At 35.5% G+C, this 144,179-nt stretch overlaps 3 protein-coding genes and 1 long non-coding RNA gene across 5 annotated transcripts; all 4 read left to right on the top strand.

Annotated features, from left to right (window-relative positions):
• The first annotated feature begins 67,299 nt into the window (after nucleotides 1-67,299).
• Nucleotides 67,300-68,127, top strand: LOC108468594 (receptor-like protein 9b). The gene has a single exon (XM_017769475.2). The coding sequence runs from the start codon at nucleotides 67,300-67,302 to the stop codon at nucleotides 68,125-68,127; it is 828 nt and encodes a 275-aa protein (XP_017624964.2).
• Nucleotides 67,425-68,858, top strand: LOC108468595 (receptor-like protein 1). Its single transcript, XM_017769476.2, has one exon. It carries the CDS (start codon nucleotides 68,128-68,130, stop codon nucleotides 68,779-68,781), a length of 654 nt encoding a protein of 217 aa, XP_017624965.1. The 5' UTR covers nucleotides 67,425-68,127; the 3' UTR covers nucleotides 68,782-68,858.
• Nucleotides 68,859-80,908: 12,050 nt separating this feature from the next.
• Nucleotides 80,909-83,737, top strand: LOC108468597 (uncharacterized). The gene is made up of 5 exons (XM_053032119.1): nucleotides 80,909-81,841; nucleotides 81,943-82,611; nucleotides 82,716-82,931; nucleotides 82,984-83,084; nucleotides 83,608-83,737. The coding sequence occupies exons 1-5, from the start codon at nucleotides 80,909-80,911 to the stop codon at nucleotides 83,735-83,737; spliced, it is 2,049 nt and encodes a 682-aa protein (XP_052888079.1).
• A 1,325-nt stretch (nucleotides 83,738-85,062) lies between these two features.
• On the top strand, nucleotides 85,063-122,407 carry LOC128296549 (uncharacterized). 2 transcript variants are annotated; one of them, XR_008287174.1, is made up of 3 exons: nucleotides 85,063-85,230; nucleotides 86,149-86,190; nucleotides 122,166-122,407. It is a non-coding gene; the product is annotated as an uncharacterized LOC128296549 (long non-coding RNA). The 2 variants fall into 2 exon arrangements; XR_008287175.1 differs by lacking the exons at nucleotides 85,063-85,230; nucleotides 86,149-86,190 and adding an exon at nucleotides 116,418-116,538.
• Nucleotides 122,408-144,179: the final 21,772 nt, after the last annotated feature.

Raw genomic sequence — 144,179 nt, 5'->3', positions numbered from 1 at the left:
CATTCAAAGTCCAAGTCACTCAAGCCCATTGGGCCTAAGCCCATTCAGTAATGAGTGGTCTTGGGCGAGCCCTTTTGATTACAATAAACGGGTCTTAGCCCCTTATTCAGATAATAATATGGCCCATAGGCCCATTTCAAAATACATGCAACATCAATAACATATGCAAGCCCATTTGGGTAATAGTGGTCTTGGGCCAAAGCCCTTTTGATTACAATAAACGGGTCTTAGCCCTTATTCAGATAATGATATGGCCCATAGGCCCATTTCAAAATACATGCAACATCAATAACATATGCAAGCCCATTTGGGTATGAGTGGTCTTGGGCCAAAGCCCTTTTCAGATTACAATAAACCGGGCCTTAGCCCTTATTCAGATAACAATATGGCCCATAGGCCCATTTTAAAATACATGCAACATCAATAACATATGCAAGCCCATTTGGGAGACTACTCAACCCACCAACCACTACACTCCACCCGCACCACCATACACTCCATGTGGGATAGCTCAACCCACCCAAATTTAACACTCCACAGTTGCAGCATTGCTTTGCTCGATTAACGATAAATTGAGGCAAAGCCTCCAAGATCGTGGACAAGCCACTTTCAATACTTCCTCCGTCAATATCCGGTCCATGCATCGATAATAACAACATGGCATGCGAGAAATAACAACAATCAAACATGCATTTAAGTCAATTTAACCCTAGGGGTATTTCGGTAATTTATCTACTAGGGTTTTTCATGCATATTCCTACTTTTCACGTACTAACAGAATCACGTACCGAGGGTTCTTACCGAATTGGGCCGTTGACCCATCATTTCAATTTTGGCCCATTAAGCCCAAAATATCGAGGCATAGAAATCATGCACTTTGCAGTCCAAACATTGCAACTTACCAAAAACATTAATCGATTTACCTCACGAGCATTCGCACACTCGCAAATCTACAAAATACCAGTTTTCGGCATTTCGGCATTTCGGTTTTTGCCGATCTAGACTAAGAAAGAGGGTGTTAGTTACACACTGCTTGCGACGATATCTTGTGAGATCCACACACGAACCGCCTACAATTGGATTACTAACACGTTAATCTAACTATTCAAATACAAACTACGATTAACCCCTTACAATATTCGCCAACCACACCTACAGATCATAGTAAGCTTATAAGAAATCAATAAGCAACTCATTAACAAATTTTTGTCAATGTTTACCACATAATCATAATTTCACTGCAAGCTGTCTTCCTGAGTAACAGTCACTAAATTATTTATAACTGGAGCTACGAAACTCCAAATCAAGTTCCGTTAATTTTCCTTGAAAATAGACTCATATATCTTCTATCCATAAAATTTTCAGAATTTTTGGTTTAGCCAATCAATACCAGAATTTTCTCAAAGTTTCCCATGTTTCACTGTTTGACTAATCTGACCACCCTTCATTACGAATCAAATTTCTCATTGTACAGAGTTCGAAATATGTTCTTGTTTATTTCATTAGAAACTAGACTCAATAAGCTTTAATTACATAATTTATTCAGCTTCTAATTCTTCTCCCACAATTTATGGTGATTTTCCAAAGTCACGTTACTGCTGCTGTTCCAAGCAGATTTATTACCAAATCACTCTTTCACACATACCTTGCATGCATGTTATTTGAACATGTATATCACCAATCAATCATCACATATCTATGATTTTACTTAAGTATAATCTCCATTTCATCATTTTAAAGCACAACATGTTAGCTGATTTTTCCTTTAACATCTAAGGCACATGCATGCTCATTTGTTTGGCTCAACTTCACTTATCTTCCATTTTTCATCAAAAGAACATGAAACAACAACCATTTCCTTCATTTTAATTCATGACTAAATGCTCACAACACAACTAAAAATCAAAATATACTTCAAGAGTTAAGGTAGAATCAAGAAGAACTCATGAACCTCAAAATAGAAGCAAGGTACCAAGAACTTACCTTCAATTTTCCTCCTCCTAATGACCGAATACTCAAGAGCTTTCTCCTCTCCTTTCTCTTCTCTAACTTTCAGCTATGATGAATAAAGATGGACAAAACTTTGTTCTTTTCACCCCTTTTTCTTTTAATAAAACTTCATATTTCATCCATTTAATTCTTTAATACAAAAGACATGAAATTCTTATCATGAAACATTTACCTAACCCATTATCATGAAACATTTACCTAACCCATTATCATGGAACATTTACCTAACCTATTATCATGGAACATTTACCTAACCTATTATCATGAAACATTTACCTAACCTATTATCAATTTGTATCAATTTGTACCATAAATTATGGATATCAAGTGTACATTTTGTCTACAACAACATGATGGCTAGCCACTTCATGTAAAATGGGAGGTTTGTCATGCAAATCCTCCTATTTTGCACTCCTATTTATTTGCCCACTTCAATTTAGCCTATAGCATTTTCAAACATTTTCACATAGGTCCTATTTCATAATTTTACCCTCTTTTTCTTATGGAACAAAAATTAACTAAAATTGTCGGGTTCTATCTTAAGCTTAGGCTTTCTAGAGGCCTACTAACATAATTAAACCTATGCCAACATTCACAGGATTCCCGAAAATTGGGGCGTTACACACACAAACGTTATCCAACAAATAAGTAATCAATGTCATTCAAATAAATAACACATAGAATCACAACAACCCACAACCATACATGTCTCAATGTCGCCGCGGACACTCCCTAATTCGATGCTCCATGAACCCACATCTAAGACACGCTCCCAACTTCTTCCAACAGGCGCCCGAATTACGCTTCTTACAGTGCCCACAAACCGATACGCTAGCCTCATTACCAAAACCATCCGCACAACTTTTACTAACACCCAACTACGTTCTTATATGCTTCACTGACTGAGGCTCGAAGCACAAAGGACTACGATCCCTTTTCTTCCCACAATCTACACACTTACCTTGAACTAACTCTCTACTCATCTCTAAACTAGCCTTGAAGACTTTCTCTAACACCTCTCTCACCACTCGAGTCAACGCCTCGGTACCAACCTTTGGGTTATTGCTACCCGAAGCTAGCGATACCGCATTGACTTATAACTCCTGAACAAACTCACGTCCTAAAGAAGCCAACGACTCTTCGAGAGTATCACCAGATTGACCCTCACGATCATGCTTACCATCAAAATCCATATCTGTCTTGTGACTAACTTAGAGTATCTACATTTCCAGAAAATAAACACAAAATAAATAAGAAAATCTACATTTCTAATCTTACAGTTTCGAATTTTCACCCTGGACCAGTATCAGAGTCTCAGATATTTTATCTCCTCAAAATCAGTGAAATATATATCATTTCAAAATATTGTGGTACGATTCATCAAAACTTTTTTTAAAACGAACACACGTGCACACGGATACGTAAAAATGTAGGCCGAATTTTTACAAACCTGACTCTGATACCACTAAATATAACACCCCAAAACTCAAAGTTATTTAAAAATAGAAAATTCTAGGAAAAAATCTTGAAAAATATGTTGTTGAATAAGTAATATGTATGGGAAATATAGAAATTTACCATTCAATAAAATCTAATAATAAATAAAAATAGAAAAAAAACTGAAAACAAGTTAAATCATTACATGCTTTTAATTTTTATTTTATTTTTATAAAGAAAAAATATGTCAAGAATCGAAGTGGTAAAAATCTATAACTAATAATTTTACTTAATATTTTTATTTTCCTATTTTTTAAAGAATGTGTATTGAATACTTCTATACAAATGCTACGTAGAGAAACTTGAAATCGTTTAAAAATAAATTTCTCTCATTTTATCTATTTTTGAAAGTTTTATCTACTTTTATTTAATTTTAAGTTTTAGAATTTTCTAACTTTTTAAAAGATATTTTAATTTTTTATTATTTTATATATAATCAGGTTAAATTAATAGAAAATATAAAAATAGATTAAATTTATTATTATGACAAAAAAATCATAATTGGATAGCGAAAAGACAATTTCAAAATGTTAATAATTAAATTATAATTTTTAGTTAAATAATTGTGGTTAGCTTAATGACTAAATGCTACGGTTTAAAGCTCCCACCACCTGACTTGACATAGAAGTCAAGAGATACCTCTAAAAAAAGTAATCCAATATTTAATGTTTATGGTTAATATAATTGTATGAACACCAAATTGAAGATCTCACCGCGTGACTTGACGATCCCACCGCGTGACTTGACACAGAAGTCAAGAGATATTTCTAAAAAGAAGTAAGGGAATATTTAATGTTTGGATGTTTGAATTTTCCACCGAAAACCAAGTCATTGTGGAATTGAAATTTTGGTGCTAAGACCCATTGGCCTTTTCACAACCACTACAATTATCTCTCCCACTATGCTCGGGTTTAATTTTTTTCTTAATTAAACTCTATTATTATATTAAAATAGAAATTAAATTTGTGATCATCTTTTATAATACAATATAAAGTCTATGATTATATGGAGAAAAAATATTTTTATTTAAAAAATGTATAAAATTTATATATCTCTTAAATAATTTATAATTTTATACATTAAAATTAATTTTTATCTCTTTTATAATTATATAAAATTATATTAATATATATAAATAATTTATAAAGAAAAATTATTAAAGGTGGATTTACTTAATATATTTACTATTCCTTTAAAAGAAACAATTTACTTGTTGAATTATTACATTTATTCTGTGGGATTTAATTTTAAATTTTATTTGTGAATTTTTCACAAAATTATTAGATGTTTTGAACAACTTAGAGGAACTGGACATGAGCCGAAATGAGATGAATGAATTTATGATCATAAAGAATAAAGATATATATATATATATATATATATTAACTAGTTTAGAAAAATAATTTAAAAATAGAAATCCCTACTGAAGGACAATATTTTTTATAATTGGAGGGAGTTCTCTCTTAAAAGAATGTACCCTCAACAATGTTGATTGAGAAATAATTTGAAAAAACTTGCAAGAAGGGTATAGCAAGAAACTTGTAGGAAGGGCATAGGAAGAGGGTTGGAGGGTTGACGCCAAAAGTGAAGAAATTAGACATGAGCCCGAATAGGGCGAAGGAATTTGTGACCATAAAAAATAAAGGTATATACCAACTAAATAATATAAAACTTCTACTGAAATACAATATTTTTAATGATATATTAATTACTAGATGAACGATATTTCAAAAATTTCTTTTAAAAGAATCGACCGTGAATAAAACAATAATTTAAAGAAACTTATAGGAAGAGGGCTGGAAGGTTGACGCCAAAAGTGAAGAAACTTGTAGGAAGGATACTCCATAATGGTCTGCTTTTCTCCTTGGGATGATTCAATTTTTCAGATTGAAAACGAAGCCACAAGGCAATTATTGCTACGAATGCCATTCAATTTTCCACAACAAATTTATCCCATGTATACAAATATATATATATATATATATATAAATTACTTTTTAATTCAATTATTATTATTTATTTGTGTCATGCTTTGTTTTATGTTTCACTTAATGTTATAAATGAATTTGATTTGTTATATATAAATTTTAATACCTGGGTAATATTTTATGTAAATATTAATACGTTTATATATTCTTTTATATAATGTATTTTTATTTTATTTTATTTCTTATATTTATGTCATGTAATTATATTCCTAATATAATATAAATAAAAAGACAAACCCGCAAATTGACTCACAGCATGGACGGCACAATAGGAACGAAGTAAAAATAATTTTCATTTTTTCACACAACAACATTCAAATTTGGTAATTAAATATATCACAACCAAACATTTAACACTAAATTAAATCAATTTATTTTTTAGAAACATACAGATAAACTTAAATTAAAGTGTGAGTATTCACTCTCAATTCACAAACTCAATTCTTCTAGCCCATTTTGGGGGTGACAAATCGAACAATTCTAATAACTGGTTAAATATGGCTTAAAACATGGTTTTTCATATAAAAATCAATTAAGTTTTTTTTCTTTTTTTGTTTTTAAACAACACAACTTATAATAGACTGAACTCTAAATTTAATCGACTTAATAATCGGATGTTTTTGACAACTATCCTAAGTTTTTTTTAAATCTATCAAATTGACACATACAAAACTAAATGGGTTTTACTAAATGGGTTTTACTAGATGGTGAGAGGCCACTTAATTTGACCAATTTAGAAGAGCTTTGTAGATGCTTGAGCATACATTAAACTCCCAACAACTGATGCATAGGGAATCTTTTGCATTTCCTGAATTTCAAGGTTACTTTTAGGGCATTGAGTAAGACTAAATTTGTCTCATTTAGCAACAGGGTTGTCACCTGGTCTACAACTCTGCATGCCAAACCTTTTGAGTACTTTATCGATATAGTTCTTTTGTGATAATCCAAGAATACCTTGAGATCGATCTCGATGTATCTGAATTCCTAAAAAAAAAAGAGGCGTCCCCAAGATCTTTCATCTCAAAATGCTTGGATAAAAATCTCTTGGTTTCATGCAATAAGCCTATATCATTAGTGGCAAGCAAAATGTCATCAACATATAGAACTAGAAATATGTACTTATTCCCATTGAATTTGTGATACACACAATCATCAACAATATTCATCTCAAAGCCGAACAAAACAATTATTTGATGAAACTTAAAGTACCATTGACGGGAAGCTTGTTTGAGTCCATAGATGGATTTTGTCAATTTGCAAACCATATTCTTTGAGTCTTCCGACTCAAAATTTTCTGGTTGCACCATATAAATTGTTTCTTCAATATCGTTATTAAGAAATGCAGTTTTAACATCCATTTGATGTAACTCAAGATCAAAATGAGCAACAAGCTCCATGATTATCCTGAAGGAGTCTTTCGATGAAACTGGAGAGAAAGTCTCTGTAAAATCAATACCTTCTTTTTGAGTATATTCTTTAGCTACAAGACGCGCTTTATACCTCTCCACATTACCATTTCCATCCCTCTTGGTTTTAAATATCCATTTACAACCAATTTGTTTTGCACCTTCAGGTAAAGGGGCAAGTTCCCAAACTTTATTGTCTTGCATAGATTTATACTTATCTTTCATAGCATCAATCCACTTTTGAGAATTAAAACTTTTCCTGGCTTGATGAAAGTTGATTGGATCATCTTCCATCATTCCATTATCATCATCATGTTCTTGGAGAAATATAATATAATCATCTGGAATAGCATTTCTCCTTTCTCTTGTGGACGTCCTTAATGGCACTTCTTCTTGAGGTTGTTGAGTTTGTTCTTCTGGAACAATTACCTCATTTTGAATTGGGAGTTGTTCAACATTGTCTTGTAGAGGTTCTGGATTCACTTCTTGATCAATGATAGGTATAAGAACCTGAACATCATCAAAAGTGATAGTAGGAATTGAGTTAGAATCCAATTCCTCCTCAAAAGCAATGTCTCTAACCTTATTTCTCCCCCCAAACTCAACATCCTCAAAAAATGTTGCAGTTCCCGTTGATGTGCGTGATAAGTCTTAAATTTGTAATTGATCGTACTTGAAAACTAACTATTATCACGATGAAGGCAAGCGCACCTATCAAACAGTAGTATAGTTTATAACAAGACCGGAATGTCGAACCCACAGGAACTAAAAGTACTAGTATTAACTTTTTTTTTTATTATCTAGCCTAAAAATAAAGGGGATTTGTTTTATCTAAACTAATTAACTAAACTAAGAATGCACAGGAAGTAAATTGGGGAAATACTTTTGGGAAAACTAATTGATTTAGACAATACCCAAGGAAAAATTCACCTAGACTTCACTTGTTATTTGACTCTGAATTAGACGATTTATTCACTTGACTTGATCCATAGAAATCTATAATTTTTATTATTATCCCTCTCGAGCTTAACAACGTCTAACCCTAGGTTGATTAATTGAAATATCTTTCTAATAAAAACCCCTAGTGTTGCATTAACTCAATCTATAGATTCTCTTATTACGTTTGACCCTAATTCAGCAGATTTATGTCGTTCTATGTCTAGGATTGCATGCTACTTCGCTTAATTATGCTAGATCTACTCTTAGACAGGGACTTTTGCTCATCTAAATAAGCACATCAATACTTGAATCAATATCTTGAAATATTAAAGCAAGGATTAAGAACACATAATTAAGAACAAATCAAGTATTTATCGTATAATTCAGAAAATAATAATAAGATCCATCTTAGGTTTCATTCCCCTTAGGTATTTTGGGAATTTAGTTCAAATTTGTAAAAGAAAACATCTCAGAAGAATGATAATAACATAACATAAAGAAACCCAAAAATCTCGAAGGAAATCGAAGGGAGATCTTCAGTCTTAAAAGAGGATCCAGTTTCTGAGATGGATCAATCGGCTTTCTTCAAGTAATTCCTTGCCTCCTACTCTGTGTGTGTCTTTTAATCCTCATCTAAGGTGTTTATAAAGATTTTAGAATGCCTCAGTACCCTTCAAAGTGCCCTTTTCTGAATAGAACTAGTCTTGGGCCCGACAGGGACATGGCTGTGTGCCACACCCGTGTGGGGCGGCTTAAGTCGTGTGCAGGTCTGTTAAAAAGGCACGGACATGTGGGCTGCCTGTGTGAAGAAGTCCAGGCCGTGTTAGAGTATGTAAATTAGACATATCCATGTAGTCTACTCGTGTGAGGAAGTCCAGGCCGTGTTGATTTCTCACGTCGACCCATTTTCGCCCTTTTTGGCCCGTTTCTCGCTGTTTTTACTCTCCTATGCTCGCCTGGGTATAAAACATGAAATTAAAGGATTAGGAGCATCAAATTCCACAAATCTAATGATAATTCATCCAAAAGCGTGCTAAGCATGGGATAAAAATATGTATAAATTATGACTTATCAAATACCCCCACACTTAAGTGTTTGCTTGTCCTCAAGCAAAATCCTCAACTCACAATTAAGAATTCATTTTTCTCAACTTATAATTCCTATCAATAATATCTCAAAATAATCATTAAGTAATCATACACTGAGAATTCAACTAGAAGAGCATCAAAGTTTCAAACATTCCAAGTTGAGAATTTTATCATGAAAACATAGGTGTCTCCCCTCATCTAAGTAATTACCTTTTATTCAAAATATCACAGAGTTTAACATCCTCACTAATGATTCACTCAAATCACTCAAAGTGTTTAAGGACAACAAATTTAGCACTTAACAGTCAATATGAAAAGTTATTACCATAGACTTGCGTGAAAATCAAATCTCCACCACTATATATTGAGATGATACATTAATCAAAAGGTCTTTAGAGGGTTGTAATGTGGCTTTGGTTAGCGAGTGTGGTCACAAGCTGAAACGGAAAGCTAGAATCGAGATTGAATTGAAAAATTACCTAACTAGAAAAATACTATAAGTGACAAATCGCATTCCTACTTAGATGATCCTAGAATTGAGCTCTTCTTCATGGATAATCTTGTTTTAATCCAAGCCTTACATAATGTCGTAATATGCTAGACGAAAAATCTCAATTGCAACAACTCCGTTTTTTTTTAGAACAAATCAGGTAACATAGAACCTTGCTAACTATCAGAAATAAAACATAGCTAAGAAATTTATTCAAATCAAATCTCGACAAAAATAGGGATCAAATTAATTGAGGAGATTTCAACAATAATGGGTTATGGGTTAATATTGAGGGTAAATCAGTGAATGGCTTGTTAGGCTCAAGGGGTTTCACTAGGGGTTAATTATGACAGTAGACTTTTATGGAGTGAGTGGGTTAAACCTAAGTGCCTTTATCATCTCGACATATCAAATCAATGGTATGGTCTTGACATGCATAATCGAAACAAGTTCTAGAATAACAAATCAATATTGACGCACTCATAGCAACAATAAAATTAAGCATGAAAGAAATAATATATGCTCTAAAGACTCAAGATCTCACAAAAATTATGACTTTTTGATGCTAACTCTGTGAATTTCAACTTCAAGATAACACTAAACTTGGGGAAATAACCTAAAAAAATTTTAATTCTCAAAAATCAACTTATCATGCTTGATTCTCTAATTACTTAAAGTTTAAACAATCAATGCATAAATACCTATGTTTTAATTCAAGACATATCAATAAAAACCATAAATTAATCAAAATTCATTATAAAAGTGATATGAGGGAGTTACGTGAGAATAAGACAAAATTCAGGGATTTTTCTGATAATGATATAAATAATCCCCCCACACTTAAGATGTACATTGTCCTCAATGTACAAAGATAGATTTACTGAAAAATATAGATGTAAAATCATAAGATAGGGAGAGAAGTGAAACTTCCTGAATGTGAAATGGAATCCTTGAATTGGAGTTATGGAAAGTAATCGACTACGGCAAGGGTGAGATTGGAGGAGGATACTTCGGTGGAGGTAAAGGTTGGTAGTCCACAAGTACTGCGCCAAAAGAATATTATAATTGGTAGTAGCTATGGTCGTGGTCGAGCAGGGCATGGCAGTCGTGGAGTACCTTTCCCAGTGGAGTTGCAATTTCCTAAATAATAGTGAGCTTTGGAGCTCTTCATAACTGCGATTGAATCAATAACTCTTTAGGAACTATAAAGTAGCATGATTACTCATAAAGAGGTGGCCAAAAACATAAATTACTTAATAAAAATTATAAAACCTAAAAATAAAGTAAAAATAGTATCAAAGAGAAATAAGATAAAAAGTAATTTAAAAAGATAAATAAAGATAAAAATAAAAAAAAGATAATAAATAAAAGTCTTCAAAAATCCTCATTGCTAGATGGTTCGTAAGGTGGGGGTGGCAATGAGATGTGAATGTGCTGACAAATCTGATGTAGGTTTGCATCAATGTGATCAAAGTGCTGAAAACATTGCTGCTTAAATCGAGTGAGACGCTTAGAGATGTCAGAGAGTGAAGCAGCTGCACGAACTGGATGAAGAATAGGCAGTGGCGAAAACGGCAGCGATGGGGCGTGGTTTGAGTGGATAAAGAGAGAAGATAAAAGAATATGTAGGGAAGAGAAGGAAAGAGTGAAGTTTTTTTATGTGTATGGAGGAGAAAGGGTGTTTGCTGGAGCTTAGAGGGCGACGGCGGTGGAGGGAGTAGCGGCTAGGGTTAGGGTATTAAGGAAGGGGATGATGAATAATGGGGGTTTATATAGATATTGGGGCACAGGCTGTGACAGCCCTATAATGACCCTAGTCGGAAAGCGGTTTCGGGACCGCTAAGCTGAGTTACCAAATTATTTGAATGTGATATTTATGGTTTAAAATATTTGAATATGAATGTGCAAAAATTTTTAAGCTTCGATTTAGTTAATTACAGGTGAATGTAGTACATAGGACTTGTGTGACACTTTTGAAATATGATAGGCTAATCTACAAGGATCAAATAGTGCATGTAATCAAAAGGGAGGACTTGCATGTCAAATTTTCCCCCCCTAATTACTAGTGGCCGGCCATGACAAATGGTAATGGGCAAAACATGTCATAGACATGTTGTGTTGGTGCATCATGGGAGGAAACAATAAAATAAAGTTAGTAATAAAGAAATGGGAAGAAAAAAAAAAGGGTCTCATCCATGCCCCCCTATTGCCGTGAGTTGAAGGAAAGAAAAACAAAAAAAGAGTGTTCATCCTTTGGTTCATCCTTGGCGAATAGAGGAAAGAAAGGAAGGGAGGAGCTTGAGAAAATCGGCTATGGTGATTTGCTAGACTAAGGTATGTTTGATGTTGTCCATGAGATGCATGCATGTTTTAGTTGTTAGCTTGAGTTCTACCTAGCCCATGGTCTAAATCTTGCTATGTGATGAAGATGATACTCGGCCATGGGTGTTGTTTTCTTGGTTGGTGTTTGATGTTATGGTGGTTCACTAGATTAAGGGATGTGTTATGTTGCTTGAGGTGTTAGATAAATTTAAACTCATCACCAAGCTCTTTAAGCAACCCAAGTTAAAAGTTTTGATATTGAGGTATCTTGAGCATTCGACCATGGTAGGAATAGAAGAGAAATAAGGTTGTTGTTAGATGAAGTAGAGTCTAACAAATGAGCTCGTATGTGCATTAGTTGCTAGATGGAGAAGAATCGGCTAGCAAGTTGTGTGCTAAGGCCGAATATAATTTTGTATATTATGGGTAATGCATGTGTTGAATTAATGGAAAGGGAGAGGATGTTTTAATGGTGTATATATGTGTATTAGCCAAGTTTTGAACTTGAAACAAATGGTGTTTAGTTAATACAAGTGACCATACTTGTAGAATGTATTAAGTGTTGCAATCGGCCTTAGCATAGATGTGTATGTTCGGCCACATGAATGAGTCCATGAGTTGATGTGTATGTTCGCCATAGGTAGCCTATTGATGGCTTTAGCTTGACTTAGAAAATTCGCTAAGGGAAATATTAGCTAGTATGTTGAATTCGATTAGTGATTTCGTACATATGTGACTCTAATGTCTAATGTATATATGGGCTAAGTACCTTGAGCTTCTCTTTTGATGTTCGAATGAATTGTATTAAATTGCTTGATGTGATTAAAATACATTATGATCATTGTGTATTTGAGCTAAAAGGTGGCCATATGACCTATCAAACTCCTTGTCATATTCGGCCATGAGCTAGCAAAATGAGACTTTAATAAGTTAAATTTGTTTGAATTAGCTCAAGAGCTTAGGGGACCACAGTTGGATAAGGGAAAGGAAAAAGTGATCGAATAGCCGTTGAAGCCGTTCGACAACATTCGAGGTAAGTTTTCGAGTAATGGAACTTAGATTATGATTTGATTCGATCATGCTCTTTGTGTGTGGCTATTGAGCCGAAATTGCAAGTGTGATAAGTATCTTGTGTTTGAGTTTTGCTAATGAAGATGAAATACGAATGTGTCATGATTTATTGATAATTGTGCTTGGTTATTCGAATGATGTCCGGGCTAAGTCCCGAAGGCTTTGTGCTAAGTTACTAAATCCGGACTAAGATCCGAAGGCATTTGTGCGAGTTACTAAATTCGGACTAAGATCCGAAGGCATTTGTGCGAGTTACTAAATCCGGGTTAAGTCCCGAAGGCATTTGTGCGAGCTACTATAACCGGGCTATGTCCCGAAGGCATTTGAACGAGTAGCTATATCCGGTTAAACTCCGAAGGTACGTGATTCGGGAATGAATGAACTTGCTGTAAAAATTTCAGTTAATACGCTTGTGAAATCCCAACAATGAGGTATGTTTTGTATGTGCTTTGAATTAGTTGAGCCCTTACAAATAAGTATTCGCCAGTTGATAAATGAGCTACCGGCCTTTAGCTAAGTTGATCTTTGTGTATGAATATAAGGGTTGGTAATGTGAAGTAAGTATGATATTGAGAATTTGTGCATATGAAATTATCTGTTTAGCTACATGAATGCTATACTTTGGTTGTGTCTAAATTCATGACTCAAACTTACTAAGCATTAAATGCTTACTCCGTTTCTTTGATTCTCTGTTTTATAGATTTTGGTTCTTCACTATCGACTCGGATTTTGAAGTCGAAGTCGCCCACACTATCAAAGCTCCTTCTTGGTATACTATTTTGGTTGAACTTTGAAATGGCATGTATAGGACTACCCTTTTGTTGTAGGTCATGTACCTTTCGGTTTTGTGTAAATTTGGATAGCCATGCGAAAATGGCTTAAGTATACTTTGGGCATGGTATTATAATCATTGTATGTTGTTATTAAGAGGTATGGAAATGTTTGGAAACGATTAGCCATTGGGATAGTTAATCATGATCATATTTTGTGCTATTTATGTTTAAGGGCTAGTTGAATCATGGAAACTATGAAATAGGTAAAGCCTACCTTAAAGACAGATGCTAACAGCTGCAGTGACGTGGATGTGAAAAATCACTAAAAATAGTAGGAATGGAATTAAATTGTGAATAAATTATGTAAACGAACCTTGACGAGTCTATTTTCATAGGAGAGTAACGAAATGTTCATATGAACAGTATGTTAAGAGATATTTAAGTTTTCGTGAGACAGGGCCAAAACGGTTTCTGGAGTCCCTGTTCCGACTTTGGAAATTCATTATAAATTGACCAGAGATAATTAGAAGTCATTCCATATATTTACAGATTCATTTTCGAGTCTAGTTTCCGTAGAAACAAACAGCATCAGTATTGAAGCCCTGTACAGGGAGATATCCAAATCGTAATGCAGGAAGGTCAGTGTAGCCCCACCCTGTAACAGGGGAGACTTTAACTAATAAACTGTACTAATTGGACTGACCAAAAATTCTAGAAAAAAATTTGTAGATGCATATATGAGTCTAGTTTCAGGAAAAAATCAAAAAACTGATTTTCGAGTTGTGGAACTCAAGATATGATTTTTAAGGTGACAGTGACACAGTTAGCCGGCTGTCTGAAAATTTTTAAAATGAACTGTGCAAGTAAGTGGATTAAGCCCGTTAACCCCTCGTATCCGACTCGCGACGGTCTCGTGCACGGGTGTTACAGATTTATTGGTATCGAGCTACGGTTTAGTCGATTCTAGGACTACCGTAATGCGTTTGGATCTAGCTATACATGCCATTTTATGTGATTATTTGATAGTGTGGTGATTTCGACATTTGCAAATGTGTTTATTTATAGTAATGGATCTCGATCCCGACCGAAGCGGTGGTGATGATCTTGAGAGTGTAGCGCTGCTCCTCAAGACAAGGGACAGCGCCCGCGGACTCTCAACCTAATGCTAGTAATCCAAATGATGAAGCTAGAAAAGCTTTCTATAGCGTGATGAATGATTGGTTCAACCAATACATTCGAACTAATACAAATTGCTCCACAACCTCCATTCCCGACAAATACCACCCCGCACCTACAATGCCTCCGTGAATCGACCAAATAAGGTCAAATAAGCCCCGATTGATAGAATCCGAAAACACGGGCTCTTGAATTTAAGGCTACGGATAGCGATGATGCCGAGCAAGTGAATTTTGGTTGGACAACACTATTCGGTACTCGATGAGCTATCTTGCACACCGATGAGTGCCTAAAGTGTACTATCTCCTTGCTACGTGATTCCGCCTACTATTGGTAGAATACGTTGACTTCATTGTGCCTAGAGAGCAAGTAACTTGGGAGTTCTTCCAAACCGAGTTTGAAAGAAGTATATCGATCGAGAGATTCATTGACCAAAAGCGGAAGGAATTTCTTGAACTCAAATAAGGTTCCATGTCGGTTCACTGACTATGAACGAAAATTTGTGAGGCTTAGCCAGACATGCGAGAATGCATCTCCTCAAAAGCCGTAATGTAAACGTTTGAGGATGGACTAAATGATGATATAAAGTCGTATGTTGGCATCTTGGAAATCCGAGAATTTGTGGTACTTGTTGAGCGAGCTTGCAAGGCCGAGGAGCTCGATATGGAGAAAAGAAAAGCCGAGGTGGGAGCAAGGAGTTTCATAAGAGGTCTTGGGGAAGCCCTTCCCACGATCATCGAAGAAATTTAGAGATGGCTTGAGCCGGTCTAGGGACACTTCGGGCTTTTCTAGACGAGATCGCGATCGACCCCTGTGAGCACACGAGTCACTTGATCGCCGATGTTGGAAATGACTGTCGAGACAGAGCGGAATGCCGAGATTGTGGTAAATGGCATTCGGGAGTTGTAGGTTCCATGACCGCTCTGTTACAAGTCTTGGTCACCACCACTTTATCAAAGATTGCCCGAGATTGTCCGAGCAGAATGTAAATCAGAGTGGGAAACCGGGTGCTACCACTGCTCGGGGTAGACCATCTAGGAATACGGGCAATGTTAGCGGCGATCAGAGAGGATCTAGAGATGCTACCACCAGATCTGAGGCTCGTGCTCCTGCTAGGGCTTATGCCATACGCGCACGCGAGGATGCTTCCTCGCCAGATGTTATTACCGGTACTTTTACTCTCTTTGATACTAATGTGATTGCTTTGATTGACCCTGGTTCTACTCATTCTTATATATGCGAAACCTTAGCATCCAGTAAGACTTTACCTATTAAGTCTACTGAGTTCGTAATTTGGGTGTCAAATCCTTTGGGTCGTTACGTGCTTGTTGACAAAGTGTGTAAGAAATGCCCCCTAGTAATTCGAGGTTCCTGTTTTCCGGCGGACTTGATGCTTTTTCCGTTCGATGAATTTGATGTTATTCTTGGTTTGGATTGGTTGACCGTGCATGATGCGGTTGTGAATTGCAAAAGCAAGACTATTGATTTGAGGTGCGCAAATAACGAGATAATCCGAGTTGAGTCTACGGACTTAAAGGGGTTGCCAGCTGTAATATCAGCAATGTTAGTCGAGAAATATGTAAGAAAGGGGTGCGAAGCATACCTTGCGTATGTACTTGATGACAAGGAATTGGAAAAGAAACCCGAATCTATGCCGTGGTTTGTGAATACCCGGATGTTTTTCCCGAAGAATTACTGGGTTTACCACCTATTCGGGAAGTAGAGTTTGGTATTGAGCTTGTACCTGGGACTACGCCAATTTCGATAGCTCCGTATCGTATGGCACCAACCGAGTTAAAAGAGTTGAAAGCTTAGTTGCAAGAGTTGACGGATAGAGGTTTCGCTCGACCAAGTTTCTCACCTTGGGGTGCACCAGTATTGTTTGTGAAAAAGAAGGACGGAACCATGAGGATGTGCATTGACTATCGTCAACTGAATAAAGTGACGATAAAGAATAAATATCTGTTACCGCGTATTGATGATTTGTTTGATCAACTAAAGGGAGCCTCGGTGTTTTCAAAGATAGATTTGAGATCGGTATTACCGATTCTTTCGAGATTCGGATATACCCAAAACGCTTTCGAGCGAGATCGGCCACTACGAGTTCTTAGTGATGCCGTTTGGGCTCACTAATGCCCTGCGGTATTTATAGATTTGATGAATCGGATCTTGAGACGATGATTTGGACCGGTTCGTAGTTGTGTTCATTGACGACATCTTGGTCTATTCAAGAGATGAGACCGAACATCTTGAGCACCGAGATTAGTGTTGCAAATTTTACGGATATGCGGTTATATGCTAAGTTCAATAAGTGTGAGTTACGGTTAGAGAGGTTAGCTTCTTGGGTCATGTGGTATCCGCGATCGGGTATTCGAGTTGACCCGAGCAAAATTTCAGCCATACTTAGCTGGAAGCCTCCGAGAAATATTATCGAGGTTCGAGCTTTTGAGGACTTCCGGTTACTACCGACGGTTTGTAAAGGTTTCTCGATGATAGCCACACCCATGACGAAGCTACTTCAAAAGATGTTAAGTTCGAATGGACGGAAAAATGTCAAAAAGTTTTGATCAACTGAAAACTTATTTGTGGAAGCTCAATTTTAGTGCGGCCGAATCGGGCAAAGAGTTTGTCATCTATAGTGGCGCCTCCTACTTGGGTTAGGTTGCGTATTGATGCAAGAAGGTCGAGTTGTGGCCTATGCGTCGAGACAATTAAAGCCACATGAGAAAAATTATCCGACCCATGATTTGAATTAGTCGCCATCGTATTCGCCTTGAAAATATGGCGACATTACTTATTTGGTGAGAAGTGCCATGTATTTTCGGATCAAAAAGTCTCAAATATTTGATGACTCAAAGAGACTTGAATCGCAACAAAGGCGTTGGCTTGAGTTGTTGAAAGATTATGAGCTGGTCATTGATTACCACCGGAAAGGCTAATGTGGTTGCGGACGCCTTAAGCCGAAATCACTTTGCTTTACTTCGAGCAATGAATGTACACTTGTCTCGTTTCTACCCGACAATGTGTTAGTAGCGAATTAAAGGCCAAACAATTATTGATTCATCAAATTCGTGAAGCTCGTAAAGTCGACGATGAGTTGGTTGCAAGACGGGTTGAATGTGTTCGAATGTGGAATCGGAGTTTCAAATTGATGATGACGATTGTTTGAGATACAAAAATCGGTTGTGTGTTCCAAGAAATTCGAACTCATTTCGATGATTACGAACGAAGCTCATTGTAGCTGAATGTCAATTCACCGGGAGTACAAAATGTACCACGACCTAAGGCGTCGATTTTGGTGGCATGGTATGAAGCGAGACATTTTCGATTTTGTTTGAAGTGTTTAATATGTCGCAAGTGAAGGCGGAACATCAAGTGCCTACGGGTTTGCTCCAACCAATCATGATACTGAATGGAAATGGGATTGAGTAACGATGGATTTTGTATCCGGGCCAAAGGTTTGGTAAGTAAGAAAGATGCGATTTGGGTCGTTGTTGATAGATTGACTAAGTCGGCTCGCTTTATCCCCGTCGCACGGATTTTCAATGGATAAATTAGTGAATTGTATGTTTCTCGGTTGTGAGATTACACGGGTACCTATTTCTATCGTGTCGGATAGAGATCCGAGATTCACCTCACGATTTTGGAAGAAATTGCAAGAAGCTTTGGGTACCAAGTGCATTTTAGCACCGCTTTCATCCACAAACAGATGGTCAATCCGGCGGATAATTCGGATACTTGAGGATATGTTGAGATGTTGCATCCTCGAGTTTAGTGGTCCATGGGAACGGTATTTACCTTTGATTGAATTCGCACAACAATAGTTTTCAGTCAAGTATTAAGATGGCACCTTACGAGGCTTTATGCGATCGAAAATGTAAATGCGCCATTGTTTTGGACCGAGCTCGGTGAAAGTAAAATTTTCGAGTGGAATTGATTAAAATCTTGAGCAAAAAGTAAGAATAATTTGTGAAAGTCTGAGGCGATCGATCGTCGAAAGTCGTGCAGCGGATTTAAAACGAAGAGATATTGAGTATCGTGGGAGGCAAAGTGTTTCTTAAGGTGTCGCCTTGGAAAAAGATACTCAGATTTGGCCGTAAGGGCAAATTGAATCCGAGATTCATTGGGCTGTATGAGATCTCCGAACGAGTTGGCCCAGTTGCATATAGGTTGCTTTTACCCCCTGAACTCGAAAGGATCCACAAGGTTTTTCATGTTTCGATGCTTCGACGTTACATGATCCGATCCTTCACACGTAATAAACCCTCCGAGGTCGAAATTCAAGCCGATATGAGTTATGAAGAAGAACCGATTCGTATCCTAGCTCGTGAAGTGAAAGAGTTCTGAAACAAAAAGGTTCCTTTAGTAAAAGTGTTATGGCTCAAACACGGATAGAAGAAGCTACTTGGGAACCCGAGAACTCTATGAAAGAGCGATACCCAAACCTATTTACGGTAAGATTTTCGGGACGAAAATTTCTTAAGTGGGGAGAGTTGTGACAGCCTATAGTGACCCTAGTCGGAAGCGGTTTCGGGACCGCTAAGCCGAGTCACCAAATTATTTGAATGTGATATTTATGGTCTAAAATATGTGAATATGAATGTGCAAAATTTTTAAGCTTCGATTTAGTTAATTACAGTGAATGTAGTACATAGGACTTGTGTGACACTTTTGAAATATGATAGGCTAATCTACAAGGATCAAATAGTGCATGTAATCAAAAGGAGGACTTTCATGTCAAATTTTCCCCCTAATTACTAGTGGCCGGCCATGACAAAGGGTGATGGGCAAAACATGTCATAGACATGTTGTGTTGGTGCATCATGGGAGGAAACAATAAAATAAAGTTAGTAATAAAGAAATGGGAAGAAAAAAAAAGGTCTCATCCATGCCCCCTATTGCCGTGAGTTGAAGGAAAGAAAAACAAAAAAAAGAGTGTTCATCCTTTGGTTCATCCTTGGCGAATAGAGGAAAGAAAGGAAGGGGAGGAGCTTGAGAAAATCGGCTATGGTGATTTGCTAGACTAAGGTATGTTTGATGTTGTCCATGAGATGCATGCATGTTTTAGTTGTTAGCTTGAGTTCTACCTAGCCCATGGTCTAAATCTTGCTATGTGATGAAGATGATACTCGGCCATGGGTGTTGTTTTCTTGGTTGGTGTTTGATGTTATGGTGGCTCACTAGATTAAGGGATGTGTTATGTTGCTTGAGGTGTTAGATAAATTTGAACTCATCACCAAGCTCTTTAAGCAACCCAAGTTAAAAGTTTTGATATTGAGGTATCTTGAGCATTCGGCCATGGTAGGAATAGAAGAGAAGTAAGGTTGTTGTTAGATGAAGTAGAGTCTAACAAATGAGCTCGTATGTGCATTAGTTGCTAGATGGAGAAGAATCGGCTAGCAAGTTGTGTGCTAAGGCCGAATATAATTTTGTATATTATGGGTAATGCATGTGTTGAATTAATGGAAAGGGAGAGGATGTTTTAATGGTGTATATATGTGTATTAGCCAAGTTTTGAACTTGAAACAAATGGTGTTTAGTCAATACAAGTGACCATACTTGTAGAATGTATTAAGTGTTGCAATCGGCCTTAGCATAGATGTGTATGTTCGGCCACATGAATGAGTCCATGAGTTGATGTGTATGTTCGCCATAGGTAGCCTATTGATGGCTTTAGCTTGACTTAGAAAATTCGCTAAGGGAAATATTAGCTAGTATGTTGAATTCGATTCGTGATTTCGTGCATATGTGACTCTAATGTCTAATGTATATATGGGCTAAGTACCTTGAGCTTCTCTTTTGATGTTCGAATGAATTGTATTAAATTGCTTGATGTGATTAAAAATACGTATGATCATTGTGTATTTGAGCTAAAAGGTGGCCATATGACCTATCAAACTCCTTGTCATATTCGGCCATGAGCTAGCAAAATGAGACTTTAATAAGTTAAATTTGTTTGAATTAGCTCAAGAGCTTAGGGGACCACAGTTGGATAAGGGAAAGGAAAAAGTGATCGAATAGCCGTTGAAGCCGTTCGACAACATCCGAGCTAAGTCTTCGAGTAATGGAACTTAGATTATGATTTGATTAGATCATGCTTTTTGTGTGTGGCTATTGAGCCGAAATTGCAAGTGTGATAAGTATCTTGTGTTTGAGTTTTGCTAATGAAGATGAAATACGAATGTGTCATGATTTATTGATAATTGTGCTTGGTTATTCGAATGATGTCCGGGCTAAGTCCCGAAGGCTTTGTGCTAAGTTACTAAATCCGGACTAAGATCCGAAGGCATTTGTGCGAGTTACTAAATCTGGACTAAGATCCGAAGGCATTTGTACAAGTTACTAAATCCGGGTTAAGTCCCGAAGGCATTTGTGCGAGCTACTATAACCGGGCTATGTCCCGAAGGCATTTGAATGAGTAGCTATATCCGGTTAAACTCTGAAGGTACGTGATTCGGGAATGAATGAACTTGCTGTAAAAATTTCAGTTAATACGCTTGTGAAATCCCAACAATGAGGTATGTTTTGTATGTGCTTTGAATTAGTTGAGCCCTTACAAATAAGTATTCGCTCAGTTGATAAATGAGCTACCGGCCTTTGGCTAAGTTGATCTTTGTGTATGAATATAAGGTTGGTAATGTGAAGTAAGTATGATATTGAGAATTTGTGCATATGAAATTATCTGTTTAGCTACATGAATGCTATACTTTGGTTGTGTCTAAATTCATGACTCAAACTTACTAAGCATTAAATGCTTACTCCGTTTCTTTGATTCTCTGTTTTATAGATTTTGGTTCTTCAGCTATCGGACTCGGGATTTTGAAGTCGAAGTCGCCCACACTATCAAAGCTCCTTCTTGGTATACTATTTTGGTTGAACTTTGAAATGGCATGTATAGGACTACCCTTTTGTTGTGGGTCATGTACCTTTCGGTTTTGTGTAAATTTGGATAGCCATGCGAAAATGGCTTAAGTATACTTTGGGCATGGTATTATAATCATTGTATGTTGTTCATTAAGAGGTATGGAAATGTTTGGAAACGATTAGCCATTGGGATGGTTAATCATGATCATATTTTGTGCTATTTATGTTTAAGGGCTAGTTGAATCATGGAAACTATGAAATAGGTAAAGCCTACCTTAAAGACAGATGCTAACAGCTGCAGTGACGTGGATGTGAAAAATCACTAAAAATAGTAGAAATGGAGTTAAATATTGAATAAATTATGTAAACGAACCTTGACGAGTCTATTTTCATAGGAGAGTAACGAAATGATCATATGAAAAGTATGTTAAGAGATATTTAAGTTTTCGTGAGATAGGGACAGAATTGTTTCTGGAGTCCCTGTTCCGACTTTGGAAATTCATTATAAATTGACCAGAGATAATTAGAAGTCATGCCATATATGTACAGATTCCTTTTCGAGTCTAGTTTCTGTAGAAACAAACTTCATCAGTATTGAGCTCTGTACAGGGAGATATCGAAATCGTAATGCAGGAAGGTCAGTGTAGTCGCACCCTGTAACAGGGGAGACTTTAACTAATAAACTGTACTAATTGGCCCAACCAAAAATTCTAGAAAACAATTTGTAGATGCATATATGAGTCTAGTTTTAGGGAAAAATCACGAAACTAATTTTCGAGTTGTGGAACTGAAGATATGATTTTTAAGGTGACAGTGACACAGTTAGCCAGCTTGTCTAGAAATTTTTAAAATGAACTGTGCAAGTAAGTGGATTAAGCCCGTTAACCCCTCGTGTCCGACTCCGGCGACGGTCTTGGGTACAGGGTGTTACACAGGCCGTGCCCTTATTTCAAAACGTGTGTTTCATGATTTTTCGGGTTTGGGTGTGTCTGGTATTCGGCCCACGTCCGTGTTTCTTGGGCGTGTTGGTACAGACGGCCGTGTCGCACAGCCATGTCTTGCTTCGTTCGCTTCTTCCAATCCCGTGTTATTTAGACAGTTTCAACCACGGGTGGTGAGCACGGGTGTGTCACACGTCCGTGTTAATTTGTCAGTGTCTACCACGGCTTATAAACACGGACGTGTCGCACGCCCGTGTAGATTTGGCAGAATTGCCCACGGCCATGTCGCACGGTCGTGATAATGTATCGAATCTCGTGTTTTGAGAAAAATTTGCTCTGTCTTCGCACGGCCGTATCGCACGGCAGTGTCGCCTCCCGTGGTATAAACACGGCCTAAGGCACGCCCGTGTGCTTGGCTGTGTGGGGTTAGGAAAGCTGTGTTCAAGGACTCAGTTTGTAATTCAGATGTTTCAGATGTTAAAACTAAAAAGTTAGAGAAATCAACACTGTTAGTGCATGGCTTGCCTCCCGAGAAGCGCTTATTTATAGTCTAAGCTTGACTTTCCTTTCATTCGCATGATTAAGGTGGATCACAGAGTCGAAACTCCTTTTTCTCACTATCCATTCTATTATTCACATAAAGTTTAAGTCGAGTAATATTTACCTTAAAAGTGTCGTATTGAGAATGATTTACCTTGACTGTACCGTATGGGAAGACATTTAATACCGTGAAAGAGTCACTCTGTTTGTGTTAAGCTCTGAAGTATCAGTTCGGGGGTCCTTTTCATTTATCAATACCTTATCCCCAACTTTAATTTGCTTTGTTTCATCCCTACGCTCATCGTGGTGGCGTTTTAATATCTCGTATGCTTTTGATTTCTCCTTGGCATGTGTTCGCCATTCATTTAGTTCATCGATCTGAAGCCTTCGTTCTTCGTGAGTCACTCTGTTTTTATGACATGGATTAGAATGAGGCTCCATCACATTCTTTCTAGGCGATTAAGGCTAAGGCTAAGGCTAAGGCTATAAATGGCGAATCTTATCTCCCTAAAGTTACAGTGGAGAAAATTGAAGTTATAGATCTTATCTCTCTGATGTTGCAGTAGAGTAGATCGAAGATAACGAATCTTATTTCCTTAAAGTTGCAGTGGAATAAATCAAGCTACAAGTCATAAATCCTATACCTCTGAAGTTACCGTAGGTCAGATCAAATCTACCATGGCGAATCTTATCTCCCTGAAATTACAATGGAACAGGTTGAAGTTACAAGTCTTATCTCCCTGAAGTTGTAGTGGAGCAGACTGAAGATAGCAAATCTTATCTCTTTGAAGTTGCAGTGAAGCAGATTAAAGCCATAAATCTTATCTCCCTAAAGTTACAATGGAGTAGATTGAAGCTATTATGGCAAATCTTATCTCACTGAGGTTGCAGTGGAGTAGATTGAAATCACGAACCTTATCTTCCTTAAGTTGTAGTGGAGCAGGTTAAAAATAACAAATCTTATCTCCCTGAAGTTGCAGTGGAATAGATTGAAGTTACAAATTCCATACCCTTGAAATTGCAGTAGGATAAATTGAAGTTATTATGGCGAATCTTATCTCCCTGAGGTTGCAGCAGAGCAGATTGAAGTCACGAACCTTATCTCCCTGAAGTTGAAGTGGAGCAGGTTAAAAATAACAAATCTTATCTCCTTGAAGTTGCAGTGGAGTAGATTGAAGTTACAAATCCCATACCCTTGAAGTTACAATGAGATGGATTAAAGTTATTATGGCGAATCTTATCTCCCTAAAGTTGTAGTGGAATAGATTAAAGCCATTAACCTTATCTCCCTAAAGTTGCAATGGGGTAGGTTGAAGATAACGAATCTTATTTCCCTGAAGTTGCAGTAGAGTAGATTGAAGATAGAAAATCTCATCTCTCTAAAGTTGTAGTAGAGCAGATTAAAGCTATAAATCTCATCTCACTGAAGTTGCAGTGGGACAAAATTGAAGCCACTAATCTTATCTCCCTGAAGTTGTAGTAGGTTAGAATGAAGCTACTTGAAAAAGAGGAGCACCAAAGAGGTTGAGATTTAGCGAGACCAAACAAAATTGGTCATTCTTAAAAGTCTTTGCTCCATTCTCGTTACACGATAATGAACAAAGAGGGGCAGCTGTGAAAGTTCAATTTCGTCCGGGCCCAGACAATAAAACCAAAAAAAAAATAAAAATAAAAAGTCCCAAAGTCTAATTACATTTTAGGCCCAAATGACCCAAAATTAAAAAACCCTAAGCCCAAATGACCCATAAGCTAAACTAAATTTCAGTAAAATAAAAAAACCCTAGCCTCCAGCGCCGCTGCCCTCCACATGAACGCGCGTCGCCTGAGGTGCCTCATCCCGAGGCCTGACATCTTTTCTGCTACCTTTTCACCAAAACGACTAAGGGTCTGCCCTTCCATCTCAGTTGACCAAGCGCCAAACCTGTAAAAAGATGAAAGAATAGAAACCATACGCAGAAACAGTAGCAAAAAGACAGAAGCAGCACAGTAGAAACAGTCCAAACAGTGAAAATACATAGAAAAAACTAGAAATCTAATGTGTTATTCGGCTATAAAAGCCACTACAACCGATGTAATGAAAAAGAAGGAAGGGTTTTTTTTTAACAATCAATAAAAAAGGAAGAGAGTTCAAAAAAAATAGCAAAAAGTAGAGAAGAAAACATACAAAGGTTCTGTTTTTATTTTTTTCTTTTTTCTTTTACGAATCTTTTTTTCTTTTATATGTATATATATTTAATAAAAAGATAAAAGAAAAGGAAGGGGTTTACATTTTTTTTATCACCGGAAAAAGGAAAATTTTGAGATTTTTCGACTGCAGTATACGGCGGTGCCGTCGCCGGCGATCGACAGCCGATGACCAGAGCTTGGCCAGAGAGGAGAGGTATTTGAGAGAGAGGAGAGAGAATTTTTCAGATTTTTTTTAAAACAAGGGTTAAATGATTTTTTTGTCAAAAAACTAACTTATAGGTATTTGAGAGAGAGGAGAGGTATTTGAGAGAGAGGAGAGAGAATTTTTCAGATTTTTTTTAAAACAAGGGTTAAATGATTTTTTTGTCAAAAAACTAACTTATATAGGCTCCCAAAACGACGCCGTTTTGGGACTGGCCTCAAACGCCCAAAACGACGTTGTTTTGAGCTACTCGATCCGACCGACCAGACCCACTCGTAAGCGGAAGGGCTAATTGCACTTTCAGCCCTTCTGGTTTTTAATTAGGTTGCAATTCAGTTTTTTTTTTATTTCTTTAAATTTACCTTATGATTTTATTTTTTTGTTCATTTTAATCCTAAAGAATGGTGTCGTTCTAGTGACTCGGGAATATTTCCATTTCAGTTCGTGCACCTTTGCGCGTGTTTTATTTTAATCCCTCGATCAGCCCTATCCTTTTTATTTTAAAAAAATCCGCCCCAAAATATTGCCCAAATTGCAATTTAATCTTGGGCAACTCAATTTCAACTCTCTCACATTTTTATTATTTTATTTATTTACTTTTATTTATTATTAATTTATTATTATTTCTTCATCCTTTAACACTTAAAATAGATTTTAAATAGATTGTTCATATTTTTAATTGTGTATTTTATTATTGTTTCTGTTTGTAATTTTAATTTTTGTGTTGTTGTTTTAATATTTCTTTTAATTGTTATATCTTCATCTTATATTTACTTTTTCTTATTATTATGCATTTCTTATTTTCGTTTTATTTTATTTTATGTTACTTTATTTATTTTGTTGTTACAATTTGATTATCAATATTGTCATCGTTATTATTATAGTATTCTATTTTTATTCTTATTTATCATTTTAATACTTTACGTGTATTATTATTTTACATTATTTCATTACCTTTTTAATTCATATCACAATTTTTATCCAATACATAAAAAGTATTTTTAAAATAAGCAATATTTCGTATTTTGGAGATTCAAAAAATCGTTTCCCAACTTACGGGATTTCGATTTTCTCAATAAATCTAAATAACCGAACATTTTTTTAAACATGAGATTTTCATTAAAATATTCTCGGGAATTAAGAAAAATTGTGTTCTAACTTACGGAATATGCTTTCTTTCTAAAATTGAGATAATCAAACATCTTCTAAAATAAATAATTTTCGATGTTTATTCTCGTTTCGGAGATTTAAGATATTGTGTCCTAACTTACGGGTGTAGCGACGTAAAAAAATTTTGGTTTCGCTTGGTCGCTAATTGAGGCGATTATTTGAAAATTTAAAAATTGACTTTCGATTTTATTAAAAAGGGAGTCGCCACCGATCTTTTTTTTTTAGGTGTGACCGGACACCTAATAAATCATCCTTTTTTAGAAAGGAAAACTTATTCTTGCACAAAAATGAAGGCCGAATTTAGGTCTACGTCAAAGTCCAGAGAAAAATTGGGGTTCGGGAGTCAGTTACGCGCGAGGAAGGTATTAGCACCCTCGCGACGCCCAAAATTGGTATCTCATAAACATGTGTTGCCTTGATTTTCAAAAATACGAGTTCAATATAATATTTAATCGTGATCCGATTGAAAAATGAGAATTTTTAGTTTTCGATTTTTTTAGAAAGGGTGTCCGTTTTTTAACACAAGCCGATTAATTTCACCCAACATAGCGATGAAATCGATAGCTTAATATTAAATCGGTACATTGCCTTATTTTTGAAATTAATTAAAACATGAGAAAAATATTCCTAAAGTGAGAAATTAAAATAGATAAAGGACGAAAAAAATGATATCATTAATGAAAAATATTAGCATGGAATACTAGAATATTAGAATAACAATAATAATGATATTTACAAAATAAAACAAATCATGTACTAATAATAAAATAGGAAAAATGATATATTTGGTAATAATAATATAAAATAATAATATGTACATAAAAATACATATATATATGCATATAATAAAAGTATGTAATAATAATAATAATATCTACAATAAAAGAAAATATTAGGAAACGTACATAAAAAATATATACATAAAAATTTACAACAATAATATAAAATAATGATATGTACAAAATATATATATATATACATATGTACATAAAATATACACTAATATAATAATAGTTATAATAATACTAGCAATAGTAATAATTTGTAATAATAATATATACACAATATGGTATTAAAATATATATATATGTATATATAATAGTATTTAAGAATATATACATAAGAAATATATAACTAATGACATTAAAAAATATATACATAATATATATAAAATACCTAAAAAAGAAGGGGAAAGAAGAGAGAAGGGAGGGGGAAAGGAAATTGGCCAAGGGGGCGGTCACGGTCGATCGTCGATCATGCCATCGTCGTCACCATGACGCCACAGCCCAATGGCGGAAAAGGTAAAATTTTTAACAATATATGTATATATAAAGAAAAAAAACAACACAAAAAAAGAAAAAAAGATTCGAAAGAAGAGGAAAAAAGAAAAAGATGCAACCTTTTTATTGACGTTTCTTTTATGTTCAAAATTTGAAGGGATTTTTGTGTTTTTTTTTTCAATCTTTGTAAAATCCCCCCTCTTTTTTTCTTACATGATTTTTGAATGGCTTTTTATAGCCATCTTTTACATGATTTTCTATTATTTCTTTTTCTATTTTGTAGGTGGTGGTGGTAGACAATGGATATAAAAAATGGGAGGAAAAATGGGGCAAGTGGGAAAGTGGTTAGGTGGCTAGGATTTTTTAGTTTCTTTTTTTTGGGGTTAGGTTTTTCTTTTTTCTTCTTTTTTTTTTTTGGGTTAGGTTTTTCTTTTTTTTTCTTTTTTTTTTGGGGGGTTAGGTTTTTTTTTGGGGGGCTTAATGGGCTTTTGAATTGGGTTTAATATTTGGGTTTTGTAATGGGTTTGGGTAGATGTAAATGGGTCATGGGTTAAGGGTTTTAGTGGGTTTAGAGGTTTGGTTGGGTTTTGATAAAATCGGGCCCGGGCAATTTGGGCTTCTACAATGCCCTCTTTGCTCATTGTCGTACAACAGAATAGAGCAAAGACTTTCAAGAAGACCAAATTTGCTCGGTCTTGCTAGGTCTTGACTTGCTTTAGAACTCTTATTGTTTAGTTAGTCCCTTTTCAGTCCACCGCATCTTGTAGCTTTGGTTCACTCCACTGCATCTTATGATATACGCCTTGTAGCTTCAATCTATTCCAATGTAACTTCAAGGATATGTAATTTATGGCTTCGATCTACTTCACTGTAACTTCAAAAGGGTGAGATCTACAACTTCAATCTTCTCTTCTATCGCTTCAGTGAGATAAGGTTTGTGGTCTTTTCTTCTGCGACTTCAGAAAGGCAAGATCTGATGCCCTCGATCAACTCTACTGCAACTTTAAGGAGACAGAATCTGACGTCTTCAATCAGCTTCAATCTTTATTCTCTACTCGGCATGTGATCCTCTCGCAATATGAGTTGATTTTTGAAACTTATCTTGAAAAGCAGATTTTGAAAATACCTCGACATGTGACTCGAGGTTCAACTCACCTCTCGCAGAAATTAAAAGCTCAACTCACCTTTCGCAATATAAATTGAAAAAAATACCACAAGCAGTGTGATCTGAAGCTCAACTCACCTCTCACAATATGAGTTGATTTTTTTTTTTGAAAGACAGAAATTGAAAATACCTCAGCATGTGAACTGAGGCTCAACTCACCTCTCGCAATATAAGTTGATTTTTTTGAAAACAGAAATTGAAAATACCTCAACATGACTTGAGGCTCAACTCATTTCTCGCAATATGAGTTGAATTTTGAAAACAGAAATTGAAATTACCTCAGCGTGTCTTGAGGCTCAACTCATTTCTCGCAATATGAGTTGATTTTTTTTTTTGACAACAGAAATTGAAATTACCTCAGCGTGTCCTGAGGCTCAACTCACCTCTCGCAATATAAGTTGATTTTTTGAAAACCAAAATTGAAAATACCTCAACGTGTCTTGAGGCTCAACTCATTTCTCGCAATATGAGTTGAATTTTGAAAATAGAAATTGAAATTACCTCAGCGTGTCCCGAGGCTCAACTCACCTCTCGCAATATGAGTTGATTTTTTTGAAAGACAAAAATTGAAAATATCTCAGCACGTGAGCCGAGGCTCAACTCACCTCTCGCAATATGAGTTGGATTTTTTTGAAAGATAGAAATTGAAAATAGCTCAGCACGTGAGCCAAGGCTCAACTCACCTCTCGCAATATAAGTTGATTTTTGAAAGCAGAAATTGAAAATACCTCAACGTGTCTTGAGGCTCAACTCATTTCTCATAATATGAGTTGAATTTTGAAAACAGAAATTGAAATTACCTCAGCGTGTCCCGAGGCTCAACTCACCTCTCGCAATATGAGTTGATTTTTTTAAAGGCAGAAATTGAAAAACAGAAATTGAAAATACCTCGGCGTGTGACTCGAGGCTCAACTCACGCTTTCATACTGAGTTGATTTTTTACAACAGAATTGAAATTACCTCAACGTGTCACGAGGCTCAACTCACCTCTTGCAATATGAGTTGATTTTGTTTTTTTGAAAGGCAGAAATTGAAAAACGGAAATTGAAAATACCTCGGCGTGTGACCTGAGGCTCAACTCGCCTCTCGCAATACGAGTTGATTTTTTTTTTACAACAGAAATTAAAAATACCTCAACGTGTCACGAGGCTCAACTCACCTCTCGCAATATGAGTTGATTTTTGAAACATACGAAAAATTGACAATACCTCAGCGTGTCCCGAGGCTCAACTCACCTCTCGCAATACGAGTTGATTTTTTTGACAACAGAAATTGAAAATACCTCAGCGTGTCCTGAGGCTCAACTCACCTCTCGCAATATGAGTTGATTTTGAAAAAGTAGAAATTAAAAGGTTCAACCCACCTCTCGCAATATGAGTTGATTCTTGAACAACGTAAATTGAAAACAGAAATTAAAAATACCTCAGCGTGACCTGAGGCTCAACTCACCTCTCGCAATATGAGCTGATTTTGAAAAAGTAGAAATTAAAAGGTTCAACCCACCTCTCGCAATATGAGTTGATTCTTGAACAACGTAAATTGAAAACAGAAATTGAAAATACCTCAACAGTGACTGAGGCTCAACTCACCTCTCGCAATATGAGCTGATTTTGAAAAAGTAGAAATTAAAAGGTTCAACCCACCTCTCGCAATATGAGCTGATTTTGAAAAAGTAGAAATTAAAAGGTTCAACCCACCTCTCGCAATATGAGTTAAAATTAAAACACAAAAATTGAAAATACCTCAGCGTGCCCCGAGGCTCAACTCACCTCTAGCAATATGAGTTGATTTTGAAAAACAAAAATTAAAAGGCTTAAATCACCTGTCGCAATATGAGTCAATTTAAAACATAAACTAAAAATACCTCAGCGTGCCCCGAGGCTCAACTCATCTCTCGCAATATGAGTTGATTTCCCTTGAAAAGCATGAATTAAAAACATCAAAATACCAAAACCTGTCCTTTGGTAGAACTCGGGTGTCTTTTCCTTTGATTCAAGTCGACTCTCATTCAAGATTTCTTGCTCTGTTGGAGTACTGTATATGCCATGTATGATGTTATCATGATATGCACATGTTTTTCTTAAATGCTTTTATGCCTACATGATTATGCAAAGGCTCCTTAAGCATGTTTGTCTTATGTCCATTTAGCCACGATTGTTGAGGATCTGTGTTCATTGCTTTGATTCTCGACTTTCTCTTCGTGCCTTATACATGCCTTCAAGCTTCACGAGTAATCGACGTTTCTCGATATCACTCTTCCGCCTCGATTGAACTTTGTTCTTACTTTGAGACTCTTGTGCTTATCAAATTTTCATCCGTAATGCTTAACATTTCTTTTGTTTAGAGTATGTCATTTCACCATTTATCATGTAAATAAACACATAATGAGATGCATGAAAAAGGTCGATAGGGACAAAATGATATTTCATATTCATCTATTTCAAATGTGGCAAACAAAGCAAGTTAACCAATGAGAGTAAAAATGTCAAAAGAAAGAAAGGATCGTATTCAACGGATACAAATGCTCTAGATATTCAACACATGAACTCTTCCTCGTTCCTCAATCAAAAATCTTTTCGAGCGGCTTCTTGCGTAGAAGATTTCGAGCTTTAAATGCTTCAAATCTCGTAGCCTCACCGCTTGACCTATCGTTCGACCGCCAGTTTGTTTCATTAGGACGCCTCTCGGTTTTCATCCTAATCTTTTGTACTAATCAAAACGCCCTTTTCAGGTTTTCGCCTTGATCCCTTTTTTTTTTTTAAGATGCCCTTTTCGGGTTTTTATCTTAAGCATAATATTTCTTCACAGCATCTGAGTTCACTGGATTCGACAACTCTTTCCCATCCATCTCGGTAAGGATCAAAGCTCCTCTTGAGAATGCCTTCTTTACGACATATGGTCCTTCCCAATTTAGTGCCCATTTTCCTCGCAGGTCATTTTGTATTGGAAGGATTTTCCTCAGCACGAGTTCTCCTTCATGGAATTCTCTTGGCCGTACCTTCTTGTCATGGGTCAGATCATTCTTTTTCGGTACATTTGTCCATGACAAATTACCCTGAGACACTTTTCTTCAATGAGGTTCAGCTGATCATATCGAGCTTGTACCCATTCTCGCTTCTTCTAACTTTGATTCCATTAAGACTCGCAGAGAGGGATCTTAACCTCAATAGGTAGCATGACTTCCATTCCATAAACCGAGAGAAAGAAGTTGCTCAGAGATGTTCGCACAGATGTGCGATATGCATACAAAGCAAATAGTAGTTTCTCGTGCCAATCTTTATATGTCTCAGTCATTTTCCCAATGATCTTCTTAATATTTTTGTTGGCTGCTTCCACAGCCCCGTTCATCTTTGGGCGATAGGGCGAGGAGTTATGATGCTTTATTTGGAATTGCTCGCACACTTCGTCCATCATCTTATTGTTCAGATTCATGGTATTATCTGAAATGATTCTTTCAGGCAAACTATATCGGCAAATGATTTCCTTCTTCAAAAACCTGCAAACTGCAGTCTTGGTCACATTGGCAAACGAAGCGGCTTCTATCCATTTTGTGAAGTAATCAATGACCACAAAAATGAATCGATGTCCATTAGAAGCTTTCGGGAAAATAGGCCCTATGACATCCATGCCCCACATAGAAAAAGGCCACGGAGAAGTCATGACGTGAAGGGGCGAAGGGGCTACATGAATTTTATCACCGTAGATTTGACATTTGTGGCATTTTCTGGCAAAACTAATGTAGTCGCTTTCCATCGTCAACCAGTAGTAACCGAGTCTCATAATCTTTCCGCCATCTCGAAACCATTGGCATGTGTCCCATGATTCCTTCATGGACATTTTCAAGTATCTTTCGCTTCAACATCATCCACGATCTCAAAAGTATTTGATCCTTTCCTCTTTATACAGATATCCCCATCAAGAACAAATCCACGCCATTCTTCCGATTGTTCTTTTGTCGTTCTCATTCGCTTGTTCGGATAGCTTTGATTCTTGATATATTCTAAGATATCATGGAACCATGGCCGTCCATCCGCCTCTTTCTCAATGCTACAACAAAGGTGCGGGGACCTCGTATATGCTCATTTTGAGGGCATTATTTCGCTTCTTTACTTGCTTTGAACATTGAAGCCAAAGTGGCGTGGCACCACCAATTGGTTTTCTTCTCATGGAAGTAATGAAAAGTTATTTCTTTGAATTCTTTGATCAATTCACTACTAAATCACAGTACTTAATCAATTTTGGGTCCCTCACTTCCCACTCTCCACGGATTTGGTAAACCACTAGGGCTGAGTCCCCGTACACCTCTAAGATTTCGATGTTTCGTTCAATGGCTGTACGAAGTCCCATGATACAGGCCTCATATTCTGCTATGTTATTGGTACAGAAGAAATTCAGTCTTGCAATGAACGGATAATGATTCCCTTTGGGTGATACCAGGATTGCTCCAATTCTATGCCCTAAAGCATTTGATGCACCATCAAAGCACATCTTCCATGACTTCTCTTTTGATGACTCGGATTCCATTTCTGTGATGCACATTAAGTCTTCGTCTGGGAAATCAAATTTCAAGGGCTCATATCCCTCCGTCGTTCGAGTAGCTAAGAAATCAGCTATTGCGCTCCCTTTTATTGACTTCTGACTTACATAGGCAATGTCATATTCTGATAGGAGGATCTGCCATCGTGCCATTCTTCCTGAGAGTGCTGGTGATTCCATCATGTATTTTATTGGGTCTAGCTTTGAAATTAGGGATGTCGATGATACAACATATATTGTCCGAGTCTCTCGAGCTACCCAAACCGAGGCGTAATAAAGATTTTTCAATGGATTTAATACTTTACCTCATATTCAAGTGAACTTTTTACTTGAGGTAGTAGATCGCCTTTTCTTTCTTTCCGACTCGTCGTGTTGCCCGACGCAACCCATTGAATTATCAAACACGCTTAAATACAATATCAATGGTCTTCCCGAGTTGGTGGTACTAGCAATCGAGGACTAGACAAATATTGCTTTATTTTATCAAAGGCCAACCGGCATTCCTCATTCCATTCTCCGGGTTATGTTTTCAAGAAGCCGAAGATTGGGTCGCATTGGTTGGTAAGTCGAGCGATAAATCAAAGCGATGTAATTTAATCTCCCTAAAATCCTCTAACTTCCTTTTGCGTGCAGAGATGGCAACTCTTGAATGGCTTTTATTTTAACTGGATCAACCTCGATACCTCTTTCACTGACAATGAAGCCTAGCAACTTCCCCGAGGTAGCCCCAAACGTATATTTGGCTGGATTAAGCTTCAGCTGAAACTTTCTTAGCCTTTCGAACAACTTCTTGAGGTTCACTACATGCTCTTCTTCTCCTCGAGATTTAGCAATCATATCATCGACGTAGACCTCTATTTCTTTATGCATCATGTCATGGAATAATGTCACCACAGCCCTCTGATATGTTGCCCCAGCATTCTTTAACCCGAATGGCATCACCTTGTAGCAGAACGTTCCCCACATTGTTATGAAGGTAGTTTTCTCCATATCCTCAGGGGCCATCTTGATCTGATTATACCCCGAGAATCCATCCATGAAAGAAAACAATGAATGTTTTGCTGTATTGTCCACCAACGTATCAATATGTGGCAAGGGAAAATTATCTTTTGGGCTTGCTTGGTTCAGGTCTCGGTAATCCACGCACATTCGTACTTTGCCATCTTTCTTTGGTACTGGGACTATGTTAGCCACCCATTCTGGATATTTGGAGGCTTGTAGGAAGCCAACATCAAATTGCTTCTTGACTTCCTCTTTTATTTTCAACAAAGATTTGGGTCTCATCCGTCTTAATTTTTCTTGGATAGGCTTGCATTCGCTTTAATGGGAGCTTATGGACCACTAAATCTTCATCTAGCCCTGGCATGTCCTGGTATGACCTTGCGAAAACGTCTTTGTACTCACGGAGTAAAGTGATCAAACTATGCCTGGTACTCTTTGAAATAGAAGTCCCAATCTTCACTTCTTGTTTCCTCTCTTCAGTGCCCAAATTTATTGTTTCCACAGATTCTTCATGAGGCAAAGTCTGTTTATCCTCTTGTTCCACCATTCTTAACAATTCAGGAGACGAGACATAATCTTCAGCATTTTTTTCAGCTTCAAATTCTCTTAAGCAAACAGCCTTCTCAAAATCAATTTGTCGTAACGGGCTTATTCATGTCGTCAATATCAGAGCACCTGAAAGTTGAATGGAAAAGGAAGCTATAGAGGGGCATCCAAGTATTGGAACCAACAAAAAAATGTCATGTCATGGCAATGAGGCAAATGTGAGTATAGGCTATGAAATGAGAAAATGATTATGAAATTAGCGATAATGCGAAAAAAATCGTGACAAAATGCATCTTCATTGATATTCATTTGAATGATAAAGAGCGAATGAACGCTCTTACAAAAGAATTCTATTATATCTAAGGACACAATAGAAGGTTAATGTTTGGTATTACTCTGAAGACTTATAAACTACAAGAAGCTTCTCGGCAGTCCAATTGTTCAACATGAAACTAGAGGGACAAGGGCGTATCCTCGAGACGTCTTTACTCACATCAGCCCCTTTGTCAATAACATTTATACTGACATTTTGAAGACCCTTTTCAATTAACCATAGCGTGTTTCGTGGACCATCTTGTCCCGGGTACATCATTCCCGCAAATGTAAATGTTTTTGACAAAGGAGGGTACTCTATTGGTTCCCATTCTGGTTCTCGGCCCAAAGTTCTTACAATCCTTCTTTCCTGATCTTTTTTCCACTGTCTTCTTCTTTGACGCATGTCAGGCTGGAACCCCAAACCGTATCGGGCCTGTGGTGCATCGGCTTTAAAGCCTCGACTATTCCTTGCAGATATCTCCCTAAACCTCTTCTAGCTCGAGCTCCCCTTCCTACGGTCAATTTGACACCCATTCTAGTATTTCTCAACAGTTTTGGCACCGGAATTCTGTTTCCCTCAACAACAAAAGTGGCATTGACGAATTCAAAGGATCGGAAGGAACGTTCCAATGCGTCTTTGTTCACTTCTAAGTACGGTACATCGACAGAGACAGATACGACAATGTCTTCTTCTCCCTCGATAGTGACCAAACAACTATCCATGATAAATTTCACCTTTTGATGGAGGGATGATGGACCGCTCAAGAGAATGGATTCGTGGTCTTCCCAAAAGGCGCTTATAAGAGGGTGTAATGTCCATGACTTGGAACTCGACATCATAAATGTAAGGGCCCACTTCCAAAGGGATTTCGATCTTTCCCATGACTTCGCCTCGTCTCCGTCGAATGCCCTTACCGTGGAATGACAGGCCTTAAGTAGGACAAATCCATCAAGATTCGAAAGCGTGGCCAATGGCATAACATTTAACGTGACCCATTATCGATGAGCACGTTCGGTATTATGTAGCCCTTGCAATGAGTCATGATATGCGCCGCTTTCATCGAGCCTCTACCATTTGGCGGTATCTCATCATCACTAAAAGAGATGAAATTGTCCGCATTCAGATTGTTTACCCACCTATCAAGCTTCTCAACGGGTATGTTGTTAGCTACGTAAGCTTGATTTAACACTTTCAGCAAAGCGTTCCGATGTGGCTCTGAAGTTAAGAGTAGAGATAAACCGAGATTCTTCTTTGGTCGCTTGCTTAATTGTTCCACCACACTATACTCACTGTGCTTGATAAATTTCAAGAATTCCTGAGCTTCTTCCTCGTTCACAGGCTTTTTAGTTTCTTGCACGGGTGGAATTTCTTGCTCGACTTCGACTTCGTGCATCACTACTTTCCCTTTTTGCTTCGAGTCACTACTTTTCTTTACTGGTTCAATTTCTTTAGAATAGCACCGTCCACTTCGGGTAAAATGACCTACCTCTCCCACATCTTCAGTTATGGCTTTGGAATTTTCAACTTCCGGTGTGAAAATATTAACATCGTATCTCCACGGTACTATTTTATTGTTCTTATAAGGGAAAGGAGATGGTACTTCGATTATCATTTTGGGCTTCACCGGCTCTTTCTTCGCGTCATAATAAATTATTAACGGTCGGTCAGCGCTATATGGGAAACCTGATGATTGATTGTCAGAAGCACATATTTCTCCTCTATCGGCCTCCTCGCTTTTATAAAAGATCCCAATCTCCTTGTTATCCATCATACTTTGCAGTAATCCTCTGAACTCATCGCAGGACTAAATGTCGTGCCCTTCAACGCCATGGAACTCACAAAAACTGTGACCTTTTGCATCTTTTCCTTCGAATACTTCGTCAAGACGATAGAGCAACTCTTTTTCAACTAGTACCTCCCAGATTTTCTGCAGAGGTGTTCTTATTTCAGAAACCCATCTTCTACTTTGCCGTTCATTTTCCTCTCCTATTGATCTCACATTCCCTTCAGTGTGGTTTGGGAATGGATTCCCGGTTGTACCGCCAGTACCATCAAATCGCAAAATGCCCGCATCAATGAGTTCTTGAACTCTCCTCTTGAAAGCAAGACAGTTCTCAGTAGAATGCCCCTGGTTCCCGGTATGGTATGCACAACTAGCGTTTGGATCGTACCATTTCGGGTATGGAGGTTTAAGGGGTGTCATGTAATGGGGGGATATTAACTATTTCTCCAAAAGTTTTGGGTACAATTCCCCATACGACACAGGGATGGGAGTAAACTGCGGTCTCTCGGGATTAGGCCTTGCTGGTCTTAGTTCATTTCTGGGTTGGCTTTGAACGGGTATAGTGTTTTGTGGGAATGAGGTGATAGGTCTTTGGCTGTTCGTGGCATAAACGGGATAGGAATGAGGTGGTGCTTGGTAATAAGGGGTTTGAGGAGGATAATAGAGATTTGGAGGTGGATAATTTCTAGGTCGGGGTTGATTTGGATATGGATTAGGGGCATAACGGTTTCCCATTCCCACCTATGGGCTTCTGGTTCTTTCTTCTTCATAGGCGCTGCCTTTTTTGAACCTTCTGAACCTTCCATTTTACCGCTCTTGACGGCATTCTCTATGAGTTCACCGGATATTACAATATCCGCGAAATCCTTCGTGGCACTTCCCACTAATTTGTCATAAAACAGTGCCTTTAAAGTATTGATAAAGAGAACGGTTATCTCCGTTTTTGTTAGTGGGGGTTCCACTTGGGCCGAGATGTCTCTCCATCTCTGCGCATACTGTCTGAAGGTTTCTGATGGCTTTTTCTCCATCATTTGCAAGGTCATCCGGTCTGGCACCATATCCGACACATGCTTGTACTGCTCACAAAATGCTGACGCCAAGTTCTTCCAGGATCGAATCTTTTCTCTACTGAGTTGGTTGTACCACCGAAGAGCTGACCCTGTTAGACTATCTTGAAAGCAATGTATAAGTAGCTTATCCTCGTTCACATAACCGGTCATTTTTCGACAGAAAATGATGAGATGTGCTTTTGGGCACCTTGTCCCATCATACTTTTCAAAATCAGGCGCCTTGAATTTCGGAGGCAAGATTAGATCAGGTACCACACTGAGTTCTTTGGCACCTAGTGCGGAGAAGACTTCAGTGCCTTCTATTGCTTTGAATCTTTCCTCTAGACTTCTATATTTTGCATCATGATTATCCAATTTCAACTTGGCTACCTCTGCTGGGTCATCCAGATCTGGAACTAGTGAATCAGCAAGGCTTGCCCCTAGGTTCGACACGAATATTCCTTGCCCCAGATTAGTGGGTGGAGCAGGTGGCATAGGTCGTTGTTCCAAGACTGTGGGTTCCCCTTGAGTATACCCTCTTTGTGTTATATATGCGAGTGGTGGAGTGAATCCGGGGGGATAGAGCGGGTCTTGATTGTGATTAACTCTTGATCGAGATTCCTCAATGTCAGGGCTCTGCATGGGTCCCTTTCCTTTAACTAAAGCTGACATCATCTCTATCATCTTGGCCATTTGATCCTTCTGTTCGAGCGATTCTTCTCGTGATCTCACCATTAAGTCTCTCGTCTCTTGCTGTGACCTAGCCAACTGCTCTTGTAATTTATTTTGAATTCTCTCCATCCTTTCAATCCTTTCATTGAATTCGGCCTCCATTACTCTAGTTTGTCGGCGCGTTTTATACGGATGACGTGGTTCCAGTCTTGTGGTATTACAACTGCAAATTATATATTTTATCTTCAGCGACCGAATATGGGATATGCAATGTATGAATGAATGCATGAATGTCAAATAAATGTCAGTCATGAATGAATATGCAAAAATTTGGTGTTAATTTCAAGATAGCCCCTATTTAGGCATTTCCTTAATCAAAGGAGTATTACACAACGTTTTGGTCACTCGTATAATTGACTCCTCCATTAGAAACCCATTTTTGGCAACCAATCTCTAATCAACACCTTCCTAACAAGATGCCTTTGATGCATGATGAAAAATAAAAATACAGACAAAAGACCTTGGTTAGCGCAACACATATAAACAGAGAAAAACTGTGGAAAATCTAACAAATTAAGCTACTTGGTCCAGTGGACTCGATTCCCTTGCTTAGAAAGCACAAATGTAAAAGAAATAGAAGGTAAGATGTGCTTTTCTCGTGTACTTATTTTGGTGACTACTAAACAAGCGGAGGTTCGGCATGGCTCTAGTTGGGTGGCTCGTATGGTTCACTATATGCGGTTTTGGTTCTAGACAGGTACTCGAATTGCTCGTACTATCATCTGCTAAGATTAGCACGAAGTCTCGGTCATAACCCATCACAGGCTCACGAGTTCAATTCGAGGGATTACATTTACTTATGCCTATGCGGAGGGACAAGTTAACTCACGAAAGCATAAGTCATATATAACCCGAAAGTATTCACTAGCTCGTGCGGAGGGACGAGTTAACTCACGAAGGCATAGCGTTTACTTTCACTTAAGCAGACGAGCACAGGTAGAGAGCTTATGTTATGCAAAATGCAAGTGCACGGTGTGTGGGAGAAACTTGCAATACTTCCATTTATTTTAAAACTACAAAACTAAAACGAAAGATAAAATAAATTAGGAGATACGTATGTATGATTTTTTCGAAAACAAAACTTAAGGATCATGATTAAATATTAATTTGAACACGGAAATTTGAAAATTTTGACAACACGCGTTTAATTCAACTCGACTCTCAAAAATGGAGGTCCCTAGTGGAGTCGCCAGCTGTAGCAACGTAAAAAAATTTTTGGTTTCGCTTGGTCGCTAATTGAGGCGATTATTTTAAAATTTAAAAATTGACTTTCGATTTTATTAAAAAGGGAGTCGCCACCGATCTTTTTTTTTTTAGGTGTGACCGGACACCTAATAAATCATCCTTTTTTAGAAAAGAAAACTTATTCTTGCACAAAAATAAAGGCCAATTTAGGTCTACGTCAAAGTCCGAGAGAAAAATTGGGGTTCGAGTCGATTCTGCGAGGAAGGTATTAGCACCCTCATGACGCCCAAAATTGGTATCTCATAAACATGTGTTGCCTTGATTTTCAAAAATACGAGTTCAATATAATATTTAATCGTGATCCGATTGAAAATGAAAATTTTAGTTTTCGATTTTTTAGAAAAGGTGTCCGCTTTTTAACACAAGCCATTTAATTTCACCCAACATAGCGATAAAATCGATAGCTTAATATTAAATCGGTACATTGCCTTATTTTTGAAATTAATTAAAACATGAGAAAAATATTCCTAAAGTGAGAAATTAAAATAGATAAAGGACGCAAAAAATGATATCATTAATGAAAAATATTAGCATGGAATACTAGAATATTAGAATAACAATAATAATGATATTTACAAAATAAAAACAAATCATGTACTAATAATAAAATAGGAAAAATGATATATTTGGTAATAATAATATAAAATAATAATATGTACATAAAAATACATATATATATGCATATAATAAAAGTATGTAATAATAATAATAATATCTACAATAAAAGAAAATATTAGGAAACGTATATAAAAATATATACATAAAAAATTTACAACAATAATATAAAATAATGATATGTACAAAAAAAATATATATATATATATATACATATGTACATAAAATATACACTAATATAATAATAGTTATAATAATACTAGCAATAGTAATAATTTGTAATAATAATATATACACAATATGGTATTAAAAATATATATATATATATATATATATATATGTATATATAATAGTATTTAAGAATATATACATAAGAAATATATAACTAATGGTATTAAAAAATATATACATAATATATATAAAATACCTAAAAAGAAGGGGAAAGAAGAGAGAAGGAGGGGGAAGGAATCCGCCAAGGGGGGCGGTCAATGGTCGATCGTCGGTCAAGCCCGTCATCGTCGACCATCATCACCCCACCATGTGGCGTAAAAAGGTAAAATTTTTTAACAATATATGTATATATAAAGAAAGAAAAAACAACACAAAAAAAAGAAAAAAGATTCGAAAGAAGAGGAAAAAAGAAAAAGATGCAACCTTTTTATTGATGTTTCTTTTGTGTTCAAAATTTGAAGGGATTTTTGTGTTTTTTTTTTTCAATCTTTGTAAAATCCCCCCTCTTTTTTTCTTACATGATTTTTGAATGGCTTTTTATAGCCATCTTTTACATGATTTTCTATTATTTTTTTTTCTATTTTGTAGGTGGTGGTGGTAGACAATGGATATAAAAAATGGGAGGAAAAATGGGGCAAGTGGGAAAGTGGTTAGGTGGCTAGGGTTTTTTAGTTTTTTTTTTGGGGGGTTAGGTTTTTCTTTTTTCTTCTTTTTTTTTTGGGGTTAGGTTTTTTTTGGGGGGGCTTAATGGGCTTTTGAATTGGGTTTAATATTTGGGTTTTGTAATGGGTTTGGGTAGATGTAAATGGGTCATGGGTTAAGGGTTTTAGTAGGTTTAGAGGTTTGGTTGGGTTTTGATGAAATCGGGCCCGGGCAATTTGGGCTTCTACAACGGGACATAATTTTTTTCCTCGATTAACATAGAATACACCCTTTTCTCAAAAAAGAAATTCAATTAAGCAATATTTAGCAAATGATCACATTTTAAAATTTTTTCATATTTTTAATTTTTGACACCAAGACTTTAACTAATCAACTAGGTACCAATTTTGAGCGTTACGAGGGTACTAATCCTTCTTCGTGCTTAACCGTCTCCCGAACCCATCTTTTTGAATTCTGTAGACCGAAAGCGTTATTTTAATAAATCAAACCGTTTATTGAGAACAACCACTTTTCGAGGTGACCTGATATCACCTCATCAAAAAGGATTGATGGCGACTCCCATTTTTCATTTTCGTTTTCAAAATAAAAAGTCGACTTTTTAAAAAAAAATAGTTTCAACAATCTTAATACTTCAAATAAATTAATCTACACAAAAAAGGTTACTTTGGCGACATTTTGTTTCAACTAATTTATTTAAAATATTAGATATCCTTAATTAAAAACTAAAATCTGAATTTATTTGTTTTAAAATATTTAACTTAATTTCATCTTTCAATCAAATTAAAAGATAATGATATATATTTATATAAATTTCCAAAACAACATGCATTTATTATATCTGTATTGTCAAAACCATTCTTTTGAAAACGGGGATCTACTTTGTTTGAAAGTGAAAATTAAAACGGGAGTCGCCACCAATCTTTTATCAGGTGTGATCGGATCACCTTTGTTTTAATAAAACATTTTAGTTTACTAAAACAGGGCCTTTGGTCTACGAAACTTGAGAGGATGAGTTCGGGAGTCGGTTACGTACGAGGAAGGATTAGCACCCTCGACACGCCCAAAAAATTGGTACCGAATTGATTAGTTATTGTCTTAATGTCTGAAAATTAAAAATTGGGAAGGGACTTGAAATACGATCTTTTCTATTAATACTGATTTTAAAATTCTTGAATTAGCTTAAATCGATTTGTTTAAAGATTTCCTTATCTCGAAATGTCGGAGTATCACATCCCGTAAGTTAGGACACAATACCATGAATTCCCGAGCACAAGGTCGTCTTTTAATTTAAATTGGAAATCCGTGTATTTCAAAACTCAAAAGGATATTTAGCTATTTAAAACCAACGAGAAAACCGAAACCCCGTAAGTTAGGGCACAATTCTTCGATGTTCCAAAATGCGAAACATTGCCTTATTTATTGAAATTAATTAAAACATGAGAAAAAATATTCCTAAAGTGAGAAATTAAAAATAGATAAACGACGCAAAAAATGATATCATTAATGAAAAATATTAACATGGAATACTAGAATATTAGAATAACAATAACAATGATATTTACAAAAAAAGAAAATAAAAACAAATCATGTACTAATAATAAAATAGGAAAAATGATATATTTGGTAATAATCATATAAAATAATAATATGTACATAGAAATACATATATATATATATATATGTGCATATAATAAAAGTATGTAATAATAATAGTAATAATATCTACAATAAAAGAAAATATTAGGAAACGTACATAAAAAATATATACATAAAAAAATTTACAACAATAATATAAAATAATGATATGTACAAAATATATATATATATATGTACATAAAATATACACTAATGTAATATAATTATAATAATACTAGCAATAGTAATAATTAGTAATAATAATATATACACAATATGGTATTTAAAATATATATATGTATATATAATAATATTTAAGAATATATACATAAGATGATACAAAATACATACATGGAATAGTATAAGAAATATATAACTAATTGCATTAAAAAATATATACATAATATATATAAAATACATATAATACATATAATGTATTAGAAATGATAAAAATTATTAACACACTACATAAGTAAATAAAATATAATAATAATACTAAAATAATTAATTTAAATAGTAAAATAACTAAAAGGATTAAATTGAACTAAAACAAAATATTTGGGGCAAAATTAAAATAAAAATAAAAGGAAAGGACTATATTGAACACGCTCGGAAACAGTGGGGGGCCAAAACAGAAAATATTCCTTCCCATCAAAACTCAGCACATCAGCGGGGACTAAATTGAAAATCGCGACAAATTTCGGGGCCAAATTAAAAAAAACGAATAATAACTTAATTGCAAAGCAATAAAGAGCGGAAGGGCTAAAAGCGAATTAGCCCTTCCTTTAAAAAAAAACATGCGGATCCTAGGGGGGTCAGGTCGGGTCGAACCGGTCCAAGTCAAAACAACGTTGTTTTGGGGTTTAATGGCCAACCCTTAAATGACGTCGTTTTGGGGCTATAAAAAGCCCTTTTTCTTAAAAAAAAATTCATTCTTGCACTTGAAAAGGAAAAAAAAAGAGAGAGAGGGAGAGGGGTGAGGTGATTTCTGGCCACAAGATCGGTCACCATCCGTTCACCGGACCATGTCGTTGAGATTGGCCACCGTGGGATGTGGCGTAAAAGGTAAAAAAATTGTTTTTTTTAATAATATATATGTATATGTATATAAAAAGAAAGAAAGAAAAAAAACAAAAAGAAAGAAAATAGATTCGAAAGAAAAGAAAAAAGAAAAAAAAGATGCAAACCTTTTTATTGATTTTCTTTTGTATTCAAAATTTGGAGAGATTTTTGTGTTTGTCTTTTTTTTTTTCAATATTCTAAAAAACCCCCCTTACATGATTTTTGAATGGCTTTTTATAGCCATCTTTTACATGATTTTCTATTATTTCTTTTTCTATTTCTTTTGTAGGTAATGGTGGCAGACAATGGATATCAAAAATGGGAGGAAAATAGGGCAAGTGGGAAGGTGGCTAGGTGGCTAGGGTTTCTTCCTTTCTCTTTTTGGTGGAAAATGTTTAGTACTAGTGAGCTAGGTTTAGGGTTTGTGAATTGGGTATGTAATAGACCATTAGATTTGAGCTGTTTAACTATTGGGTTATTTGTAAATGGACTGGGCCAAAATTGGCCTATAACATGTATATAATCAAAATATATATATGAATTAAGTTATGCCTATTTACTGTTAATTTTTTTAATCCATCAAAAAAAGGAAAACCTTAAAAATATTTTAATATAAGATTTCAAAGATCAATATAATATTTTTCTATTTTAAGGGTCTTGACCCTATCAACTTCTCCATAATGTTATTTTTATAATATAATCGTTATTCGGTTACAATGTTAATAAGTAAATATATATTTATTTATTGTAAAACGACATACCAACACATTTAATAAAAATTGACAATATTAATAAATAGATTTAAATTTTAAAATATAAAACTAAAAAAATTAAATTTTTAAAATAAATATATAAAATTAAATTTTAAATTTATGAAAAATATAAAATTTAGCCTAGGAAACTCAAAGACGTGATTATAATTTCTCAAAATTTCATGAAGCCATCATAAAAAGCAAGGGTTTCATTGACTCGTGAGTCACATTAGCCGACACCAAGACCCAATAATCAAACTTAGACATCATTACTATTTTATGTTTCACGTTATAATCCAATCCAATTTATTATATATATATATATATATATAAATATAAATATATATAAATTTTAATAGATATTAATACGTTTACACATTCTATTATATCTTTTCATGGGTCAGTTATCTGTTTAAGCTTAAAAGGTCCCCTAAAATTTGAGAGTATTTGACAAAAATATTAGACCCGTTTAAAATATAGGCTGGGCTTAAGCTTGAACATTCGAGGCTCAAGCTCGATTGGACCCGACCGACCTATTTTTAAGTTTATAATACTTTATAGTATGTAATTTAGAACACATTAAAAATAAACATATACTAAATATATAATACTACTTCAATGTAAATATTAAAATAATATTAAGATGATTATATAAAAGTTATAATAAATGAAAAATATATAAAACTATTAAATATTAAAATAAATGGTATATTCAATATATAATGAATTAATTAAACATATAGTTTTCTATCATTTTTAATGTATCTACTTAAATTGAAAACTAAAAGGATGTATGATAATAAATAAGAAAAATAATAAATTGTTAAAGAATTTCAACTCTTAAATAAAGACAGATGAAGCCTTTTATATTAGAATTAACTTTTTTAGTTTTTATATAATTGGAATTTACTAATATGAAGTAAATAAATACATTTTAATATTGTAACATTCATTTAGTTTATATCAACAAAATGTTCAACCTTGGAAACATTAGTTATGATTACTTTTTTTTTGATATATTTACTCAAATGATTAAAATATTAATTTATGTAAATACAAAATGATTCATTTGCATTTGGCAACATTTAATTAAACAATAAAATGTTTTTTTGTTCTCATAGAAGTATTTTTCATTGAATAATTTAATTACAAAAAAAACATTGTTTCAAAACATGTATATGAGATCATATCTAATTACCTACAATATGAAATGAGAAAATTTATAAATTTATTTACTTCAATTGAATAAATTCAAAAAATCAGACTAAAATTTCTTATATAAAACATTTACTTTATAATTTTTTAATAGATTTCATATAATTATTTATAATTATAGTAATAATAATTCTGTGGTTACCATAATTAGTGAGAAAAAATCAATGCAGTGGCGCCCAACTTTTGGAGTAAGACAGGATTTCAAGTTGTGTATAAAGTCCAAGGCTTTGGTTGATTCAAATGCACGAAGGTATCAAGTGTGTGATTTGTTGATTTAGAGAATATGGAGGCTAAATCGTTTTGGGTACTACTCACTACACTTGTGTTCATCATACGAGGGTGGCGACAGACTGTGGGGTGCTTGGAGCAGGAGAGAATTGCTCTCTTCCAACTTAAAGCTTTCTTCAATCACCCTGCCGAATTGAAGGACTGGGTAAATGTGAAGGGTTCGAATTGTTGTCAGTGGAAAAGAGTTGAGTGCAACATCACTAGTAAACGAGTAATAGATCTCTTTCTTGATTCCACACATCAAAGTAATTCAAATGGGTATCTCAATGTCTCTTTATTTCTTCCATTTGAAGAATTGAAGAGTCTTTATTTGAGAAACAATAAAATTACAGATTTTGTGGATAATAAAGGTTTGTTGCTTTTCATCTATATGATAACCGATTAATCCTTGAAATTTAATTTAATATTTTTATATTTATTTCGTTTATTTTATTATTGTAAATTAAGACATTAATCATGACCAATAACTTTCTCTTATATGTAGTATCTTTATCATCTGCTCTCAACAACTTGGAATTCCTTGACTTAACCAACAATTACTTCAATGATAGTATCTTATTAAGTAAGCTTCTTTTAAAATAAATTAAAATGTAGTGATTACTAAATTCTCTATGTAGAAGCCCAAATTGCCCAGGCCCGATTTCATCAAAACCCAACCAAACCTCTAAACCCACTAAAACCCTTAACTCATGACCTATTTACATCTACCCAAACCCATTACAAAACCTAAACATTAAACCCAATTCAAAAGCCCATTAAGCCCCCCCAAAAAAAACCTAACCCAAAAAAAAAAAAAAAAAAGAAAAACCTAACCCAAAAAAAAAAAGAAGAAAAAAGAAAAACCTAACCAAAATAAAAAAATAAAAAAACCTAGCCACCTAACCACTTTCCCACTTGCCCCATTTTTCCTCCCATTGTCTACCACCACCACCTACAAAATAAAAAAAAAAAAATAGAAAATCATGTAAAAGATGGCTATAAAAAGCCATTCAAAAATCATGTAAGGAGGATTTTTACAAAAAATTGAAAAAGGAGACAAACACAAAAATCCCTTCAAATTTTGAACACAAAAGAAACATCAATAAAAAGGTTGCATCTTTTTCTTTTTTCCTCTTCTTTCGAATCTTTTTTTTTTTTTTTTTGTGTTGTTTTTTTCTTTCTTTATATATACATATATTGTTAAAAAAAATTTACCTTTTCCGGCCACCGTGGGCGGTGGCCGGCGGTGGCCGACGACGGGCGGCGACCGACGATCGACCGGTGACCGGCCCCCCTTGGCCGGATTTCCTTTCCCCCCTCCCTTCTCTCTTCTTTCGCCCTTCTTTTTTTTAGGTATTTTATATATATTATGTATATATTTTTTAATGCCATTAGTTATATATTTCTTATGTATATATTCTTAAATACTATTATATACATATATATATATATTTTAAATACCATATTGTGTATATATTATTATTACAAATTATTACTATTGCTAGTATTATTATAACTATTATTATATTAGTGTATATTTTATGTACATATGTATATATATATATATATATATATATATTTGCACATATCATTATTTTATATTATTGTTGTAAATTTTTATGTATATATTTTTATGTACGTTTCCTAATATTTTCTTTTATTGAAGATATTATTATTATTATTACATACTTTTATTATATGCATATATATATATATATATATATATATATATATATATGTATTTTTATGTACATATTATTATTTTATATTATTATTACCAAATATATCATTTTTCCTATTTTATTATTAGTACATGATTTGTTTTTATTTTGTAAATATCATTATTATTGTTATTCTAATATTCTAGTATTCCATGTTAATATTTTTCATTAATGATATCATTTTTTTAAGTCCATTATCTATTTTAATTTCTCACTTTAGGAATATTTTTCTCATGTTTTAATTAATTTCAAAAATAAGGCAATGTACCGATTTAATATTAAGCCATCGATTTCATCGCTATGTTGGGTGAAATTAAATTAAACGTGTTAAAAAACGGACACCCTTTCTAAAAAAAATCGAAAACTAAAATTCTCATTTTCAATCGGATCACGATTAAATATTATATTGAACTCGTATTTTTGAAAATCAAGTCAACACATGTTTATGGGATACCAATTTTGGGCGTCGCGAGGTGCTAATACCTTCCTCACGCCAGAATCGACTCCGAACCCCAATTTTTCTCTGGACTTTCATGTAGACCTAAATTTGGCTTTCTTTTTGTTTTAAAATAATTTTATTAGGTGTCCGATCACACCTATAATAAAGGATCGGTGGCGACTCCCTTTGTTAATAAAATCGAAAGTTGGTTTTCAAATATTTAATAAATCGCCACAATTAGCGACCAAGCGAAACTAAATTTTTTTTACGTTGCTACAATGGCGACTCCATCGGGGACCCTTTTGAGAGTCGAGTCGAATTAAACTCGCGTTGTCAAAATTTTCAAAGTTCCTTGTTCAAATTAACATTTAGTCGTGATCCTCAAATTTTTTGTTTTCAAATAATCATGCATTTGCATCGTGTTGTATATATTCTAACTTGTTTTATCCTATTGTTTTTCAACTTTAAATTTTTGTGATTTTAGTTTTGGTTTAGTTTTTTAAATAAAACGTAAAGGTTTGTAAGTTTCTCCCCACACACCGTGCACATGCATTTTGTTGCATAACATGAGCTCTATACCCGACTCGTCCCTGTTAAGTGAAAGTAAACGCTACGCCTTCGTGAGTTAACTCGTTCCTCATACAAAGCTAGTGAATACTTTCGGTTACATATGACTTATGCTTTCGTGAGTTAACTTGTCCCTCCGCATAGGCATAAGTAAATGTAATCCTCAATTGATCTCGTAAGCCTATGATGGGCCATGACCGAGGCTCAGACTAATCTTAGTAGATGACAGTGCAGCACGATTCGAGTACCTATCTAGAACCAAAACCGCATATAGTGAACCATACGATCCATCCAACTAGAGCCATGTTGAACCTCCGTCTGCTTAGTAGTCACTAAAATAAGTGCATGGGAGGAACGCTCTTACCTTTTGCACTTTCGCTTTCTATGCAAGGGAATCAAGTCCATTGGACCAAGTAGCATAATTTGTTAGATTTTCCACAATTTTTCTCTGATCATATGTGTTGTGCTAACCAAGGTTGTTTGTCTGTATTTCTATTTTTCATCATGCATCATAGACATCTTGTTAGGAAGGTGTTGATTAGAGATTGGTTGCCAAAAGAGGTTTCGATGGAGGAGTCAATTACACGTGGATGAAACATTGTGTAATAGACTCATTTGATTAAGAAAATGCCTAAATAGGGGCTATCTTGAAATTAACACCAATTTCTTGCATTTCTTTCATGACTAACAGTCATTTGACATTCATGCATTCATTTATGCATTCATTCATTCATTGCATATTCCATACTGTTATTTGAGGTTAAAACATACAATTCGCTAGTTGTGCATACCATACGGGAAACTAGGGACATTCCACGGAAAACTGCCTAGCCTTTAAGAGAAGAGTTCAAGGACTCATTGATGCAGGTATCCTGTGATTCGATAGTGCCAGTAATGCAACTGGAAACCCATTCCCTAACCATACCGAAAGGGATGTGAGCATAGTGGGGAAAGTGGACGAATGGAAAGTTAGAAGATGTGTTTTGGAAATAAGGATGCCTCTGCAGAAAATCTGGGAGGTACTGGTTAAGAAAGGATTACTTTGTCACCCCGATAGAATTCTCGGAGAAGAAGGTCAAAGTTTTTGCAATTTCCATGGAATTGTGAGACACGACATTCAGTCGTGTGAGGAATTTAAAAGGTTGCTTCAAGACCGGATGGATAATAAGGAGATTAAGGTTCTTAACAAAAGGGAAGAGACTAATGAAAGAGAAGTATGCGCCTCTGATAGCCAGTCATCAGGTCCCCCTTATAGCGCTGATCGACCTGTTAGTAATTTATTACGATGCGACGAAAGAGCTGGTGAAACCAAAAATGATAATCAAAGTACCGTCTCCTTTCCCTTACAAGGACAATAAAGCGATACCATGGAAATATGACGTTAATATTGTCACACCAAGATGAAAAGCCCAAAGCCATGATGGAAACGTCGGGAAATAGGTCATTTCACTCTTAGTGGAAGATGTTATTCAAGGAGATAAAGAAAAAAAGTGACTTGAAACGAAGGAAAAGCATCGATGCACGGATGATGATGAGCATGAAACTACGCTGGACAAGAAGCTAAAAATCCGTGGACGAGGAGGAAGCACAGAATTCTTAAAATTTATCAAGCATAGTGGTAGAATAATTGAGTAAGCGGCCGGTCGAATCTCAGATTATCTCTGCTTGTTGAATTCGAACCACACCAAACGCTCTGCTGAAAGTGTTAAATCAAGCTTATGTGGCAAACAATGTATCCGCTGAAAACCGACTAGATGGATGAACAACTTGAATGCGGATAATTTCATTTCTTTTAGTGATGATGAAATATCGCCCAATGGTAGAGGCTCGATGAAAACGCCGCATATCACGACTTCACCGCAAGGGCTACATAATACCGAACGTGCTCATCGATAATGGGTCAGCGTTAAATGTTATGCCATTGGCCACGCTTTTCGTAATACCGATGGATTTGTCCTACTTAAGGCCTCGCCATTCCACGGTAAGGGCATTCGACGGGACGAGGCACGAAGTCATGGGAAAGATCAAATCCCTTTGAAAGTGGGCCCTTACATTTATGATGTCGAGTTCCAAGTCATGGACATTACACCTCTTATAACCGCCTTTTGGGAAGACCACGGATCCATTCTGCTGAGCGCGTCCCATCATCCCTCCATCAAAAGGTGAAATTTATCATGGACGGTTGTTTGGTCACCGTCGAGGAGAAGAAGACACTGTCAGATCTGTCTCTGCCGATGCACCGTACTTGGAAGTGAACAAAGACGCATTGGAATGTTCCTTCCGATCCTTGAATTTGTCAATGCCACTTTTGTCGTTGAGGGAAACAGCAATTCGGTACCAAACCTGCCGAGAAATACTAGAATGGGTGTCAAATTGACAAGAGGGAAGGGAGCTCGGCGAGAAGAGGTTTAGGAGATATCGCAAGGAATAGTCGTGGCTTTAAAGCCAAGACACCACAGGGCCCGATACGGTTTGGGGTTCCAAATGACATCGTCAAAGAAGAAGACAAAGTGAAAAAAATCGGGAAAGAAGGATTGCAAGAACTTTGGGCGAGAACCGAATGGGAACCAATAGAGTACCCTCCTTTGTCAAAAACATTTACATCTGCATGGAATGATGTACCTCGGACAAGATGGTCCACGAAACACGCTATGGTTAATTGAAAAGGGTCTTCAAAATGTCAGTATAAATGTTATTGACAAAGGGGCTGATGTGAGTAAAGACGTCTCGAGGATACTCCCTTATCCCCTGGGTTTCAAGTTGAACAATTGGACTGCCGAGGATCTTCTTGTAGTTTATAAGTCTTCAGAGTAATGCTCAAACGTTAACATTCTGTTATGTCCTTAGATATAATAGAATTCTTTTATAAGAGCCTACATTCGCTCTTTATCATTCAAATGAATACCAATGAAGATGCATTTCGTCATAATCTTTCACATTATCACTAATTTCATAATCATTTTCTTATGTCATAGCCAATCCTTACATTTGCCTCATCCCATGCCATAACATTTCATTTTTTGGTTTCAATACTTGGATGCCCCTCTATAGTTCCCTTTTCCATTCAACTTTCAGGTGCTCAGATGTCAACAAAGATGAACAAACCCGTTCTGAGTCCCGAAATTGATTTTGAGAAGGCTGTTTGTTTAGGAGAATTCGAAGCCGAAGAAAACGTTGAAGACTATGTCTCGTCTCCTGATTTGCTAAGAATGGTGGAACAAGAGGATGAACAGATTTTGCCTCATCAAGAATCTGTTGAAACAATAAATCTGGGAACTGAAGAAAGGAGGCAAGAAGTGAAGATTGAGACTTCTATTTCAGGGGGCACTAGGCATAATTTGATTGCTTTGCTCCGCGAATACAAAGATGTATTCGCATGGTCATATCAGGACATGTCAGGATTGGATGAAGATGTAGCGGTCCATAAGCTCCCATTAAAGCCAGAATGCAAGCCTATTCAACAAAAGCTAAAGACGGATGAGGCCTGAGATGTTGTTGAAGATAAAAGAAGAAGTCAAGAAGCAATTTCATGCTGGCTTCCTACAAGCCTCCAAATATCAAGAATGGGTGGCTAACATAGTCCCGGTACCAAAGAAAGACGGCAAAGTACGAATGTGCGTGGATTATCGTGACCTGAATCGAGCAAGTCCTAAAGATAATTTTCCCTTACCACACATTGATACGTTGGTGGATAACACGGCAAAACATTCATTGTTTTCCTTCATGGATGGATTCTCGGGGTACAATCAGATCAAAATGGCCCCGAAAGATATGGAGAAAACTACCTTCATAACGATGTGGGGAACATTCTGCTACAAGGTGATGCCTTTTGGGTTAAAGAATGCAGGGGCAACATATCAGAGGGCTATGGTGACGTTATTCCATGATATGATGCATAAAGAAATAGAGGTCTATGTCGACGATATGATTGCTAAATCCCGAGGGGAAGAAGAGCATGTAGTGAACCTGAAGAAGTTGTTCGACAGACTGAGAAAGTTCCAGCTAAAGCTCAATCCGGCCAAATGTACTTTTGGAGCTACCTCAGGAAAATTTCTTGGTTTCATTGTCAGCGAGAGAGGTATTGAAGTTGATCCAGATAAAATAAAAGTCATTCAAGAGTTACCACCTCCGCGCACGCAAAAGGAAGTCAGAGGATTTTTAGGGAGATTAAACTACATCGCCCGATTTATTGCTCAACTTACCAACCAATGCGACTCAATCTTTCGACTCTTTCGAAAACATAATCCCGGAGAATGGAACGAGGAGTGCCAAGTGGCTTTTAACAAGATAAAACAGTATTTGTCTAGTCCTCCAGTACTAGTACCGCCAACTCCGGGAAGACCATTAATTTTGTATCTGACAGTGTTCGAAAATTCAATGGGTTGCGTACTGGGGCAACATGACGAGTCAGGAAAGAAAGAAAAGGCAATCTACTACCTCAGTAAAAAGTTCACTGAATATGAGGCAAAGTATTCATCCATTGAAAAATATTGTTGTGCTCTAGTTTGGGTAGCTCGTTGGCTCAGGTAATACATGTTGTATCATACGACATGGTTAATTTCAAAGCTAGATCCAATAAAGTACATGATGGAATCACCTGCACTCTCAGGAAGAATGGCACGGTGGCAGATCTTACTATCAGAGTACGGCATCGTCTATGTGAGTCAAAAGTCAATAAAAGGAAGCGCAATAGCTGACTTTTTGGCGACCCGAACAATGGATGAATATGAGCCATTGAGATTTGAATTCCCGGACGAAGATTTGATGTGCATTATAGAAAAAGAATGCGAGTCACCAAAAGAGAAGTCATGGAAGATAAGCTTTGATGGTGCATCAAACGCATTGGGGCACGGGTTGGAGCAGTCTTAGTATCACCAGAAGGGAACCATTACCCACTCACTACCAGGTTGAACTTCTTCTGTACTAATAACATAGCGGAATATGAGGCATGTATCATGAGACTCCGTGCAGCTATTGAACGAAACATCGAAGCTTTAGAGGTATACGGAGACTCAGCCTTGCTGATTTACCAAATCCGTGGAGATTGAGAAGTGAGAGACTCGAAACTGGTTAAATACAGAGATCTAGTGGCAGTGTTGATTAAAGAATTCGAAGAAATAACTTTTAATTACCTCCCACGAGAAGAAAACCAATTGGCTGATGCCTTGGCCACTTTGGCGTCAATGTTCAAAGCAAACTGGGAAACTGAAATAATACCTCTTCAAATGAGCATATACGAAGTCCCTGCCCATTGTTTCAGCATTAAAAAGGATCTAGACGGAGGCCATGGTTCCATGATATCTTAGAATATATCAAGAATCAAAAGTATCCTGAACAAGCAAACGAGAACGACAAAAGAACAATCAGAAGAATGGCAGCGGGATTTGTTCTTGATAGGGACATCCTGTACAAAAGAGGAAAAGATCAGTTGCTCTTGAGATGCGTAGATGCTGTTGAGGCTAGAAAAATACTTGAAGACGTCCATGAGAGAATTTGCGGGACGCATGCCAATGGTTTCACTATGGCCAGAAAGACTATGAGACTCGGTTACTACTGGTTGACGATGGAAAGCGACTGCATTAGTTTTGCGGAAAATGCCACAAATGTCAAATCTACGGCGATAAAATTCATGTAGCCCTTCGCCCTTCACATCATGACTTCTCCGTGGCCTTTTTCTATGTGGGGCATGGATGTCATAGGGCCTATTTTCCCGAAAGCTTCTAATGGACATCGATTCATTTTTGTGGTCATTGATTACTTCACAAAATGGATAGAAGCCACTTCGTTTGCCAATGTGACCAAGACTGCAGTTTGCAGGTTTTTGAAGAAGGAAATCATTTGTCGATATGGTTTGCCTGAAAGAATCATTTCAGATAATGCCATGAATCTGAATAATAAGATGATGAAGGAAGTATGCGAGCAATTCCAAATAAAGCATCATAACTCATCGCCTTATCGCCCAAAGATGAACGGGGCTGTTGAAGCAGCCAATAAAAATATTAAGAGGATCATTGGGAAAATGACTGAGACGTTTAAAGATTGGCACGAGAAGCTTCCATTTGCTTTGTTTGCATATTGCACATCTGTACGAACATCTACGGGAGCAACTCCTTTCTCTCTGGTTTATAGAATGGAAGCTGTGCTACCTATCGAAGTTGAGATCCCTTCTCTACGAGTCTTAATGGAATCAAAGTTAGAAGAAGCAGAATGGGTACAAGCTCGATATGATCAGCTAAACCTCATTGAATAAAAGCGTCTCAGGGCAATTTGTCACGGGCAGATGTACCAAAAAAGAATGATCGCAGCCCATGACAAGAAGGTACGACAAAGAGAATTCCATGAAGGAGAACTAGTGCTGAGAAAAATTCTCTCAATACAAAAAGATCTGCGAGGGAAATGGGCACCAAACTGGGAAGGACTGTACGTCGTAAAGAAGGCATTCTCAGGAGGAGCTTTGATCCTTACCGAGATGGATAGGAAAGAGTTGTCGAATCCAGTGAACTCAGATGCTGTGAAAAAATACTATGCTTAAGATGAAAACCCGAAAAGGGTATCTTAAAAAAAAAAAAAAAGATCAAGGCGAAAACCCGAAAAGGGCGTCTTGATTAGTACAAAAAGATCAGGATGAAAACCCGAGAGGGCATCCTAATGAAACAAACCTGGCGGTCGAACGATAGGTCAAGCAGTGAGGCTACAGTATTTGAAGCATTTCTGAAAGCTCGAAATCTTCTACGCAAGAAGCCGCGCTCGAAAAGATTTTTGATTGAGGAACGAGGAAGAGTTTATGTGTTGAATATCTAGAGCATTTGTATCCGTTGAATACGATCCTTTCTTTCTTTTTGACATTTTTTACTCTCATTGGTTAACTTGCTTTGTTTGCCACATTTGAAATAGATGAATATGAAATATCATTTTTGTCCCTATCTGACCTTTTTCATGCATCTCATTATGTGTTTATTTACATGATAAATGGTGAAATGACATACTCTAAACAAAAGAAATGTTAAGCATTACCTGGATGAAAATTTGATAAGCACAAGAGTCTCAAAGTAAGAACAAAGTTCAATCGGGGGCAGAAGAGTGATATCTGAGAAACGTCGATTACTCGTGAAGCTTGAAGACAAGTATAAGGCCTGAAGAGAAAGTCGAGAATCAAAGCAATGAACACAGATCCTCAACAATCGTGGCTAAATGGACATATGACAAACATGCTTAAGGAGCACTGCATAATCATGTAGGCATAAAAGCATTTAAGACAAACATGTGCATATCATGATAACATCATACATGGCATATACAGGTACTCCAACAGAGCAAGAAATCTTGAATGAGAGTCGAACTGAATCAAAGGAAAAGACACCCGAATTCTACCAAAGGACAGGTTTTGGTATTTTGATGTTTTTAATTCATGCTTTTCAAGGAAAATCAACTCATATTATGAGAGATGAGTTGAGCCTCAAGACAGTTGAGGTATTTTTAATTTTGTTTTCAAAATTAACTCATATTGAGAGAAGTGAGTTGAGCCTCGGGGCACGCTGAGGTATTTTTAGTTTATGTTTTAAATTGACTCATATTAAGAGAGGTGAGTTAAGCCTTTTAATTTTGTTTTTCAAAATCAACTCATATTGCTAGAGGTGAGTTGAGCCTCGGGCACGCCGAGGTATTTTCAATTTTGTGTTTTAATTTCAACTCATATTATGAGAGGTGAGTTGAGCCTCGTGTCACTGTTGAGGTATTTTCAATTCTGCTTTCAATTTACGTTATTCAAGAATCAACTCATATTATGCGAGAGGTGGGTTGAACCTTTAATTTCTACTTTTTCAAAATCAGCTCATATTGCGAGAGGTGAGTTGAGCCTCGGTTCACATGCCGAGGTATTTTCAATTTCGTCTTTCAAAAAAAATTCAACTCATATTAGAAATGAGTTGAGCCTCAAGACACGTTGAGGTAATTTCAATTTCTTTTCAAAATTCAACTCATATTGCGAGAAATGAGTTGAGCCTCAAGACACATTGAGGTAATTTCAATTTCTGTTCAAAATGAGTTGAGCCTCGGTCCACATGCTGAGGTATTTTCAATTTCTGTCTTTCAAAAAAAAAAATTCAACTCATATTGCGAGAAATGAGTTGAGCCTCAAGACACGTTGAGGTAATTTCAATTTCTATTTTCAAAATTCAACTCATATTGCGAGAAATGAGTTGAGCCTCAAGACACGTTGAGTTAATTTCAATTTCTGTTCAAAATGAGTTGAGCCTCAAGACACGCTGAGGTAATTTCAATTTCTGTTTTCAAAATTCAACTCATATTGCGAGAAATGAGTTGGGCCTCAAGACATGCTGAGATATTTTCAATTTTTGTTTTTCAAAGAAATCAACTCATATTGCGAGAGGTGAGTTGAGCCTCGAGACACGTTGAGGTATTTTCAATTTCTGTTTTTCAAAAAAATCAACTCATATTGCGAGAGGTGAGTTGAGCCTCAGGACACGCTGAGGTAATTTCAATTTCTGTTGTCAAAAAAATCAACTCGTATTGTGAGAGGTGAGTTAAGCCTCAGGTCACACGCCGAGGCATTTTCAATTTCCGTTTTTCAATTTCTGCCTTTCAAAAAAAAAAATCAACTCATATTGCGAGAGGTGAGTTGAGCCTTGGCTCATGCTGTTGAGCTATTTTCAATTCGTCTTTCAAAAAATCAACTCATATTGCGAGAGGTGAGTTGAGCTTCAGATCACACATTGAGGTATTTTTTCAATTTATGTTTTTCAAAAAAATCAACTCACATTGCGAGATGTGAGTTGAGCCTCGGGTCACATGTCGAGGTATTTTCAAAATCTGTTTTTCAGATTCTGTTTTCAAAAATCAACTCATATTGCGAGAAGTGAGTTGAGCCTTGGCTCACGTGCTGAGCTATTTTCAATTTTTTTCAAAAAATTCAACTCATATTGCGAGAGGTGAGTTGAGCTTTTTAATTTCTGCGAGAGTTGAGTTGAGTCTTTTAATTTCTGTTTTTCAAAAATCAACTCATATTGCGAGAGGTGAGTTGAACCTTCAGTCACATATCGAGGTATTTTCAAAATCTGCTTTTCAAGTTAAGTTTCAAAAAATCAACTCATATTGCGAGAGGTGAGTTGAGCCTTGGCTCACGTGCTGAGCTATTTTCAATTTCTGTTTTTAATGTCTGTTTTTAGAGAGTCAATTCATATTGAAAATGAGTTGAGCTCAGGATCACATGTCGAGTAGAGAATAAAGATTGAAGCTGATTGAAGACGTCAGATTCTGTCTCTTTAAAGTTGCAGTGGAGTTGATCGAGGGTATCAGATCTTGCCTTTCTGGAGTCGCAGAAGAAAAGACCACAAACCTTATCTCACTGAAGCGATAGAAGAGTAGATTGAAGTTGTAGATCTCACCTTTCCGAAGTTACAGTAAGTAGATCGAAGCCATACATTTCATATCCTTGAAGTTACATCGAATAAATTGAAGCTACAAGGCGATATCACAAGATGCGTGGAGTGAACCAAAGCTACAAGATGCGGTGGATGAAAAGGACTAACTAAACAAGAAGAGTTCTAAAGCAAGTCAAGACCTAGCAAGACCGGCAAATTTGGTCTTCCTTGAAAGTCTTTGCTCTATTCTGTTGCACGACAATGAGCAAAGAGGGCATTGTAGAAGCCCAAATTGCCCAGCCCGATTTCATCAAAACCCAACCAAACCTCTAAACCCACTAAAACCCTTAACTCATGACCCATTTACATCTACCCAAACCCATTACAAAACCTAAACATTAAACCCAATTCAAAAGCCCATTAAGCCCCCCCAAAAAAAACCTAACCCAAAAAAAAAAAAAGAAAAGAAAAACAAAACCCAAAAAAAAAAAAAGAAAAAAGAAAAACCTAACCAAAATAAAAAAATAAAAAAACCTAGCCACCTAACCACTTTCCCACTTGCCCCATTTTTCCTCCCATTTTCTACCACCACCACCTACAAAATAGAAAAAAAAAATAATAGAAAATCATGTAAAAGATGGCTATAAAAAGCCATTCAAAAATCATGTAAGGAGGATTTTTACAAAAAATTGAAAAAGGAGACAAACACAAAAATCCCTTCAAATTTTGAACACAAAAGAAACATCAATAAAAAGGTTGCATCTTTTTCTTTTTTCCTCTTCTTTCGAATTTTTTTTCTTTTTTTTTGTGTTGTTTTTTTCTTTCTTTATATATACATATATTGTTAAAAAAAATTTACCTTTTCCGGCCACCGTAGGCGGTGGCCGGCGGTGGCCGACGACGGGCGGCGACCGACGATCAACCGGTGACCGGCCCCCCTTGGCCGGATTTCCTTTCCCCCCTCCCTTCTCTCTTCTTTCCCCCTTCTTTTTTTTAGGTATTTTATATATATTATGTATATATTTTTTAATGCCATTAGTTATATATTTCTTATGTATATATTCTTAAATACTATTATATACATATATATATATATATATTTTAAATACCATATTGTGTATATATTATTATTACAAATTATTACTATTGCTAGTATTATTATAACTATTATTATATTAGTGTATATTTTATGTACATATGTATATATATATATATATATATATATATTTACACATATCATTATTTTATATTATTGTTGTAAATTTTTATGTATATATTTTTATGTACGCTTTCCTAATATTTTCTTTTATTGAAGATATTATTATTATTATTACATACTTTTATTATATGCATATATATATATATATATATGTATTTTTATGTACATATTATTATTTTATATTATTATTACCAAATATATCATTTTTCCTATTTTATTATTAGTACATGATTTGTTTTTATTTTGTAAATATCATTATTATTGTTATTCTAATATTCTAGTATTCCATGTTAATATTTTTCATTAATGATATCATTTTTTTATGTCCATTATCTATTTTTAATTTCTCACTTTAGGAATATTTTTCTCATGTTTTAATTAATTTCAAAAATAAGGCAATGTACCGATTTAATATTAAGCCATCGATTTCATCGCTATGTTGGGTGAAATTAAATGGCTTGTGTTAAAAAACGGACACCCTTTCTAAAAAAAATCGAAAACTAAAATTCTCATTTTCAATCGGATCACGATTAAATATTATATTGAACTCGTATTTTTGAAAATCAAGTCAACACATGTTTATGAGATACCAATTTTGGGCGTCATGAGGTGCTAATACCTTCCTCACGCCAGAATCGACTCCGAACCCCAATTTTTCTCTGGACTTTCATGTAGACCTAAATTTGGCTTTCTTTTGTTTTAAAATAATTTTATTAGGTGTCCGATCACACCTATAATAAAGGATCGTGGCGACTCCTTTGTTAATAAAATCGAAAGTTGGTTTTCAAATATTTAATAAATCGCCACAATTAGCGACCAAGCGAAACTAAATTTTTTTTACGTTGCTACAGCTGGCGACTCCACTGGGGACCCTTTTTGAGAGTCGAGTCGAATTAAACTCGCGTTGTCAAAATTTTCAAAGTTCCTTGTTCAAATTAACATTTAGTCGTGATCCTCATATTTTTTGTTTTCAAATAATCATGCATTTGCATCGTGTTGTATATATTCTAACTTGTTTTATCCGGCTGTTTTTCAACTTTAAATTTTTGTGATTTTAGTTTTGGTTTAGTTTTTTTAAATAAAACGTAAAGGTTTGTAAGTTTCTCCCCACACACCGTGCACATGCATTTTTGTTGCATAACATGAGCTCTATACCGGACTCAGTCCTGTTAAGTGAAAGTAAACGCTACGCCTTCGTGAGTTAACTCGTTCCTCCATACAGGCTAGTGAATACTTTCGGTTACATATGACTTATGCTTTCGTGAGTTAACTTGTCCCTCCGCATAGGCATAAGTAAATGTAATCCCTCGAATTGATCTCGTAAGCCTATGATGGGCCATGACCGAGGCTCTGTACTAATCTTAGTAGATGACAGTGCAGACGATTCGAGTACCTATCTAGAACCAAAACCGCATATAGTGAACCATACGATCCATCCAACTAGAGCCATGCTGAACCTCCGTCCGTTTAGTAGTCACTAAAATAAGTGCATGGGAGGAACGCCTCTTACCTTTTGCACTTTCGCTTTCTATGCAAGGGAATCAAGTCCATTGGACCAAGTAGCATAATTTGTTAGATTTTCCACAATTTTTCTCTGATCATATGTGTTGTGCTAACCAAGGTTGTTTGTCTGTATTTCTATTTTTCATCATGCATCATAGACATCTTGTTAGGAAGGTGTTGATTAGAGATTGGTTGCCAAAAAGAGGTTTCTGATGGAGGAGTCAATTACACGAGTGACTGAAACATTGTGTAATAGACTCATTTGATTAAGAAAATGCCTAAATAGGGGCTATCTTGAAATTAACACCAATTTCTTGCATTTCTTTCATGACTAACAGTCATTTGACATTCATGCATTCATTTATGCATTCATTCATTCATTGCATATTCCATACTGTCATTGAGGTTAAAACATACAATTCGCTAGTTGTGCATACCATACGGAAACCGTGGACATTCCACGGAAAACGCTTAGCCTTTAAGAGAAGAGTTCAAGGACTCATTGATGCGGTATCCTGTGATTCGATAGTGCCAATAATGCAACTGGAAACCCATTCCCTAACCATACCGAAAGGGATGTGAGCATAGTGGGGAAAGTGGACGAATGGAAAGTTAGAAGATGTGTTTTGGAAATAAGGATGCCTCTGCAGAAAATCTGGAGGTATCTTGGTTAAGAAAGGATTACTTTGTCACCCGATAGAATTCTCGGAGAAGAAGGTCAAAGTTTTGCAATTTCCATGGATTGTGAGACACGACATTCATCGTGTGAGGAATTTAAAAGGTTGCTTCAAGACCGGATGGATAATAAGGAGATTAAGGTTCTTAACAAAAGGGAAGAGACTAATGAAAGAGAAGTATCGCCTCGATAGCCGATCATCGAGTCCCCTTATAGCTGATCGACTGTTAGTAATTTATTACGATCGACGAAAGAGCTGGTGAAACAAAAAATGATAATCAAAGTACCGTCTCCTTTCCCTTACAAGGACAATAAAGCAGTACCATGGAAATATGACGTTAATATTGTCACACCTGAAGATGAAAAGCCCAAAGCCATGACTGGAAACGTCGGGGAAATAGGTCATATCACTCTTAGTGGAAGATGTTATTCGAAAGAGATAAAGAAAAACAGTGACTTGAAACAGAAAGGAAAAGCATCGATGCACGTGACTGATGATGAGCATGAAACTACGCCTGGACAAGAAGCTAAAAATCCTGTGGACGAGGAGGAAGCACAGGAATTCTTAAAATTTATCAAGCATAGTGGTAGAATAATTGAGTAAGCGGCCGGTCACGAATCTCAGATTATCTCTCGCTGTTGAATTCGTAACCACACCGAAACGCTCTGCTGAAAGTGTTAAATCAAGCTTATGTGGCAAACAATGTATCCGTTGAAAAACTGACTAGATGGATGAACAACTTGAATGCGGATAATTTCATTTCTTTTAGTGATGATGAAATATCGCCCAATGGTAGAGGCTCAGTGAAAACGCTGCATATCACGACTCGCTGCAAGGGCTACATAATACCGAACGTGCTCATCGATAATGGGTCAGCGTTAAATGTTATGCCATTGGCCACGCTTTTCAGAATACCGATGGATTTGTCCTACTTAAGGCCCTGCCATTCCACGGTAAGGGCATTCGACGGGACGAGGCACGAAGTCATAGGAAAGATCGAAATCCCTTTGAAAGTGGGCCCTTACATTTATGATGTCGAGTTCCAAGTCATGGACATTACACCCTCTTATAACTGCCTTTTGGGAAGACCCTGGATCCATTCTGCTGGAGCAGTCCCATCATCCCTCCATCAAAAGGTGAAATTTATCATGGACGGTTGTTTGGTCACTGTCGAGGGAGAAGAAGACACTGTCGCATCTGTCTCTGCTGATGCACCGTACTTGGAAGTGAACAAAGACGCATTGGAATGTTCCTTCCGATCCCTTGAATTTGTCAATGCCACTTTTGTCGTTGAGGGAAACAGAATTCCGGTACCAAAACTGTCGAGAAATACTAGAATGGGTGTCAAATTGACAGTAGGAAGGGGAGCTCGAGCGAGAAGAGGTTTAGGGAGATATCTGCAAGGAATAGTCAGGGCTTTAAAGCCAGTGCACCACAGGGCCCGATACGGTTTGGGGTTCCAGCCTGACATGCGTCAAAGAAGAAGACAGTGAAAAAAAATCAGGAAAGAAGGATTGCAAGAACTTTGGGCCGAGAACCAGAATGGGAACCAATAGAGTACCCTCCTTTGTCAAAAACATTTACATCTGCGGGAATGATGTACCCTAGACAAGATGGTCCACGAAACACGCTATGGTTAATTGAAAAGGGTCTTCAAAATGTCAGTATAAATGTTATTGACAAAGGGGCTGATGTGAGTAAAGACGTCTCGAGGATACTCCCTTATCCCCTGGGTTTCAAGTTGAACAATTGGACTGCCGAGGATCTTCTTGTAGTTTATAAGTCTTCAGAGTAATGCTCAAACGTTAACATTCTGTTATGTCCTTAGATATAATAGAATTCTTTTATAAGAGCCTACATTCGCTCTTTATCATTCAAATGAATACCAATGAAGATGCATTTCGTCATAATCTTTCACATTATCACTAATTTCATAATCATTTTCTTATGTCATAGCCAATCCTTACATTTGCCTCATCCCATGCCATAACATTTCATTTTTTGGTTTCAATACTTGGATGCCCCTCTATAGTTCCCTTTTCCATTCAACTTTCAGGTGCTCAGATGTCAACAGCATGAACAAACCCGTTACGAGTCCTGAAATTGATTTTGAGAAGGCTGTTTGTTTAGGAGAATTCGAAGCCGAAGAAAACGTTGAAGACTATGTATTAGCACAGCTAAGTGGGCTTTCCAATCTAAAGTTATTGCATATATACAATAACCAGCTTAAAGGACCAATAAATATTAAAGGTTACTTAACATATTTAATCTTCCTTTAAATGAAATAAACTACTTGTTGAATTATTGCATTTATCATGTGTGATTTAATTTTAAATTTTATTTGTCAATCTTTACTGAATTATTTGATATTTTGAGTAACTTAGAGTCATTGAGATAAATATTTTAATTTAAAGAAATGTATCAATTTTATATATTATCGCTTTTATAATTATATAAAAATTATATTAATATATAAATTAAAATTTTATCTCTTCAAAAATAAAGTAAAATATATGTACCAAATAATAGTATTTCAATTTCAATTTTTTTTGTGTTATCAATTTTTTAGTATTAAATTAAAATTAATAAATACAATTAACCTATACATAGCACAAAAAAAAAAAAAACTAGTTAATATATATAGCTTTGTAGATGTGGAATTTATTATTGTTACCTTCTATAATAGTTGCATCTATAAAGTATACATTATACTTTTTACTAAATTAGCTCTCTATAATAATATGTTGCCTCACATTTTAACACAGCTAATTCTATTTTTAAGTGAAAAATAAATAAATTTTAGTTAAGATATTATTTCAATAAAATGTTTAAATTTTATATAAAATATATTAATCATATTTTATTAAATGAAAATGGTTTTTAATAAATGGAGTTACATTAGTAAATTTTGTTAAAGATACAATTTGAATCTCGATAATTAATATTTTTATTAATATATTATAGTTTTTAATTTAAATTTTTAAAAAATTAAATTAAATTTAAATATTAAATATTATTATAAGTGTATAACAATAACTTATCTATAACATTCAATATTTTGACAGAAAAATGGAGTTATTATATAAAAGTTGAATATAACTTAATTTTTGTGATGATTACTTTATTGGACTGACAAAAAATATATTGTATCGATTTGGATAGTATTGAATAATCTGACAAAGCTAAAGGAGTTGGATTTGAGTTACAATAAAATTGAGGGCTTCCAATCTCCCCATGGTACGTGTTGATATGTTTTACTTTATCATATTATTACATATACATACCAATATCCCATTTAATATTCCATTAGAAATAAATTTGCTTATCTAAATGCTTTGTAGATGGTGAGAGGTCACTTAATTTGACCAATTTAGAAGAGTTTATTCTGGATTCCAACTCCTTCACAAACAGTTTATTGGCACAGCTTAGTGGATTTTCCAATCTAAAGTCATTGAGGATATGGAATAATCAGCTTAAAGGATCAATAAATATTAAAGGTGAAATTATTTAATATATTTAATCTTCCTTTAAACGAAACAAATTAATTGTTGAGTTATTGCATTTATTCTGTGTGATTTAATTTTAAATTTTATTTGTCGATCTTTACAGAATTATTAGATTCTTTGAGCAACTTAGAGGAGCTAGACATAAGCTTCAATAAGGTGAAGGAATTTGTGCCCATAAAGAATAAAGGTATATGTATCAACTAAGGAAAGTCTTATTAATTACTTGCCATTAGATATCTATTGAACTGAACCAACCACTAATTTGACTCTCAGAAAATGGAAGTTTGGGAAAGCTAAAGATTGCTACATTAGACTATGTGTTCACTGGTGGAACTACTTCTCTAATACAGCTTCTGGAGACATTCTCATCTGTTAAGACCTTATATTTGAGAGGCAATTACTTCAATGACACATTTTCTACTCAAGGTATAATATGTATGTGTGTGAATATATAATTTTATAATTTGATTCCATTTAAAAATATTATTTACTTAATATTAGTCATTTAAATAACTCTTATACACTTGTAGAGATCAATTGCATGTGTCGAGCGAAATAGAGGAATTAGTGTTGATGGTTCATATCTCAACAACAACATTCTTCAAAGGATTGGTGTATTTTCTTCTCTTAAGGTCTTGACTTTGCATGGCTGTAGGTTGAATGGGACATTACCTACCCAAGGTAAATTAATAATTATGACTTAGTTATTTAGATAATCTCTTTATTAATTATTTTTTTATCCTCTTAGAAAATTAGAGCAACTTGCACAAATTTTTTTTACAGGGTGGTGTGATTTACAAAAGCTTGAGCTGTTGGATCTAGGTGAAAATGCTCTTATTGGAACACTCCTTTCATGTTTGGCTAACTTGCCATCTCTTCATTATTTGGATATTTCAAATAATCAATTCACTGGGAAAGGTGCCTCCACTGCTCTAGCCAATCTCACTTTGCTTAGATTCATTTCTCTTTCACGAAACTTATTCGAAGTTCCATCCATTTTTATATCATTTTCCAACCACTCACACCTCAAAGTCCTCTTCAGCAGTCAAAACAAGTTAGTGAAAGAGCCTACTATTCAAACATGGGTCCCAAAGTTCCTACTAAAAGCCTTCCTTTTGTCGAATTGCACAACAAAGGAACTCCACATTGAAATTCCAAAATTCCTCTATTACCAAAATGACCTGAGAGTGGTTGATCTTTCATATAATAATTTTGGAGGGAAGATTCCTTTTTTGTTGTTAGAGAACAATACAAGAATGGAAAAATTTTTAATAAAGGGTAACTCTTTTATGGGCCATCTCAATCTTCCATCTCATCCGAGTCCAAGCATGTCCGTTGTTGATATATCTGACAACAAAATACAAGGTCCCATTCCATCAAACATTTGTTTAATCTTTCCACAACTATTTGGGTTAAACCTATCAGGAAATTTCCTTCAAGGTAATATTCCTCCTTGTTTGGGTAGTTTGAATACTACACATTTATTATTAGATCTATCACATAATCAACTATCAGGAGGAATACCAGAAATGTTAGCTCAAAGTGACTCGTTGAGGTTTCTTAGGCTATCAAATAATCATCTAAGTGGGAAGATAACCCCAACTATCTTTCGCTCATCTTCATTAGAATTGTTATATTTAGATGGCAATAACTTTGATGGAAATATACCTAGCATTGGTATCTCAACTATCCCTTGGTACTCTCTTAAAGATATGGATTTAAGTAACAACAATTTGTCTGGAGAACTCCCAAGATGGATATGGAATGTGTCAAATTTAAATGCATTAGCAGTATCCAACAATCAGCTCAAGGGTCTTATTCCGATGGAATTGTGCTATTTGGATTCTCTTAATATTTTGGACCTCTCAAAACACAATTTTTCTGGCCCAATACCATCTTGCTTCGATGCACAATCTATTAAACATCTCCATTTGAGCAAAAATAGATTAAGTGGAACCTTGAAAAATGCATTCTTTAATAGCTCTTCCTTGGTGACTTTAGATCTAAGTGAAAACCAGTTGACTGGGGAAATTCCATACAGGATTGGAGCTCTTTCGGCTTTAAGTGTCCTCCTTCTAAAAGCCAATTATTTTATCGGAGAAATTCCCATTGAGATATGTAAATTGTATTCGTTAAGCATCATTGATCTTTCTCAAAACAAGCTTTTTGGTTCGATACCTTCTTGTTTGAGTCATTTAACTCTTAAGCCGAATGATAAAAAGTCTTCAACAAAGACCTATGGTGATGGACTTCCAGTAATCGTGAAAGGAGCTAATTACTTTGGATTGACTGAATTTGAGTGGTCCACTTTAAGAGGAGTTGAGTCATTCTATGTAGATCTCGTTATTGAGAATTAAATGCAAGAAAAGGTGGACTATACAACAAAAAGAGCATCTTACACATACAAGGGAAACATTCTTGAGTACATGTCTGGAATTGATTTATCATGTAATAGATTAACAGGTGAAATCCCCACAGAGATTGGAAATTTGAGTGAAATTCAATCACTAAACTTGTCACACAATAATTTGACTAGACATATACCGTCAATGTTCTCAAAGCTCAAGCAAATTGAGAGTCTGGACCTTTCTTACAACAACCTAATTGGAAGAATCCCTACTCAATTGACGGAGTTGTACACCTTAGAAGTCTTCAATGTGTCATACAACAACTTGTCAGGGAGTATTCCGTCTCTGAAAGCTCAATTTGGAACCTTCGATGAAAGCAGTTATGTAGGGAATCCTTTTCTCTGCGGGCCTCTCCTATATAAAAATTGTAGTGACCTTGATTCACCCCCGATAGCAGCACCAAATACCTCAAACAACAAAGAAGAAAGTGGTTTGATGGACAAGTATGTTTTTTGGGTGACCTTTTTTGTTTCTTATGTAATTGTGCTACTGGTTATTGTTCTCATCCTCTATATAAATCCTTATTGGCGTCAAGCATGGTTTTCTTTTATTGAACACTGCATCAAGACCTGCCAGTATTTTATTGAGGACAATCTTCTGTGATTTCCCATCTTCAAAAGAAGCGGGTAGCCTTGTGCTTTGGAGGTTTACATTTGTATGTACTTGTTTTTCAAATTTTGTTTGGGTTATTTGCTTTAAAGTTTTTAAAGGTAGAATGTAATAATTGATTGTGTATTATGAGAAAACTATATATAATGTTATGCATTACCAATTAAAACATTTAATAATGCTTTACAATTTTCAGAATTGTGATAAACATATTGTAGCATATATATTAATATATATATATATATATATATATATAATTTATATCTATCTATATTTTTGTAGTCAAACAAGCCATTGATGTTGTGGTAAAATTTTCATATTGTTTCAAACCTTAGCTTGAAGAAAGAGAAAAAATTTTATATGAAACTGTGGTTCTACATCCTTATTCCTTTCAAATAGAAAAATGATAAATTAAATTTTTCCTCCTGATTTTTAGTACTTTAGTTGGATTTGAATTTTTTCAAGGGGAAATAACTAAAAATCAGGAGGAAAAATCTGATTTATCTCATATTAGAAAGGGATAAGGATAACATGAAATCACAATTTCATACAATGCCTTCCCAAAAAAATCTTTTGCCACTAAATCATGAGCTCAAACTTATATATATAATAAGTCCAAACTTCATATTAACTACTAAATATGAATGACAAAAATAGTCTTTAAATTTTAAATGATATAAATATTTTTAAATTAATAAAGTTGTCATAAATAAATATGTAGTTTCATTATTTTATTTCAACTCAAATTAATAATTATTTAAAATTGAGTTCACATGATATTTATCTAATTTGAAATTAATAAATTTGAGTAACAATAAAATTGAAAGCCTCTAATCTTCTCATGGTATGTGTTGATATGTTTTATTTTATCATATTCTTACATATACATACCAACTTCTCATTTAATATTCCATTAGTGATAAATCTACTTATCTAAATGCTTTGTAGATGGTGAGAGGCCACTTAATTTGACCAATTTAGAAGAGCTTAATTTGGATTCTGACTCCTTCACAACAACTTATTGGCACAGCTTAGGGGATTTTCCAATCTAAAGTTGCAATAGGTTAATTTTAGCCTGGCCTAGTTTATAAAATAAAACCCAAAAATAAAAGTCAAAAAAATGAATAGTCCATTTACGAACCAAACGGCCCAAATATAAAGCCCAAAAATAATTAAAATAACAACCCAAAATTTGAAGGCCCAAGTGGCCCAGAATGTTTAAACATTTTTGAAACCCTAACCCTAACCCCCCAAACTTCAGCCTCCGCACGCCTCTGCCACCACTGTCTACCGCCGTCGCCTCCTCCACGCACGCCCCCATCCACGCGCGTTTGACACTTGCAAAAATTAAATGCAACAATAGATAGGCACAAGCAAGACAGTAGAAATAAATAGGAAAAAGACAAAAAAAATTAGAAGCAAAAAGTCTGTAACTCAGCTAGCCGAAATATTTTCTTTGTAAGTTTTTTACAAACACTAATTAATCAAAAAAGAACTCAAAAGTTGAAAAGAATGTGATTTTTTTATTTTATTTTACTTTTAAGTTTTTATTTTATTTGTTTTTATATATATGAAAAATAAAAAGAAGAAGAAAGAAAAACCTACTCGAATCACCCCGTGGTTGCGTCGTCGGAGTTTCCCTCTCCGTCGCTAAAATCGAACCCAGAAAGGAGGGGAGGGACGTTCTTCTCTCGATCTTTTGGCCTGAGAAGGTTTAACCTTCAAATGTGTTTCAAACGGGGGTTGAAAAGCCCGTTTTGTGCCACTCCGACCACCGTCCACGGTGGAGGAGCGACGTACCGGCGACGGCGCAAGGATGGGTCTAAAACCCTAGCAGAGAAAAGAAAAAATGGGATTCTTTGAAATTTAAAAAAAAAAAACAAAATGGCAGAAAATGAAAGAAATTTTTTTGATTTAAATAGGAGGCACGAAACGGTGTCGTTTTGCACCAAGGTCACCAACGCCAAAACGGCACTATTTAAGGTGACCCGCACGTGATCGGACCCGCTCCAGGGGGGATCCGCGTGTTTTCGTTAAATGGGCTATTTATGCCATTGGCCCTTCCTCATTTTTAGTTCGTTTAATTTAGTCCTTTTGATACTTTTTCTTTTTTTTTAAAAAAAATTAGGCCCCTAATTTTGATGTGCACTTCAATTAAGTCCTTGACTCACTGCCATTAAAAAAACAGGCACGTGTCTAGGGATTGGGTTTCTTGCCCATTTGGTCCATGATCTTTTCGCGCCTTTTGATTTCAATCCTCATTCAAAATATCTTGTTATAATTTTTACTTTTTAATTTCATTTTATTATGATTTAATCCCCAAGTCGCTTGATTTCAACCCTTTTTTTCGCAAGTTTATTATTTATTTTTTCTTTCATATGTTATTTATATTAAACTTATTTATTTTATTTATTTTAAATCTTTTCATATGTTATTTATTTTAAACTCACTTATCTTATTTATTTTGAAATCTTTTCATATATTGTTTATTTTAAACTTTTTATATATTATCTATTTTAAATATTGTTTTATATTATTTATTTTTAACTATTTTATATTATCTATTTTCAATTTTCACGTATAATATTTAATTTAAATTGTTTTATATGTTATTCATTTTAAAATTTTTATATTATTTGTCGAAACCATTTTTTTAAAGAGGGTCGACTTTGATTTTGAAAACGAAAAATGGGAGTCGCCACCAATCCTTTTTATTTAGGTGTGATCAGATCACCTGGTAATTCAAGTATTTTAGCAAAAATTTAAATTTATTAAAATGATGATTTTTGGTCTACAAAATCCAGAAAACGAGTTCGGGAGTCGGTTACGCACGAGGAAGGATTAGCACCCTCGATACGCCCAAAATTGATACCTAGTTGATTAATTAATGTCTTGGTGTCAAAAATTTGAGAACTTTGAAAAGATTTTAAAGGAAAACAATCTTTCATTAAAATATTGCTTAATTGAAAATTTTTAGAAAATAATGTATTTCACGTTAATCGAGAAAAAGAACTATGTCTCGTAAGTTAGGACACAATGTCTTAAATCCTCGAAACGAGAATAAACACCAAAAATTTTATTTATTTTAAAAGATATTTGATTATCTCGGTTTAGAAAGAAAGCATATTCCGTAAGTTAGAACACGATTTTTCTAATTCTCGAGAATATTTAAAGATTTATGCTTTGGAAATGTTCTGGCATTTAGATTTATCGAGAAAGTCAAAATCCCGTAAATTAGGGAACGATATTTCGAATCTCAAAATATGAAATATTGCTTATTTAAAAAACACGATTTGTGTATCGAGTAAAATGTAACATAATTTTGTAGAAAAATGTAAAAGAATAAACAATGTCACTAATATAAATAAAATAGTAATAATAAAGGAATTAATATGAATAACAATAGTAAAGATGAAAATAAAATAACATAAACTAGTCAAAATAAAAGAAAAATAATAAGTAAAAAAATTGAAACTAAAAGAACTAATATTAAACAAATAAATAAATAAATATAGTGTAAAGCAAATAAAAAATCATAACATCAATAATAATGATGATGATAATAATAATTGCACAGCCCAAATTTTGCCCGGGCCTAAAACAAACTAACCCATTATAGCCCAATAACCTAAACCCAAAACAAACCTAAAATTAAAAAAAAAAAAACCTAGCAGCCCAATACTCAAACATACTCAAACAAAAAATACGTAACCCTAACCCCACTTGCATTGCCTACAGCCGTCACTGCCATGCCAGCCCTCTACCGCCCTAATTGCTCCTACAAGAGAAACATGCAAACAACAGTAGAAAAATAATAAGAAATATATGTAAATGGCGATATAAAAGCCTAGAAATTAGATTGTAAAAAAGAAGGTTTTCAAACACTTTTGAATGAAATAAAAAAGAGAGATTCAAACATCAAAATAGCAAATCTACGAAACAGATTCGGAGAGAAAAACAAGTTATAAAAGGGTAAAGGGTTACTGTTATATTTTTCTTTCCTTTTCTATTTATTTTCTTTGTTTTTCGAATCTACTTATATACATACTTCGACATTTTCTCTATTTTTCTTTAAAAAAAATCAGTTACATATAAATATAAAAAAATAAAAAATATACCTTTTTTGGGAATTCGGTGGCCGGCGATGGCCAGCGGCGGCGGGCCACAGTGGCGACCGTTTAGAAAACTCGTCGGACCCTCAGCCCTGCAGAGAAAAAAAAGAGAGGAGAGGATTTTTTTTTAAAACAAATGAAAATGAGCTTTTTTTTTAAAAAAAATCTAATTTATATAGGCCTCCAAAACGACGTCGTTTTGGGACTGGCCTTAAACGCCCAAAACGACGTCGTTTTGCCTCATGACCCGCGCACTGACCCGACCCGCTTCCAGGATCAGCGTGTTTTCCACAAAGGGGATATTTATTCATTTAGCCCTTCCTCTTTTTTACAATTTTATAATTAAATCTTTCGTTATTTTTAATTTTGCCCTGTAATTTTTGTTTTCATTTCATTTTGGTCCCGCATAAAATGTTGCGTTTAGGAGGGTGGGGATATTTTCTTCTTTAGTCCCATTGTTATTCGCGTGTTCAAAATCGGTCCTTTTTTTCTTATTTTACTTCCAAATTCGCCCCAAACTTTCGTTTTAAATTCAATTTAATCCTTTCCCATTATTTGCTATTTTATTTTCAAATTAATTATTTTATTATTACTTTCTATTATTATATTTATCATTATCATTGTTTCATTGCTATTACTACTAAACATAGTATATTTATTTCTATTATTTTCTATTATTGTCATTATTAATATATATTATTATTAATATATTGTTATTATTATTATTACTAATATCATTATTACCATTTTTATTACTGTTGTTATTATTATTATTTCTTACTATCTAATATATTATTATTACCTTTTTATTATTACTATTATATTATTACTACTATTATTATATTTTCCTTTTTTTGCATTTACTTATACGTTATTATTTTTATATTAACTAATTTAATATATATATTTTAGCACACTTATTTTATTTATATATCATTACTATTATTTTATCATTTCATCATTTATTTTATTTATATCTTTCTAAATAATTTCAAATTTTAGATTATTTATTATTTGCATTATTGTTATTATTACTATTTATTATTACCATTATTATTACTATTATTTTTGCTTTTATTATTATTACTATATTATTTTTATTTTTATTTTCTATTACTATTATCATTATTATTAATACTAATTGTAACGGGCCTATTTTGCCCGGGGCTAAACCAATAACCCAAAAACAAAAACAAAACCAAAACAAGTTAAGAGTCTGAGTCCAATTACAAAAAGAGCCCGAATGTAAAACATACCAGACCCAAATTTACAATCCAAATATAAAACCCAAATTTTGTAGGCCCAAAGCTAAAAAAACCTAGCCCAAGAATAGCCTAAAACCTAAACTCATTTAGCCAAAAAAAAACCTAGGCGCCATTCCTCCCTTTGCATGCCTCGAGTGCGCCGTACCCCTTCATGTGCGCCCTCGGCGCACACATCGGCCGATGGCTGCTCCTTTGCACCAAAATGACATGTTTTCACCCTCATTAACCCTCTTAGCCCTGCAAAACAATCCAGAAACGAGCAAGAACACAGCAAAAGGCAACACGCGAAGACAAACAATGGAGAACAGAGGCTTAAATAAAAATAAAAAAATAGATTGTATTTTGGCTATAAAGCCAAGAAAGAACATATTGTATTTTTTTTACAGACCATTAAGCAATCAAAAAACAAAAGGTTGAATCTCATCTTCTTTTCTTCCCTATTTTCTGTTTTCATTTTTATTTTTGTTCTTCTGTTTTCAAATTGGTTTAAACAAAAACAAAAAGAATAGAGAAAAAGAGACTTACCCCAACTCCAAAGTCGCATTATCGAAGCTCCTGCTCTATCGGTGAAACCGACTAAAAAAGGGTGTCTTTTCTCTCGGATTCACGGGCTAAGGGAATAGGACCTTCGGGCTCTCCAAAATCGGGGTCAAAAGACCCCTTTCGCGCAACCCTGATCACCACCTACGGTGGCTTCATGGCGGCGGCGATGATGGGTGCATAAACCCTAGCAGAGCACAAACAGGAGGCTACTCTTTGTTTCTGAAAAGAGAAAGAAAAAAATGAATTTTTTTTTAAAAAATTTGGCTTTAATAGCGATGCAAAACGGTGACGTTTTGCAATCCCCCCACATGCCTCAAAACGGCGTCGTTTAGGGGGGAACCCGTGCGACCCGACCCGTTTAGCAGATGATCCGCACGTTTTAAAGCCAAATGGGCTATTTGCGCTGTGGGTCCTCCCGCTTTGTCATTTGTTTACGATTTGATCCTTTTGCTATTTCTTTTGGGTTTTTAACTTGACCCCATGACTATGTTGAGTTATTCAATCGGATCCTCCGACCCATTGGCACGCTACAAGCGAACAAGTGTCCAGAGGCTGGGTATTTTACCCATTTAGTCCTCAAACCTTGCGCATATTTTCATTTTTACCCTGTTCTTTTATTTTGTTATAGTTTTCACTTCTAATTTCGTTTTTATTCGAATATAACCCCTAATCAGTTTGATTTTGATCCTTTTTTTTATTTTTCTTTATTTATTCATGTTTTATACATTATTTACTTTAAAGGATGTCGCATTTCATTTGTTAAATATTTTTAAAACTGTTCTATTATTTATTCTAAATCATTTTGTTGTTACTTTTTTACCTCTTACGTATTGCAAACTATTGACCATTTTAAACTTTATATATATTATTTATTTTAAAATATCATACACATTATTCATTTTGATTTATATATATATATATATATATATATATATATATATATATCTTCTATTTTAAACCATTTTATATAGATATTATCTATTTTAAATTTTCTACGTTTTATTTGATTATACTGTTGTATATGTTAATAGTTTTAAATCCCTTTTATTATCATTTATTTTAAACTTTTATATATATTATTTGTTTAAAAATATTTTTTACATACTCTTTATTCTAAACTATTTTATACGTTATCTATTCAAAATTTTCATATAGTATTTAAAATAAACTGTTTTATACTTTATTCATTTTAAATTTTTATATTATTTATTTTAAGCTCTTTGTTATTTATTTTAAGTTTTCATACATTATTCATTTGAAACTATTTTGTTATATTATTTATTTATAGTTGTTTCATTTATTACTTTTTTTAAAACCGTTTTATTTATTTTAAAATTTTTCATATATGATGTTGTTTCATTTTTATTATTATGAATATTGATATTAAAAATATTATACATCGTGTGAACATTGCCATTACATGTCCTAGAAATTATTTGTTAACATCTTCATATTATTGTCATTCACCAACATTGTATCTAATTCGTGTTATTATTCCATACTCTATGTTATATTTTTGTTTTATTTCATTTAAATCGTATCATGTGTGAAGTTTGAACGTATTCATCCAGTATAGATCGTTCCGTTTTAGTTCAAACAAATAATGCACATCGTTAAATGTCACGCTCGTTATTATTCAAAAGGAAAATTTTGAAAATGTTTCGCATTTTGGAACGTCGAGGAATTGTGCCCTAACTTATGGGGTTTCAATTCTCTCGTCGATTCTAAATAGCCAAATATCCTTTTGAGTTTTAAAATACATGGAATTCCAATTAAAATTAAAGATAAACTTACACTCGAAAATCATTGGTATCGTGTCCTAACTTACGGGATGTGATACTTCGATATCTCGAGACGATGAAATCTTTAGTAATCGTTTTGGTCTAATTCAAGCACTTTTAAACTCAACATTAATAAAAAAAAAAGAGATTGTATTTTAAAATCTATTCTCGATTTTCAATTTTCGACATTAAGACACTAACTAATCAATTCGGTACCAATTTTTGGGCGTGTCGAGGGTGCTAATCCTTCCTCGCACGTAACCGACTCCAGAACTTGTTCTCTTGAATTTCGTAGACCAAAAATGCCGTTTTAGTAAACTAAAATGTTTTATTAAAACAAAGGTGATCCGATCACACCTAATAAAAATCAGTGGCGACTCCCGTTTTAATTTTCATTTTCAAACATAGTCGATTCCCGCTTCTCCAAAAAATGGTTTCGACAGCTTGGCGACTCCACTGGGGAGTTTGAGAGTCGAGCCATAAATTGATTAATTTTTGTCCTTTGTCGAAAATTAAGAACTCGTTTTAAACTTATGATCCCTTCATTGCATTTCATTTGCTTTTCTTACGGTTTTCATTATGTTTATTGTCTCGAGTTTCCCTTATGCATATATCCTCGCACATTGCATTGCATGACCGATGTGGTCACACCCTTAAGTGGAAGCGAGAAACTACTCCTTCGTGAGGTCTTCACCTCCGTATAGGATAGTGGATCACTTTCAGGATACATCCGTACCTGCGTCTTCATGAGATTTTCATCTCCGTATAGCCGTAGGGAAATGTATTCCCCTAAATCGAACTCGGTCCATATGAGCCTATAATGGGTGAGGATCGAGGAATCTGCTGGTTCAGGTACCTTTACTTTAGAACCAAACCACATGTAATGAGCCCTAGGAGCCTACCCTAGATAGAACCACACCAAACCCTAGTGGTTACCCAAATAGGTGCTTAATTATTTCCTGTTTACTTTGAGTTCTATTCTTTGTTTTAATACTGACTTGTTGTGTTTTGTTGTTATTGCATGACATCTCATCATAAAAGGGTGTTGATTCACGTTCGGTTACTAAATAGGAGAGTTTAGCATGGAAAAAGGATTTCTTGATAGAGTGGAGGATAATGCGGCCGTTCAAGTGTGGTCCAAGAGAGCGCAACAAGAGAAATGAGATAGTTTGACCGAGGGATATGAATCGGAGTTGTGGGATTTCACTCGCATCAGTGTGACTCAGAATGACCTGCAAGAATTAAGGGATATATGGAATAGTTAGAATAGCAAGGTCAAGTAACTTTTTTACTGTAACTACGACAACATACCCTATTTGCTCGATGTAAAGGTGGACAAGTACTTGTTACGGGCCCTCGCGCAGTTTTGGAACCCCGCTTACAGTTGCTTCACCTTCAGAGGAGTCAATTTAGTACCTACTGTGGAGGAATACATGGCGTTACTTAATTGCCCGAAGATTCAAGTCGACAGGGCCTATTCAAGACCTGTTAATGTCCCGACATTTTTAAAGAAATTGATGAGTACCACGGGGATGAGCGAACAATGAGGTTTAGCCCGTATCAAGCAGAAAGGGGATAGTAAGTGCATTCCTTGGAGGAATTTGAGGGACTTAATCCTAGCACACCCGGATATGAAAAAGAGGGTTGATGTTTTAGCATTGAGCCTCTACGGTTTGATCATCTTTCCTAAGGCGTTAGGACATATAGATGAAGCCATCTCAGATTTATTCGATCGACTTGATAAAGGTACCACACCCGTCCCGGCAATCCTAGCAGAAACTTTCAGATCCTTGAATGCATGTCAGAGAGCGGGCGAAAGAAGATTTATTGGTTGCGCACAGCTTCTATTAGCTTGGTTCCATAGCCATTTTTAGAAGGTGGAGAAGGTCTCCTATCGGGTTTTCTCCAAGGACTATTCCCCATTAAGGGAATTAGTGGCTACATCAAGGCGAGACGACATCTTAGAAGAGAAATAGATAACTATTCTCCAGAATTTGCGAGCCGAAGATGTTGAATAGAGGGCTCCGTGGTTGATCCTTGACGAGATCTTATATCGGTACGGTGATTTTGATTGGGTCCCTCTGGCTGGAATATGGGGAGCCGTGGGCTACACTCCACTGATGGTGTTAAGGAAGTATCGATTAAGGCAGTTTATACCGGTGACACAAGGGTTGACACAATGTGAGTTCCCCTATAAATATAACAATTATAAGAGAAAGGTTCATGAGATATCAGATGCTTGGAACCGAACTCGAAGAATGAAAGGATTCACTACGGGCCCGATGGCGACCCTCGAGTATGATTAGTGGTGAGGTAGGAGAGTCAATGACAATATCCCTATGCCGAATCAAGGGAACACCCAACCGATAGAGGAGTATTTACGAGTCATCCCGTCTGAGTTAGAAATCATCAAGCAAGACTTCGAGAAAAGGAGCTCGGAATTAGGAAAGAAGATAGAGCAATTAGAGGAAGAGAATATGAAGTTGGGCTTACACGTCTATATCCACAAGCTAGAGGCCGGGAAGCTAAGAAAAGGGAAGAATAAAGCTGAAGAGGACTTGGATAGTCTGAAGACTGATTATAAGAAGCTGCGTACGTCAATAAGAATTGCCGATTTGGGTAAGACGTCGGATCAGTGGCGTCAAGAAATTGAAAAAGAAAAGGCTAGAGCCGATCACTGGGAGAAGAAGTTTCAAGATGTTCGAGTGCGAGAAGATGTTTTGAAATAGAGTTTGTTGGAAAGCCAGAACGAAAAAGAGAAATTACAAGCTCGGATAACCGGACTGGAAAAATCACTACATCTGTATCATAGTCGTAACTCCGTAATTGAGTTGAAGACCAGCTTAAGCAAAATCGAGGAGTTGAAAGGAAGAATAGTGGAACTCGAGATGACACTACAAGATAGCAAAATTCGAGTGGAATTCCTTGAGGTAAACAATGAACATTGCAAAGAACAACTTCACCACTCTCAAGATCAAATCAGAAATAGAGATTATGTCATGGGCGAAGCTGTAGCTCAAGTTCGAGAGTTAGCCGATCATTTGCAAACCTTGGCAGTTCAGGCTGATGTATTAAGCCTATAATACGTGTCAGAATCGGATCGAGGCCGAAACTTAGCTTGGCTTCTTAGGAAGGTTAAGGCTTTGGGCATTAGGGCAAAGTCGTACATGTAATCATTTGTTCTATGTAAAGAAATTTTTCTTCTAGTAAAATTCTTCTAATGGAATTAAATTAGAATCAACGCTTCTTTTTGCATTCATGCATTTGCATTACATTACATCATATGCATTAAAGGCCATAAAAATATTCTAATTAATTAAAAATGATTCAGTAATCTGGAAACCAATGAAAATCTCCCGAATACACACCCCTATGGTACAAGAAGGAAAATTGAAGCAATGGATAAAAAACTAGAGAGATTGAAGCAAATGCAGAAAGAGATGTAGAAGCAGATGCAAGTACAAGTACAAGAATAGTTAGCAAAAATCTAGCAGGAAATGAGGGACCAGATGCTGGAATCTCAAAGAAATATGATGGAAGAGCTAACCCGACTACTGACTAGTAGGCCGGACAAAGGAAAGGGCCCTATGGCTGATACGGGAAATAACAATAGAGATTCCCTTTATCCCCCTGGTTTTACCCCAGCAAATGCTCAAACGCAGCATGAGACACACACGTAGAGGCCATCCATCACTGAAGATCCCCTTTACTCCCTGGTTTCACCCTGATGAATGCTCAAACGTAGCCCGAGCTACATATGCGAAGACTGTCCGTTACAATCAGGCCTCAGCAATTTCAGGCCGATACCTTAATGCCAATCAATTATCAAATGGGCTCAGGCTCTAATCCCAAGGATAACCCTATTAATCCTACAATCCCTGATCTGGATAATATGGCAGAAGAAGAAAGAGTGAGAACGGGGCTCTCGAAAGAATTGGAAGACCGATGCAAGTGGTTGGAGGAAAAGTTTAGAATGATGGAAAGTGCTGACTATCATTGTGGGATCGACGCTAAGGATTTGAGCTTAGTCCCAGACCTAGTCCTCCCTCCTAAGTTCAAAATCCCAGACTTTGAAAAATACAATGGAAATAGCTGTCTAGAGGCTCACATCACCATGTTTTGTCGAAGAATGGTAGGGTATGTTCATAATGATCAATTATTAATCCATTGCTTCCAAAACAGTTTGACCGGGTCTGCAGCCAAATGGTACAACCAACTAAGCCGTGCGCAAATCCATTCATAGAAAGACTTGGCACAAGCTTTCATGAAGCAATACGGCCACGTGACAGACATAGCACCCTATCGAATCACGTTACAAAACATGAAAAAGAAACAAAATGAGAGCTTCAGGCAGTACACCTAAAGATGGAGAGATGTGGCGACACAAGTCCAACCACCTCTACTGGAGAAAGAAACGACTATGCTCTTTGTCAACACTCTAAAAGCTCCATTTATCAACCACATGTTGGGAGGCGCTACTAAGAGCTTCTCAGACATAGTAATGTCAGGAGAGATGATAGAGAACGCGATAAGATGCGGGAAGATCAAAATAGGGGAAAATACCAAGAAATCAGCTCCGAGAAGGAAAGAAAATGAAGTAAACAACGCAGGCGTATACAATAAAAGTTATTCCAAGCCAGTCACTGTGAGCCAACCAAAAACAATGACTACCAGCCATCAGGGCTCTGTAAGACAAGATTCAAACCCGAGGCCTAACACAAAAAGAGTCCAGTTTACGCTTATCCTAATGTCATACAGGGAGTTGTATCAGAGTTTATTCGATGCCCATGTAGTGTCACCTTACTACTTGAAACCCCTGCAACCTCCTTTCCCTAAGTGGTATGACGCAAACGCTCAATGCGAAAACCATGCAGGAATCTCGGGACACACAATTGAGAACTGCACTGCCTTCGAAAAAGTAGTCGAAAGGCTCATAGGCATGGGCGTTGTGAAGTTCGATGAGCCCACAAGACCTAATGTAGTAGGAAATCCACTACCTAGTCATTCAGACAAAGGGGTAAATGCGATAATTGAAAAGGGAAAAAGGAGAACCAAGATGAATGTATCAGAGGTAAAAATCCCGTTGAAATGGGTTTGGAAGAGGATGGTGGAAAGAGGTTTAGTCGCACAAGATTCAAAGGAAAGGCCCAGAGAAGCAAGAGGATACTGCGAGTTTCATGCCAATGAAGGCCATGACATCCAAAAGTGCAATAATTTCAGGTCTATAGTGCAAAAGTTGATGGACAATAAGGAGATGGAATTTTACGAAGAAATCGAGGGATCAGAAGAAGGAGAGGTTCACGCCTCAGAGGAAGGAACAACAGAAGGGGTCCAAAGAGTTAATCATCCTGTGGTGATAATTTCGTGACCAAAGAATAATGAAGCAGGAATACAAATAGTGCCGAGAGTCATAATTCAGAAGTCGTTATCCTTCCCTTATAAGGATAGTAAAAGGGTTCTCTGGAATTACGACTACAACTGACGATCCCGGGTGAGGAGAACCCGGCCAGCGCTTCAAGGAAGAACCAAGATGTAGGTTTCTATACACGCAGTGGAAGACGTTATGATCCTGCGGGTACAGAAATTGAAACTGTTAAAGGAAAGACCCCAATAGTCGAGCAAAGAAAGGAAAAGATGGTTAGGCTCGAATTGCCAATCAATGAACCAGTAACCGAGAAGGAAGCTAGAGAATTCCTAAAATTCTTAAAACATAGTGAGTACAGCATGGTTGAACAGTTACACAAGCAATCGGCTCGCATCTCGGTGCTAGCTTTGTTCTTGAGTTTGGAGACACATCGAAGCGCATTAATGAAGGTACTAAACAAAACTTACGTCGCGGATGATATCTCTATCAACAAGCTGGACCGTCTCGTCAATAATATAAGCACTGATAATTTTATATTTTTCAATGACAATGAAATACCGCCTGGGGGAATAGGATCAACAAAAGCGCTACACATTACCACCCGCTGTAAAGGATATACACTACTGGGAGTGTTGATTGACAATGGGTCTGCACTAAATGTCCTACCCCTATCTATGCTGAATAGGCTGCCAGTGGATAGTTCCCATATGAAGACATGCCAAAATGTAGTGAGGGAATTTGATGGTACTAAAAGGAAGGTAATGGGGAGGATTGAAATACCCCTTTTAATCAGTCTAAGCACATACAAGATAAATTTCTTAGTGATAGACATCAAGCCCTCTTACAATTGCTTATTGAAAAGGCCCTGGATTCATCAACAGGGGTAGTACCGTCATCACTACATCAAAAGCTCAAATTTATAACGGAAGGGCGATTGGTGACCGTAAATGCAGAAGAGGATATCATTGCGTCCGTTACTAGCGACGCACCTTATGTGGAGACAAATGATGAAGCAATAGAATGCTCTTTCCGATCATTAGAATTTGTGAACACAACCTTTATTGTCGAAGGGAACAAGGTCCCGGTGCCCAAAATCTACAAAACTACTAAAATGGGCTTGCAATTGACAGTTGGGAAAGGAGCTTGGAAGAAATCTACAAGGAAGGATCGAGGCACCCATACTCACGGACAAACGAGACCATTTCGGTTTAGGGTACAAGCCAAATACAAGGTAGAAGAAAAATGAGACAGAGAAGAAACAAGAGAGGAGAATAGCACATTTAAATGGAGAAGAGGTCAAGTGGGAGCCAATGACTTTTCCTCACATATCCAGAACATTCGTGTCGGGAGGGACTATTTACTCTGAAGGAAGATCGACGAGGAAAGTTTTTGCCGAAGAAATGTTGGAAAGTTTGAGCATTAACACCATATCTGAGGAAGAAACAAGAGAAGAGGATCAATTAGGCATTTGCCCATATGCGCTTGGGAGCGTCTTAAACAATTGGACCGCGGAGGAGATCCCTGTAACTTTTAAAATTAATTTAGAGTAATGTCCAAAACAAGCTTATTGCTCTAAGCCTAGGGGCAATAAGAATCCTTTTGTGAAATAGGCTCTTATCTAATATCGTTATTTCAATAAAAATGCATCTCTACGTATCATCTTGAGCAAATATTCTTTTTCATTCATAATCATACCACCAATAAATATTCTTAGATTCTTTTGTTCTTTGGACTTTTCTTCATCTCTATAACAGGTCTCCAGATATCAAATATATGAGTAGCACTGCTACTGACTCAAAGTCTCCTTTTGAGCAAGATATGTGCACGGAAGATTCTCAGGATTTTGAAGATGACCGAAACTGTAACCTATCTCCGGATTTATGAAGGATGGTAGAACAAGATGAGAAACAAATCCTACCTCACAAGGAGTCAGTGGAAATTGTGAGCTTAGGAAAAGGAAAAGAGGTGAAAATTGGAGCCTGTATCGCCGTGGAGACAAAACAAGATCTCATTGAGCTACTACGAGAATTTAAAGATGTCTTCGCATGGTCATACCAAGACATGCCCGGGTTAAGTACCGAAATTGTGGTACACCGACTCCCTATAAAGGAAGAGTGTAAGCCAGTCTAACAGAAACTCTGAAGAATGAGACCTGATGTTTTGTTGAAGATAAAGGAGGAGGTCAAGAAGCAATTCGACGCCGGTTTCTTACAAGTGGTTAAATACTCAGAATAGGTAGCCAATATAGTCCCAGTTCCTAAAAAAGATGGAAAAGTACGGATGTGCGTGGACTATCGAGATCTGAACAAAGCCAACCCAAAAGACAATTTCTCATTGCCTCACATTGATACATTAGTGGATAACACGGCAGGTTACTCACTTTTCTCCTTCATGGATGGATTATCAGGGTACAACCAAATAAAGATGCATTCTGCAGACATGGAAAAGACCACATTCGTGACCATGTGGGGAACGTTCTATTATAAGGTGATGCCATTTGGACTAAATAACACAGGAGCAACATATCAGAGAGCCATGGTAACTCTTTTCCATGACATGATGCATAAGGAGATCGAAGTTTACGTAGATGATATGATTCGAAATCCAAGAAAAAAAAGGAGCACGTAAAAGTCTAGAAGAAACTATTTTTAAGATTAAGAAAGTTCCAGCTAAAGTTCAATCCCGCGAAATGTACCTTTGGCACCAGGTTAGGAAAGCTATTGGGTTTGTAACGCCCCAATTTTCAGGAATTCTGTGAATGTTGGCATAGGTTTAATTATGTTAGTGGGCCTCTAGAAAGCCTAAACTTAAGATAGAACCCGACAATTTTAGTTAATTTTTGTTCCATAAGAAAAAGGGGGTGAAATTATGAAATAGGACCTATGTGAAAATGTTTGAAAATGCTATAGGCTAAATTGAAGTGGCCAAATAAATAGGAGTGCAAAATAGGAGGATTTGCATGATAAACCTCCCTTTTTACATGAAGTGGCCAACCATCATGTTGTTGTAGACAAAATGTACACTTGATATCCATAATTTATGGTACAAATTGATACAAATTGATAATAGGTTAGGTAAATGTTCCATGATAATGGGTTAGGTAAATGTTTCATGATAATAGGTTAGGTAAATGTTCCATGATAATGGGTTAGGTAAATGTTTCATGATAATGGGTTAGGTAAATGTTTCATGATAAGAATTTCATGACTTTTGTATTAAAGAATTAAATGGATGAAATATGAAGTTTTATTAAAAGAAAAAGGGGTGAAAAGAACAAAGTTTTGTCCATCTTTGTTCATCATAGCTGAAAGTTAGAGAAGAGAAAGGAGAGGAGAAAGCTCTTGAGTATTCGGTCATTAGGAGGAGGAAAATTGAAGGTAAGTTCTTGGTACCTTGCTTCTATTTTGAGGTTCATGAGTTCTTCTTGATTCTACCTTAACTCTTGAAGTATATTTTGATTTTTAGTTGTGTTGTGAGCATTTAGTCATGAATTAAAATGAAGGAAATGGTTGTTGTTTCATGTTCTTTTGATGAAAAATGGAAGATAGGTGAAGTTGAGCCAAACAAATAAACATGCATGTGCCTTAGATGCTAAAGGGAAAAATCGGCTAACATGTTGTGCTTTAAAATGATGAAATGGAGATTATACTTAAGTAAAATCATAGATATATGATGATTGATTGGTGATATACATGTTTAAATAACATGCATGCAAGATAGGTGTATGAAAGAGTGATTTGGTAATAAATCTACTTGGGACAGCAGCAGTAACATGACTTTGGAAAATCACCATAAATTGTGGAAGATGAATTAGAAGCTGAATAAATTATGTAATTAAAGCTTAATGAGTCTAGTTTTAAATGGAATAAACTAGAACATATTTTGAATTCTGTACAATGAGAAATTTGATTCGTAATGAAGAGTGGTCAGATTAGTCAAACAGTGAAACATGGGAAACTTTAAGAAAAATCTGGTATTGATTGGCCATACCAAAAATTCTGAAAATTTTATGGATAGAAGATATATGAGTCTATTTTCAGAGAAAATTAACGGCACTTGATTTGGAGTTTCGTAGCTCCAGTTATAAATGATTTAGTGACTGTTGTTCAGGAAGACAGCTTGCAGTGAAATTATGATTATGTGGTAAACATTGACAAAAATTTGTTAATGGGTTGCTTATTGATTTCTTATAAGCTTACTATGATCTGTAGGTGTGGTTGGCCGAATATTGTAAGGGGTTAATACGTAGTTTGTATTTGAATAGTTAGATTAACGTGTTAGTAATCCAATTGTAGGCGGTTCGTGTGTGGATCTCGTCAGCATATCGTCGCAAACAGGTGTGTAACTAACACCCTCTTTCTTAGTCTAGATCGGCAAAAGTCGAAAAGCCGAAATGCCGAAAACCTGTATTTTGTAGATTTGCGAGTGTGCGAATGCTCGTGAGGTAAATTGATTAATGTTTTTGGTAAGTTACAATGTTTGACCGCAAAGTGCATGATTTACGTGCCCTCAATATTTTTGGGCTTAATGGGCCAAAATTGAATGATAGGCCAACGGCCCAATTCGTAAGAACCCTTGGTACGTAATTTTGTTAGTACGTGAAAAGTAAGAATATGCATGAAAAACCCTAAAATAGATAAATTACTGAAATACCTTTAAAAGTGAAAAATTTACAGTTTTACCCCTAAGAGATAAATTACCGAAATACCCTTAGGGTTAAATTGACCTAAATGCATGTTTGATTGTTGTTATTTATCTTGCATGCCATGTTATTATCTCGATGCATGGACTGGGATATTGACGGAGGAAGTACTGAAAGTGCCTTGTCCACATCTTGGAGGCTTTGCCTCAATTTATGATAATCGAGCAAAAAGGTCAAGAATCTGTGGAGTGTTAAATGGGTGGGTTGAGCTATTCCTACATGGAGTGTATGGTTGGTACGGGTGGAGTGTAGTGGTTGGTGGGTTGAGTAGTCTCCCAAATGGGCTTGCATATGTTATTGATGTTGCATGTATTTTGAAATGGGCCTATGGGCATCATCATTATCTGAATAAGGGCTAAGGCCCAATTTATTGTAATCTGAAAAGGGCTCGCCCAAGACCACTGTTACCCAAATGGGCTTGCATATGTTTACTGATGTTGCATGTATTTTGAAATGGGCCTATGGGCCCTCATCATTATCTGAATAAGGGCTAAGGCCCGGTTTATTGTAATCTGAAAAGAGCTCGCCCAAGACCATCATTACTGAATGGGCTTAGGCCCAATAGGCTTGAGTGACTTGTGCTTTGAATGGGTTTTCCTTACACACTGAGTTTCCCCAAACTCACCCCTTTTATTTTCATCCACGCAGAAATCCCCAACCATAGTGGGCTTGGAGTCGTGAGGGAATTGGAGTGGCCACCCGCTCGAAAGTTTGATTTTCTTCCGTGAACTGGACATCCTTTTAATTACGTTTGAGGTTTTGGGCTTTTAAATGTAATAAGGCCGCTTATTTATTTTTGATGGTTTTATATGTTTTATTAAGATAGATAATATTTATTTTAACTGTTGAAATTGGATAGCTTTAGGCGCGTTTTCAAAAACAACAGTTGATTTCAAAATAACACGACAACAAGCAAAGCTTCCGCAATGAAAGTATTTTCAAAATTAATCACTTTTCCTAAAATGACTTAATCAAATCGGTTTCTAGAAATATCCATGACGTTAAGGTGTGGCAATGGCGGTATGCATGTCTAGGATTGGATCCGAAGGAGCTTGGTACTTAGCAAATCCGATGGACTCACCACCTCTTTTCCGATTTCCTACCGGTGCATGACTTCCTTTCACTTTAACCCTTAATGAATTAATCTTTTGAACATCAAGTACGATTTTCTGGACTTAGAATGGAATTTTTTTTTTTTACGTTTTGATGTGGCATGCCGGATCCGGTCATAACTTCTGGGCCGGGTTTGGGGTGCTACATTTAGTGGTATCAGAGCTTAGATTACAACAACTCGGCTGTGGAATGGGTTTACAAAAACAAAGATTTTTGAAAGCGAAAATTTTATAAAGAATGCGAAAAACTTGATTTTCAAAATTTAGATATTTAGAAGGTGGCATTCCGAATCTCCGGCTCAAGTCTGTAAGTATTCTGAATTTTTCTGAATATTTTCCTGAATTATCTATCTGTACTAAAATCCTGCTAGGATACTCTAGATAGGATGATACTGAAACCATAGGAAAATCTGATAAGAGACTGAAACTGTAGCTAGACTTCGATTCTACGAAAACAAACTCTGAATTACTATCTGATTCATAAAACATCTGTAATGAACACTGGAATATTAATTGATGCATAAAAATTTGTAATCAAGATAAATCGATATGAATACGAGAGCTACTCGGGAAAGAGGCCGTGGTCGAGGCCGAGGTAGTACTCAAGCTGGATCTTCGTCTTCTGAACACATACCCACTGGAGTAGCACGACCACCACCGACGGATGAGAATGGGTCGTATGATAAGGCCGCCGAGGATGATGCCCTGTCACAGGCAATGCTTCGTGTTCTGAAAAGGGTTGCCAGAGGGCAACGAAATTCAGGGATCTATTTCTGAATGACTTCGGGACTAACGGAACGGAGATCTTTAAGGGCATGTCTTGTATAGCCCCAAATGTGGTGGAATATTGGTTGGAGGCCACAGAACGGATTATGGACGACTTGGACTGCTTTGAGGAGATTGTGAGTGGAGTATCTATACTAAGTCCCTTGGGTCACTCGGTTAGGGTAAACAAACTGTATAGGAATGTACCCTTAGAAACTCAAGGCAAGGTTTTTCCTGGAGATCTGATGGAGTTACCGTTCGGAGAGTTTGACCTCATTTTGGGAATGGATTGGCTTGTTAAGCACAAGGTGACTCTGGATTGTACTGCTAAATGAATGGTGTTAAGAACTACAAAGGATGAGGAGGTTATGGTGATAGGTGAGAGAAGGGATTATTTTTCCAATGTGGTGTCGGCATTAAGAGCCGAAAAGTGGATTCGGAAAGGTTGTGAGGCCTAATTGGTATTTGTAAGTCAGTCGGAAGAAAAGGGACTGACAGTGGATAAGGTTAGGACCGTAAAGGAGTTCCAAGATGTTTTTCCGGAGGAGCTTCCAGGATTGCCTCCGAATCTAGAAGTTGAGTTTGGAATAGACTTGTTGCCTGGAACGGCGTCTGTGTCTATTGCACCGTATAGGATGGCACCGAAGGAATTAGTAGAGTTAAATGCTCAAATTCAAGAGTTGTTGGATAGGGGCTTCATTAGGCCAAGCGTGTCTCCATGGGGAGCACCGGTGCTATTCGTGAAGAAGAAGGATGGTACAATGCAGATGTGCATTGATTATCGCCAGTTGAACAAACTGACGATTAAAAATAAGTATCCACTGCCAAGGATTGATGATTTATTTGACCAACTTAGAGGAGCTTCGGTATTTTCCAAGATTGACCTTCGATCTGGATACCATCAGTTAAGGGTAAAGGAAGTGGATATCCATAAGACAGCATTCAGGACATGGTATGGTCATTACGAGTTTCTGGTTATGACATTTGGACTGACGAACGCTCTTGCAGCATTTATGGATCTGATGAATCGCGTGTTCCAACCATTTTTAAAACAGTTCATAGTCGTATTTATTGACGATATCCTGGTATATTCTAAAACTGAAGTGAAACATGATGAACATCTCCGTATAGTGCTGCAAGTGTTAAGGGAGAAGGAACTCTTTGTGAAGTTCAGCAAGTCTGAACTTTGGTTGAGGGAGGTAACCTTCTTAGGACATGCGGTCTCTGCCGAAGGGATTAAGGTGGACCCTCGAAAAATTGAAGCGATTTTGGAGTGGAAGCCGCCTAGGTCAGTGTCAGAAATACGAAGTTTTCTAAGATTGGCATGATACTACAGAAGGTTTGTGGAAGGTTTTTCTGTGATGGCAGCACCCCTGAAAAAACTCATAAGGAAAGGAGAACCGTTTGTATGGACTGAAAAACAGCAGGGAGCTTTTGAAAAGTTGAAGAAAGTTCTGACTGAAGCACCTGTGTTAATTCAGCCGGAGTCTGGGAAGGATTTTACTGTGTATAGTGACGCATCACACGTGGGTTTGGGCTGCGTGTTAATGCAAGAGGGTAAGGTGGTTGCATATGCATCACGATAGCTTAAGCCTCATGAGGGAAACTATTTGACTCATGATTTAGAGTTGGCAGCAGTGATATTTGCACTTAAGATTTGGAGACATTACTTGTACGGAGAAAGGTGTATTATATACACTGACCATAAGAGTCTTAAGTATTTGTTGGCTCAGAAGGAGCTGAACCTTAGGCAAAGGAGATGGATTGAGTTGCTTAAGGACTATGACTGTTCGATCGAGTATCACCCAAGCAAGGCTAATGTGGTAGCCGATGCTCTAAGTCGAGAGTCAGATTCGATCCGAGAGCAATGTTTGCTCGTCTGAGTCTGCATGATGATAAAAGTCTGTTGGCTGAGTTGCAAGTGAGGCCAACCTGGGTGGATCAGATTAAGGAAAAATAGTTGAACGATGAGTCTTTGGTCGCTCGCTTTCAACAAGTTAAGGAAGGGGAAACTTCTGAGTTTGGGAGCCAGAAGAGAGGATGCAACAACAATACCCTCATCTGTTTGGATTAGGTAAATTTCGAGGACGAAATTTCTTTAAGAAGGGTAGAGTTGTAACGCCCCAATTTTCAGGAATTCTGTAAATGTTGGCATAGGTTTAATTATGTTAGTGGGCCTCTAGAAAGCCTAAACTTAAGATAGAACCCGGCAATTTTAGTTAATTTTTGTTCCATAAGAAAAAGGGGGTGAAATTATGAAATAGGACCTATGTGAAAATGTTTGAAAATGCTATAGGCTAAATTGAAGTGGCCAAATAAATAGGAGTGCAAAATAGGAGGATTTGCATGATAAACCTCCCTTTTTACATGAAGTGGCCAACCATCATGTTGTTGTAGACAAAATGTACACCTGATATCCATAATTTATGGTACAAATTGATACAAATTAATAATAGGTTAGGTAAATGTTCCATGATAATGGGTTAGGTAAATGTTTCATGATAATAGGTTAGGTAAATGTTCCATGATAATGGGTTAGGTAAATGTTTCATGATAATGAGTTAGGTAAATGTTTCATGATAAGAATTTCATGACTTTTGTATTAAAGAATTAAATGGATGAAATATGAAGTTTTATTAAAAGAAAAAGGGGTGAAAAGAACAAAGTTTTGTCCATCTTTGTTCATCATAGCTGAAAGTTAGAGAAGAGAAAGGAGAGGAGAAAGCTCTTGAGTATTCGGTCATTAGGAGGAGGAAAATTGAAGGTAAGTTCTTGGTACCTTGCTTCTATTTTGAGGTTCATGAGTTCTTCTTGATTCTACCTTAACTCTTGAAGTATATTTTGATTTTTAGTTGTGTTGTGAGCATTTAGTCATGAATTAAAATGAAGGAAATGGTTGTTGTTTCATGTTCTTTTGATGAAAAATGGAAGATAGGTGAAGTTGAGCCAAACAAATGAACATGCATGTGCCTTAGATGCTAAAGGGAAAAATCGGCTAACATGTTGTGCTTTAAAATGATGAAATGGAGATTATACTTAAGTAAAATCATAGATATGTGATGATTGATTGGTGATATACATGTTTAAATAACATGCATGCAAGATAGGTGTATGAAAGAGTGATTTGGTAATAAATCTACTTGGGACAGCAGCAGTAACATGACTTTGGAAAATCACCATAAATTGTGGGAGATGAATTAGAAGCTGAATAAATTATGTAATTAAAGCTTAATGAGTCTAGTTTTAAATGGAATAAACTAGAACATATTTTGAATTCTGTACAATGAGAAATTTGATTCGTAATGAAGAGTGGTTAGATTAGTCAAACAGTGAAACATGGGAAACTTTAAGAAAAATCTGGTATTGATTGGCCATACCAAAAATTCTGAAAATTTTATGGATAGAAGATATATGAGTCTATTTTCAGGGAAAATTAACGGCACTTGATTTGGAGTTTCGTAGCTCCAGTTATAAATGATTTAGTGACTGTTGTTCAGGAAGACAGCTTGCAGTGAAATTATGATTATGTGGTAAACATTGACAAAAATTTGTTAATGGGTTGCTTATTGATTTCTTATAAGCTTACTATGATCTGTAGGTGTGGTTGGCCGAATATTGTAAGGGGTTAATACGTAGTTTGTATTTGAATAGTTAGATTAACGTGTTAGTAATCCAATTGTAGGCGGTTCGTGTGTGGATCTCACAAGATATCGTCGCAAATGTGTGTAACTAACACCTCTTTCTTAGTCTAGATCGGCAAAAGTCGAAAAGCCGAAATGCCGAAAACCTGTATTTTGTAGATTTGCGAGTGTGCGAATGCTCGTGAGGTAAATCGATTAATGTTTTTGGTAAGTTACAATGTTTGGACTGCAAAGTGCATGATTTCTGTGCCCTCAATATTTTTGGGCTTAATGGGCCAAAATTGGAATGATAGGCCAACGGGCCCAATTCGGTAAGAACCCTTGGTACGTAATTTTGTTAGTACGTGAAAAGTAAGAATATGCATGAAAAACCCTAAAATAGATAAATTACTGAAATACCTTTAAAAGTGAAAAATTTACAGTTTTACCCCTAGGAGATAAATTACCAAAATACCCTTAGGGTTAAATTGACCTAAATGCATGTTTGACTGTTGTTATTTACTGCATGCCATGTTGTTATTATCTGATGCATGGGACTGGGATATTGACGGAGGAAGTACTGAAAGTGCCTTGTCCACATCTTGGAGGCTTTGCCTCAATTTATCGATAATCGAGCAAAGAAGGTCAAGCTGTGGAGTGTTAAATTTGGGTGGGTTGAGCTATTCCCACATGGAGTGTATGGTGGTACGGGTGGAGTGTAGTGGTTGGTGGGTTGAGTAGTCTCCCAAATGGGCTTGCATATGTTATTGATGTTGTATGTATTTTGAAATGGGCCTATGGGCCATACATTATCTGAATAAGGGTTAAGGCCCAGTTTATTGTAATCTGAAAAGGGCTCGCCCAAGACCACTATTACCCAAATGGGCTTGCATATGTTTACTTGATGTTGCATGTATTTTGAAATGGGCCTATGGGCCCCATCATTATCTGAATAAGGGCTAAGGCCCGCTTTATTGTAATCTGAAAAGAGCTCGCCCAAGACCACTGTTACTGAATGGGCTTAGGCCCAATAGGCTTGAGTGACTTGGGCTTTGAATGGGTTTTCCTTACACACCGAGTTTCCCCAAACTCACCCTTTTATTTTCATCCACGCAGAAATCCCCAACCATAGTGGGCTTGAGTCATGAGGGAATTCGAGTGGCCACCCGCTCGAAAGTTTGATTTTCTTCGTGAACTGGACATCCTTTTAATTACGTTTGAGGTTTTGGGCTTTTAAATGTAATAAGGCCGCTTATTTATTTTGATGGTTTTATATGTTTTATTAAGATAGATAATATTTATTTTAACTGTTGAAATTGGATAGCTTTAGGCGCGTTTTCAAAAGCAACAGTTGATTTCAAAATAACACGACAACAAGCAAAGCTTCCGCAATGAAAGTATTTTTCAAAATTAATCACTTTTCCTAAAATGACTTAATCAAATCGGTTTCCTAGAAATATCCATGACGTTAAGGTGTGGCAATGGCGGTATGCATGTCTAGGATTGGATCCGAAGGAGCTTGGTATAGCAAATCCGATGGACTCACCACCTCTTTTCCGGTTTCCTACCGTGCATGACTTCCTTTCACTTTAACCCTTAATGAATTAATCTTTTGAACATCAAGTACGATTTTCTGGACTTAGAATGGAATTTTTTTTTTTTACGTTTTGATGTGGCATGCCGGATCCGGTCATAACTTCTGGGCCGGGTTTGGGGTGCTACAGGGTTTTATAGTCAGTGAAAAGGGGATCGAAATTGACCCAGATAAAGTCAAAGCCATACAAGAATTACCTCTGCCACGCAATCAAAAAGAAGTTCGAGGTTTTCTAGGAAGGCTAAATTACATCGCCCGGTTCATTTCACAACTAATGGAGAAATGTGACCCGATATTTCGCCTCCTTAAGAAATACAACCTAGGTGTACGGAATGAGGAGTGCCAAAGAACTTTTGATAAAGTTAAGCATTACCTGTCTAATGCCCCGGTGCTGATGCCACCTTACCCAGATAAACCATTGATACTGTATTTGGCAGTGTTCAAGAACTCCATGGGATATGTGTTAGGCCAACATGATGAGTCAGGAAGAAAAGAAAAGGCGATATACTATCTTAGCAAAAAATTCACTGAATGCGAGACAAAATATTCGCTGATCAAGAAATTGTGTTGTGCTTTGATCTGGACGACCCGAAGACTGAGACAGTACATGTTGTACCATACAACTTGGCTCAGCTCAAAACTAGACCCTCTGAAGTACATGATGGAGTCAGATGCTTTGAACAGAAGAATGGCTCGTTGGCAAATTCTGCTTTCTAAATTTGACATAGTCTACGTGAACCAGAAGGCCATAAAAGGGAGTGCGATAGTAGGTTTTTTAGCCAGTAGGGCTCTAGAAGATCATGAGCCTTTGAGTTTTGATTTCCCAAATGAAGACTTAATGTACGTTGCGACCATGGAAGAAGACTCTCAAGAAGATCATCCTTGGAGATTGAATTTTGACGGAGCCTCAAATGTTGTGGGTAATGGAATCGGGGCAGTTCTGGTATCCCCAAATGGAAATCATTATCCCTTTACTAGTAAATTGGATTTTGATTGCACAAATAACATGGCTGAGTATGAAGCATGCATCATGGGTATCCGTGCGGCTATTGAACGCAAAATCAAGGTGCTAGAAGTATATGGAGATTCTGCATTAGTGATCTATCAGCTCAAAGGTGAATGGGAGACGAGAGACCCTAAATTAATCAATTACTGAAAGCTGGTTTTAGAGCTAATTGAGGAGTTCGACAATATCACTTTTTGCTATCTCCCACGAGATGAAAACCAGATGGCTGACGCCTTGGCAACTTTAGCTTCTATGATTAAAGTAAACAAGCAAGAGGATGTGAAGCCTATCCAGATGAGTATCTACGAGGCTCCGGCTCATTGCTACAACATTGACGAAAAAGGGGAAAAGGACGATCACCCTTAGTATCAGGATATATTGCGATATGTGAGAAATCGTGAATACCCTGACCAAGCAACAGAAAATGATAAAAAGACATTGAGAAGGCTGGCCAGTGACCATGTCTTAGACGGATAGATCCTATATAAAAGAAGAAAGGATCAGGTACTCTTAAGATGCGTAGATGCTGTCGAGGCTAAACAAATCTTAGAAGAGGTCTATAAGGGTGTTTGCGGAACACACGCTAATGGTTTCACAATGGCCAGACAAATCATGAGGTTCAAATATTATTGGTCCACTATGGAGGGGGATTGCATCAACTATGCCAAGAAGTGCCATAAATGACAAATTTATGGAGATAAGATTCATGTACCGCCTTCACCTCTTCATATCATGACTTCCCCATGGCCTTTTTCTATGTGGGGCATGGATGTCATAGGGCCAATCTTACCGAAAGCATCTAATGGGCACCGATTCATCTTTGTGGTCATCAATTACTTCACCAAGTGGGTAGAAGCCACTTCTTATGCCAACATCACGAAATCAGCAGTCAGCAAGTTCTTAAAGATAGAGATCATATGTCGATATGGAATGCTTGAGAGGATTATATCAGACAATAGCTGAACTTGAATAACAGTACGATAGTGGAAGTCTGTAGCCAATTCAAGATTAAACACCATAACTCGTCGCTGTATCGCCCAAAAATGAATGGAGCGTGGAAGCCACCAATAAGAACATCAAAAAGATCGTGGGAAAAATGACTGAGACTTATAAAGATTGGCATAAGAAGTTACCATTCGCCCTTTACGCCTACCGAACATCAGTCAGAACCTCTACCGGGGCAACACCTTTCTCTTTGGTTTATGGAATGGAGGCAGTCCTGCCTATCGAGGTTGAAATTTCGTCCCTTCGAGTGTTGTCGGAGCTAAACTTAGATGAAGCAGAATGGATCCAGTCTCGATATGACCAACTGAGCTTAATTAAAGAAAAGAGGTTGAAAGCTATTCGCCATTGTCAAATGTACCAAAAGCGAATGATGCGGGCTTATAACAAGAAGGTTCGTCCTAGAGAATTTTATGAAGGAGGCCCTGTTTTAAAAAAAATTCTCCCCATACAAAAGGACTTCAGAGGAAAATGGATGCCAAATTGGAAAGGACCTTATGTGGTGAAGAAAGCTTTCTCTGGAGAGGCTCTGATTTTGACTGAGATAGATGGAAAAATTTTGCCTAACCTCGTGAATTCAGATTCGGTCAAGAGGTACTTTACCTAAAAAAAAAGGGGGGGGAGAGGCTAAGGCAAAAACCCACAAAAGGGCACTTTGAGACCAAAGGGGTTTTGAGTTGAAAACCTAGGAATGGGCAATTCAAATTTTGATAGAAGATGGGGCATACAGTAATTTGGTCTTCTCTGAATTAATAAGAAGGAGGGATGCTGCATATTGGGGCATCAACAAAGTACTCGTGATCTTCTAAACACATATCACGTTCAAAAAGTCCCCAAGAAGTGTTGGGCGGAGGAGCTCATGCTACGATATCTGGGGCATCTATTTTTTATTTTTTTATTCATTTTGTATATTAGAGAATTTTTCTATCTTGATTATTTTGTTCATTTCGAGCTTTTTCTCAATAAAATTCTATCTTGTCCATTGCAATAATCTTTTTCTAGCATTTTTCATTGAAATAACGATTAATGGACTAATGATATTCAAAAGAAGTTTTGCATATTACTCTGAAATGATTTTAAAATGATAGAAGGACCTGAAATAGGACTAATTAGTTTGAATTACCCAAATTTAAAGAAACATTGGAAAAGAATACCCTAAATTGTGATTATTCTTTAAAAGATACTAGCGGAAGGAAAAGGGAGTAATGCATCATTGATAAAACCTCGATGAACAGCGAATAATATCAAATTAGGCATTAAAATAACATTTTTGCATTCACGCCAACGTCATCCATGCACATCTAGTTAGGAGCATTTGATTCATTCATAAGATCCTAATCATTTGGCATATGCATAGGCTCAATAAATCGATTCTACAGGTCATGTCCTTCAGAGGACGGCGTAGCAAGATTGATTGTAATTACGAATTTTGGCAAATTTTATCTTCCCCTGAAGTTGTAGTGGAGCAGACTGAAGATGACGAATCTTATCTTCCTGAAGTTGCAGTGAAGCAGATCGAAGCCACTAACCTTATCTCTCTAAAGTTGCAGTGGAGCAAACTGAAGACAGCAAGTCTTATTTCCCTGAAGTTGCAGTGGAACAGATTGAAGCTATGAATAAACAGATCTTATCTCTCTGAAGTTGCAGTAGAGTAGATCAAGACAAACCTTATCTCTCTGAAGTTGCAGTGGAGCAGGTTGAAGTCGCAAGTCTTATCTCCCTAAAGTTACAGTGGAACAGACTAAAAATAACGAATCTTATTTCCCTGAAGTTGTAGTGGAATAGATGGAAGCTGTGAATTACAGATCTTATCTCTCTGAAGTTGCAGTAGAGCAGGTCAAAACAAGCCTTATTTCCCTGAAGTTGTAGTGGAACAGATTAAAACCATAAATTACAGATCTTATCTCTCTGAAGTTCCAGTAGAACAGATCAAATAACAAGTCTTATCTCGCTGGAGTTGCAGTAGAGCCGATTGGAGTGAGGCATATTGAAGCTACTCGAAGAAAAGAAGCGCCAAGAGAAGTCGAGACTGAGCAGGCCCAGGCAAAATTGGCCCTTTTATAGTCTTTACTTTATTTTCGTTACACAACAATAAGCAAAGAGGGGCAGCTGTAACGGGCCTATTTTGCCCGGGGCTAAACCAATAACCCAAAAACAAAAATAAAACCAAAACCAAAACAAGTTAAGAGTCTAAGTCCAATAACAAAAAGAGCCCGAATGTAAAACATACCAGACCCAAATTTACAATCGAAATATAAAACCCAAATTTTGTAGGCCCAAAGCTAAAAAAACCTAGCCCAAGAATAGCCTAAAACCTAAACTCATTCAGCCAAAAAAAAAACCTGGGCGCCGTTCCCCCCTTTGCGTACCTCGAGTGCGCTGTACCCCTCCATATGCGCCTTCGGCACACACATCACCCGATGGCTGCTCATTTGCACCAAAATGGCATGTTTTCACCCTCGTTGACCCTCTTATCCTTGCAAAACAATCCAGAAACGAGCAAGAACACAGCAAAAGGCAACACGCGAAGACAAACAGTGGAGAACAGAGGCTTAAACAAAAATAACAAAATAGATTGTATTTCGGCTATAAAGCCAAGAAAGAACATATTGTATTTTTTTTTACAGACCATTAAGCAATCAAAAAACAAAAGGTTGAATCCCATCTTCTTTTCTTCCCTATTTTCTGTTTTCATTTTTATTTTTGTTCTTCTATTTTCAAATTGGTTTAAACAAAAACAAAAAGAATAGAGAAAAAGAGACTTACCCCAAGTCCGAAGTCGCATCATCGGAACTCCTGCTCTATCGGTGAAAATGACTAAAAAGGGTGTCTTTTCCCTCGGATTCACGGGCTAAGGGAATAGGGCCTTCAGGCTCTCCAAAATCGGGGTCAAAAGACCCCTTTCGCGCAACCCCAATCACCACCTATAGTGGCTTCATGGAAGCGGCGATGATGGGTGCAAAAACCCTAGCAGAGCACAAACAGGGGGCTGCTATTTGTTTTTGAAAAGAGAAAGAAAAAATGAAAAAAAAAATTAGCTTTAATAGCCATGCAAAACGGTGACGTTTTGCAATCCCCCCACACGCCTCAAAACGGCGTCGTTTAGGGGGGAACCCATGCTACCCGACCCGTTTAGTGGATGATCCGCGCGTTTTAAAGCCAAATGGGCTATTTGCGCTGTGGGTCCTCCCGCTTTGTCATTTGTTTACGATTTGATCCTTTTGCAATTTCTTTTGGGTTTTTAACTTGACCCCATGACTTTGTTGAGTTTTTCAATTGGATCCTCCAACCCATTGGCACGCTGCGAGCGAACACGTGTCCAGAGGCTGAGTATTTTACCCATTTAGTCCTCAAACCTTACACATATTTTCATTTTTACCCTGTTCTTTTATTTTGTTATAGTTTTCACTTCTAATTTCATTTTTATTCCAATATAACCCCTAATCAGTTTGATTTTGATCCTTTTTTATTTTTCATTATTTATTCATGTTTTATACATTATTTATTTTAAAGGATATCGCATTTCATTTGTTAAATATTTTTAAAACTGTTCTATTATTTATTCTAAATCATTTTGTTGCTACTTTTTTACCTATTACGTATTGAAAACTATTGACCATTTTAAACTTTATGTATATTATTTATTTTAAAATATCATACACATTATTCATTTTGATTTATATATATATATATATATATTTTTATTTTAAACCATTTTATATAGATATTATCTATTTTTAAATTTTCTACGTTTTATTTGATTATACTGTTGTATATGTTAATAGTTTTAAATCCCTTTTATTATCATTTATTTTAAACTTTTTATATATATTATTTTTAAAAAATAAGGCAATGTTTGAGTTTTGGAACGTCGAGGAATTGTGCCCTAACTTACTGGGTTTCGGTTCTCTCGTCGATTCTAAATAGCCAAATATCCTTTTGAGTTTTAAAATACATGGAATTCAAATTAAAATTAAAGATAAACTTAATGTAACACCCCTTACTCGAGACGGTCACCGAAGTCGAGCACGAGGCGTTACCAGACTTAGCTTACTAATTCGGGGCATAAAAATTTGCTTTTAAAATTAATTTAGTTTCATTATTTCAATATATCCTTGAAAAGGGTCCTCGAGACCCTAAAAAATGAAATTGAAATGGTTCGGGAACAAACCGGAATCAATAAAAATTTTTCGATCACTTAAACATATCAAAACAATTTATTTCATCTTTCATAAATAAACTGTCCATCTGCATCATAGTCACTAAATAAATCATAACTCGAGTTATGAGACTCTAAATCCAAATCCGTAAATTTTCCCTGAAGCTAGACTCATATATCTTCTTACTAAATTTTTTTGATAATTTTTGGTCTAGCCAATTAGTACAGTTTATTATTTAAAGTTTCCCCTGTTTCGGTGTTCGGCTACTCTGACCTCTGTTCACTACGAGTCAATTTTCTCTCTGTACAGAATTCAAAAGGCTTTTCTGTTTATTTCTATTAAAAATAGACTCAATATATATACATGTAAATTATAACTCCTAATTATTTTTTTTACAATTTTTAGTGAATTTCTAAAGTCAGAACAGGGGATTCAGAAATCACTCTGACCCTGTCTCACCAAAATTTAAATATCTCGTAAAATAAAACTCCTTTATTTACTCTGTTTCTTTCATATGAAAATAGACTCAATAAGATTTAATTCTATATCTCATTCACTATCTAAATCCATTTCTACTATTTTTAGTGATTTTCCAAATTCACGTCATTATTGCTGTCCGATACTGTTTTAAAGCTAATTTCACCTTTTTCACCAAACATGTCCTTGATTAGCCATTCCAACAGCTAGTCATTATCAAGCATTTACATACCATTCATCAGCCATATCATAAGATCATACACACAAAATGGCTACGATGCTATACATGTCATACTCAAAATGAAACATCTAGCTATACCAAAATAATCCTTGTGATAGTGTGCCCGGACCTCCGACGTACTTTACGATCCCCGAGTTAGCTTGACAAGACTATAAAAAGAAGGAAAATAAAGGGGGTAAGCATTAAGCTTAGTAAGTTTGCATGCAAATAAATAACAATATTCATAAGAATTATCTTACTACTTGGCATGATACTACTTAATGCAACTTCATTAATTGTCATAGACATATTTTAATCTTCTTCACTTACTCACTTACTTAAATACTTAGTTACTTAATCAAATTTATTAATACATTTTACTTACCTTTTTCCTTATCAAGCATACATGAACATTATGTACTTACCTTTGCTCTTCTAGCATGAACTTGTCGTACCTTTTTAGTATAACTCGTCTTACCTTACCTTACCTTGATATTCTCTTTAAATTTTCCAGTTGAACCACTTGAAATACTAAGGATACGCGGGTACCTTACCATTTCCATGACTTGTTATCGTCTTACGTGGTATCCTTTTGAAACTTACCATTGTCATGTCTTGACATGGTCTTACATGGTATCCTTGCCTTATGAACTCACCAATGCCATGCCTTGGCATGGTCTTACATGGGACCTTTGCCTTATAGTAACTTATCAATGCTATGTCTTGACATGGTCTTACATGATTTCCTTGCCTTAGAAACCTTACCAATTTCCATGCCTTGGCATGGTCTTACATGGTATCCTTGAACCCTAATGTCATGACATTTGTATCCTACACATTCCTAAGATTCAATCGGGACTTTCTGAAATTACTTCTCCGTTAATTCATGCTTGAGTTTTCTTTGAATAATTTCATAAAATAAATATACACATGCTGGAAATTAACAACATTAACATAAAACAATAGAATATTGCATTTATTTACCGCAAACTTACCTCGAAACAAAATACGATCAACTATATCAATTTAGTCCACTATGTTTTTCTTTCCCCAGTCTAACTCCGGATTTTGTTCTTCTTGATCTATAAAAAAAAATAGCTTATTTAATACTCACATTTATTAAAACAGTCCTTGACCCAAACTTTGGCAAAATTACATTTTTGCCCCTAAACTTTTACATATTTACACTTTTTCCCCAAGGCTCGGAAATTAAACTTCATCCTATTTTCTTATGTTTTATGACATGTTGATCATTTTTCCCTTCTATGAAAACATGAAATTCTCACTCTAACATGTACTTATGAACATTAGGTATTTTTACCGATTATGTCGTTTTACTCATTTTCACGTAAAATCGCTTAGCAAAAGTTGTTTAACACAATTTCAAGCTTCATATTCTACCATAAAACATCAAAATAAACACATTTCACCTATGGGTATTTTTCCAAATATAAACCCTATGTTAAATTATTGCTAGAATAAGCTTAATGAAGTTACCAGGACTCCCAAAACGTAAAGAACATTAAAAACGGGGCTTAGTATCACTTACTATGGAGCTTGGAAGCTTGGAACAAACCCTAGCTATGGAGAACCCTTGAAATTTCGGCCTAATGAAGAAGATGGACAAAAATTGGCTTTTAATTTTGTTTTTAATTCATTTTAATAACCAAATGACCAAAATGCCCTTAATTAAAAACTATGGTGTTTTATTTTCCTTTAGGTATTTTTGTCCAAACTAGTATAATGGTCTAATTACTATCCAAGGACCTCCACTTTAAAAACCCATTACTCACAAGTACTTAATACCTTTGTGAACTAGAACACACATTTTACAACTTTTACAATTTAGTCCTAAATATCAAATTGGACCCTCTATCGATAAAATTTCTAAACGAAATTTTCACACAATCATGCAATCATGCCATAGACCTTAAAATGATAATAAAATAAAATTTTCTACCTTAGATTTTTGGTTTCGCAACCACTGTTTCGTTTAGGCCCTATTTCGGGATGTTACATTTCTCCCCCCTTTAGGGATTTTCTTCCCCGAAAATCTTACCTGTGAAGAGATTTGGGTACTATTTTCGCATAGCCTCTTCGGGCTCCCATGTTGCCTCGTCTACCCCATGTCTATTCCATAGTACTTTCACAAGTGCAATACTTTTGTTTCTTAATTGCTTTACCTCTCGAGCTAGAATCTTTACTGGTTCTTCATCGTAAGTCATGTCTGGCTGAATCTCAACCTCTGTCTGAGAAATCACATGTGATGGATCTGAACAATAATGACGTAGCATAGACACATGAAATACATTATGAATCTTCTCTAACTCAATCGGTAAAGCTAATCGATATGCTAATGGTCCGACTCTCTCAATCACTTCAAACGGTCCAATAAAACGTGGACTTAGTTTGCCTTTCTTGCCAAATCTGAGAACTTTCTTCCACGAGGATACTTTCAGAAACACTTTTTCACCAACTTGATACTCAATCTCTTTTCTCTTCAAGTTTGCATACAACTTTTGTCTGTCTGAAGCTGCTTTCAAGCAATCTCTGATAACTTTTACTTTCTCTTCTGTTTCCTTAACTAGATCAACCCCGTAAATCTGATTTTCCTTAAGCTCTATCCAATACAAAGGTGTGTGACATTTACGTCTATACAAAGCTTCATAAGGTGCCATCTTCAAACTCAACTGATAACTATTTTTGTAGGCAAACTCTACTAATGGTAAATATTTTTCCCAACTGTCTTGAAATTCTAGTACACAGCATCTAAGCATATCTTCAAGTACCTGAATAACTCTCTCTGACTGACCGTCAGTTTGAGGATGGAAAGTTATACTAAAACTCAACTTTGTGCCCAAAGCCACCTGTAATTTCTTCCAAAACCGTAAAGTAAATCTTGGATCTCTGTTTGAAATGATCGATAATGGTACCACGTGTAGTCTGACTATCTCTGAAATATCCAACTCGGCCAACTTGTCAAGTGAATAATCCATACGAACTGGGATAAAATGAGCCAACTTTGTTAACTTATCAATCACAACTCATACTGCATCTTTCTTTCTCGGTGTCAACGGCAATCCTGTCACAAAATCCATAGTAACTCGATCCCATTTCCACTCAGGGACTAGCACAGGATGCAATAAACCTAAAGGTACCTGATGTTCGACCTTTACCTGCTGACAGATCAAGCATCTAGAAACAAACTCTGAAATGTCCCTTTTCATTCCTACCCACCAGTACATTTTCTTCAAATCATTATACATCTTTGTACTACCTGGATGAATAGACAAAGAACTACTATGTGCTTCCTATAAGATCTTTCGAATAAGCTTATTATTCTTCAGTACGCATACCCTGTCTCTGAACATCAAACAACAGTCAGAACTGATTTGAAAATCTGACTCTATATCTAACTCACACTGATCTCTTTTGGCTAACAACTCACTGTCATTTTTCTGAGCTTCACAAATTTCTTCAAGAAACATCGGTTTAGCTCTCAACTCAGCTAAGATAAAACCATCATCTGATAAGGCTAGACTAGTGTTCAAAGCTCTTAATGCAAACAATGATTCCCTACTCAAAGCATCAACAATAATGTTTGCCTTACCTGGGTGATAATCGATCACTAGCTCATAATCTTTAATCAACTCTAACCATCTTCTTTGCCTCAAATTCAAATCTTTTTGAGTCATCAAATATTTCAAACTTTTGTGATCAGTGAATATGTGGTACTTCTCACCATACAAATAATATCTCCAAATCTTCAACGCAAAAACAATGGCAACTAGCTGTAAATCATGTGTCGGATAGTTCTTCTCATGTGGCTTTAGTTGTCTAGAGGCATAAGCAATTACCTTCCCTTCCTGCATAAGTACACAACCAAGTCCATTCATGGACGCATCACTGTAAATCACAAACTCCTTACTTGGTTCTGATTGTACTAAAACAGGAGCTGTAGTCAACAATGTTTTTAACTTGTCAAAACTCTGTTGACACTTCTCAGTCCATTCAAACTTGACATCCTTTCGCAGCAATCTTGTCAGCAGGGTAGCTATCATGGAAAATCCCTCTACAAATCGTCTATAATATCTGGCAAGACCAAGAAAACTTCTAACTTCTGATACATTTCTAGGAGGTTTCCAATCAACAATGGCTGAAATCTTGCTCGGATCAACCTTGATACCTTCACCTGAGACAATATGTCCAAGAAAACTTCGTAACCAAAACTCACTTTTGCTGAACTTGGCATACAACTGATTATCTCTCAGAATCTATAAAACTGTTCTCAAATGCTCTGCATGCTCAGTCTCATCATGAGAATAAATCAAGATATCATCAATGAACACAACTACAAACTTATCCAAGTACGGTCTGAAAATTTGGTTCATTAAGTCCATGAAAATGGCAGGAGCATTAGTTAAGCCAAATGGCATCACAAGGAACTCATAATGACCATACCTAGTCCGAAAAGCAGTCTTCAGGACATCTGACTCTTTAACTCGCAACTGATAGTATCCGGATCTCAAATCTATCTTGGAGAACACAGTGGCTCCCTTCAATTGATCAAACAGATCATCAATTCCAGGCAATGGATACTTGTTCTTTACTATTACCTTGTTAAGTTACCGATAATCTATGCACAATCTCATCGATCCGTCTTTCTTTTTCACAAATAGCACTGGTGCACCCAATGGTGAACTACTGGGTCTTGCAAAGCCTTTATCTGTTAATTCCTGCAACTGAGCTTTCAATTCTTTCAATTCCAATGGGGCCATTCTATAAGGAGCAATAGAAATGGGCATGGTACCTGGAATCAACTCAATACCAAACTCAACTTCTCTAACAGGAGGTAAACCTAGTAGTTCTTTCGGAAACACATCGGGAAACTCACATACCACAAACACTGATTCAATTTTCAATTTTGGATCTTTAGTGTTCAACACAAAAGCAAGATAAGCTTCATACCGTTTTCTCAAACATTTCTGAGCAGACATAACAGAAATTATGGTAAATGAACTATCTGGCTCTTCTGAATTAACCCGAAGAATTTCACCATTTTCACATTTCAACTCAATGAATTTCTTTCCACAATTCACTATCACATCATGTGTAGTCAACCAATCCATACCAAGAATCACATCAAACTCATCAAATGGCAATAGCATGAGATTGGCCGGAAAACAGTAGCCTTTAATCATCAAAGGGCAATTCTACATACTTTATCTACTAATACATGCTTGCCTAATGGATTCGATACTATAATCACAAATTCTGTAGATTCTGTAGGCATACTCATACTAGGCATCAATTTCATGCAAACATATGAATGGGTTGAACCCAGATCAATCAAAGCAATAACTCTAGTATCATGGAGAGAAAATGTACCAGTAATCACATCGGGGGAGGATGCCTCTTCGCGAGCACGGATAGCACAAGTCCTCGCAGGTGCTCTAACATCTGGCCTCACTGCTAAATCTCTAGATGCACCTCTATCATTTGCCCCAGCTCCCAGATTTCTCAGTGATCTGCCTCTGATAGGAGCTTTTCCTGATCTTACACTCGGTATTGCTTCCCTTTTAATCATCTCGGGACACTCTCGAATAAAATGGTCTGGTGCACCACATCGGAAACAACCTGTCTCAGTTGCTCGACACTGACCTGGGCGACGTCGACCACATCGAGGACACTCTGGTCTATCAGGCTGAACACTGCCAACACTTGCAATCAAAGTGGTCTGAGCTTTCGGACTCATAAATCTTCTGCCACTGTTTCGGCTAGAATATCCAGTTGAAAAATTAGATCTAGTGGAGAACTCTCTAGGCCTCTTGGATGTAGACTGAAATGACTTGCTCATTTGTCTTTTCTTCGTGTCTTGCGTCTCAATTTCAACTTTGCCCTTTTTTTTTTAGCTCCTCGCGCTTTACAGGGCTCTCTCAACTAGGATAACAAACTCTTTTATTTCTAGGACACCAACAGACAATTGGATATCATCATTAAGCCCATCCTCAAATCTTTTGCACATAATAGACTCTGTAGACACATACTCTCGAGCATAATTGCTGAGTCTAACAAACTCGCACTCATATTCAGTCACTGTCATATTGTCCTATTTCAACTCTAGAAACTCTTTTCTTTTCTGGTCAACAAACCTCTGACTGATGTACTTTTTACGGAATTCCTCCTAAAAGAAGTCCCAAGTGACTCTCTCTTTCGGTACAACTGATACAAGTGTCTTCCACCAATGGTAGGTCAAATCTCTAAGGAGTGATACAACACATTTCATACATTCCTCAGGTGTACAGGATAACTCATCAAAGACTCTGATAGTAATCTTGAGCCAAAATTCTGCCATTTCTGCATCATCATCTTTTGTAGCTTGAAACTCTTTGGCTCCTTATTTTCTGATTTTATCAACTGGTGGTTTTTCTCTTATAACTGTACTGGTGACTAGGGGAGCTACATGGGTGGTCTGATGATCATGAGGGGGTGGAGGTCTAACAACCGGATTCGTTCGAACGAACTTGGCAAACCATTCATTCATAGCTTGGAAAAAGGCTTATCGAGCCCCTTCTCCCTGACTAACTGTAACGAGCCTTTCACTACTATTTGGTGGCACCGTCCCTTCTGCGGGAGCAGACACGTTACTCTCTACATCATCTGCACCAGCTTGTTCGGGATCCATAACTATAAAAGAAAATATTTTAAAATCGTCAAGAGTCGTCACACTATCAACACGAAAGTATGGCATGTATAGCTAGACTCTTACTCATACTAAATATTCTGAGAACCGACTAAACCTTTGCTCTGATACCAATAAATGTAACACCCCTTACCCAAGACCGTCGCCAGAGTCGAGCATGAGGCGTTACCAGACTTAGCTTACTAATTCGGGGCATAAAAATTTTCTTTTAAAATTAATTTAGTTTCATTATTTCAATATATCCTTGAAAAGGGTCCTCGAGACCCTAAAAAATGAAATTGAAATGGTTCGGGAACAAACCGGAATCAATAAAAAATTTTCGATCACTTAAACATATCAAAACAATTTATTTCATCTTTTATAAATAAACTGTCCATCTGCATCATAGTCACTAAATAAATCATAACTCGAGTTATGAGACTTGAAATCCAAATCGGTAAATTTTCTTTAAAACTAGACTCATATATCTTCTTACTAAATTGTTTTGATAATTTTTGGTCTAGCCAATTAGTACAGTTTATTAGTTAAAGTTTTTCCTGTTTCAGTGTTCGGCTACTCTGACCTCTGTTCACTACGAGTCAATTTTCTCTCTTTACAGAATTCAAAAGGATATGCCATTTATTTATCTTAACAATAGACTCAATAAGAAATCGATACATGTAAATTATAACTCCTAATTATTTTTTTATAATTTTTAGTGAATTTCTAAATTCAGAACAGGGGATTCAGAAATCACTCTGACTCTGTCTCACCAAAATTTAAATATCTCGTAAAATACAACTCCTTTATTTACTCTGTTTCTTTCATATGAAAAGAGACTTAATAAGATTTAATTCTATATCTTATTCACTATCTAAATCCATTTCTACTATTTTTAGTGATTTTCCAAATTCACATCATTATTGCTGTCCGATACTGTTTTAAAGCTAATTTCACCTTTTTTCATGATTTCCATGGAATAACTAGCATTTAGGCATACATAACACCAAACATGTCCTTGATTAGCCATTCCAACAGCTAATCATTATCAAGCATTTATGCCATTCATCAGCCATATCATAGGATCATACACACAAAATGGCTACGATGCTATACATGCCATACTCAAAATGAAACGTCTAGCTATACCAAAATAATCCTTGTGATAGTGTGCGGGACCTCAAGCGTGCTTTATGATCCCCGAGTTAGCTTGACAAAACTATAAAAAGAAGGAAAATAAAGGGGGTAAGCATTAAGCTTAGTAAGTTTGCATGCAAATAAATAACAATATTCATAAGAATTATCTTACTACTTGGCATGATACTACTTAATGCAACTTCATTAATTGTCATAGACATATTTTAATCTTCTTCACTTACTCACTTACTTAAATAATTACTTAATCAAATTTATTAATACATTTTACTTACCTTTTTCCTTATCAAGCATACATGAACATTATGTACTTACCTTTGCTCTTCTAGCATGAACTTGTCTTACCTTTTGAGTATAACTCGTCTTACTTTACCTTACCTTGATAAACCACTTGGAATACGTGGTATCCTTTTGAAACTTACCATTGCCATGTCTTGCATGGTCTTACATGGTATCCTTGCCTTATGAACTCACCAATGCCATGCCTTGGCATGGTCTTACATGGGACCTTTGCCTTATATTAACTTATCAATGCCATGTCTTGACATGGTCTTACATGATTTACTTGCCTTAGAAACCTTACCAATTGTCATGCCTTGGCATGGTCTTACATGGCATCCTTGAACCCTAATGTCATGACATTTGTATCCTACACATTCCTAAGGTTCAACCGGGACTTTTTGAAATTACTTCTCCGTCAATTCATGCTTGAGTCTTCTTTGAATAATTTCATAAAATAGATATACACATGCTGGAAATTAACAACATTAACATAAAACAATAGAATATTGCATTTATTTACCGTAAACTTACCTCGAAACAAAATACGATCAACTATATCGATTTAGTCCACTATCTTTTTCTTTCCCCTGTCTAACTCCGGATTTTGTTCTTCTTGATCTATAAAAAAAAAAAATTTAGCTTATTTAATACTCACATTTATTAAAACAGTCCTTGACCCAAACTTTGGCAAAATTAAATTTTTGCCCCTAAACTTTTACATATTTACACTTTTTCCCCAAGGCTCGGAAATTAAACTTCATCCTATTTTCTTATGTTTTATGACACGCTGATCATTTTTCCCTTCTATGACAACATGAAATTCTCACTCTAACATGTACTTATGAACATTAGGTATTTTTACCGATTATGTCGTTTTACTCGTTTTCACGTAAAATCGCTTAGCAAAAGTTGTTTAACACAATTTCAAGCTTCATATTCTACCATAAAACATCAAAATAAACACATTTCACCTGTGGGTATTTTTCCAAATATAAACCCTAGGTTAAATTATTGCTAAAATAAGCTTAATCAAGTTACCGGGACTCCAAAAACGTAAAGAACATTAAAAACGGTGCTTGGAATCACTTACTATGGAGCTTGGAAGCTTGGAAAAGACCCTAGGTATGGAGAACCCTTGAAATTTCGGCCTAATGAAGAAGATGGACAAAAATTGGCTTTTAATTTTATTTTTAATTCATTTTAATGACCAAATGACCAAAATACCCTTAATTAAAAACTATGGTGTTTTATTTTCCTTTAGGTATTTTTGTCCAAACTAGTATAATGGTCTAATTACTATCCAAGGACCTCCACTTTAAAAACCCATTACTCACATGTACTTAATACCTTTGTGAACTAGAACACACATTTTACAACTTTTGCCATTTCGTCCTAAATATCAAATTAGACCCTCTATCGATAAAATTTCTAAACGAATTTTTCACACAATCATGCAATCATGCCATAGACCTTAAAATGATAATAAAATAAAATTTTATACCTCAAATTTGTGGTTTCGCAACCACTGTTCCGTTTAGGCCCTATTTCGAGATGTTACAAACTTACGCTCGAGAATCATTGGTATCGTGTCCTAACTTACGGGATGTGATACTTCGATATCTCGAGACGATGAAATCTTTAGCAATCATTTTGGTCTAATTCAAGCACTTTTAAACTCAACATTAATAAAAAAAGGGATCGTATTTTAAAATCTATTCCCAATTTTCAATTTTCGACATTAAGACACTAACTAATCAATTCGGTACCAATTTTTGGGCGTGTCGAGGGTGCTAATCCTTCCTCGCACGTAACCGACTCCCGAACTTGTTCTCTTGAATTTCGTAGACCAAAAATACCATTTTAGTAAACTAAAATGTTTTATTAAAACAAAGGTGATCTGATCACACCTAATAAAGATCAGTGGCGACTCCCGTTTTAATTTTCATTTTCAAACATAGTCGATTCCCGCTTCTTAAAAAAATGGTTTCGACACTAATATTAATATTCTTATTATTACTATTATTATTATTCCTATTATTATTTTTCTGCTAATATTTATTATCATTATTGTTACTATTATTTTTTACTATTATTATTATGTTTTTTTACTATTACTTATATTCGTTAGAATCATTATTAATTTTATCAGTATTTTCTTTACTATTATTTTTATTCTCATTATTTATTTATTTATTTTTATTATTGTTATTATTATTGTCATGTTATTATATATGTTTTATTACAAATTGTGCTTTAAATATTATTTATTTTAATTTGGTTCTTTACTTCCAATATTTTAAACCTTTTCCTTATATTTATTTATTCATTACTTTATTATTACCGTCCTCACTATTATTTATTTATTTCATTTTTACTTATTCATATTCATATGTATTATTATTGTAATTTGTTTGTTAATATTACTATGACCATTATAGCATATTAGTATTATCATAACATTCATTTGTTTATCATATACTCGACGCGTATAGTTGTTTCATATTATTGCATTATTATTTCTCCCACGCTATGTTTAAATATAATCGATTATCTTTGAATCACATTTCGAATAAGCCCATGTCGTTTTAAGTTACGTTTAATAAAATTTTTAAGAAACAAAGAAATTTTCAAAGTAAGGCAATGTTCTGTATTTGGAAATTCGAGAGATCGTGCCCTAACGTACCGGGTTTCAATTTTTCTCGTTTGATCCAAATGATCGAATAACCTTTTAAAATTAAAACACGTGAGTTTTTGAAAATCAAAAGACCAACTTATTCTTGAGGGTCTGAAATGTTATGTCCTAACGTACTTGATGTGGCATTGTATTACTTCGGGATAAGGTTTTTAGAATTTATTTCTATTTACTCAAGCAAATTCTTCGTATAGATCGACATAAAAAATAGATCGTATTCTAAATTCTTTTCGAGTTTTGAAATTTTGACATTAAGACATTAATTAACCAATTAGGTACCAATTTTGGGCGTTACAAGGGTGCTAATCCTTCCTCATACGTAACCGACTCCTGAACCCGTTTTCTCAAATTTCGTAGACCAAAATCGTTGTTTTAGTAAATCAAAATGTTTTATTAAAATGACCAAATTTCTAGGTGATCCGATCACACCTAAACAAAAAAGATTGATGGCAACTCCTAATTTTCGTTTTCGTTTTCAAAACCAAAGTCGACCATTGTTTTTTTTCAAAAAAATGGTTTCGACAATAATATAAAAAGGTTTTAAAATTATAGAAAAGGAACTAAATAAATAAATAATAAACGATATAATAAAATAAATGTATAAAAATTAGGTAAATAAATATAAATAGAAATATAATAATAATAATAGAAATAATAATACAAAATTAATCTAATAATATGAAAATAATAACCAGTAAGTAAATAAATAATAATAATAGTGGTAATAATAATATTAAATTAGTTAATATAATAATAATAATAATAATAATAATAATAATAATAATAATAATAATAATAATAATAATAGAAATAGTAATACTAATAGTAATAAAAATAAAAATAAAAATAACAATAATAATAGTAATAAAAATAAAAGTAATAGTAATAATAATAATAATAATAAATAGTAAATATAATACATTAATAAGAATAATAAGAATATGTTAATAATAATAATAATAAATAAATAAATAAATAAATAAATTTTACTAATAAAATAGCAAAAATAACCAAAAAAAAAGGGACTAAAATTGAACTCAAAACAAAAATTCGGGGCAAATCTAGAATAAAAATAAGGCGAAGGACCGAATTGAAACGCGTGAATAACAAGGAGGGATCAAAAGGGAAATTTTCCCTTGCCCTCCAAAACGCACAGCATCAAGAGGGACCAATTTGAAATCGAAACAAATTGCGGGGTAAAAATTAGAAATAAAAGAACTTAATTGCAAAACTATAAAAAAGCGGAAGGGCTAAAAGTGCAATTAGCCCTTCCAATTAAAAACACGTGGATCCTAGGCTGGAGCGAATCGGTCGGACGGGTTGAGCATGAAACGACATCGTTTTGAGGTTTAAAGACCTAGGCCAAAAACTACGTCCTTTTAGCCCTCTATTTAAGCAAAATTTTCAACAAAAATTCCATTTCAACACCTGTTTTTTAAAAAAACTTCCTCATTTTTTTCTCTACATCTCCTCTCTCCTCTGGCTTGGTCTCCGATGGGCCACCGCCGCGATCCATCGCCGGCGACCGCCGTGTACGGTGATCAGACCCCCCAGGTACGTGTTTTTTATACTATATTTTAATATATATATATATAGTTAAAAAAATAAAAAAAATCATATATATACATAAACAGTTTTGAAAAGAGAAAAAAAATAAAGAAAAAAATAAAAAGAACCTTTGCACGTATATCACTTCGTTTTTTTTTCTTTGGTCTGCTTTGCTATTTTTGGTTGTTTTGTATGCTTGAAATCTTTTTTTTTTTTTTATTTCATTCGAAAATCCCAGAACCATTACAATGTTCTTGCTTGGCTTTTTATAGCCATTTTTACACGATTTTTCTTTTATTTCTTGTGTTTGTTGTCTTTTCTCATTGATTCTTTGCAGGTGGCGGCGGAAGTAGAGACGTGACAAGGGCGGTGGCCAGTGGGCTGGTGGCAGAGGCGGTTGGTCAGAAGGCAGACCTAGGTGCAGCGCACCTAAGGTTCTTTTTTTGAAAATAGGTTTAGGCTATATTGGACTAGGGTTTTTATTATTTGGGCTTTGTTTTGGGTTTTAGTTTAGTTGGGTTGGGTCTGTTGGGTTTGGCTGATTAGGTTTTGAGTTTTAGTGGGTCCGGGCAAAAAATTGGGCTGTACATTATTCATTTTAAGTTGTTTATTATTATTTATTTTAAGTTTTTTTCATTCATTATTTATTTGAAACTATTTTTTATATTATTTGCTTTAAGTTGTTTCATTTGTTATTTATTTTAAACCCTTTTATATTATTTACTTTAATTATATATATATATTATTTTGTTTCATTTTTTATGATCATTAATGTTGATATCAAAAATGGTGTATTATATGATTATTGCCATCGTACGCTCTAGGGATTATTTATCACTATTTTCATATTGTTGACATTCATTAACATAGCATTTATTCATGTATTATTTATCAAACTATGTTGTTGGCTATAAAGAAGGAGATAGGCACGAGATTTAAATTGGGATTATTCTTAGCCAATTAGTCGAATCTGTTTCTTTTTATTTTCAATTGATTTTTATGTTGCTCATTCACTTTTCACAAAATCTTCTCCCTTATTCTTAATTTATTTATTCCTTTGATTTTCTTTCCTAATTAGTCGAATCTTAATCTCTTCTCTTTTGATAACCTCTTCTATTTTTGTAACCCTTTCTTCTTCGATTTTCTTTTTGAAAACCAAAATAAGCATACCTCAGAATGAGTTTTAGAAGCCGAAACTAGATCCTTTGTTGTTAATTTTCTCTTGGTTCAAACTCCTTCTTCCTTCCATTATTTTTAAGACTATAGCCGATTGCCTCAAATCCCGAAATCCCGAAAACTTGATTCCTCTTGTACCGATTTCCTTAGCCAATTCTCTTATTTTTCTCATCATCTTTGGCGATTCTCTCATCCTCTAAACCCCAAGTTTACATCGACGATACCACAGTAAAACCCTCATATTTTATCTTTCTCTACACTATTGCAAAAAAGCGAAAATCCCACACTATCCTAGGGACATAGCCGAATACTGAGATCACTGAAGGCTCGACTTTTGTTATTGTTTGAGGGCTTAGAGCTGCATTAGAATCAAGTAGGAACTAAGGGGGGAACGTTGACTGAAAGAATCGGTGGTAAGTATTTCCAACTTAGTCTATCTTTCGTATTTTAGAAAAAAGCCGAAACCCCTAAAGGTTAGGGAGGCTGTTGATTTGGGTTTATAGCCCTAAGGGTTGTGATAATTACTTTATTTTGATAATAGTGTGATCTAGAGGCTGTTGATCAAGGGCTTGGACAAGTGGAACAACTGGATCTAAACCTAGTTGCTAACTTCGGCAAAGGTAGGATTGCTAGTGCCTAAGGTGTTATTGGCCGAATATGGTAAGGAGTTAATATGTAGTTCGTTTTTGATAGTTAGATTAACGTGGTAGTAATACAATTGTAGGTAGTTTGTGCATGGATCTCATTAACGAATCGTCATAAAACATGTAACGCCCCAATTTTCGGGAATTCTGTGAATGTTGGCAAAATTTCATGCTTTAATTTTGTCATTTGTGAGTGAAATTATGAAATAGGACCTATGTGAAAATGTTTGAAAATGCTATAGGCTAAATTGAACTGACCAAATAAATAAGAGTGCAAAATAGGAGGATTTGCATGACAAACCTCCCATTTTACATGAAGTGGCCAGCCATCATGTTGTTGTAGACAAAATGTACACTTGATATCCATAATTTATGGTACAAATTGATACAAATTGATAATAGGTTAGGTAAATGTTCCATGATAATGGGTTAGATAAATGTTTCATGATAATGGGTTAGGTAAATGTTTCATGATAAGAATTTCATGTCTTTTGTATTAAAGAATTAAATGGATGAAATATGAAGTTTTATTAAAAGAAAAAGGGGTGAAAAGAACAAAGTTTTGTCCATCTTTGTTCATCATAGCTGAAAGTTAGAGAAGAGAAAGGAGAGGAGAAAGCTCTTGAGTGTTCGGTCACTTGGGGAAGAAAATTGAAGGTAAGTTCATGGTAGTTTGCTTCTATCTTGATGTTCATGAGTTCTTCTTGATTCTACCTTAACTCTTGAAGCATATTTTGGTTTTTAGTTGTGTTGTGAGCATTTAGTCATGAATTAAAATGAAGGAAATGGTTGTTGTTTCATGTTCTTTTGATGAAAAATGGAAGATAGGTGAAGTTGAGCCAAACAAATGAGCATGCATGTGCCTTAGATGCTAAGGGGAAAAATCGGCTAACATGTTGTGCTTTAAAATGATGAAATGGAGATTATACTTAAGTAAAATCATAGATATGTGATGATTGATTGGTGATATACATGTTTAAATAACAAGCATGCAAGTTAGGTGTGAAAGAGTGATTTGGTAATAAATCTGCTTGGGACAGCAGCAGTAATGTGACTTTGGAAAATCAGCATAAATTGTGGGAGATGAGTTAGAAGCTGCATGAATTATGTAATTAAAGATTAATGAGTCTAGTTTCAAATGGAATAAACGAGAACATATTTTGAATTCTGTACAAAGAGAAATTTGATTCATAAAGAAGAGTGGTCAGATTAGTTAAACAGTGAAACATGGGAAACTTTAAGAAAAATCTGGTATTGATTGGCTAAACCAAAAATTCTGAAAATTTTATGGATAGAAGATATATGAGTCTATTTTCAGGGAAAATTAACGGCACTTGATTTGGAGTTTTGTAGCTCCAATTATAAATGATTTAGTGACTGTTGCTCAGGAAGACAGCTTGGAGTGAAATTATGATTATGTGGTAAACATTGACAAAAATTTGTTAATGAGTTGCTTATTGATTTCTTATAAGCTTACTATGATCTGTAGGTGTGGTTGGCGAATATCGTAAGGGGTTAATCGTAGTTTGTATTTGAATAGTTAGATTAACGTGTTAGTAATCCAATTGTAGGCGGTTCGTGTGTGGATCTCAAATCGAGATATAAATGCATAAGCAATGTGTGTAACTAACACCCTCTTTCTTAGTCTAGATCGGCAAAAGCGAAAAGCCAAAATGCCGAAAACCGGTATTTTGTAGATTTCTGATGTCTGAATGCTCGTGAGGTAAATCGATTAATGTTTTTGGTAAGCTGCAATGTTTGGACTGCAAAGTGCATGATTTCTGTGCCCTCGATATTTTTGGGCTTAATGGGCCAAAATTGGAATGATGGGCCAACAGGCCCAATTCGGTAAGAACCCTCGGTACGTGATTCTGTAGTACGTGAAAGGTAGGAATATGCATGAAAAACCCTAAAATAGATAAATTACTGAAATACCTTTAAAAGTGGAAAATTTACGTTTACCCTAAGAGATAAATTACCAAATACCCCTAGGGTTAAATTAACCTAAATGCATGTTTGACTGTTGTTATTTACTGCATGCCATGTTGTTATTATCTGATGCATGGGACTGGGATATCAACGGAGGAAGTACTGAAAGTGGCTTGTCCATGTACTAGAGGCTTTGCCTCAATTTACTGTTAACTGAGCAGCAAGGTTGTGAGGCCTATTTTGCATTTGTAAGTCAGTCGGAAGAGGAGAGACTGACAGTGGATAAGGTTAGGACTATAAAGGAGTTCCAAGATGTTTTTCCGGAGGAGCTTCCAGGATTGCCTCCGAACCGAGAAGTTGAGTTTGGAATATACTTGTTGCCTGGAACGGCGCCCGTGTCCATCGCACCGTATAGGATGGCACCGAAGGAGTTAGTGGAGTTAAAGGCTCAAATTCAAGAGTTGTTGGATAGGGGCTTCATTAGGCCAAGCGTGTCTCCATGGGGAGCACCAGTGCTATTCGTGAAAAAGAAGGATGGTACGATGCGGATGTGCATTGATTATCGCCAGTTGAACAAACTGACGATTAAAAATAAGTATCCACTGCCAAGGATTAACGATCTGTTCGACCAGCTTAGAGGAGCTTCCGTATTTTCCAAGATCGACCTTCGATCTGGATATCATCAGTTAAGGGTCAAGGAGGCAGATATCCATAAGACAGCATTCAGGACTCGGTATGGTCATTACGAGGTTTTTGGTTATGCCATTTGGATGATTTAACGCTCTGCGGCGTTTATGGATCTGATGAATCGTGTGTTCCAACCATTTTTAGATCAGCTCGTAGTCGTCTTTATTGACGATATCCTGGTATATTCTAAAACTGAAGCGAAACATGATGAGCATCTCTGTATAGTGCTATGAGTGTTAAGGGAGAAGGAACTCTTTGCAAAGTTCAGCAAGTGTGAATTTTGGTTGAGGGAGGTAACCTTCTTAGGACATGTGGTCTCTGCCGAAGGGATTAAGGTGGACCCTCGAAAGATTGAAGCAATTTTGGAGTGGAAGGCACCTAGGACGGTGTCGGAAATTTGAAGTTTCCTAGGGTTGGCAGGATACTACAGAAGGTTTGTAGAAGGTTTTTCTGTGATGGCAGCACCTCTGACAAAACTCATAAGGAAAGGAGAACTGTTTGTATGGGTGAGAAGCGGCGGAAGCTTTTGAGAAGTTGAAGAAAGTTCGATTGAAGCACTGTGTTGATTCACGAGTCCGAGAAGGATTTTCTTGTATGCGTGGCGCATCACACGTGGGTTTGGGCTGCGTGTTAATGCAGGAGGGTAAGGTGGTTGCATGTGCATCACGACAGCTTAAACCTCACGAAGGGAACTATCCGACTCATGATTTAGAGTTGGCAATAGTGATATTTGCACTTAAGATTTGGAGACATTACTTGTACGGAGAAAGGTGTATTATATACACAGACCACAAGAGTCTTAAGTATTTGTTGACTCAGAAGGAGCTGAAACTTAGGCAAAGGAGATGGATTGAGTTGCTTAAGGATTATGACTATTTGATCGAGTATCACCAGGTAAGGCTAATGTGATAGCCGATGCTCTAAGTCATAGAACTGTATCTGATCTGAGAGCAATGTTTGCTCGTCTGAGTCTGTATGATGTTAGAAGTCTGTTGGCTGAGTTGCAAGTGAGGCCAACCTGGGTGGACCAGATTAAGGAAAAGTAGTTGGAAGATGAGTCTTTGGTTGCTCGTTTCCAACAAGTTAAGGAAGGGGAAACTTCTGAGTTTGGGTTAAATGGTGAAGGAGTTCTGTGTTTCCGAGGAAGAATTTATGTTCCGAAGGACTCTGATTTGAGGCAGACAATATTGAAGGAAGCTCATGGAGGACTTTGTGCCATGCATCCTGGAGGGAACAAGTTGTATCACAACTTACGGAATTATCTTGGTGGCACGGACTTAAACGAGAAGTAACAGAGTTTGTAGGGAAATGTCTGACATGCCAGCAAGTGAAAGCTGAGCCTCAATTACCTTCTGGACTATTACAGCCAGTGAAGATACCATTTTGGAAGTAGGAGAGGCTAACCATGGACTTTGTGAGTGGGCTGCCTTTGACACCATCAAAGAAAGACTCGGCGTAAGTGATTGTGGATAGGTTGACCAAATTGACCCATTTCATACCTGTTCGTACTGACTTTTCACTTCAAAAGTTAGCCAAGCTATATGTGGCAGAGATTGTACGACTTCATGGAGTCCCAGTTTCGATTGTCTCTGACCGGGATCCCAGATTCACATTTCGGTTTTGGCAAAAGTTGCATGAGGCGTTGGGGACGCGATTGAACTTTAGTACGACTTTCCATTCCCAAACTGATGGTCAGTCAGAGAGGGTTATTCAAATTCTGGAGGACATGTTGAGGGGATGCGTGATTGACTTTCGAGGTAGTAGGGAGGATTACTTGCCGTTGGCAGAATTTGCATACAATAACAGTTACCAGATGAGTATTCGAATGGCACCGTATGAAGCACTGTATGGACGAAGGTGTCGTACACCTAGTTGTTGGACTGAACTAGGAGAGCGACAAATTCTTGGACCAGAGTTGGTAGCTGATACTGAGGATAAGGTCAGAATAATTAGGGACCGGTTAAAAGAAGCATCTGATAGGCAAAAGTTGTATGCAGATTTGAAGCGTAAGGAGATTGAGTACTCAGTAGGTGATATGGTTTTCTTAAAGGTTTCTCCTTGGAAGAAAATATTAAGGTTTGGTAAGAAGGGCAAGTTGAGTCCACGGTTCATTGGGTCTTATCGGGTTTTGAAGTGAGTAGGCCCAGTGGCTTATCAATTGGAATTGCCTCCAGAGTTAGACATGATTCACGATGTTTTTCACGTCTCCATGTTAAGGCGTTATCGTTCTGACCCTGCTCATGTCCTGCCAGCTGCAGAAATTGAAGTTCAGACTGATTTGACCTTTGAGAAGGAGCCTGTGCAAATATTGGCTCAAGATGTTAAGGTTCTCAGAAGGAAATCTGTCCCGTTAGTGAAAGTACTTTGACGTAATCATGGAAGGGAAGAAGCTACTTGGGAATCAGAAGAGACTATGCGTCAACAATACCCTCCACTAGTTGGATCAGGTAAATTTCGAGGATGAAATTTCTTTAAGGAGGGTAGAGTTGTAACGCCCCAATTTTCGGGAATTCTGTGAATGTTGGCAAAATTTCATGCTTTAATTTTGTCATTTGTGAGTGAAATTATGAAATAGGACCTATGTGAAAATGTTTGAAAATGCTATAGGCTAAATTGAAGTGACCAAATAAATAGGAGTGCAAAATAGGAGGATTTGCATGACAAACCTCCCATTTTACATGAAGTGGCCAGCCATCATGTTGTTGTAGACAAAATGTACACTTGATATCCATAATTTATGGTACAAATTGATACAAATTGATAATAGGTTAGGTAAATGTTCCATGATAATGGGTTAGATAAATGTTTCATGATAATGGGTTAGGTAAATGTTTCATGATAAGAATTTCATGTCTTTTGTATTAAAGAATTAAATGGATGAAATATGAAGTTTTATTAAAAGAAAAAGGGGTGAAAAGAACAAAGTTTTGTCCATCTTTGTTCATCATAGCTGAAAGTTAGAGAAGAGAAAGGAGAGGAGAAAGCTCTTGAGTGTTCGGTCACTTGGGAAGAAAATTGAAGGTAAGTTCATGGTAGTTTGCTTCTATCTTGATGTTCATGAGTTCTTCTTGATTCTACCTTAACTCTTGAAGCATATTTTGGTTTTAGTTGTGTTGTGAGCATTTAGTCATGAATTAAAATGAAGGAAATGGTTGTTGTTTCATGTTCTTTTGATGAAAAATGGAAGATAGGTGAAGTTGAGCCAAACAAATGAGCATGCATGTGCCTTAGATGCTAAGGGAAAAATCGGCTAACATGTTGTGCTTTAAAATGATGAAATGGAGATTATACTTAAGTAAAATCATAGATATGTGATGATTGATTGGTGATATACATGTTTAAATAACAAGCATGCAAGTTAGGTGTGAAAGAGTGATTTGGTAATAAATCTGCTTGGGACAGCAGCAGTAACGTGACTTTGGAAAATCACCATAAATTGTGGGAGATGAGTTAGAAGCTGCATGAATTATGTAATTAAATATTAATGAGTCTAGTTTCAAATGGAATAAACGAGAACATATTTTGAATTCTGTACAAAGAGAAATTTGATTCATAAAGAAGAGTGGTCAGATTAGTCAAACAGTGAAACATGGGAAACTTTAAGAAAAATCTGGTATTGATTGGCTAAACCAAAAATTCTGAAAATTTTATGGATAGAAGATATATGAGTCTATTTTCAGGGAAAATTAACGGCACTTGATTTGGAGTTTTGTAGCTCCAGTTATAAATGATTTAGTGACTGTTGCTCAGGAAGACAGCTTGCAGTGAAATTATGATTATGTGGTAAACATTGACAAAAATTTGTTAATGAGTTGCTTATTGATTTCTTATAAGCTTACTATGATCTGTAGGTGTGGTTGGCCGAATATCGTAAGGGGTTAATCGTAGTTTGTATTTGAATAGTTAGATTAACGTGTTAGTAGTCCAACCTAGGCGGTTCGTGTGTAGATCTCGTCGACATATCGTCAGCAAATGCAGTGTGTAACTAACACCCTCTTTCTTAGTCTAGATCGGCAAAAGCGAAAAGCCAAAATGCCGAAAACCGTATTTTGTAGATTTCTGAAAAGTCGAATGCTCGTGAGGTAAATCGATTAATGTTTTTGGTAAGCTGCAATGTTTGGACCGCAAAGTGCATGATTTACGTGCCCTCGATATTTTTGGGCTTAATGGGCCAAAATTGGAATGATGGGCCAATCTGCCCAATTCGTAAGAACCCTCGATCACGTGATTACATTAGTACGTGAAAGGTAGGAATATGCATGAAAAACCCTAAAATAGATAAATTACTGAAATACCTTTAAAAGTGGAAAATTTACGGTTTACCCCTAGGAGATAAATTACCAAATACCCCTAGGGTTAAATTAACCTAAATGCATGTTTGATTGTTGTTATTTATCTTGCATGCCATTTTGTTATTATCGATGCATGGACTGGGATATTGACGGAGGAAGTACTGAAAGTGGCTTGTCTACGTCTTGGAGGCTTTGCCTCAATTCTTTGATAACGAGAGTGAAAGTACAGAAGCTGTGGAGTGTTAAATGGGTGGGTTGAGCTATTCCCCACATGGAGTGTATGGCTAGTACGAGTGGAGTGTAGTGGTTAGTGGGTTGAGTAGTCTCCCAAATGGGCTTGCATATGTTATTGATGTTGCATGTATTTTGAAATGGGCCTATGGGCCATCTTTATTATCTGAATAAGGGGCTAAGGCCCGGTTTATTATAATCTGAAGGGCTCGCCCGATACCATTTATTACTGAATGGGCTTAGGCCCAATAGGCTTGAGCTGACTTGGGCTTTGAATGAGTTTTCCTTACACACTGAGTTTCCCCAAACACACCCCTTTTATTTTCATCCACGTAGGAAATCCCCAACCATAGTGGGCTTGGAGCTGTGAGGGAATTCGGAGTGGCCACCCGTTCTGAAAGTTTGATTTTCTTCTGGTGAACTGGACATCCTTTTATTTACGTTTGAAGTTTTAGGTTTTTAAATGTAATAAGGCCGCTTAATTATTTTTAATAGTTTTAATATGTATTACTAATATAGGTATTACTTATTTTAACTGTTGAAATTAGATAGCTTTAGGGCGCGTTTTCAAAAAACAACAGTTTATTTCAAAATAACATGACAACAAGAAAAGCTTCCGCAATGAAAGTATTTTCCAAAATTAATCACTTTTCTTAAAAATGACTTAATCAAATCGGTTTCCTAGAAATATCCATGACGTTAAGGTGTGGCAATGGCGGTATGCATGTCTAGGATTGGATCCGAAGGAGCTTGGTACTTAGCGATCAGATGGACTCACCACCTCTTTTAGGTTTCCTACCGGTGCATGACTTCCATTCACTTTAACCTATAATGAAATTATCTTTTAAAACACTAAGTAGGTTTTTCGGATCAACAATATAAAATGTTTTTAACGCTTGATGTGGCATGTCGGATCCAGCCATAATTTCTGGGCCGGGTTTGGGGTGCTACAAAACAGGTGTGTAAACGACACCCACTCATAGACTAGATCGGCAAAAGTCGAAAAGCTAAAAAGCCGGTATTTGTGAACTTGCGAGCGTGCGAGTGCTTGTGAGGTGGTTTGGTTGTTAATTTTGGTAATCGCAAGCAGTATGATTGCAGAGTCGCAATTTCATGCACTTGGTATATTTGGGCTTAATGGTAAAAAGCGGGTTAGTGGGCCAACGGCCTAATTCGATAAAAACGCTTTCGGTAAGTGCTTACATTAATGTGTTAATGGTTAGAATATGTATGTAAACCCTAAAATATTTAAATTACTAGAATACCCCTAAGTATGAAAATTACCATTTTACCCCTAGGTGCAAAATGACCGTTATACCCCTAGGGTTAATTTTGACTGAAATGCATTATATTCTGATTATGTTTATTGTATGCCATGACATGTATATCTGTTGCATGTATTTGGGTTTTGTTATGGAGGAAGAACCTGCTCGGTGGTCGTGCCACGTGATTACGATATAAGCGACTTTCTTTGCGGATTATAGATAGTGCCTCAACCGGTGCTAACAGTGTATGTGTAGGGATAGCGTGGGTGATTTATTCCCCATAGGAAGTGTAGGGATGGACGGAGGCAAGTGCAGGGTTGGATGGGGTTATCATGCATTAATCATATGAGACTGTATTGAAATGGGCCCAACTGTGCTGATATAGGCAAGGCCCAATATATCTCGACTTATATAGGGCTACGACCTAGATTAATACTGATATGGGCTAGGCCCAGTATATTCTGTTACTGTAAGGGGCTATGGCCCAGATTAATATATATATGGGCTAAGGCCCAGTTAACACTAAATTCTGAATAGGGCTTAGGCCCAGTAAAGCTTGAACTGATTTGGGCTCTGGTTGGGATACTTTACACACTGAGTTTTCCAAACTCACCCCCCTTTTTTCCCATCTTTGTAGGTGAGCTTTAGATCGATGGACTTGGAGCTGGGCGGGATTCAGAGTGGCCACGAAGATTAAGTTTCTGTTTTCCTTAAAATAAGTTTCACATTTATTATTTTGATTATTTTTATTCTGGTTTAAGTTGTAATAAGGCTGCTCTTTTTATTATTTTTAATATTTTGGGTTATTAAATTGGTTAGCTCTAAGGCGCGTTTTATAAAAGTTACTTATTTTTAAAATATCACGATAACCGAGCAAAGCTTCCGCAACAAAAATGTTTTCAAAGGAAATAAATATTTTAAATAAACTTAAACTTAATTTGTTGTTCGTGGACAAGTAATAAGCTTAAAGTGTGGCAATGGATGTATGCATGTCTAGGATTGGATCATGGAAGAGCTAGGTACTTAAGCAGTCTAATTGACTCACCTCCTCTTTTCTTGAATCCTACTTGGTGCGTAGTATCCATTCACTTTAAGCCATGACAAAGAAGGTTTGATTTTTTTCGATACTTAACTGTTTTTTTAAAATAACATGTTTCTGCCACTACAAAGGTTTACAAGTTTTCAAAGTTTCCCATAAGATTTTATAAGGTTGTTAGCAATGCTTTGATTATTACAATGAATCATATTTTGGAAAAAAAATAAGGCTAAGGTTTTATTCAAGTTTAAACGGTAAAAGTTTCTAAACATCAAGAAGGGTTTTCAATGAAAACATGGTTTTCGAAAAATACTTCAATGTGACACGCCGGATTCGGTCGTAACGTCTGAGCCGGGTTTGGGGTGTTACATTTAGTGGTATTAGAGCCCGGTTGCAACAACTCGGCTGTGGATCGGGTCCAAAATTTTTTCGAAAACTTAGGCCTAATAAGGGTATTTTTGGAGATGGTTTTTGAAAAGTTCATTTTAAAGATGTTTTGCGGAGTATATATGTTAAAATGGTACAAGTTTTTCTGTTTTAAACAAGAGTTTCAAAATAAGGGTGCTTTCAAATCAAAATTTTTAAATTTCTACCTTCTATAAGCAAAAATATGGCTTTTTGATTTTTAAATGGATTGGAGAAAGAAGTGGCGCACTGAATCTCCGGCACCAAGTCTGTAAGTATACTCTCTTTACGTTATGTGATATTGATATGATGCTATGAATAGAACTGAGACCCTACTATGATACTCTAGATGGGGTAGAGCTATAAAACCCTAGAATACTGAGACTATAGCTAGGCTTTGATTCTATAAAAAAAAAACTTTAAAATACTCTCTCTGCATAAGACATATGAATAAAAAGTAAAAAAATTTTGAGATCTTTGTAGTTATTTGATATGTGCACTGGTAATGTAGAGCATTGATATGGATTCTACGGGTAAACAAAGTCTGCCAACTTTGGGTAGCTGTAACTCGGAGCTTGGTACTGAGGCACTGGCCGAGTTAGTAAGGAAAGTAGGAGAGGAAGTATTGGATATCAAAATTAAGGAAATTAGGGAAATGATTCAAATAGGGTGCTTGGAGTGTAAAAAGAGGAAGGATCCTAGTTCTCAGATAACAGAGCCTCGTTCTGTGAAACATGTTAAGACACGACCAAACTTTCCAACCTGCAAGAACTGCAACGGACGTTATCCGGGTGAATGCCATAGGAAGACAAGAGCATGTCTTAGATGTGGGTCCAAGGAGCATCGAGCTCGGGATTGCCAAGTTTATTTTATTTAAATATGTGTTACGAGTTGTATGCGTGCTTGGTAAACGTTTCTTTATTTCGGTAATTAGATGTTCTGGGTCGTATTAAAATTATTTAGATCAGAGTGTGCAGCGGTAGCATAGTAGCATAGTGGTTTGACTTGAGTAATACAGTTAGTTGATAGTTGGAAATTTCGAGGACGAATTTTTTTTTTTAGGGGGATAGAGTTGTAACGCCCCAAAATTTGGGCCTAGAAGAGTTGGGTTTTGAGTTAGGGATTTGGATAGAAGAAATCCTGAATATTGAGAAGTTTTAAATATTACTAGTGTTTAAAAATATATATATATATTGATAAAATATTTATGTTATTACTAATATTTAAATTTTATGAAAATTATTATCATTATAATTATTAGATACAAATATATTTATAAAATTATTGTTGTTAATTTAGTGTTTAAATTAAATTATTATTAGAAAATTTTCTTGTATCTATTTTTATTGATTTATGGAAATTATAATTATTATTAGGAAAAAATATATATATTATTGTAGTTGAAATTTTCATTGTTATGGTTATTATTATTATTATTTAAAAATATAGAGGATATTATTATTAATGTGGTGTTTAAATTTAGTTTTAAATAAATTTAGAAGTATTTAAAGTGTGGGAAAAATCTTGGTTCGATCCAAGACTTTAGCAAAGAAATTAGTTTTTTTTCTTCTTAGGGGAACTGGGCAATAAGGCTTTAATAATAAAGTAGGCTAAATTAGGCAAAAAGGGAAGCTTGGTCCAGCAGCAGTGGCGCTAGGAGGTTGTAAGAGTGCCTAGGTTCAAGGCACGGTGTGCGCATAAGTTGCTTTTTATTTTAGAAGCCAGGTTGAGCTAAGGCAAAACTTAAGTATAGTTGCGACCGAGTTATGCCACTAAAAGGCTTGTGGCGCAGCGGCAGCAGTGCGTTAGGAGTCCCAAGGTGGCTCGGGTTCGAGTCCGAGCCATGTATGTTCATTTTATTTTAAAAGAACTCGGGGCGTCGGCAGTAAGGTTTAAAGGTAAACGCGACGCTATTATATCAAAGAAGGAGGCCCGTCCGTGGTCGTCAAGATGTGTTGGGCACCTGGAGGTCCGTGTTCGAGCAGCGTTGCATGCGGGAGGGTGCTCCTTTTTGATGTCTTGCGCACGAAAAGGGTCGTCTGAGATTGAAACTCCCCAAGAGCAAGGTGCGAGGTGAGTCATAGCGGAGGACTCCTGCATTTGTTTATGCAAGGAGAGTTTGAATTAAATTCAAACTATGTTGTTGGCTATAAAGAAGGAGATAGGCACGAGATTTAAATTGGGATTATTCTTAGCCAATTAGTCAAATCTGTTTCTTTTTATTTTCAATTGATTTTATGTTGCTCATTCACTTTTCACAAAATCTTCTCCCTTATTCTTAATTTATTTATTCCTTTGATTTTTTTCCCAATTAGTGAATCTTAATCTCTTCTCTTTGATAACCTCTTCTATTTTTGTAACCCTTTCTTCTTGATTTTCTTTTTGAAAACCAAAATAAGCATACCTCGAAATGAGTTTTAGAAGCGAAACTAGATCCTTTGTTGTTAATTTTCTCTTGGTTCAAACTCCTTCTTCCTTCCATTATTTTTAAGACTATAGCCGATTGCCTCAAATCCCGAAATCCCGAAAACTTGATTCCTCTTGTACCGATTTCCTTAGCCAATTCTCTTATTTTTCTCATCATATTTGGCCGATTCTCTTATCCTCTAAACCCCAAGTTTCTATCAATAGTACCACAGTAAAACCCTCATATTTTATCTTTCTCTACACTATTGCAAAAAAAGCCAAAAATCCCACACTATCCTAGGGACATAGCCGAATACTGAGATCACTGAAGGCTCGACTTTTGTTATCGTTTGAGGGCTTAGAGCTGCATCAGAATCAAGTAGGAACTAAGGGGGGAACGTTGATTGAAAGAATCGTTGGTAAGTCTTTCCAACTTAGTCTATCTTTCGTATTTTAGAAAAAAGCCGAAACCCCTAAAGGTTAGAGAGGCTGTTGATTTGGGTTTATAGCCCTAAGGGTTGTGATAATTACTTTATTTTAATAATAGTGTGATCTAGAGGCTGTTGATCAAGGCCTTGGACAAGTGGAACAACTGGATCTAAACCTAGTCGCTAACTTCGGCAAATGTGGGATCGCTAGTGCCTAAGGTGTTATTGGCCGAATATGGTAAATAGTTAATATGTAGTTCATTTTTGATAGTTAGATTAACGTGGTAGTAATACAATTGTAGGCAGTTCGTGCATGGATCTCCTCAACGAATCGTCATAAAACAGGTGTGTAAATGACACCCACTCATAGACTAGATCGGCAAAAGCCGAAAAGCTAAAAAGCCGGCATTTGTGAACTTGCGAGCGTGCGAGCGCTTGTGAGGTGGTTTGGTTGTTAATTTTGGTAATCGCAAGCAGTATGATTGCAGAGTGCGCAATTTCGTGCACTTCGGTATATTTGGGCTTAATGGGCCGAAAACGGGTTAGTGGGCCAACGAGCCCAATTCGGTAAAAACACTCGGTAAGTGCTTCTATTAATGTGTTAATGGTTAGAATATGTATGTAAACCCTAAAATATTTAAATTACTAGAATACCCCTAAGTATGAAAATTACCATTTTACCCCTAGGTGCAAAATGACCGTTATACCCCTAGGGTTAATTTTGACTGAAATGCATGATATTCTGATTATGTTTGTTGTATGCCATGACATGTATATCTGTTGCATGTATTTGGGTTTTGTTATGGAGAAAGAACACATTACGGTGGTCGTGCCACGTATTACGATATAAGCGACTTTGTTGCGAATTATAGTTAGTGCATAAACGGTGCTAACAACTGTAAGTGTAGGGATGGCGTGGGTGATTTATTCCCCACGGAAGTGTAAGGATGGACGGAGGCAAGTGCGAGGGTTGGATGGGGTTATCATGCATTAATCATATGAGGCGTATTGAAATGGGCCCAATCAGTCTTGATATGGGCAAGGCCCAATATATCTCGACTTGTATAGGGCTACGGCCAGATTAATCTTGATATGGGCTAGGCCCAGATACTCTATTCTTGTAAGGGCTATGGCCCGATTAATATTGATATGGGCTAAGGCCTAGTTAACACTAAATTACGAATAGGGCTTAGGCCCGATAAAAGCTTGAGTGATTTGGGCTCGGTTAGGATACTTTACACATGAGTTTTCCAAACTTACCCCCCTTTTTCCCATCATTGCAGGTGAGCCTTAGATCGATGGACTTGGAGTTGGGCGGGATTCAGAGTGGCCACAAAGATTAAGTTTCTGTTTTCCTTAAAATAAGTTTCGCATTTATTATTTTGATTATTTTTATTCGGTTTAAGTTGTAATAAGGTGCTCTTTTTATTATTTTTAATATTTTGGGTTATTAAATTGGTTAGCTCTAGTAGCGTTTTATAAAAGTTACTTATTTTAAAATATCACGATAACAGAGCAAAGCTTCCATAGCGTAAATGTTTTCAAAGGAAATAAATATTTTAAATAGACTTAAACTTAATTTGTTGTTCGTGGACAAGTAATAAGCTTAAAGTGTGGCAATGGATATATGCATGTCTAGGATTGGATCATGGAAGAGCTAGGTACTTAAGCAGTCTAATTGACTCACCTCCTCTTTTCTTGAATTCTACCTGGTGCGCAGTATCCATTCACTTTAAGCCATGACAAAGAAGGTTTGATTTTTTTCGATACTTAACTATTTTTTTAAAATAACATGTTTCTGCCACTACAAAGGTTTACAAGTTTTCAAAGTTTCCCATAAGATTTTACAAGGTTGTTAACAATGCTTTGATTATTACAATGAATCACATTTTGGAAAAAGAATAAGGCTAAGGTTTTATTCAAGTTTAAACAGTAAAAGTTTCTAAACATCAAGAAGGGTTTTCAATGAAAACATGGTTTTCGAAAAACACTTCAATGTGACACGCCGGATTCGGTCGTAACGTCTGGGCCGGGTTTCGGGTGTTACACAATGTATTTATCCAATATAGATTGTTTTATTTTACTCCAAACAAAATAAACGCACATCATTAAGTGTTGTACTTGCTATTATTCAAAAAAAGAAAATTTTCAAAATAAGGCAATATTTCGTGTTTTGGGAATTCAAGAATTGTACCCTAACTTACGGGGTTTCGATTTTTTTGTTAAATCTAAATAGCCAAATATCCTTTTAAAATTTCAAAATACATGAAATTTCAATAAAATTTAAAGGCAAGAGTGCAGTGCCCTAACTTACGGGATGTGACATTTTATTACCTCGAGACGAGAGAGTCTTTAACATTCTCTTCGATTTATTCAAGCGTTTTTAAAATTAACATTAATAAAAGGAGAGGTCGTATTTTAAATTCTTTAGAAGTTTTCAATTTTCGACATTTAGACATTAATTAATCAATTAGGTACTAATTTTGGGCGTGACGAGGGTGCTAATCCTTCCTCGCACGTAACCGACTCCCGAACCGTTTTCTCAAATTTCGTAGACAAAATCGCCGTTTTAGTAAATCGAAACATTTATTAAAACGACCAAATTACAAGGTGACCTGATCACATCTCATAAAAAAGGATTGGTGACAACTCCTGTTTTAATTTTCGTTTTCAAACAAGTCGACCCTTTTTAAAAAAATAGTTTCGACAAAAGTCATTGAGAATAAAGAGTAATCAACTTAAAGGATCAATAAATATTAAAGGTGAAATTATTTAATATATTTAATCTCCCTTTAAACGAAACAAATTAATTGTTGAGTTATTGCATTTATTCTCTGTGATTTAATTTTAAATTTTATTTGCCGAGCTTCACAGAATTATTAGATGCTTTGAGCAACTTAGAGGAGCTAAACATGAGCCGGGATGAGTAAAGGAATTTGTGCCCATAAAGAATAAAGGTATATGTATCAACTAGGAAAGTCTTACTAATTGCTTGCCATTACATATCTAGTGAATGATGTCAACCACTAATTTGACTCTCATAAAATGGAAGTTTGGGAATGCTAAATGTTGCTATATTAGACTATGTGTTCACCAGTGGAACTACTTCTCTAATACAGCTTCTGTAGACATTCTTATATGTTAAAACCTTATATTTGAGAGGCAATTACTTCAACTACACCTTTTCTACTCAAGGTATAATATGTATGTGTGTGAATATATAGTTTTATAATTTGGTTCCATTTAAAAATATTATTGTAACACCCCAAAATTTAGGGTTAGAAGTTTTGAGGTATGTGTTTAGGGTCAGTAGCTGTTTGAATTTATATGAGGGTTAAATTAGGAGATTATTATTATAATTCCACTCAAATGGTGTAGAAAAATGGAAAGCTCAAGCCAAGTCCAACAAAGTTCAAGGCAATACATGAGTTAGAAGCTTGAAGAGGCTTTATTTGACTTAGAAATAATATCTGGAAATTTTGTTAAAATGCTTTGGTATCAATGAAAAATCAAAACCTGTTAGTACTTTCTTTGCTTTCCATTTCAACCTTAATGTTTCTATGTTGCCAAAAAATAATGTAGAACGAGAATTCATATTAAAGATATCATATGCAAATGTTGTTGCTAACTTAATGTATGCTATGGTACGTACAAGATTTGACATTTCACAAACAATTGGAGTTGTGAGCAAATATATGCATGATTCAGGAAAGGAGCATGGCAAGCTATGAAATGGATTTTTGCAATATATTCATAGTATAATGGATATTTGATTGATTTTTTTTAGTAGGACGATAATCAGGGTGAATGGATATTGTGATTCAAGCTATGCTAGTGATCTAGACAAACAATGATCGACTGCTGGTACAAAGGAGCCAGTTAGTTGGAAGTATACTTTACAGTCAACAGTTGTCTTATCTACTATAGAAACGAAGTATCTGGCAATCATAAAGGCTGTAAAATAGACAATTTAGTTTCAAGGATTGCTTGGTGAATTGGAAATTAAGCAGAAGTACGTCAAAGTATATTGTGATAGTCAGGGTGCTATTCAGTTAGCAAATAATCAAGTTTATCATGCAAAGACGAAGCACATTGACATCTGCTATCATTTTGTACGAGAGATTTTGGAAAAAGTAGAATAAAGATCCAGAAAATTTCTACCACTAAGAATCCTATCTATATGATGACTAAGATTGTGATTGTGGTTAAGTTCCAACTATGTTTGGACTTAATCATTGTTAAAACTTGAAGGTTAAAATTTGAAGACACTATTAAATATTGTTTTACAATGTGAAGATTTATTAAAGTAGTACAATCCCACATCTCAAAAATGCAAGGTTATTTAGAGTTTATACTACTATAAATAGGGTTTGTTTTCTGACAATTAAATTTTCTAGGACAAAAATTTAATTTCATACTCTATTCACACATCACCTTCATAAAATTTTACCTTTCCATATGAAAAGTGACTACAAATAATTTAATATCTATAAGGATGATTTTTAAAGTTGAATTTACATGAGGGTCAAATTAGGATATTATTATTATAACTGAAATTAGTCTCAAATGGTGTTGAATAATGGAAAGCTCAAGTTCATTATTATGCTATAAGTAGAACATAGAGCTGATCATGGGCCGGGTGGCTGACCAAAAACCCTTAGAAAAATGGAGGGTTTGGGTAAAAATATAGGCCCGAAAAATGGGCTTGGGCAAAAAAAGAGGCCCGTTTAGAAAATGGGCTGGACCTCGGGTAAGAGTTTTTTGGCCCCAGGCCCGGCCCGGCCCGAATTATATATTAATATATTTTTTATTTTATTTTTAATCATTTTAAATTTTTAATATAATTATTTTTTATTATATTGTTAATTTGTGTATTGTTTTAAGAATTATTTTAGTATTATTTTATTTATTTTAATATTTATTTATATGTTTTAAATATATTTGATTTATTATATTTTAAATTTTTTATTTAATGAAATAAGAAAAAAAAAATTAATATGGGCGGGCCGGGCCGGGCTCGGCTTAGCACTTTTATTTTGGGCCGGGCTTGGACAAATTTTTAGGCCCATATTTCGGGCCGGGCCGGGCCTAAAATTTTGTGCAGGCACTGGCCGAATCCGGCCCGGCCCATGATCACCTCTAGTAGAACATTAATAAGAGAAATAAAATAAAATTATTGTTAAAAACTGTCAAGTAATTCTTACTCACCACCATGCATACTTTGGGCGTTAAATACCCTTTTATCTCATTTTGTTGATGAATCATGGCCTCTCTATTAATTGTTTAAAACATATATTAAAAAAGAAATATCAAAATTATATATGAAAATGATTTGCAACAAATAATTTATTTCTATGAGAAAAAAAAATGGCAATTTATATATATATTTAAAAAAAAAAAGGAACTTGTGGAAGTGTTTAACCTAAGTATCTTTACAAGAGTATAAACCTTATCTTTGCTTTATATATACACTACTTCGCATTTTATCCAGACTCAGCTTCTTGCCTCCTGCTTTTATTTTCTTTATGAGCGTTTATCAAACAGATTCAAGATTATGAACTAGTATACCAAAATTTACTGTAAATACACTAGGCCTTACTCTCTATGGGGGGACAAAACTTTCATACCTAGCTTGCGACCTCTGGATCGACTAGTCGGATTTTTTGTTTCGATTATCGGATTAGCAATTCTGAAGTTGGTTGTTTTCTATTTTGCTCGGCCAACTACAACCGACAGACCATCCCAGAACTCCCAGGATTAGATCGAGCCTTGAACACGCATTAACCTGAAACAAAACGGAGCCATTCCTTGTGTCAGTGTGTAGTTCATTTCATGTCATTCTAAAGCATTATTGGATTAGCAAAGTGGGTCTGAACACAGTACCAAAATTTCAAGGTTGGCTTCGACATGAAATAACATGACTGCCATTCCCCTTCCTCTATCAATCTCAGCCTGAAACAGAAGAAAGTAAAGATGTTACGGAACTATCAAACTATTAACCTAATCGGCGTTGAATTTAAACCAACTCACCACACAGGCGCATATGGTGATTCCTACAGCTGCCAATGCTGTTGTGACCTCAGCCATCATTCCTAAAATCATATGTGCAATTAGCAAAAATAAAATGAATAAGAAAGTCTGATGCAACCTACAATGGCTGAGAAATGAAAGCATATTGACCTTAAATGCCTGGTTGGATCTCGATAAACAAGGTTCTAAGACTATATGTTATTCGAATTCAAGTGTGAGACTGTGAGTGCTGGTATGTTCAATTCTTTGTAAATTTTCAATGTATGTAGAGCATCCTTGGAGGATCATATCCCCATATAACCGTATCCAAATATGTGCTTGACATGGGTATAGGAAAATGAAGAGTTGGAGCAGTATGGACTAAGACAAATGTCTATGGTAACAGCTTGGTAGGATGATCCACCTTTCCTTTGAAGTCCAAAGAAAAAGGAAACAAGTTAACTAAAGGGCTGTAAGTCAACAGTCTCATTGGATCCGTAGCTAATTTCATAGCAAAATGTGTCTTCTTTAGTCGTTCAAATTTCTAAGTCACTAGCATCAATATGCCACCAAATAAGTATAAAATAACCTGAACACAAACGCCAAAAGATTTACAAACGACAGAAAACCACTGGATAGAATGTCCTTCAAGATTGTGCCAGGAGGAGATTTTACTGGCTTGCCAACTTTCCAAACCAGGCAAGACCTCCTTGTGAGGTGGATTGTTTGCAGGTATCATTTTTGCAGCACCATTGCCCAGTGAAAACAAGTAGCCATTGGCCTTTGAACCCACATCCTGTACTTGTTTGTTATGTTTCCCATTGACCTTAGGGACCCAAATACTTCCATTTTTTCCGTCAAGGCATCTTCAGAACTTCTTCCTGGGGTTGAAATATCCACAATGTTCTTCAGGATCTTCTCCCATAGGGGTCTGTTCTGTCTGGAACTATTCGAGAGGTCTTCCATTTCACTATCCTCTTCAGAATAAGCAATGAAGTCGTTTACTCTTCTGTTGTTACTTCCACAAGAGACAGTGCAGCTTGCTCCCCCAAGAACTAATTATATATTAGAAACTTAGACAGTCAGTGACTCAATGGTTAAAGAGGAAATAAAAAATATATATAATTCACAGTTTCATACTCTATGCAATTCAACCTACTTTCATGATTTTGTGCCTGGCACTACGTGTTTTAGCATGTTACAACCTCTGTTTATGCCTTTGAAAAGCTGACTTGCTTGAGAGTGCCTGGAACAAGCAAAGATGTACATTACGAACGAACCTGGGTAATTGCTTGTGCACAAATGAACTGTAATATCAATACTGTAACGTGGTCAATTTAGAATAGCGGGCAACCGAGAAGGCAGATAAGAATATTCGACAGCAATAACTATAGTTTTGTAAGTGGTTTAATCTGTAACCAAGTCTTCTACTCAGTCATAACTGACCAAATAGTAACTATCTCTTTCAATATTAGGTCCAATGACCTATAACCCTACTCTGAATTCGGTGCACTAACTGCTAGTTTCAAATTTTTGAAAGAAAAAGAAACACAAATTTATATCATCGAGCATATGAAATACTAGTTGTCCCACAATTTAAATATTATCATGGAAGCATGTTCTATTATAAGCTCAGCAAAATGGACATTGAACCACGGTCAATATATACTAATGTTATAGGTGATAATCTCTCTTTTATAGATTTCAATCATATCAACATTTTTTAACACAATATTTAGAAATACACATAGTTTCTCCTCAACCTATATATAAGAGGATAATACATTTCAGTATACTCAAACCCACATCCTCCTGCATTGATAACAATACACATACCAATCGAATTAAGACTCCGACATTATGTTCATAATTAACTAGATGATAAAAATTGTAATTATAAATATTTAAAAATTCAAATTATATAAATATAATTATATAGTAGTCTTTATTATTTGAGTGAAAATAAAAATAAGGTAAAAATTATTAAAGTAATGATTTTTTAAAATAATAATTATTGATAAAGGTAATAAGGAAATGTAAATAGATTTGCCAAAAAGAAAGTTGTATGGTGATAAGGGATATAATGCATTTGTGATAAGAAAATATAAGTTTGAAATTTGAGAAGAATTTTGTTAGAAAAACAATTATGAACTTAAATAGAAATTATAAAATATAATAAGAGAATGTATATTTCTTTTCTTTTTAAAATTTAAAATTTTATTTGATTTCGTATTTTTATGAGGTTAATAATTATTTAATTTAATTATCCTATTTTATATTCAATCAAGTTTTTAATAATTTTTTATATAATGTTTAGAATTATACATAATTAAATCGACTAAGTCTTAATTTGATTACCATTGATATTGTTGCCTATGGAGGAGGACGTGGGTTCGAGCGTGTTGAAACTTATTTATTCTCTTATTGAAGGGTTGGAAAGAAAAAATGAATAATTGTAGGCTATTGTAAAAAAAAAAACAGATACTTTCAAGATTGAATTAATTTTTTTTTAAATATCTATAATCCGTTTTTACTCTTAAATAGAAGAATAAATAAATCGAGTTAAGACCCAATCGATAAATTTTAATAAATTAAGAATGTTAAACCATGTGTTTTGTACAAATAACTTTTAATAATTTAAATACATATTGAAATTTATGAAGTTGTCGTCATGGTCAAACTTTTTATTTAAGAAAGAAGGATTAACGAAAGCGAAGGCTGGCGTAAGATTTAAATATAAGTTTAGATAATTTGGACTTCACTGGAAAAAAACCAAAAAAAAAAAATGTCAGGTAGATTATATTCTCGTTTCGTTTAATGTGCATGCAATCAATTTGACTCTAATAATGACATACTTATCCATGGATGAGGTCAGATAATGATTACATTTTCTTTTTATAATTAAGTTGTTTTTCATATTTATTTTATTGTTTATGTAAATTGATATTTAGAGATTATAGTTATCTTTCTTAATAATATTGTCTTTAAAATTTAAATTTAAGTTTTCCACTTAAAATGCAATGATGTTTATCGATAAAATACATGTATTATTAATGATCATTTTCCCAGAATTATTATCAAGTATATTGCTAGTGAAAAAAATACACAATTAGGATTGAGATCAACATGTATTTCATTTTTAAAATCTTAAATATATATTAACAAGTGTTAGGTATAATAGTAAGATATTATTTCAAAGGGAGACATAGGTTCAAATCTTAGAAATAACATTGTTGATAGAGACAATCATAGACTTCAAACATAAATCATAAAATGAATATGAAACATATCAAACAAATTATTGTCTTAACATTATTTGTGAAATGTTCACTTTAATTCACCATGTATTAAATTCAGAGTCCTTAAATTTAATTAAAATATTTATACTAATTAAATTTTATCATACCTAGTGAAAATTAATTTATTTTTAAAAATAATATTAGAAAGTGTTAGGATTTCGACCCGATTAAGCAACGAACAAGAAAATAGCAGAATAAATTGAGAAATTGAAAACACAAATTTAACGTGGAAAAACCCCTCCAAAGAGGATAAAAAACTACGAGCAAAGATAATTTTACTATAATAGCAAAAGAACGAAGAGTACAAAAGATGGAGATAAAAACTAAACCCCGAAAACCCAAAAACAAAGAACCCACAAAACGTAAACACAAAATTCTCTAAATGTGTTATGAGTTCTAATATCTAAAAATAGGTATATTTTCTAAGGTTGTAAAAGAGCCTATTTATAGGCTAAATTCATAAGTCAAATAATAGTAAAATAATCTAAACTAATCGGTGTTTGATTGAAACAAGTAAATGAGTTTAAGCGAAAGACTATTTTTCAAATTTGACTGAAAATAGGAGTCATATTTAACAAATCTCCACCTTGACTCATATTTCCACAACGCCATCTTTGCCAAAGCCCGCCACGAGCCTATCTTGAACTATGCAGGAATTAAGCGAGTCGAATTTGTGCTTAGAAGCGGAAGACTTCTACCCTTCGACTTGTACACCGCCAAATCAAAACTAACCCGGTCGATTTTCACGAACACGAGTACCTAACTTTTCAAAACACGCATCTAAAGAGAACCTCTCTTCAACGAAACAGTCATACCTTTTTCCCTCCTATGACCAAGTTGCCTCCGCTCCAAACAAGTTGACTTCAACTCCGTAATGCAGACGAGGGCGTCCGATTTCACCGATCAACGTATAACCTTCCGAATATAAAGACTGCGGTTCTTTTACCTTTTAACAAAGCGAGAGCTCCACGAGATACTTTAATACCACTCGACTCGATGTTGATTTTGCATCCTTTCAAGTCTAAAATACTTAAGGAGATGAGATTCTTTCGTAAATCAGGTACATATCTGACATCTGAGAGTGTCCTAATCGTCCCATCGTGCATCTTAATTTTAACAGTACCAATACCAATTACCTTACTAGATGAATCATTTCCCATGCGCACAACTCCACCTTCAATCGAACTGTATGTGGAGAACCATTCTCTATTGGGACACATGTGGAAAGAACATCCTGAATCTAGGATCCACTCGGACGTGACCTTGGTGTTATCACTTGTTGACACTAACAAGAAATCATCCCCATTTTCATCGGCCAAATTAGCACCAGCTACATCTTCCTCATTACTCTTAGCAGCTTTTTTATTTCGCAGTTTATAACAATCTACTTTGACGTGACCTAACTTTTTACAATAGCGACACCTTTTATCTTGTTTCTTTGATGCTACCAAAACGGAAGCTTGCCTATCTGTCTTGCTATCCAAATGAAGCTCATTGTCGAGTTTGTCTCTACTCAACAAATGAGCCTTCACATCTTCGAACGAGAGTTTGTCTCAGCCATAAATCAGGGTCTCCCTGAAAGACTTGTATGAAGGGGGTAAAGAGCACAATAATAGCATAGCCTGATCTTCATCGTCAATATGAACCTCAACATTCTTTAAATCATTTAAAAGAGTGATGAATTGACTGATGTGATCTCTAAGAAGCTCACCTTCGTTCATGTGAAACGTAAATAGATGTTGTTTCAACACTAAACGGTTAGCCAGAGACTTAGTCGCGTAAAGAGTTTCTAACCTTTTCCACAAGGCAGATGAGGTATTTTCCATCAATACCTCCTACAATACCGTATTCGTGAGGCACAACTGGATTGCAGATAAAGCCTTTTCATCAAGCTCTTCCCATTCATTTTATTTAGATTCTCGGGCTTTTCCCAATAACAACCTTTTCAAGCTGATTGAACTAGAATTGCCATCATCCGAACTTGCCACAGATTGAAATTTGTCTCACCATCGAACTTCTCAATTTCAAACCTTGTTGTTGTCATCTTTGAACGGGCTGATCTATGAAAATTGAACTAGCTCTGATACCACTTGTTAGGATTTCGACCCGATTAAGCAACGAACAAGAAAATAGCAGAATAAATTGAGAAATTGAAAACACAAATTTAACGTGGAAAAACCCCTCCAAAGAGGATAAAAAACCACGGGCAAAGATAATTTTACTATAATGACAAAAGAACGAAGAGTACAAAAGATGGAGATAAAAACTAAACCCCGAAAACCCAAAAACAAAGAACCCACAAAACGTAAACACAAAATTCTCTAAATGTGTTATGAGTTCTAATATCTAAAAATAGGTATATTTTCTAAGGTTGTAAAAGAGCCTATTTATAGGCTAAATTCATAAGTCAAATAATAGTAAAATAATCTAAACTAATCAGTGTTTGATTGAAACAAGTAAACAGAGTTTAACTGAAAGACTATTTTTCAAATTTGACTGAAAATATGAGTCATATTTAACAGAAAGTAATATTTTTAAAAATAAAGTGAATATATTTTGATACCAATTATGTTTTCTCAAAAATATCTTTCATAGTAGTAATTGTAGAAAATTAATAAATGAATTATTATAATGTATATAAAACAATTGTGTGATAATTTTTCTTTAATTTTGATCTCCTTAATTTTTTCTATAAAATTTATATTTAAAAATCAAAATCAAAATCATGCTATTAGATTCTATTTACTTTTAGATTAATCATAATTAAGGGCCGATTCGCATTGCTTTTCAAAAGCACTTCGGAAGAAAAGTCGCGAAACAAAATTTTTTAATTGAAATTTTAACCTTTCGAAGTGCTTTTGAAAAGCACTTCGAAAAAAAAAAATTTTACCTTTTCTCTTCCAAAACACTTTTAATACTTAATTACTTTTCACCTCCAATAACATAGTACTTTCTCTTTTTTCTTGGTACTTAATTACAAATGTGTTAAAATTATTAATTAAAAATAAAAATATTTTTAAAATACTAATTATAAATATTTAATAGTTATATTTAAATATTTAAAATATAATTTATATATTCTAATTAAATTTTATAAATAATTAATATTTATTGCTTAAAATATTTAAAATTTATATTTTATATATTAAAATATTAACAAGAAGTTATAATATTTTTTATATTCTTACTAAAATATAATAATATTAACTAATTTAAATATTATTTAAATGCATATTTGTCACTTTATAATAACATGTCTAAAATTGACATCTTATTTCTCAAAAGCACTTTTTAACAGCAGTGCTAAACACTCAAATTTTAAACCAAACTTTTCAAAAGCACTTCTCAAAAGCACTTTTTCACAGCACTTTTCAAAAGCATTACCAAACTAGCCCTAAGTCTAACAGTCACACATAATTTTTTTGGCTCAACATTAAAAATATATATATAAATATTTCCTCCATCTCTATGTCACGAATTAATGAGGTTAAAAAACTGAAAACTCATTTAATAAACAAATTAATGTAGTTTTATCATTTAATGATAGTTTTTAAATTGCGCAGATTCTTGTATTAAAAAAAGTGATGCTTGAGACATATAGTAAGGAAGCTATTCAAGAATTTGGCAAGGAGTAACGTAAATCTTTTATGATCCATTTTATCAAAGAAATTCTTTGATGATATTGAACTATTCACTTACTACGTGTTTTTAGAGAAGTCAATAAGGTAACAGATGGTTTGGCAAAATTGACCATTTCAAGACCTTTGGGCAATTTTACATTCGTGCAACCCTGTATGAAATCCTTCAATCTCTACACGATGATATTTCTGATATAGTGTGATCTTACTTTATATTGATTAGAGTTAATTTATCTTTTGTATTAAATTTATTTTATATAATATAATTAAATAAGATAACTTAAGCCACTTTTAAAAAGAATCATCTCGCCGATTGAGTCTTAACTCGATTGGTATGGACATTATTGTCAATACAGGAGGATGCGGGTTTGAGTGCATTGAAGCGCATTATCCTCTTATTTATGGGTTGGGGGAGGAGTAATGGGTAGTTCCAAACATTGTGTCAAAAAAAACAGATATAATCAAAATCTAAAAAAATTGTTAAAAAAATCATCTCATTTAAAAACTTTTTTTAAAAAAAAAATTGCCATTACTTTTAAAAGCTTGCTTTAATTTATACTAAAAAGAAACTATCATTAATTGAAAAATGAATATAAATTTACATTCTTTTCACCGGAACAACAAAAGTTGGTGAAAGTTTCTAACTCATAATAAAGTATGCCAAAAGATTTGAGTACACAGAATGGCATGGGTGGAGTCACATTCATGGTTGTGTGCTCAATTCAACCCAAAATTAATTTTCTTCAAATATATCTAATTAGTAAATTGAACCCAAAAATTATTCACTAAATTTTTTGAAAGGAAAATTATTTTATTAAAACTTATTTTACATGAAAATATAGAATCTCTTTGTCGAAACCATTTTCAAATCGAGTTTTAGAAAATGGGAATCGATTTTAAAAACGCAAACGGGAGTCGCCACCAATCTTTTTAGGTGCGATGGGATCACCTTTAAAACATTTTGTTTTAAAATCATTAGTTTTGGTCCACGAAATAAAAGAACGGGTTCGGGAGTCAGTTACGTACGAGGAAGGATTAGCACCCTCATAACGCCCAAAAATTGGTACCTAATTGATTATCAAATGTCTTTAATGTCGAAAGAAAAAAAATTTTAAGATGTAGTCCTCTTTAAAATATTTTAACTTTGAAAATTGGGATTCACTAGCGTCAAAGTATTGACATTAAGTTACCCCTTTTTTTGAAATTCCTATCTCGAAACAGCAAAACGCTATATCCAATAAGTTAGGACATATTGCTTTGAAATTCCAAGATAGTGGCTTGCATTTAGAAAACTTCTAAAAAAACTTAGAAGGGTACTTAATTATTCGAATTCAACGAGAAAAGTGGCAACCCAATAAGTTAGGGCACTGCTTTCTAGAAATTTCCAAACACAAAGCATTGCCTTATTTGCAAAAAATCTTATTTCAAGGTAACAAATAAATGAATAAAACGAATAAAAAAATAATAACGAATAAGCTAGGAAATATTCGAGATTAAAAAAACTAGTAATAAATAAACAATCATTATGTAAGACTAAAGAATGATAGTATAGTGAAGATAATAATAATATTAATAGTAATAATACAAGTAAAAATTTTGGAATGATGTGTGAAATTATATATATGTATGTGAATATATAGAGAAGTAATCAATATATATAGTGAGTGAAGAGTAAAAGGTAAAATAAGTGTATTTAAAGAGTAATGGGTAAAAATATAATAATAATATAATAGTAGTAATAACGTAATAGTATTAGAAATATACGATATATAATATTGAAGGTAAATACATAATATATACATATTAGAAATAATCATAATATTAGAAACAACTATTAATAATACTACATAAATATATATATAGTAGTAGCATATACATGATATAGTTAAAAATATATAAAGTAAGATAATATGGGAAATAAAAAATATATAAGCGATAAAATATTAGGGCATATGCAAAACAATAAAAATACAATATTAAAAGATATATATATATATATATATAATGTATACATAATATAATATTAAAATATTTACATGGTATATACATAATAATGTAAAAAAAACTATTAGTAATATTATAAATATATACATATAGTAGTAATAATAATATAAAGGTATTTCATATAAGCAGTATGCACGTGAAAAGAGAAAATAATAATTACAAAAGTATGAAATCAAAATAATATGTAGAAACATGTTTATTCTAAAAGAATAACTGGAACTTAATTGAGAGAAGAAACAAAATCCAAGAGATAACACAAGTAAAACAAATTATTGAAAGCAAATTTTGGGCTAAAATTAATTGCGTATAAATGTCCGAGATCTAAAATTAAAATGCCCCAAATCTTAAAATACCGCATAAAGGGGCAAATTGAAATAGCACACAATTGCAGGCCAAATTAAAATAATATAAAAACTTAAATATGGCCCGATTGAAGGCTAGCAAAAAGGAGGGGACCAATTGCGTATATTTCCCAATTAAAGGTAACATGCATGGTCCCAAGCAAAAAAGCCGATTCCACTCCCCCCCATGCTACTTTGTTTTATTATTAATCAAAACCACTCCCCATGCTATTTTATTTTATTGTTAATTAAAACTACTTCCTCATATCATTTTGTTTTATTATTAATTAAAACCATACTTTATTTTTTATCATAAAAAACTTTTTTAAAAAAAAACAAAAAAAGAGTTAAAACATCACCCTACCACCCTACATTCATTTTTCAAAATAGAGAAGGCTCTCAACTCTCTCAACCCTTCCCTCCTTCTGGTTATCGGACCGGCCATCAACAATCACGCCATCACGGCGTGCCGACGGCAAGGCGCCATGCAATCCATGGTGGCGGAAAATCTTCGAGGCCTTTTTTCGCTTCTCTTCTCGAGTAGAGCCGGATTTGGGGTTAAAACGACCCAAAACCTTCAAAAATTAATGAGAAGCACCCTAGAACTCAAGAATCCATTCGGTTTCCGGCCACCGATCTTGGCGGTGGCTTCCTCGATAAATCCACGATGTTGGAAAATTGAACACCGTAAGTTCCTTCCTCTTCCCTTTTTATATTTTTTGTAAGTTTTTTTTGTTAAAATATTTGTAAAATAGAAAAACGAGCGAATAGAAAGAAGATAAAAAAAATAAATAAATAAAAATAAGGACAAACACCTTTTGAACTTGTTTTCTCCTTTTGATTTCTCCCAAAAATCTCTGTAATACAACCCCCTCTAATACAATCTCTTCTCTCCAAAATACAATCGATTTCCCCCCCTCCAGGCACAATGAACATAGGGCTTTTATATAGCCCAAAATCCAAAGAAAAAATACAAAGAATTTTATTTTTTGGTGTTTTTCTTTGCTGTCCTCTTTTTTTGTCTTCTTTTGCAGGTATGGAGTGGTGGAGGCAAGTGGGTGTGCTGGTGGCAGACAACTGGTAGTGGCATAGGTGGCCAATGTGGGGTGACGGTTAGGGTTCATCACCACTTTTCTTTGCTGAAAATTGCTTAGGTTTGGGTAGTTCTAATTTGGGCTGGTTTTGGGTATTGGGTTTGGGTAGGTTTAGTTATTGTAATTGGGTAGTTTTGATTTTTGGGCTGTTTAACATTGTAAATGGACTTGGAATTTGGTTATGTGGATTTTATTTTTTGCTTGTTTGCTTGGGCCAAAAATTGGCCATTACAGCTGCCCCTCTTTGCTCATTGTTGTGTAATGAGAATGGAGCAAAGACTCCAAAATGGCCAATTTTTCTTAGTCTCGCCGAATTTTAATTTCTTGGTACTTGATCTTCTTTAAATGGCCTCTTGACGGCTTCAATTTGCTTCACTGCAACTCAGGAAGGCGATATCTGCTATCTTTGATCTGCCCCCTGTCTA

The sequence above is a fragment of the Gossypium arboreum genome, chromosome 8 (assembly GCF_025698485.1).
Source record: "Gossypium arboreum isolate Shixiya-1 chromosome 8, ASM2569848v2, whole genome shotgun sequence".
Lineage (NCBI taxonomy): Eukaryota > Viridiplantae > Streptophyta > Magnoliopsida > Malvales > Malvaceae > Gossypium > Gossypium arboreum.
The sequence above is the reverse complement of the archived record's forward strand: the minus strand, read 5'-3'. Positions and strand labels throughout refer to the sequence as shown.

Excerpts from the sequence above, each read along its gene's own strand:
- LOC108468594 (XM_017769475.2), top strand. The coding sequence starts at position 67,300 with ATGTTAGCTCAAAGTGACTCGTTGAGGTTTCTTAGGCTATCAAATAAT.
- LOC108468595 (XM_017769476.2), top strand. The coding sequence starts at position 68,128 with ATGCAAGAAAAGGTGGACTATACAACAAAAAGAGCATCTTACACATAC.
- LOC108468597 (XM_053032119.1), top strand. The coding sequence starts at position 80,909 with ATGCTCTTTGTCAACACTCTAAAAGCTCCATTTATCAACCACATGTTG. Across the intron at positions 81,842-81,942 it reads AAAGAGTTAATCATCCTGTG|GGTTCTCTGGAATTACGACT; the intron begins GTGATAATTTCG and ends GGATAGTAAAAG. Across the intron at positions 82,932-82,983 it reads TTATTGTCGAAGGGAACAAG|TTGGGAAAGGAGCTTGGAAG; the intron begins GTCCCGGTGCCC and ends TGCAATTGACAG.